Source organism: Ostrea edulis, chromosome 7 (genome assembly GCF_947568905.1).
Source record: "Ostrea edulis chromosome 7, xbOstEdul1.1, whole genome shotgun sequence".
In the NCBI taxonomy this organism is placed as follows: domain Eukaryota; kingdom Metazoa; phylum Mollusca; class Bivalvia; order Ostreida; family Ostreidae; genus Ostrea; species Ostrea edulis.
In genome coordinates, this window is record NC_079170.1 from 1,400,228 (window position 1) to 1,544,406 (window position 144,179).

At 35.8% G+C, this 144,179-nt stretch overlaps 8 protein-coding genes across 22 annotated transcripts; 3 read left to right on the forward strand and 5 right to left on the reverse strand.

Moving 5' to 3' along the window:
* Nucleotides 1–23,521: 23,521 nt before the first annotated feature.
* LOC130047614 (uncharacterized) lies at nucleotides 23,522–42,848 on the reverse strand. Of its 7 annotated transcripts, none has more exons than XM_056142965.1 (10): nucleotides 42,752–42,848; nucleotides 41,502–41,683; nucleotides 40,350–40,482; nucleotides 39,303–39,492; nucleotides 39,062–39,140; nucleotides 38,002–38,241; nucleotides 36,584–36,748; nucleotides 36,205–36,418; nucleotides 35,431–35,966; nucleotides 23,522–23,752 (listed from the first exon to the last, which is right to left on the reverse strand). In XM_056142965.1, the coding sequence occupies exons 2-10, from the start codon at nucleotides 41,553–41,555 to the stop codon at nucleotides 23,582–23,584; spliced, it is 1,782 nt and encodes a 593-aa protein (XP_055998940.1). In that variant the 5' UTR covers nucleotides 41,556–41,683; nucleotides 42,752–42,848; the 3' UTR covers nucleotides 23,522–23,581. The 7 variants fall into 7 exon arrangements, with proteins under 7 accessions (XP_055998940.1, XP_055998944.1, XP_055998943.1 ...); XM_056142969.1 differs by having other exon boundaries at nucleotides 35,431–35,864; nucleotides 42,752–42,842; XM_056142968.1 differs by having other exon boundaries at nucleotides 35,431–35,867; nucleotides 42,752–42,842.
* LOC130047620 (uncharacterized) lies at nucleotides 24,362–25,936 on the forward strand. The gene is made up of 3 exons (XM_056142996.1): nucleotides 24,362–24,776; nucleotides 25,148–25,288; nucleotides 25,815–25,936. Exons 1-3 carry the CDS (start codon nucleotides 24,574–24,576, stop codon nucleotides 25,912–25,914), a joined length of 444 nt encoding a protein of 147 aa, XP_055998971.1. The 5' UTR covers nucleotides 24,362–24,573; the 3' UTR covers nucleotides 25,915–25,936.
* LOC130047616 (uncharacterized) lies at nucleotides 26,004–33,505 on the forward strand. Its single transcript, XM_056142977.1, has 7 exons — nucleotides 26,004–26,680; nucleotides 28,095–28,377; nucleotides 28,478–28,714; nucleotides 29,140–29,321; nucleotides 30,018–30,235; nucleotides 30,836–31,000; nucleotides 31,195–33,505. The coding sequence occupies exons 1-7, from the start codon at nucleotides 26,384–26,386 to the stop codon at nucleotides 31,451–31,453; spliced, it is 1,641 nt and encodes a 546-aa protein (XP_055998952.1). The 5' UTR covers nucleotides 26,004–26,383; the 3' UTR covers nucleotides 31,454–33,505.
* On the reverse strand, nucleotides 33,500–35,303 carry LOC125661448 (uncharacterized). Its single transcript, XM_056142992.1, has 4 exons — nucleotides 34,653–35,303; nucleotides 34,201–34,434; nucleotides 33,869–34,102; nucleotides 33,500–33,766 (listed from the first exon to the last, which is right to left on the reverse strand). Exons 1-4 carry the CDS (start codon nucleotides 34,662–34,664, stop codon nucleotides 33,503–33,505), a joined length of 744 nt encoding a protein of 247 aa, XP_055998967.1. The 5' UTR covers nucleotides 34,665–35,303; the 3' UTR covers nucleotides 33,500–33,502.
* A 2,552-nt stretch (nucleotides 42,849–45,400) lies between the features above and the next one.
* Nucleotides 45,401–72,047, forward strand: LOC125655148 (translation initiation factor IF-2-like). Of its 7 annotated transcripts, XM_056142989.1 has the most exons (6): nucleotides 45,432–45,558; nucleotides 65,906–66,004; nucleotides 67,036–67,146; nucleotides 68,802–69,017; nucleotides 69,510–69,604; nucleotides 69,653–72,047. In XM_056142989.1, the coding sequence occupies exons 2-6, from the start codon at nucleotides 65,932–65,934 to the stop codon at nucleotides 69,695–69,697; spliced, it is 540 nt and encodes a 179-aa protein (XP_055998964.1). In that variant the 5' UTR covers nucleotides 45,432–45,558; nucleotides 65,906–65,931; the 3' UTR covers nucleotides 69,698–72,047. The 7 variants fall into 7 exon arrangements, with proteins under 7 accessions (XP_055998958.1, XP_055998959.1, XP_055998964.1 ...); XM_056142985.1 differs by having other exon boundaries at nucleotides 69,510–72,047; XM_056142988.1 differs by lacking the exon at nucleotides 45,432–45,558 and adding an exon at nucleotides 47,092–47,816 and having other exon boundaries at nucleotides 69,510–72,047.
* On the reverse strand, nucleotides 69,846–72,005 carry LOC130047615 (uncharacterized). Its single transcript, XM_056142972.1, has one exon. It carries the CDS (start codon nucleotides 72,003–72,005, stop codon nucleotides 70,242–70,244), a length of 1,764 nt encoding a protein of 587 aa, XP_055998947.1. The 3' UTR covers nucleotides 69,846–70,241.
* Nucleotides 72,048–74,054: 2,007 nt separating the features above from the next.
* On the reverse strand, nucleotides 74,055–111,912 carry LOC130047617 (inositol-pentakisphosphate 2-kinase-like). 3 transcript variants are annotated; one of them, XM_056142978.1, is made up of 14 exons: nucleotides 111,766–111,912; nucleotides 110,525–110,602; nucleotides 110,241–110,339; nucleotides 105,985–106,051; nucleotides 104,934–105,094; nucleotides 104,203–104,298; nucleotides 89,753–89,811; nucleotides 84,094–84,166; nucleotides 83,436–83,545; nucleotides 83,036–83,247; nucleotides 82,613–82,748; nucleotides 81,191–81,302; nucleotides 80,353–80,435; nucleotides 74,055–79,953 (listed from the first exon to the last, which is right to left on the reverse strand). In XM_056142978.1, the coding sequence occupies exons 1-14, from the start codon at nucleotides 111,892–111,894 to the stop codon at nucleotides 79,764–79,766; spliced, it is 1,605 nt and encodes a 534-aa protein (XP_055998953.1). In that variant the 5' UTR covers nucleotides 111,895–111,912; the 3' UTR covers nucleotides 74,055–79,763. The 3 variants fall into 3 exon arrangements, with proteins under 3 accessions (XP_055998953.1, XP_055998954.1, XP_055998955.1); XM_056142979.1 differs by lacking the exon at nucleotides 111,766–111,912 and adding an exon at nucleotides 111,496–111,679; XM_056142980.1 differs by lacking the exon at nucleotides 105,985–106,051.
* A 4,239-nt stretch (nucleotides 111,913–116,151) lies between these two features.
* LOC130047619 (protein BTG1-like) lies at nucleotides 116,152–120,948 on the reverse strand. The gene has a single exon (XM_056142995.1). The coding sequence runs from the start codon at nucleotides 117,285–117,287 to the stop codon at nucleotides 116,775–116,777; it is 513 nt and encodes a 170-aa protein (XP_055998970.1). The 5' UTR covers nucleotides 117,288–120,948; the 3' UTR covers nucleotides 116,152–116,774.
* Nucleotides 120,949–144,179: the final 23,231 nt, after the last annotated feature.

Here is a 144,179-nt window from a genome sequence, read left to right on the forward strand (position 1 = left end):
CTATACATACATTCTGTTAATCACACTCACTATAGACATACTCTGTACATCACTCTCAATATACGCACTCTGTACATCAAACTCACTATTAACACACCCTGTACGCCATTATCACAATACACACATTCCATACATCAAACTCACTATACACACACCCTGTACATTCCTCCCACTATACACACCCTGCACATAACACCAACTATACACACACTCAGTACATCACTAACACAATACAAACACTCTCTACATCAAACTCACTGTAAACACACTCTGTTAATCACACTTAATACAATATACATATTCTGTACTTCCCTCTCACTATACAAATCACACTTATTATAAACACACTCTGCACATTACATTCACATGGTCTGTACAATACTTTCATTATACACACACTCTGTACATCACTCTCACTATACACACACTGTACATCTCACTCACCATACACACACTCTCTACATCACTAACACTATACACAAATTGTGTACAGCACTCTCATTATACACACACTCAGTACATAACTCTAACTATACACACATTCAGTACATCAAACTCACTATACACACACCCTGTACATCCCTCCCACTCTGTTCATTACACTTACAATATACATATTCTGTACATCCCTCTCAACATTGTATAGTGAGTTTGATGTGCAGAGGGCATGTATAGTGAGTGTGATGTACAGAGTGTGTGTATTGTGAGTGTGATGTACAGAGTATGTGTATAGTGAGAGTGATGTACAGTGTGTGTGTATAGTGAGAGTGATGTACAGAGTGTGTGTATAGTGAGAGTGATGTACAGTGTGTGTGTATAGTGAGAGTGATGTACAGTGTGTGTATATTGAGAGTGATGTAAAGAGTGTGTGTATATTGAGAGTGATGTACTGAGTGTGTGTATAGTAAGAGTGATGGAGTGAGTGTGTTTTAAGTCAAAATGATGGACTGAGGGTGTGTTAAGTGAGTTTGATGAGTGTGTGTATTGTAAGACTGAGGTACAGAGAGTGTGTATAGTAAGTGTGATGTACAGAGTATATGTATAGTGAGTTTGATGTACAGAGTGTATGTATTGTAAATGTGAGGTACAGAGAGTGTGTATAGCAATAGTAAAAGTGATGTACAGAGCATGTGTATAACGAGAATGATGTACTGAGAGTGTGTATATAATGAGAGGGATGTACAATGTGTGTGTATAGCGAGAGAGATGTACACACTCTGTACATCACCATCACTAAACACACAACGTACATCTCTCTCACTATAGACACACTCTGTACATCAAACTCACTATACACACCCTACACATCACACACATTATACACACACTCTGTTCATTACACTTACAAATTGCATATTCTGTACATACCTCTCACTATACATATCACACTTATTATACACACACTCTGTACATTACATTCACATGGTCTGTACATTCCTCTCAATATACTAACACTCTGTACATCACCCTCAGTATACACACACAGTACATTTCTTCCACTATACATACACTCTGTACATCACACCCACTATACACACACTCTGTACATCAAACTCACTATACACACACTCCGTACATCAAACTCACTATACACACACCCTGTACATCCTTCGCATTATACATACATTCTGTTAATCACACTAAAATACACACACTCGGTACATCACTCTCATTATACATACAGTCACTCTCACTATAAAAACACTCAGTACATCGCTCTAACAATACACAAATTCTGTACCTCACTCTTAGAATACACACACTCTGTACATCCAACTCACTATTAACACACTCTGTACATGACTATCACAATACACACACTAAACATCAAACTCACTATACACACACTCTGTACATCACTCTCACTATACATACACTCTGTACATCAAACTCATTATACACACACTCTGTACCTCACTCTTAGAATACGCACACTCTATACATCAAACTCACTATACACAAACCCTATACATCATTTGCACTATACATACATTCTATTAATCACACTCATTATACACATACTCTGTACATTACTCTCACTATACACACACTCTGTACATCACTCCCACTATACACACACTCTGTACATTATTCTCACTATACACACACTAAACATCAATATCCATTTATACACTCAGTACATCACACTCGCTATACACAAATTCTATACATCACACTTACAGTATACATGCTCTGCACATCACTCTCTCTATACGCTCTCTATACTTCAAACTTACTATTAACACATCATGTACATCACTATCACAATACACACACTCTGTACATGAAACTCACTACAAACAGTCATCCTGTACATTTGTCCCACTATACACACCTTACACATCACACTCATTCTACACACACTCTGTTCATTACACATACAATATACATAGTGTACATCCCTTTCACTATACAAATCACAATTATTATACACGCACTCCGCACATCACATTCACATGCTCTAAACATTCCTCTCATTATACACACACTCTATACATCCCACTCACTATACATACACTCTGTACATCACCCTCACTATACACACACTGTACATCACTCTCACTATACACACACTCTGTACATCACCCTCACTATACACACACTGTACATCACCCTCACAATACACACACTGTACATCACTCTCACTATACACACACTCTGTACATCACTCTCACTATACACACACTGTACATCACTCTCACTATACACACACTCTGTACATCACTCTCATTATACACACACTCTGTACATCACTCTCACTATACACACACTCTGTACATCACTCTCACTATACACACACACTATACATCACTCTCACAATACACACACTGTACATCACTCTCACTATACACACACACTGTACATCACTCTCACTATACACACACACTGTACATCACTCTCACTATACACACACACTGTACATCATTCTCACAATACACACACTGTACATCACTCTCACTATACACACACACTGTACATCACTCTCACTATACACACACTCTGTACATCACTCTCACTATACACACACACTGTACATCACTCTCACTATACACACACACTGTACATCACTCTCACAATACACACACTGTACATCACTCTCACTATACACACACACTGTACATCACTCTCACTATACACACACTCTGTACATCACTCTCACTATACACACACACTGTACATCAATATCACTATACACACACTCTGTACATCAATATCACAATACACACACTGTACATCACTCTCACTATACACACACTGTACATCAATATCACAATACACACACTCTGTACATCACTCTTGCTATACACACACTCTGTACATCAATATCACAATACACACACTGTACATCAATATCACAATACACACAGCCAGTACATCACTTGCACTATGCATACATTCTGTTCATCGCACTCACAATACACACACTCTGTACATCACTCTCACTATACACACACTCTGTACTTCACTCTCACTATACACACACATGGAAATCACTCTCACTATAGATCAAACTCACTATACACACAACCTGTACATCATTCTCACTATACATACACTGTGTTAATTACATTCACTGTATATACACTCTGTACATCACTTTCACTATACACACACTCTGTACATCACACACACTATACAAACACTCTTTACATCACTCTCACTATACACACACTCTTTACATCATTCTACCTATACACACACTCTTTACATCACTCTCACTATACACACACCCTGTACATCACTATCCTTATATACAATATGAAGATCGTACTCACTATACAAATTGTTCATCACTGTTTGTATAATTTTTTTGTACACTTGTTTGTGTATTTTTAGTTGTTTATCACTGTTTGTGTATTGCTGTCATTGTACTGTTGTCTGTGTGTTGTTAATTGTTTATTACAGTTTGTGTACTGCTGTCATTCTACACTTGTCTGTGTATTGTTAATTGTTGATCAAGGTTTGTGTATTGCTGTCATTGTACTGTTGTCTGTGTGTTGTTAATTATTCATTACTGTTTGTGTATTGCTGTCATTGTACAGTTGTTTGTGTATTTTTAGTTGTTTATCACTGTTTGTGTATTGCTGTCATTCTACACTTGTCTGTGTGTTGTTAATTATTCATTACTGTTTGTGTACTGCTGTCATTCTACACTTGTCTGTGCATTGTTAATTGTTGATCAAGGTTTGTATATTGCTGTCATTCTACACTTGTCTGTGCATTGTTAATTGTTGATCAAGGTTTGTATATTGCTGTCATTGTACAGTTGTCTGTGCATTGTTAATTGTTGATCAAGGTTTGTATATTGCTGTCATTCTACACTTGTCTGTGCATTGTTAATTGTTGATCAAGGTTTGTGTATTGCTGTCATTCTACACTTGTCTGTGCATTGTTAATTGTTGATCAAGGTTTGTGTATTGCTGTCATTGTACTGTTGTCTGTGTACTATTAATTGTTCCTCACTATGTGTGTACTGCTGTCTTTGTTTAGTTGTTTGTGTATTGTTAATTGTTTATTATTGTTTGTGTACTGCTGTCATTGTACAGTTATCTGTGTATTATCAATTGTGTGTTGCTTTTTGTGTGTTGCTGTCATTGTACAATTGTTTGTATATTGTTAATTGTTCATTACTATTTGTGTACTGCTGTTATTGTACAGTTGTTTGTGTATTGCTAATTGTTTATTACTGTTTTGATACACAGCTGTCATTGTACAATTGTTTGTATATTGTTAATTGTTGATCACTGTTTGTGTACTGCTGTTATTGTACAGTTGTTTGTGTATTGCTAATTGTTTATTACTGTTTTGATACACAGCTGTCATTGTACAATTGTTTGTGTAATGTTTTAAATAGTTTATTACTGTTTTTCTACTGCTATCATTGTACAGTTGTCAGTGTACCAATGTTTATTTTTTGTCTGTACCGCTATCATTGTACTGTTGTCCATAACTTGTTAATTGTTCATTACTGTTTGTGTACTGCTGTCATTGTACAGTTTTCTGTGTATTGTTAATTGTTTATTACTGTTTGTGTACTGCTGTCATTGTACAGTTTTCTGTGTATTGTTAATTGTTTATCACTGTTTGTGTAGTGCTGTCATTGTACAGTTGTCTGTGTATTGTTAATTGTTTATTACTGTTTGTGTAGTGCTGTCATTGTACAGTTGTCTGTGTATTGTTAATTGTTTATTACTGTTTGTGTACTGCTATTTTTATACGGTTGTCTTTGTATTGTTAATTGTTTATTACAGTTTGTGTACTGCTGTCATTGTACAGTTTTCTGTGTATTGTTAATTGTTTATTACTGTTTGTGTACTGCTGTCATTGTACAGTTTTCTGTGTATTGTTAATTGTTTATTACTGTTTGTGTAGTGCTGTCATTGTACAGTTGTCTGTGTATTGTTAATTGTTTATTACTGTTTGTGTACTGCTATTTTTATACGGTTGTCTTTGTATTGTTAATTGTTTATTACAGTTTGTGTACTGCTGTCATTGTACAGTTTTCTGTGTATTGTTAATTGTTTATTACTGTTTGTGTACTGCTGTCATTGTACAGTTTTCTGTGTATTGTTAATTGTTTATTACTGTTTGTGTACTGCTGTCATTGTACAGTTTTCTGTGTATTGTTAATTGTTTATTACAGTTTGTGTACTGCTGTCATTGTACAGTTGTCTGTGTATTGTTAATTGTTTATTACTGTTTGTGTAGTGCTGTCATTGTACAGTTGTCTTTGTATTGTTAATTGTTTATTACTGTTTGTGTACTGCTATTTTTATACGGTTGTCTTTGTATTGTTAATTGTTTATTACAGTTTGTGTACTGCTGTCATTGTACAGTTTTCTGTGTATTGTTAATTGTTTATTACTGTTTGTGTACTGCTGTCATTGTACAGTTTTCTGTGTATTGTTAATTGTTTATTACTGTTTGTGTACTGCTGTCATTGTACAGTTGTCTCTGTATTGTTAATTGTTTATTACTGTTTGTGTACTGCTATTTTTATACGGTTGTCTTTGTATTGTTAATTGTTTATTACAGTTTGTGTACTGCTGTCATTGTACAGTTTTCTGTGTATTGTTAATTGTTTATTACTGTTTGTGTACTGCTGTCATTGTACAGTTGTCTGTGTATAATTGTGAAATGTTTATCACTGATTCTATACTGATTCGTACGGTGTTCTGTCTATTGTTAATTGTTTTTTACCGTTTGTGTACTGCTCTCATCGTACTGTTGTCTGTGTATTGTTAATTGTTAATTGTTTTCACCGTTTGGGTACTGCTGTCATCGTACTGTTGTCTGTGTATTGTTAATTGTTTATTACTGTTTGTGTATTACTGTCATTGTACAGTTGTCTGTGAATTGTTAATTGTTTATTACTGTTTGTCTACTGCTGTCATTGTACAGTTGTCTGTGTTTTGTTAATTGTTTATAACCATTCGTATTCTGCTGTCATTGTACAGTTGTCTGTGTATTGTTAATTGTTTTTTACCGTTTGTGTACTGCTGTCATTGTGCTGTTGTTTGTGTATTGTTAATTGTTTTTTACTGTTTGTGTACTGCTGTCATTGAACAGTTGTCTGTGTATTGTTAATTGTTTTTACTGTTTGTGTACTACTGTCATTGTACAGTTGTTTGTTTATTGTTAATTGTTTATCACTGTTTGTGTACTACTGTCATTGTACAGTTGTCTGTGTATTGTTAATTGTTTTTTACCGTTTGTGTACTGCTGTCATTGTACAGTTGTCTGTGTATAATTGTGAAATGTTTATTTTTTGTCTGTACCGCTGTCATTGTACAGTTTTCTGTGTATTGTTAATTGTTTATTACTGTTTGTGTACTGCTGTCATTGTACAGACGTGTAGACAAAAAAGTATATATATATACAAATAGTTTAGATATTCAAAATTTTTGTATGTCATTTAGAAACATTTTCATAATTTTTTTTATGAACATTGTATAATTCGTTATCATGATATCTAAGATATCACAAATATATGATAATAACATTTATTTTTTGTTTTCGAGATATTGTTTCCATGTTTTAATGATATTTTTAAAATATTATGTTGCTACTTGGAATTGTGTATAATTGTAATATGCGAAAAATGGAATGAATGGTGTCTTTAATTTCCGTGAGGTGCTTTTATGATAATTTTGTGAAATTCCTATGAACAAGTAAACCATAGCGATTGGATTTTTTTCTATAGCGAAATATTTAATTTTTTTTCTATAGAAATACGCGTTATTAAGAATTGGTTTTATTTAAGGTAGGTCCCTAGTCCTGGACCTGCTTGTGATTTCTCAAAAATTTGAGTTTAAATACTTAGATTGTTCATTTGAGGGTATGATAAAAAAAAAAAAAAAATGGGGGTTGTCAGTATAATGAGTAAATTATGGTATATTTATTACATGTACCCCCATTTGTCAAACGGCAATATCAGAATTCATTGAAGAAGTCCTAGAATATGTCCATAAAATTTTGTTTGAGGTATGATGCTGCAATTTTTTCCCTCAAATATGAAATAAATATATCCAAGTAAATAATTAAAAGTGAAATTTTAACATAGTTTCATGTTTCTTAATAATGTTGGTACAAAATTGAACTCAATACAGGCCCTCGGTAGTCAAAAATACGGCACTGGAACACCACTAATATGAATATTTTAAAAATTTGACTAGTGATTTTTCATTCAAACTCACATATTATGTTCATATATATATGAATGCTTGTTAAAATACATTTTAAAAAACTGCCCTTTCTCATGATAATATTTTCACAGCATCTCAATTTATATTTACATTTTTTGGCCAAAATAGCCAATTTGAAGATGATTTTCACATAATAGAAGATAACAAATATATAACAAGATAACAAATATATAACAAGTGCAGAATTGTTTTATTTAATTCCACAAGTGCATGATTGCATATCATGAATTTTTTTTTAATTTACAGATAATTTTAACATGTAATACCCCTGTATATCAATTAAACAAATATGTACCTCTGGTTTTATGTGTGAATTAGATGACAAAAAAATGGAAAAAAGATTGGAACCATAGTCTACTTAAATATATATATATATATAGGTGATGGAGTTATTGTATTCATTTTACTTTAAATTAAAAAACATCCAGGTAAATGTAAAAACAGTATAAATCCACCCAATAATAATAACACGTGAACCAATACCGGAGTTAGATCCGGACATGATGTCACGCTACTAGACCCCTTTAAATGCTATAAACATTTGTATATATTAATTAGTGTGTTTGCAGATTAGCAGATTAGCAAAAGGAAAATTAAATATAATCTAATAATGATTTTGAGCACGTTTCTTTATTTTCTTCTTTCACTTTAATCAAAAGAACTGTTATTCAACGCAGACCTAAGGTAAATTGAGGATTTATTGCAGTTCTTATTTACTTCCATAGTATTGAATACAACAGCATGCTCCAACATTCATGTAAATATACGCCAATCAGTATCCGCGCCTAACACACTTTTGCCAAGGGACGCAATCTCTCCTTGTTTATAGTTATTTTTAGAAGAAAATTGAATCATAATAACTTATTGTATGCCCTAAAATGCATTTAGATAAATCGTGATATTTTTCTAGAGGATAGCTTCCAACGGGAAATATTTCAAAGATCAATAGCTCGTTCTTTTCGTGGACGCAACCATTTTTAAAAAATAAAAATAAAAACCGGTTCAGGTGAGCTATAAACTACCAAAACTGGGTATCTTAACTGCAAGATTTGTCAAGATCATCCTCATCCGTTTGCAAATCAATGTACGAAATTTACCAACTCCAGGTGAAAAAGTGCAATTACTTATGGCCTGGAAACTGTTCTTTAATTTCAACAGTCCACTTTGCTTGACCTATTGACCCCAAAGTAAATAGGAATAATCCTCATGCCATGACAAGTTTTTGTATTAAACATATTGACTTCAGGTGTTAAGGTAAATTACTCGAAGCCAAGATAATGGTTTTTTTATTGTATTATTCATTTCCAAAAGCAGCACTGCTTATAGGTTGCAAATAAACATATTACAATAATAACATAAGCGAAAGAGACATCGATAAATTATAATAACAATTTTAAAGCACAAAATAGAGCATGTGTCTCAAATATAAAGGACATGATTATTGATATGTTTTGAGGATAAACCTCTCTATATTGTGGACTCTGATTTCAGTTTACAAGCAATCTATAAAAATTTCCCAAAATACACATAACACTTTTATTTGTATTTGAGTACAGTTGTAATAATTTATACATTGACAGGTTTTCATAATAATATTTATCAAAATATAATTTTCTTAGTTTTTCATACAAAGGACAAATAAATATAAAATGATATTTGTCTTCAATATCTCTATTTGTACATAATTTACACGTTCTGTTACAACGTTTTGTTAAATAATATTGCAAATCTGACCAATGCTAAAAATACCTACACATATGACACTTCGATGAATTTGAAACAAGAGGCCCATCGCTCACCTGAGTCACTTTGGCCCATATCTAAAGATTTCCAATTATATATATTCTCATGTAAAAATTTGGTCCCTATTGTGGCACCAACCCAAGGGGGGGGGGGGGGGGGAATGATTTTTACAAACTTGAATCTGCGCTGTGTCCGGCAGCTTTCATTTAACTTTGTAAACGTCTTTGGCCAAATGGTTCTTGAGAAGATTTTCAAAGTTTTTATCTATATATTTGCATGTAAAATTTGATTCCCAATTGTGGCCCCACCCAACCCCCATGGATCATGATTTAAATAAACTTGAATCTGCACTATGTCAAGAACCTTTCATGTAAATTTCAGCTTTTCTGGCCTAGTAGTTCTTGAGAAGAAGAGTTTTAAATGACCCCACCCTATTTTACATTTTTGTGATTATCTCCCCTTTGAAGGGGGCATGGCTCTTCATTTGAACAAACTTGAAAGCCCTTTACCCAAGGATGCTTTTGGCCAAGATTGGTTGAAATTGGCCCATTGGTAGTGGACAAGTCAAAAATGAAGTCAAAAATGTGAAAAGTTCAGACAGACAGACAGATGACGGACAACAGGCGATCAGAAATCAGTTTCAGTTTCCTGAATTCTTTGTTTATGGATCTGTATTCCATGGTCACAGACACTTCATTGGATTCCTCCATTTTCTTCAGAGTAATTAGTGATTGCTCAATAAAGGACTGTATCTGTTTAATTTCATCCAAATGTTTCTTCAGAATTTCCAGGTGTTTGATTTTCATCTCTTCTATTTCAGTTTTCATTTTGTTGATGACATTGTCAATTTCTTTGTGCCATTCCTTTCCATGTTTTGTGACTACTGTTGTGAATTTCACATATTCTCCATCCAAGTTAGCTATTTCAGTTTCTAAATCAGTGACCATTTCTTCATATGTTGGAGAAATAACGTTTTCTATCTCCTCTGAATCTCTTGTAATGTCTGCTTTTTTGTTGTTGTAGATTTCAGAAAGAATTGAAAATGTATGACCCTTGTGTTTATCTGTAGATATAGTAGTACACAAGGAACAGACAGACATGTCACATTCCTTACAATGGAACTCACAGACTTCATTTTGATGTGTACTACACTTTGGATAAATCAAGGTAGAATTTCGATTTTGGAATGGGACCACTTTGTGTTTGTCATAGTCATCAGCAATATGATTTCCTATACAGGCAAAACACAGGTTGACGTGGCAGAAATCACAGTACATCTGTACTATAGCTGTCTCACAAAGGTCACATCGGACGACATCTTGGGCACTGTGGATGGGGTCCATGGCTACTCTATATATTCTACAATTTAAAGAATATAAAAGGTTTTAATTGTATCAGAACAATTTTGATTAAATAAGTATACTAGTTAGAGAGTTATATTTACACCTGCTATGATATAAAACAAAACCATACACATAAATCATACAATGTACCTAGGAAGAGACCAACGACCTTCCGAATGTAAACGGGGAAACTTTCTCACTTACCGGCGCGAGCGGGATTCGAACCCGCTCCGACAGAGGTGAGAGGCCGTGTGATTTTGAGCGCAATGCTCAAACAAAACCATACACATAAATCATATACATGTATAACACCAAATCTTAATTCAAAACTGTCACATAGTCAGTACAAACGTTTCAAACTATTTGATATTTGCTTCTCTTCAGTGGCGGATCCAGGATTTCCGGAAACGTGAAATCTGGATTTTTCATTAAATGCCAGAAATGCTTTGTAAATGTGTGGCGGAAAAAAAAAAGGGGGGGGGGGCTCAAAATCCACCTCTGTTAAATCAACTGATCCAATGTTTTTAATTCTAATGTTAACACGTTAATGGTTGGCAGTTTGACTTAGTTATGATTTAAAACTAATCAGAATAATATTTACGTGCACAGTGATTTTTTTTGTTTTTCAAACTACCACCCCTCCTTTTGAATTGGGAAAATTTGGTGACATTTTCCTCAAATTGGGAAAAATCAAAAATACAATTTTTGGGTTTGAGGTTTATTTCAGATCTGATTTAAAATCATAAAATAAATCATTAAGTATGTATTGGAAGTCACACCTTGTATATATAGATATTATTTTAATTAACTTGAGTATCTCATATTTGCATTTATGTGCAAGTCTCAATTTGTGCACATGTTTATGATCTTTCAAAATACGCACACAATACATATTAACTTACAGAAGAAACAAGAGGCCCAAGGGCCACATCGCTTACCTGAGTCACCTTGGTTCATATTTAAAGATTTTCCCTATATATTTGTCTCGAAAAGTTTGATCCCCCTTGTAACCCCATCCTACCCCCAGTGGGCCATGATTTTGATAAACTGAAATCTGAAATATGTCAGAAAGCTTTCATGTAAATGTCAGCTTCTCTGGCTCTGTGGTTCTTGAGAAGAAGATTTTTAAAGATTTTCCTTATATATTTGTATGTAAATCTTTGATCCCCTATTGTTGCCCCATCCAACCAAGATTTTAAAACTTTGATCCCCTAATGTGGCCCCATCCGACCCCCGGGGGTCAGGATTTTAACAAACTTGAATCTGCATTATGTAAGGAAGCTTTCACATAAATCTCAGCTTTTCTGGTTCAGTGGTTCTTGAGATTTTTAAATATTTTTCCTATATATTAGTTTGTAAAATTTTGATCCCCTTTTGTGGCCCCATCCAACCTCGGGGGCCATGATTTGAAAAAACCTTGAATCTGCACTATGTCAGGAAGCTTTCATGTAAATTTCAGCTTTTCTGGCCCAGTGGTTCTTGACAAGAAATTTTTTAAATGACCCCACCCTATTTTTTGTATTTTTGTGATTACATCCCCTTTGAAAGGGACATGACCCTTCAATTGAATAAAGTTGAAAGCCCTTTACCCAAGAATGCTTTGTGGCAAATTTGGTTGAAATTGGCCCCGCAGTTCTTAAAGTCGAAAATGTGAAAATGAAAAGTATACGACGCCGACGAGATGATGCCGACAGACAACGGACAAATTTTGATCAGAAAACCTCACTTGAGCCTTTGGCTCAGGTGAAGTAAAAATGGAAATCTGAAAATTTAAATCATTTTGACACCCCCCCCCCCCCCCGAAAAAACACCCTGCCTCATCAATTTCACAATTGAAGAAGAGGACATTACGGTCATCATAACCATGCATATGATATTTCTCAAATATATATGGCAGTAGAGAATATTTTCTAAGATTTAATACCTGTTCACTACATAGTGCTAATGGCCCCGACAGAGGGCCTGAAACCCTTACCCTTACCCAACGGCCATGAATTTCACAAATTTAGTAGAGGGTTTCATGGACATCATAACCATACATTTAGTTTTTCTCCCACATGTGTGGGAATAGAGAAGAGTTTTGAAGATTTACCTTGTAGATTTTAAGAAAGTAAAAATGTAAAATTGTTAACAGACGACGCACAACGTACAGCTATGGACGAAGACCAATGGCAATAGTTCACCCGAGTTTAAGCAGGTGACCTAATAAAATGAGGTGAACTCGAAATGGTTTGTGACTCTTTCTGTAGAAAGTGATATACATGTACATGTATCTTGAAAAATTTAATTAACATAAAAAAAATTATCTGGCTGAAAATCATTCTATTATGTGGTTTTCGTCTCTGTGAAAACTCAAGATAAAATATTCAAACATATTTCAAAATAAACTGAACAAAGAAAATTTTAAAAAGTTGCATTACAGTTTATTGAATTTTAATCCATATGATGCGCCTGTAACATGGAAAATTTAATGTGAAGTGTATTTCAATGTAGAACGAGAAATTATGACCGATATCGGCATATATAGATATGAATAAGATAATGTAAGATATATATTCCATTTCCCAACATAGATATATTAATCATTCGTGGGTAATATAGGTGAATTTTATAGTGAAATCTACCCCGTAAATCATGTGTGTAATTTGAGATTGAAGACAATTGGGGAATATTGTTATTTAGAATAGCAGATTTAGATGGTGAGAGGAATAAACACTTTTTTATTACAGACTTGAAAGGTAAATGAAATGTTTTATTTTCATTCTCACGTGTTATACATTGCTATTTTGCTTCTTTTTTTTTCTTTCTTTTTTGTCTACATCGTCATAACCTATGATGTCATACAGACGTGTATGGAGCACCGGCTGCCCATACTTTTGAATGTCGAAATTACAAAATTATTTTTAGTATTTTCTTCGAGGGCAAAGAAATGTCAAAAGGTGGGAGGAATGTAGTAGTTAGGGCTATATGGACCATGGCTATCGACTTGTGTCGCTCAGCAGTTTGAGTACCTGACTGGTAATACAGGGGTCCCGGGTTCGGTAACGGGACGTTTCGCACCAAAAGACGGTTCGTACTCAGACGATTCGCACTAGGACGGTTCGCCCCTATTTGCGGTGCGAAACGTCCCATGCATTTTTTAATTACTTTGGTTATTATCTATATAACTACATATCTAAGAAGTTTCGTCTGATTACATTTGATGTTAACATATATAGACAGGCATGATGCTAGTCCATGTACGCCGAATTTCCTCAATCAAATTAGATCTTGATTTTAATTAGTACTTGAGTGTGATTGAAGTTTCCTTTTGATATAAAGCATTCATATTTAATGATATAAAAGTCTGTTTGGACAGGGCAGCTTAAACATTTTATATATGATTTATGGTCACATGTTTAAGTAATACAGAACATTCAATTTTTCATATTTCTTAATCGAAATTATTCATGTATATCCGATAGCGGATTTAGGAGGGTATATCTAAGGAAATCATGGTCTCTTATTTAGAAAAGCAATCGTTCTCCTTTTTTTCACTCTCAGAGAAATAGATTTACAACTTGGAACAAATTCAAATGTTAATCTGGTACGGCGAAATATATTTTTCAAACAGAACACCATGCAATTCTTTTAACACAACACCAATTTTTAAAATCATCTAAATTAATGTATGTGGTATTGTATATGAAATTTTCATATTTTTGCCAATGCAAAAATTTGATCCATAAACCCCACTTTTTTCTAAAAAAAAAAAAAAAAAAAAAAAAAAAAAAACCTGAAATGACCATATTAAACGTACCAACTAAAGGCTAAAAGAAAATATTTTTTGCTATAGGTTTACAATAGGTCAAGCCTATTTCAACTTTACTTTAAATTAATAGGCATAAAATGCTAATTCTACATAAAGTAGAAGCACTAAAATCTTGATTTATATTCCATGAGCTTGATATTTATTTGCGAAAATTATGATATCTATATGACAATTTTTAAATTTATATTCGATAATCTTGATATTTATATGCGATAGATTTTTATTATATTCAGTAAATCGTATTACTTATTTTTTGATAATATGGCTATTTATATTTGATTATCTTATTACTTATATTCGATTATTTTGTTATTTAGACACATAAACGATACAACTTGATTTTTATTCATACATCAAGAGACACGTATTACATTCACAAATATCACATACTATACACTTCGTAAAAACCATAATTATTAATATTCTACATTGTTAACAAGAATGATACACTGTATTGAGAAAAATGCTTTACATTTGATAATCGTGTTATTGAAATATTCGATAAATCTTGATTTATATTCGATAATATTGATATTTATTATATACCCATCAATGTATCGTTCGTTGATACTGTGGATTTCACAGAGTGTGATCCGGTTTTCCGGATCACCACACTGTGGTTTTCTGATTCCGTATCAGTATCCTCTGAAACTGATGCCGTCACAATGCATCAACGCAACGTTATTTGTGGAAAATATTGACCGCGTCACAAAACAAAACTACGTACACAAAACAATATTTCATGGTATGTCTGTTTTTGATAATTTGGATTACATTTATCATCTTATAAATTTAAAATGCAGAAAGGGGTATATAATGAATTTATCATTACTACAGTAACTTGATCCGACGACTTGGATCACGTCTCGTTGACAGGCGCGGATCATCAGATCAAACTCGACGCTTCGCGTCTCGTGTGATCTGATGATCCGCGCCTGTCAACTCGACGTGATCCGACTCTTCGGATCAAGTTACTGTAGTAATAATATATATTTATATTCGATAATCTTGATATTTATATTCGATAAACTTTGATAATCTTGTTATTCATATTCAACAAATCTTGATTTAAATTTCTTAATCTTGATCTCTATGTGCGAAATTTTTTATTTGTATTCGATAGTCTTGTAATTTATATTCGATAGTCTTGTAATTTACATGTATATTCAATGAATTTTGATTTATATTCGACAATCTTTATCAATAAAATGAATATAATTAACAAGATTATGAAATATAAATAAAAAATTAATGTCGCATACAAATATCAAGATTATCGAACATACATCAAAATTTTCACATATAAACATTTAGATACAGTAATTGAAAATAAATCAAGATTTGTAAGTAAGTAAGTAAGTAATTTTATTTATTATAGTGGCATGTGTACATATATTCATACATCCAATTTTATCACAATACACAAATCAATAAACACCCGGCCCGTCGGGCCTATATGCCACTTTAAACATTGATATAATAATATATAATGCAAATAATTGCGCATAATAACATTTTCTATAATTATATATACATACATGTGTATACATGTATAATAAGTATATAATGTATAAATAGCTCAGTTGTTGATTTTTCCAAATATAATAGATTGTCTAAGAGAAAAGGAGGAGTACAAGTATTTTGCTAATTGTCTTGGGTAGTTTGTTATTAACATTCGAAGAACCTCTACATCTGACATTGACATTTGATCAAATCCCGTATTTTCAAACAAAGTTGTTCTGTGTTTAGAATACAATGGACAATAGAGTAAAAAATGAATTTCGTCTTCCACACAATTTAATGAACACAATGAGCATATTCTTTCAACAGCAGGTTCCCCATAATATCTTCCCGTCTCTATTCTTAAAGGTAAAATACCACATCTAAACTGCGACATAATTGACCTAAAGTATTTTGGCATATCCAATGTTACATAATTTTCTCGACCAAAGGTTGATTTTATAGACACATAAGTTCGCAATTTAGATACTTTAAATACTTCATTTTTCCAGATATTTGAGTAATAGTAATGCATATTTGTTTGAAGAACATTCATGTCTATTAACAATTTTGAGTCAAAATAACTTTCCAGTTCCAAATTTTGCAAAATTTCTTTCAGAGCACTACACCAGTTGTTTCTACATATATCATAATCCATTTCAAACACTTTTCTAGTAATGCGTTCACTGTCAAATAACAATACTCTATTCCAAAATCTTATCATGTTAATCCATCGACGATATTGACTGGGTATCCACCCCGTATCTCCATAGATTGCCAATAAAGGCGCAAAACGATGTACTCCCAAAAAATATCTAATGGCTCGATTTTGAACATTATCTATTGACTGGAATTTTCTGAACCCCCAAACACTGGACGAATAGTCTAATATAGGTAAAACGCAAGAGTAAAATAATTTTTCGTAAGCAGTGAATCCAAATTCTTTATTATTGTGTATTGTAGAAATAATTTTTCCAAGTGCCCGTCCTCCAGCTTTAGCAAGATTTTCTGCATTTTTTGTAAAATTTCCAGTGTAAGTAAATATGATTCCAAGATATTTATAGCTATCTACTATTTCTAATGTATTTGTTCCAATAGTGAATTCAAACTCTGTTCCTTTTGTTCTAGTTTTACGAAAGTGCATACATTTGGATTTTTCAGTATTTATAAGGACTCTCCAACGCCTGCACCAATTGTGCAGTTTTTGTAGCATACATTGTAATTCTTCCGGTGTCTTAGCTATTAAGGCTATATCGTCTGCATATAATAAAACGGACAGCTTTTCATCTGCGATATTTACACCCACATCCAAAGAGTTTATTTCATGAACAAGGTCATTTGCAAAAATCGAAAATAGAGTTGGAGATAAGTTATCCCCCTGTTTAACACCAGTTTTACAGCTAAACCAGTTTGTAAGTTTTCCATTTACTCGAACGCATGACTCTGAACTTTGGTAAATATTCTTGATCGAGTTATACATTTTACCATTTATATCATTCAACAGAAGTTTATACAGCATCATGTCTCTATCTACATAATCAAAACACTTTTTTAGATCAATAAATGCAACATACAGATTTTTATTATTCTGAATTAGACTGTTCAAAGTAAATACGTGATCTTCACAGGATCTCCCTCTTCTAAAACCATTTTGTTCATCTGCCAAAATATCATTATTCTCCAAGTAAGTAACAAGCCTTTTATTAATAAATGCACTATAAAGCTTACTGATACAGGATAGGAGACTGATACCTCGGTAATTCATTGGCAGGCGTTTGTCCGAGGAGGAATCCTTAAGAATAGGACATATGATAGCTTTCCTCCAGATGGAAGGGATGATACTTGAATCAAATATAAGTTGAAAGAGATTACGTAATGTTTTAATTATCATTGGGAATTTTAGAACACTATATGGAATTTCATCATACCCACTAGCAGATTTAGATTTAGAGTGCAGTACAATATCAGAAATTTCTTCCAGCGATATATCATAATTTAATTCTTCATTGCAGATGAATGATTGAAGTTTCATATTATTTTCCAACCTTGTTTTTTCTAGCCTTGAACTATCGTAATGATCTTCAAAAAAAATCAGTATTCACGCTACCGTTATACAAATTTTGGAAATCAATTTGCCATCTATTTAAAACTTCTCGTTCATTAGTAATGATATTTCCATCTGTATCTATGGCCTCCATTGGAATATATATTGTATTTCTTGGTCCAAGCTTTTTGATTTTATTCCAAAATTCATTTGGGTTTGATGAACTCATATTCTCAATGTCTCTAGCTACAGTTTTCTTGTAAGAGCGTTCGGTGCGCCTAAGCGCCTTGTCAAAAATATCCCGTGCTTCAATGTATTCTCGTCTTAGAGCCGATTTAACATTTTGTTTACCTTTATATTTCACAAACATATTTTCTTTTTCTCGTGTATTGTTCCATAAATCACGTAATTCATCATTCCAAAAAGGCTTTTTATTTTTCAGACGTTTACTTGAGTTTTTGTGTACAATCTTTGGGATAGTTTCCATTTCTTTTAAAATTATTTTACATAAATTGTCATAAATGCCATCTATATTTTCCTGCGATTTTCTGCTTTTTTCAATTTGATCTATTGCTATTAATAAACCAGTTCTAGTCAATTCATTGGACATAAAATCCCGTGGGATCCTATTCAGATTAAATCGTGGTTTAGTGCTTTCGACCTTTTCAGATTCATGTATTAAGCCATATTCAGTAACACTGAAATCACAAGTAATAGCCGAGTGATCCGGGAGTTTTGATTTCATACCTAAGAAATCATGAAACTTGAAATCATCTACAATAGACTGTACTGTAAACACATTAAAATTTGTAACATATCTAAATATATCTACAGGTATACATATATAGTCAACTACAGATTTACCTTTTCGTGAAATACACGTAAAATTGTCATCTGGAAATCTGCCATTCAGAACACAAAAGTTTGTTTCATTGAGAAACTCAATAAATTCATGACCATGCTGGTTTATAGTGTTGTCTATAGGTTTACGAGTGGTAATTTCATCAACATCTTGTATTACCTCTTGTAGGTTGCCTATTCTACAATTCATGTCACCCAATAAAAAAATACCATTATTTTCATTGTGCAAATAAATCTGGGACAACAGATGTGCAAAAAAAACCTGAGCATCCCGTCCTCTGTTTGAATTTTCTGGTGGGAGGTAACAAGTAAATACAATGAATTCAAAATCAGAGTTGTGTTTAGTAAACTTAATTCCTAAAATGCCATCATAACATTTGTCGATCACAGAAATACTAAAAAGTTCAGTTAACCAGATTTTTACAAGAATTCCAACTCCCCCTGATGCTTTAGGTGCATTTACGTGAATTTGTTGTCTATTGAATCCTATCCACTTGTACCCTTTAATATGTATTTCTTTTTCTTTATATAAGTGTGTTTCACTTATTGAAATGATGTCACAATTCATGGCATTGATAATTTGGCTTCTAAGTTCTGCATTTTCGTCGGTCCATCCACAGACATTAATGTGACCTAGTTTTATAGTGTCTATGGGCCGGGGAGGTTGCTATTGATGATCCTGATTGCGGTTGTTGCTGTCCGCGGAGAAATTGCTGTGTTGACGGTCAGAATCTTTCTTTACTATCCGTCCATTCGAAGTGATACGGAATTGTTCTCCATTCGGTATTTGAGTTAGTAGTGTTTTCGCGTTAAGTTCTATGAGCCTCTCGGTGTGGGATTTAGAGGACCTTAAGAAAACAGATTTGTACGCTTGACTGCCCTTCAAGTCGCGTTTCTTCCGTAGTATTTCTACTTTCTCCTCGACAGTTGCGAAACTGATTTTCACTAACCCTGGTTTCCCCTGAATCCGACTCCTGAGCCTAGCAGCCGCGACTACACTAATCGAATCACTCAGACAGTCAACAAGATCCTGTGCAACTTGTAGAATGTCCTCATCGTCTGACTGAGGTATATTACTAGCTATTATGGTTACCTCCGAATCCTTGACGGTGCTCGAATGGTGAACAGCTGATCCAGGTTGAGTTGCGTAACTGTGTCCTACTTTCTCTACCTCTTTCACTCGATGAATAAGAGACTCAACCGACCGTGACAAACTGTCGATCTGGCTTTGCTGTTTACCAAGTTCAAGGTCAAAATCTGACCGCATTGCTTTGAATTTACTATCAATACTGGCCATGAACTCATTCTTGAATTTATCAAACTTACTATCGAAAGATGAACGTAGTTCTTTCTGACCCTTCTGGAGCTGACTCACAGCGTCCGCTATTACAGTCATCTGGTCAATGATTTTGGTTCCAACGTCATCACTGTCACCACTGTCCCCTTCCGCCATTTTCAACATTTTGGATGATGGTTTGGGAGTTTGCCCGTCTGACGACCGTCTACGTGTCTGTTTGTCTCCGTTCTCTGTCATTCTTAATCACTTACAAATGGTGCAGCTGACGTGAACTTTTATGCACACACCTCTATCGTGAAACCATTTTCTCTTCAGTTCATCATGAGCTGAAAAAACTTCCAACTTGCCATTCCAACGCATGCGCAATATACATTTGTATGATATTGCGACGTTTAACATTTTCACTTACTTGACATCTTTGCTATCTCTGTTATGTACGAATTGAAGAGATTACTTTAATTTTATTTTTATACATGTCGTATATAAACGGAATATCATAATTGAAAGGAGTCTCTTCATTATATTCTCCGTGGAAATGACATCTGGAGCATCTCCAATTATTATCGATCCCGGCAAACGCAAATTAGAGATGCAATTAACTTAATATTTGAAGTGGTAGTTGTCTTTAATCTCGCTTAGATCACTTGCCTAGTTCGTTGAGAGTGTTAAAGGACACATCTCGAGTTTTCAAAGTTCTCAAAATTATACGTAATTTACCTTCCTTATGTACGCAGTAATGAATTCTAATGGTTATGCCTCGTTCACACGGATGCGCATTAAATTTTACTTCGCATCAAATTTGATGCGAAGTAAAATAATGCGCATTAAATTAATTCGAATTAAATAGCGTTCACACGGCGGTAATATTTAATGCGAAGTAAACTAATGTGCATTAAATTCGTATGCATCTCTATTAAAGGGTGCGCGAAATAAATTAAAGAATAGACTATGTTATTGAAAATTATTTTTATAGATATTTTAATGAATATTGTGTAGATCTATACAGAATTCTTTGTTCAAAACGCTATATAGGCCTACATGTAGTATACTACATGTTTACAATTTAGGCCTACATACATAATTCTGATCTACACATAAGGAGTTTTTTTGTCGTGTTTATTTATATGTTCCCAAGAATTACTTGTTATTTCCTCCGACAACCAGCATTCAATCTAGACAATATATTGTTTCTTCATGGGCCCAATTTTAAAACTTCGGAACGTCTTTTTCACCATTCCGCTGATTACTGTTATGACGTAATTTTTAATTACTAATACGTATTATAAGTCTACTATGACGTCATATGGTATAAAAATTAGCAATGAGCGACATATGTTTTAAAAAATGTAAAAAAGAAAATCATATTATCACTATTTTAAAACATTGTTGTATTTAAAAACAATTCCTTCCACATGTATTACTCAGTATGCCTATGCAGAGCACAGATTTACGTCTGACATTATCTAATGACATGCTGTTTGTACATGTTTTTAGTGATTATTATCATTTTGCTTAGTTTTTCGTACAAAACTAACATTAATATATATAGCTGACCATGGTTATGATGTATGTGACCCAAATTGGCCATTACGCATGCGTCTACATTTAATTCGAATTAGCTTCGCTTAGCGTTCACACGGAGCTAATGCGAAGTAAATTTAATTCGCATTAAATCGCGACGTCAATTTTAATTCGAAGTAAACTAATGCGCATTAAAATCTCCGTGTGAACGCGGTTCAGATTTAATTCGCATTAACTTACGTTTAATGCGAATTAAATTCTTCGTGTGAACGAGGCATTAGTTTGTGGACATAAAGTGATAATTAGCCCAATTATGGCTTCAAATCTAAGACCCGATTGTAAAAACATCTCGCTAGGTAGGGAGTCACGTGGTACCGTGACGTCATATGCGACCTTCCTCGATCAGCTTATAGTAAAAATAGTGTGGAAATCTTAAAGAACTCAGCTTTTAATCACCATTATTCACCATGGACGACATCTGTTCCGATTTTGAGGAAATTCCCGAGAATATTCACATCCAACCTTATATGTTTGAACCACCAGTGCGTTCAAATAGGAATGTAAATACCCAAGAAAGTAGCGAGGAAAGCGAGGATGAAATCTGCAATGATGAGAATATGTAGATATGGCAAGGAATAAGGACTCCATTTTAAGGTGATACTTTTGTACCCTAGGTTACATGCTATGTCTATACTAGAAAGGGTACAGTACAACTCATATGGAAAATGAAAGTAAGGAATAAATATAATGGCATATATGCTCTTGTCAGATTTGGAGAACAGCGAATTTAAAGAGAGACTAGGTTACAATGGTTACACGGGGTACACTTGGTTACAGATGGTGACAACTCTATATTAAATGGATACAAGCTGAATTTTCTAAGTATAGAATTAGGGAAGAAAGAGAGAGGCCAGGTTACAAGGGTTACACAGGGTACACTTGGTTACAGATGGTGACAACTCTATACTTAGGTACAAGCTGATATTTTTAAGTATAGAATTAGGGAAGGGAGAGAGAGTGGCCAGGTCACTATTTTGAGCCCTTAAGGGACTTTTAAGACTTTAAAAATGTTAAAAATTGGTACTTTCAAATAAAAGTTATCTCTCTTGCTATTTCAAAAAGATATGCTTTGTCCATGGAAGGCATATTCAGTTTTATTCGTCATTAAAGTACTTCCATTTTCTTCACTGCCGGTGTCAAAAGCACGACGGTGAATTAGACTTGATTTTAGAAAAAGTCCTAAAACCTTTCTATTGGTCAATAGAAATCAATGAAACTTTTCAGTTAAGATTCATTTTGTCTTGATAAACAAAAAAGTTAGTGGTGATCTACTTTCGTTCCCAGTCATTTCCGAGATACAAGGCCCTTAAAATTAAAGGGATGACGTTTACAAAAACTAGAAATAAGAATCCTGATTTATTACAGACAAATATTACTGTTGATAATGATAAATACAATCTGTCTTCCAAGTTTCAATTGATTATCTTCAGTACTTCCGGTTCTATTAATCGTTGAATTTGTACATGGAGGTTTTCATCTTAAATTATCATAGCGTGTGTATTGAGTTATCTCTCTCATATCTCATAATTAGGTTAATTATTAATTAGTCCTTTGCCTGGTCTTTTCTTTGTACCTGAATGGTAATTGATTTTTAACCATTCTTACCAACTAATATGGCGGATTAGCAGAGAAATATGGAATTATACTATATTTATTAATTCATGTCAGCTTTAATACACGTAAACACTAGTTATCCTACACAATGCAAATGTCACAATTCCACACAGAATCCTCCGTTAACTTTAAATAGTCCTTGCAGGATAAGGTGGTGCATTTTCGGTGGTACCATTTCCGACAGCCATCACATGCACCCCAGTGTAAAAACTTCGAGCCAACTTTCCTGCATTTGAAGCATGTGGTGATTGTCTGAAAGGAAATCATAGTGTATAAAATTAATTAGCAACTCAATGATTTCATATTTTGCGCAAGTCCACTAACTTTGCATTCTTTTTTGAGATTAAAGAAAATGTGCTAAACGATAATAAATCATTACTCTCATCACTATATAAAATCTAAGACTGGATGTTTGCATGAAGATGCTGGGGGAAGTGCTCATATATGCAATTTCTCTTCTCGGCCAAAAATGGGCTAATATCAGTCAAAATTGCCAGAAAGAATACACTTGTATATGGGTTTAGGAATTTGTCCACATAAAGTGACCCCACCCCCACCCCCCTCACAGATGAAATATCTTCTCGGGAATAAATGTGCAGGAAAATGGAATGGTTTTTTTTTTTGGTCATTGGGGTGGGGGTGGGGTTCCAGGTCTTTTATTTGATCAGACTTCACAACTAAGGTTGAATTAATGATGGTGGTAACATTATTCCTGTGCTGAATTGAATCAATTTACATTTATATACTTATTAAAGTAAACCTATCTATTATACTTGTATCTATAATTGATTTAGGGTATGTATGTTTATTAATTTGAAGATAGATCTTTATTTCAAAAGACAGCTTAAAGGCCCACTGTGACTCATAAAGGGATAAATAAAATTTTAACAAGGCTCTCGCAATTTTTTTTCCATTATTGAAAATATAAACTTTCGAAAATTTACAAAGTTTAGAAGTAAATAATTCCGGTAATAAATCAAAAAATAGAATTTACGTCTGGTCCAGCACCAAATTACAGTTTGTTCCGCCTCCAGAAAAACACGCATGCGCAGAGGACTTGTAAACAATACAGCATGGCGTCTAGAGCGGGTAAGCGTCCTGTGGGAAGACCGCGAATTCTTACCGACTCGGCCAAAAAGAGAGCGAAAAGTGAAATAAATAAATCATATTTGTATAAGACTAAGATTTATCTCGGAGATCAATACGAAAGATGGCAAGCAAAGAAGGAAGAACTCGGAGAAACGCACGCAGGACTGGCGAAGATTCTACTTGACAGGTTGGTTTTGAAACTTTCTAAATGTAAAGTTATTATTTGAGGATAAACCTGGATCGATCGGTGGTAAACATTCTTTAAAATATTATTTATAAACCCTCTGCGAGTATTGTGTTAAAAATACTTCATATATCTCCTTAGGTGCTCAAATTATGAGTTTGCAAGCTTTTCGGGGGCCCCCAAGGGGAAATTTTTGAGAAAACAAAGATATATAGATTTCAACAGTATTTTATTATGATAATTCACAATAGGATTAGACAGCAGGCACTGCCTATACAAGTCTTCACCGTTGATATTATATTACTTTGATTCTGTTATGATTTGTAAAGTATAATATTCATTTTACTGTATTCGACACTATTCAATTCAAATAGACTTGTAACGGACAGTGAAACAGAGGATGCAGACTCAGCTGACCAGTCACTTACATTGCAGAAAAAAATATCAACGCCTATATTAAAGAAAAAGCTACATCTCCTCCCCCCAGATGTATCAGAAATTTCATCAGCTCTAAGGTAGGTGTATACATTATTACAGGCAACTGAAGAACGGAAAAAAATCTAAATTATGTGACTCCACTGACCACCTTCATAGCTTGTTCTGCATAGTCAATTTGTACTTTCTGCAAGCTTTTGAGACAATCATTTGTGAGATATTATAGGTACCTGTTGTGTGGATAGACTTGTACATATACCCCCCCCCTCCCCTTAGCCAATGAATAAACGAATATAAAACCAAAAACTTATCTTAAAACTGGCTTTACAGAATGACCTAGGGAGGTGATAGGTGGGGAAATCACATATTTGAGGTAAATTTGTGATTCTATATTTACTGTTTCATTAGATGGAGGGGGTATCCACATTTGAGGTGGCTGTGAATACTACATTAGTCCTTAGACAAATTCGCCCAAAAATATTGATCTCACCATAAACCAAGATTTTAAAATTATATTTTCCATAATTTTATGTGTATATTGGTCATCTGTTAATTTTGAACACTTGCATTTGATTGTTAACTTATAAGAGCTTCATTTTTATGTAGCGAGAGTACTGATACAGAGAAGCAACAAGAAGTGGCAAAATCTTCTGCTCCACCAGTAACCAGTCAACAGGAATCTCCTGGGTATGCAAACATTTGTTGACTTATATTGTAGTCTATATTTGATACAATTAGTTCCCTACTAGCTTCACCTTTATGTTTCCTCTCCAGTGGTTGTCCGAGTCTGGGTTTTTGATGCTTTGGTGTGGCTTTATGGCTTGTAGAGTGAATTTTATGGTTTAGGGCGGTGACCAAATGGGTATTAGTCTGTAATACAAATGCATTTAAAGCATGTGTGATTTAACTTTCCATTTCAGAGTTGTTTTATGTTAGTCAGGTGACCATTTAGGTCCATGGCCCTCTTGTTTGACCAAAGAATTGTTTATTTGCAAATTGGAAATTAATACATGTACCTTCTTTGTTTTACATGACATGTTTAACTTGTTTTTTTCTCAGCTTAATTTGAACAGTAAAATTCTGTATCGGTGAAAAAATGTTCATTATGATAAGCTTCAACTTTTAGAATATATTTTGATTTCAATTTATTTTTTATTTTTTTTAGACCAAACAACATGTTTGGTTTGGAGGAAGTAAGTTTAGAGGTGCAGGAGTTTGGAGTGGAGGAAGTAGAAGGAGATGAAGAAGGGGGTCTTCAGGAGACAATTGAGGAGACAGGGTCTGGTGTCACAAAGATTAAGAATGTCGAAGAGATGCCCATATTAACAAGAGACGAGACATGCCTTGTGTATAAGAGGTGCTTGTTAAAGTTGGCCAATACACACATCGACTACAAATGCAAAGTGAAGGGTTGCAATTCTCCTATCTCACTGCGCACAGGGAATATAGGCTCAGCTCTGTATATTTTCTGGGTAAGCATTCCATGGTCTTTGACACTAAAAAATATTAAGATTTTATTTTGTTTTTAGATCACCTGAGCTGAAAGCTGAAGTGAGCTTTTCTGGTTGTCCGTCTGTCTGTAAACGTTTTACATTTTTAGGTCACCTAAGTAAACTCAGGTGACCTATTGCAATTGGTTGTCGTCATGCGTTTACCATTGTTAACTTCTTCTTGATAACTACCATTCCAATTCTTTTCAAATTTGGTCTGAAGCATCTTTGGGACAAGGGGGACATAAAGTGTAAATTTCGGAACTCCAGCACCACTGGGGCCCTAGGGGCAGGGCAAAAACTGTACAAAATTGACTAATCTTCAAAAAAAAAATGTCTCTACAACTGCACATGTGTAAGAAAAACTAAATGCATGGTGATGTAGAGCGGGAAGGTTTCTACCAAAATTGTAACTTTCGTGATCCCCGGGGTAGGGGTTGTGACCCCAGGGTGGGGCCAAACTTGGTATATAGTGTTTATGTGTTAAACAATTAAATAACATCTTCTTTAGTGTTATTGATACTAAATTGAAACTAAGTGGATATTTAGAAAAAACAGGTAGTCCTTTACCAAAAGTGTAAATTTCATGATTCCCGGGGTAGGGGTTCTGACCCCAGTTTGGGGCAAAACTTAGTAAACAGTATCTATCTGTAAGTTTGCTGATACTGTATAAAATCTAAATGCATACTTAGGAATAACAGAAAAGGATGTACAAAAAAAATGGTAATTTTACACATCTTGTTTTATACTGTTGATGAATATCAGAATTTAGCTTAGATATTCAGAACAGGAATTTTTTTTTCTTCTAGATTCCATAACCCTTTGGAGTTTTCTTTGTCTTTTTCACTAGTACTCAGGTGACCGATAAAGCCTGTGGGCCTTTTGATTTTAGATTTCATAGCCCATGGAAGTAGTGATACTTTTTCACTAATATTCAGGTGACCGATAAGGGCTGTGGGCCTCTTGTCAACTTCTCCAGAACCACTGGGTCATTTATAATCAAACTTGGCCAAAAAGCATCCTTGGGTGAAGCGCTTTCAATTTTATTCAAATGAAGGGTCATGCCCCCTTCAAAGGGAAGAAAATTCCAAAAATGCAAAAATAGTGTGGGATCAGTTAAAAATCTTATTCTCAAGAACCACTGGGTCAGAAAAGCTTACATTTACATGAAAGCTTCCTGACATAGTGCAGATTCAAATTTGTAAAAATCATGGCCCCCGGGAGTAGGTTAGGGCCACAAAAGGGATCAAATTTTTACTTGGGAATATATAGGGAACATCTTTAAATAATTGAGCCAAGGTGACACAGGTGAACGATGTGGACAATGGGCCTCTTGTTTCTTTCTTCATTTGCTATTTTTGATGAATATTACCCTTCTTTTAAAATTATTTTACAGGAATGCACCCAGAAACACTTGGCACACAAGTGGTGTTCTCAGCCATTGCTGAATAGAAGACTGCATGGAGGGGACTTGCAGATCGCTTCTGCAATTCTGACCTCTGGAAACAATTATGCAAAAGTTAAACTTTTTGCAGATTTCTTGAAGCTTTACTTCCCTAGTATTTCAAAGTTCTCAGCTATCCAGAGAACATACTTGATACCAACCATCAATACATTCTGGAGAGAAGAACAACTGGGCACAGTAGAGAGTTTGCAGGGACAAGAAATTATTGCTCTTGGTATGTATGGTAGTTGTTTCTTTATTAAAAAAAAACATACCTTATACAAGTATATAATATGAAATAGAATATATATATATATAGCATACTTATTGTGTAGGTGATGGAAGGAATGATAGTCCAGGGCATAGTGCACAGTACTGCACATATTCCATAATGGATAACAGCTCCAAGAAAATAATTTCCATCATCACCATGGATAAAAGAGAGACGGGGAAGAAGAGCACTAATATGGAAAAGGGGTGCTTTTTAAAAGCTATGGAAGACCTAAGAGATAATGGTGTTGTTGTAGCTGAGGTTGTTACCGATGCACATTTGCAAATTGGAGCAGTTATGAGTAAGTGCCACTTTATAAAGATTTCACTTTTGTTACTAAATCACTATGTCCTGTCAGTATTGCAGATACTGAGTTAAGGAGGTGTGCTACACCAGAGAAATTTGATGTAGATGAAAAAAGGAGGATATGTACAATAATATTCTGTAGTTGAAAATTTTCAAATTTACTTTATTTTGTCAAAAAAATACAATTTTAGTTGAAGGTAATCTGAAAAAAATTTAAAACCCCTGCTGGACTCGAACCTGCGACCTACAGTTCAGCAGGTGGTATTCTAACCTACTGAGCTACTCGGCTAGGTATTTAAATGGAAAAGGAAAAAAAGTTAAATATTGCTGATAACTATTTTTTCATCCATGTTTTTAAAGGAAGTCAGCCATTATGACGATGTAGAGTACTACCTTAAGGTTTGGGTTTTTTTTCTTCAGAGAACAGATTCCCAGAAATAAAGCACTCGCATGACATATGGCATGCTGCCAAAAACCTAGGCAAGAAGGTAGTTGCTGCTGGACAGAGTAAGGAATGCCGACCTCTCCTAGAGTGGAGTCGTGACATTATCAACCACTTTTGGCATGCTTGTTCTTTGGCAACTGATGTTGATAGCTTTATGGTATGTTTCTTTTACATTGCAACTAATTGGGGTGGTCCCCCGGATGAGACTCCAAAAACTGAGGCCCCCTCAAAGGCTGTATATGCTGACAGAGGCCTAAATTTTGCAACTCATCGCAGGTGGTGATTTTTTCCTCAAGAACCACACAATAAAAACTAAATGCATAGTGATGTAGAGCAGGAAAGCCTCTACCAAAATTGTAAATTTCATGATCCCCGGGGTAGGAGTTATGATCCCAGGGTGGGGCCAAACTTACTATATACTATTTATGTGTATGTTTGCTGATACTGTATAAAATCTAAAAGCATACTTAGGAATAGCAGAAAAGGATGTACAAAAAATGTGGAATTTCACAACCCAGGGTAATGACTTTGGGATGGGTCCAAATTAGTCATATCTATTGATGTTTTTATGTTAAAACACCTATTAAAGCCTTTCATCAGTGTGTGCACTTTAGAGGGCAGTGAAGTTTTAAGAACACATCTTGTTTTATACTGTTGCTGAGCATTTGAGTTTAGGTTAGATATTCAGAACATGAAATTTTGTCTATATTTCATAGTATGTGGTAGTAGTGATACTTTTTCACTATTATTCAGGTGACCGATAAGTCCTGTGGACCTCTTGTTTTAGATATAGAAAGTTTTGAAACATATATCTAGAACAATAATTGACAAAACAATTTTCCTTGTGTTTCAGGAGATATGGTGTGGTATTGTTCACCACATTGTCGGGGAACATGAATGGAGCATGTCCTATAGCAGTAACTTCTATGGGGAAAACAAATGCCAGCATGGTCCACTGGAGGGAGAGCAGAAGGAGTGGCTGGAGAAAGGCAGCCCTGCACACAAGGCTCTCATTGAGATTGTCTTCAACAAAAGACTTCTGAATAAGATACCCTATTATGTAAATTTCAGGTAAATGTTGTAATAGTCATTTCAGATTATTGTTCAGCATTGTAAGTTACCTAAATACAGTAATTCAGTGGTTGGAACATTGGTTTTATAACTGCAAGGTCATGGGTTGGAGTCCCTCACATACCATGGGTGATTAAACCTAAGACAAATCAAGGGTAGTTATGATAGTTATTGTTCCTTTGCCAAGCACTTGGCATTGAAAAGCAAGAAATTCATGGTTTTTGGATCAGATTTTCATAACCCCAGGTCCTGTGTCATGACAAAGTTTTCGATAATGGACATTCTTCATGGTCCTGAGAGTCGTGTAGATGTTTAGATTAATATGTGGCACTTCATGTATGTCTGAAGCTGTCTCAATATGATTTGAAACAACAAACAAAACCAAAATTATTCAAACAATGCATTTGTTGCACAATATATCTGAATCAATCCCTTTCTAATTTTAAACCAAAGAGCAGGGAAAAAATTGCACTTCCTAGTGTTTTACAAAACTTTCCTACTTGTATTCTGCAAAACACAAATCTGATTAAAATACTAAATTCTCAATATATTTTATTGGATACGCTGTAATTTTTAATTCGATACTACTTCATTTTTCAGAAGTACAGCAGAATTGGAGACGTTCAACAATCTTATTTTAATGTATTGTGGCAAAAGGTTTGCTTTTTCCCCACCTGTTTACAGGGCTAGAAGCCAGTTGGCTGCATTAGATTACAACAACAATGTGGACAGGATGGTGAAAAGAAACTTGGATGGGACAGTGCAGTAAGCATTTTAATTTACTTTATATACGTGTATAAAAGTTCCATTTGATTATTTCCAATTCAAATGATGGGGTGGTTCAAGCTATTTCCTAGTCTTAAGTTGTGTAATGGGCTTCACAAAATTATTTGGTAGCGGGTGTAGTAAATTTTATAATTCATATGTAATATCATACCTCTGATTTTTTTCTATAATAGGCAACACAGAACATTCAACAACAAAAGTGGCCGCTGGAGTGTAACACCAGTAAAAGTTGAAAAGAGCTACAGACACGTGGACATCATAATGGAAAGAGTGGTGGCTGCCCGTCTGAATGACCAGGAAGGCATGAGTCAGCCTGTAGTGTTTGACATTGATGACCCACGCCGCTTGAGCAGGACCATTGCCCCAATTGATCCAAAGCCAACGACGGAGTTGCTCGAGGAGAAAGTGTCACGGTTTCAAGCAACAGACTAATCGTGAACATTTGCAAATGTAGCTTTGTTAATATTTGTATAATTTAGTATAGTGTGTAAACACGGTCACCTATGCATACTTGATTTTGTTAAACAACCCAGAAGACTGATGTACTGGACTACTGGTGCTTAAAATTGAAATTTCTGATATGATATCCATGACAATGTGCTTATAGGAAAACTGATTTGAAATAATGCTAACAAAAGTTTTAGGAAAATTGTTTGTGTAGTTGAATTTTGATATTTCTAACATCGATATCTTAAATACTATGGATATATCCAAGGGAGTTAGAAGGACAAATTACTTCTTTATGTATAACATCAATGTCTTGCATCCTCGGAAATCTTTTTCTCTTGGCCCCATCAAGTTAGAAATTTGACAACATTTATCAAATGTCTTTGTTTTTACAAAGACATCATGCCATACGTCATATCATAGTCTCAATCAGTCCATTAGAATTCAGGTGTTATCTTGGTTATCAAATAGTCTACAATTTTTAGCATTATCGTGTACATATCATTTTAGTGTATGTTTTTCCCCCCAGATATTGTCATGTTTATTAGCTAGTCTATGATTTTCATGTATTCTCTTAGTGTGTAATTTCTGGAATTACCATGTTTGTCAGACAGTCAGTCCATTACTGGATGAATTCAAATATCCTTATGATCTCAAATTCAATACTATTTTCATATGATACGCATATAACTACGGCTGTGGTACTAAGAGGTTGGACTTCAATCATGCACTTTTCAGCAAAATGAACCACAAGTATCAGTATATTGCAGCTTGTCACAATTGATCACCATGAAGAGAGGAAGTTGCCTATTTGTCAAGATCTTAGTCTCAGTTAATAGGAAAACAGGCAGAATACGGACCGAACTATTGGGGCTAAGACCATTAAACTTGGTACACATACTCTTCATGCCAAGTGAAGGTCAAAGGTCATACCATTAAATAGCAAGAAAACTTTGTAGGCAGGATGCAGACAGATCTATTGGGTGTAGGACAGTCAAACTTGTTACACGTACACCTTACATAGGATGCCTATTGTTTCTCTAGGTCTCCGTCATAGTATAAACCATGTTGTTATTGCCCTGAAATTTAGTCATATGCTTCCTCTTGGGGGGGGATAAGTTCAGTTGGATTGGTGCACCATAACCTACATTAGGGATAAAAGTGGGTCAAACAGTTTTCCAGACTTTTTATCCATTCAGAGTAAATTATGTAATTGCAGTTCCAACGGCCATGTAGAATTGTGCACAGGTATTAGCAAGATTGTGTATTTACATTTTATAGGATTTTGTATTAAATCATGACTTTGGAACACACACAAACTTTTCGTTATATGAAATGAAAAACTAATGTTGGTATACAACTATATTTTTAGTCAACATAAAACATTGTAGGTCAGCAATGTATATGAAAATGCCTTGGCTGAAGGCAATTCAATCCTTTAATGAATTGAGGCATCCTGATGCTCTTGAAATTTTAGGAGCAATTCTGGTTTGTTAAATGTTGGCTACATTATGTATAACATGGTAGACGCAAATCATTTTTGCCAACTTTACTTAATATTGACCTCAAGTTTTAGAGACTTTAATTGACATCTTGAAAAAGTCTGAAAGATTGTCCATCAAAATGTGTTCAGCAAGCATTGCAGAAGATTTCTGAGTCTGGTTAAAAATTCATGTCTTGAACTTGACATGTTCCAAGTTGTCGTGCAAGATTTCAAATTACGGTATAACGTGACAGTCTGTTCAAATGGAGAATGTAAATATATTTTCTCCATATGTTGCTCAAAAACAAAGATATATACAAGACTAAATTTTGGTTAATTTGGATTACACAGGTTCTGGATAACAATGACATACATTTATTACAATTGTACTGTAATTCGAGATCTTGGCATTTTACAATGTATTGGTCAAGATATGTTTCCCCTCTATTTGATGAAGTTTACAAACAACTTGATGCATATCATTTTGTGTTGATACTCAATATCCAGAAAGTTTAATCAGGTTTTGGTACAAGTAATAAATAATTTATATTTTATTGCAATCTGTTATCTTTGAAACCAATGTAATGTCCATGAGGGTCAGGAAATTTGTCTCTGATACGCCACACACAACAGCTAGGAATTACACGTCTATCTCCAGCTCCCAATTTCCCATGATGCCAAAGTACAAATTGGCGATATCCCGTGTGGCGATTGGCTCTGTTTCTATCTGCATCTTCTGGCATTGCCAAAATATCTTGGCGGTAGAGTCTTGCCAATGCAAGAACTGCCTCGTCTAAAATGAGCACCCCGAAATCCTAAAATATACACATGCAACGGAATTGTTACAAAAATATAATTACTAAAATATATGGTACACAATAGTAAAATTAATGTCAACCAGAGTGCCTAAAACGTACCGGCAATCTAGAAATACAGTTATCAGGATTTCTTTGGCAGCAGACTTTCTCCCTAGGAGTTGGCATGTCTCTACAATGAGAGCAGATGCACCATGATGGTTGTACTGTTCCACCCCCAGAAGGTTGAAATCTTTGTTCAGGCTCCAAAATACTGAACAAGTACTCTGGGTTTTCCCTCACAACTCTTTTAAGGGTGTCCCTCATCTCATCAGGTGATAGTGCATCTACTTTACTCTACAGAGATGTATAGAAACAAAATTTCAAACACGCTTCAAAACGATTGTAGAAAATTTCAACTTATACAACATTTGCATTAAAAATTATTCTTGTACCTCAATATCTCTCCTCTCTGCTAAGGCTGTTGCTGCCATCTCTACTGGTGGCTGGACCCTCCTTCGTCCCCGCTTGGTTGGTGCTCGGGGATGAGCCCCGAGTGCAACGTCTGGCTCTCTTTGCATTCTGGGCCGTCCTCTACCTCCACGAAGTTTCCGTGGCCTACCACGTCCCCTTGGCGCAACTGGTTGCGGCGGTGAACTACTACCGGTATCCGATTCGCTTTCTGAGACCTGTGAGAATTAGTAAAAATACATTATTTAAATATTTAAGTGTTGTTGGTAAATATACGCAATTTTTTCAGAAACATTTCCCGCGAAAATGTCGAACCCGTCGTGGACCCCAATAGTTCGAAACATCCTAAATCGGAGAAAACATTTGGTGTATTATCAATTTTCATGAAGTAAACATTGATATTATTAACCTGTTCAAAGAATTTCAATAACCTTACCTCGGATTCCATTTTTCTTGACTGCAGTAATTAGCGTTTCTTCTTTATCTGACAATGTTTCCTAGCACAAGTACCTGCCACTCTCTATCACGTGATACAAACAGATATGGTAAAAAGCGAAGCGATTCGTAAAACAATTTTATTTCCGGATGATCTTTAAACGGCCTTTACACTGTGGTAGGGGTCGCATTGAATGTCTAAAATATTCAGTAGAGTTTAGTTTTCCATAGCTCTATCTTTTTCCATTGTAAAACAAATAAAAATAAAACATGATTTTGAGTCATAGTGGGCCTTTAATACAATTTCATGTATGTAACACCACATGCCCTATTCATGGTGATACAGATTGATAGAAATAACTACTCCTGAACAATGACAGGGTCAAGGTTAAATGGGTGAGCAATGTGGCCTTCTTTTACTGTCTCAAACTTAGTTGTAGATCTGAACATAATTATTAATGTCATGGGCTCACCAGCTTGCACACCTAAAGTGCAACTGAAAATAGTAAACTCAATGTGAAAGAGTTGGCACAACTTGACTGAAATAATTAACATTAAATGGCATAAGAAAGTACACCACGACTGAATCTTAGAAATGGGGAAAATGTGAACGAGTATACGTAGAACAGCATCAGCATGTTCCCACAGCAGGATTCCTACCAAATCTGGGCAGACAAAGCAAATCTAGATTATATTCCTTCAATTATGTTCGTGTACAGTCAGACATTGAAGTCTCACTGTTGTCAAGGAATTGTCTTTGTTCCAACAAAACAGCCTACCTTTTTCTGTAACTTCTGAATAGGAAAAGGCAACTGCGGGACAGTTCTATGTGTTGCCTGGGGAGGTAAAGCTGCCTGGTCAGTTCTAGTTGAAGGAGGTACAGCTGCCCGGTCAGTTCTAGTTGGAGGAGGTACAGCTGCCCAGTCTGTTCTAGTTGGAGGAGGTACAGCTGCCCGGTCAGTTCTAGTTGGAGGAGGTACAGCTGCCCGGTCAGTTCTAGTTGGAGGAGGTACAGCTGCCCGATCAGTTGTAGTTGGAGGAGGTACAGCTGCCCGGTCAGTTCTAGTTGGAGGAGGTACAGCTGTTCGGTCAGTTGTAGTTGGAGGAGGTACAGCTGCCCGGTCAGTTCTAGTTGAAGGAGGTACAGCTGCCCGATCAGTTGTAGTTGGAGGAGGTACAGCTGCCTGGTCAGTTCTAGTTGGAGGAGGTACAGCTGCCCGGTCAGTTGTAGTTGGAGGAGGTACAGCTGCCTGGTCAGTTCTAGTTGGAGGTGGTACAGCTGCCCGGTCAGTTCTAGTTGGACGAGGTACAGCTGCTGAAACATTTCAATGATCAATGATTTGAACTGGTACCAATGCCTAGTGACATCTCAGGCAGATCTTTTTGAGTGACTGACAGATGACTGAATTGAAGATAGTATGTTTGCCTTTTTTTGACAATTTTCATTGATTTTAAATCAAAGGGATCGGAAATAAATTTTGACAGGTCTTCAATGGCTCAATAATTGAATTGATCATCAGCATTAGGCAAATATCTGACTTAGAATAACTGACCTTTTAACATAGCCGATGCCACTGACTTCCATTGCTCTTCGGTCATGGAAGTCTTTGGAATAGTAATACATTTTTTCGGTTTTCCATTTAGTCGCACCGAATGATTCATCTTTCCTCCCAGAGCCTGAATTTCCTTACGAAGGCTGGGGTCTTTAATTAGGTCACTCTTGACAGCAAATGTGGAATTGACGATGGTGGTAACACCATTCCCCTGCTGTGGTATAAAATGAACGTATATTACAACTTGACCCTCTCCAGTTCTTCATTATATACAAACCACATTCTAATGTCATTTGGTACACTAGATGGTAGTGATCGAATTACAGGGTTATAGTGCTTGTACAAGTCTTTTGAAAGCATTAATGTTGTAGGTATATACCTGCGATGTGCAGATGTTCAAAAGAGTCTTCATCTTAGATGTTGGTATATCTGCAACATCCCTGATGCTGGGGTTTATAATTTCCTTATAATATGGAATAAGGACATCTTTAATGTAGTTGAGGACTGTCTCCATTAAATCAGAACGCCCTGCAGCATTTAGAAACTACAATAAAAAATAATCTAGTATAATAATAATCTAATATAGAACTAGAACTGTCCTTTTGGGACTATTACCCCCGCGGGCACGCTATATAATGGATAAAACAGACATCCTTATATAAATACAGAATTTGTGTAATCTCATATTTCATAATAATCCATGCAATAAATTCTTAGAACATGCCTTGGCAAATCATGCCCATAGTTTCACTGTATTTTGTAACAGCTGTATTTGAACAACACACTCCAAATTTATGAGTTTAGTATACATGTATGTTATGTAAGCAATAATTGAGGTATGTTATAATTCCTAACTGTTGACCATGTATGAATTGCAATCAAAGTTTATTATATATCACATTCAAGGATACTTAAGTATAATTAATAATTGTGACTGTGCAAAATTAGAATGCTGTTTTTTTCAAACATAAATAATACAATGTGTATTGTTTACATAACACAGAATTAAGGCTCAAATATTAAATTGCTGTTATCCTTTCATTAAAACAAATCCCATATTTGGTGATCAACTTTAAATGATTTATATATAAGCTTATCTGAGCTGGCTCATGTGAGCTTTTCTGATCAAAATTTGCTATCTGCCATTGGCGTCGTTGTCCTACATTTTTATACCCCCCGAACTCCGGGGGTATATAGGAATCACTCTGTCTGTCTGTCTGTCTGTGCAGATTTGTGTCTGGGCCATAACTTCTTTGTTCTTTGACTTGTCAAATTTATTAACATACCATATTTGGCACACAGGTGGATCACCATGAGACGATGTTGTGAGTACCCTCATACCTCTATATGACCTTAACCCTTGACCTCAAGGTCAAAATAAAAGGTTTTTTTTTTTTTTTTTTTTACAATGGATTCGTGTCCAGGCCATAATTTCTTTGTTCTTTGACATAGGCATACCATATTTGACACATGAGTGTATCACCATACGATGATGTGTCATGTACTTTTATGACCTCCATATGACCTTGACCTCAAGGTCAAAATTAAAGGTTTTTAAAATGGATTCTGTTATGCCGTGATCCTTTGGGGCTAGTTTAATTGGGCCACAGTGTGGGAATAAAGATGTCGAAAACCAGAACTGCTAGGGCTTTGGTACAGTGTAGCCCATGGGCCTCTTGTAAGTGTTAAAACATCAAAAATAATTTGTTTGGTTAAAAATGTGAACCAGTCCTTTTAAAGTAACTTTGTACAAATAATACTAAACATCAGACCATACATGTATCTGAAGATAATCACCTGTCGCGCCAGGATTGTTGGCAGGGCTATTCCCTCCAAAATACGGATATCCATCTCCACTGTCTGGATTTTCTCCACCTCCTTGTGGATATCATCATGGCTCAGCCCTGACATGATGTTGAGTATTAATGGAAGTGCTGAGGATGATGCCTTAGCAGCCTCTTCCAATATTCTGGCATCACCAGTCTTTTTTTGTCCTTGAGTGGATAAATTTTCAGGACAAAGAGTCGACTGAAGTATCTGTATAATAATGCATTTGATTAAATCTAAATGAAAATAACCTTGGCATATAATACAAATATATCTTTCTGAGGAATTTTATGAACTAGACAAAATAAAATCTTTGGTAAACTATTGATAGTGAAAAGATTTACATGACAGATAATCAATTACTTAATTTACTTTTATAATTGTTGTCAAGGACAATAGGTCCTATGCTGGTATTTCCACTAGTGTAGACCTAAGTCTAATTATACAATGATTTCCCTAATATGCACGATATACTCAGGTGCTATTACTCAAATATATATTATAGAGCAAACATATAAAATTTTAAACATCCCGTACAACACAAACACCTGCGTTATTCCCACCACTCGTCGGTACATTGTTTCACAGCACGTGCAGCACAAGTTCACCAAATAAGAGAATGATCATGAACGAACGACTATCACAAGGTATAAATTTCCTGTAATGGCAATTTCATGTATACAACTGTAGCAGTGTACCATATAAAACAGGGGGGGGGGGGGGGGGGGTACGACAATTTGTAAAACTGCACATATAGTGCAACCCAAGATTTTATAACGTATAGTTTTAAATGGAATTAGGAATAGGAAATGTATGTCTGCTATATACATGTGCACATGTAGTCATAAAATATTCCATTGTCGCAAGCCACGGCTGAAACGTACGCTCCTCTTCCCTTTCAAAGATGTACGTTTCAGCCGTGGCTTGCGACGATGGAAATATCACGAAGTAAACAGTTAGAATAACCAGTGACTCGCAATCTTATCCGTCGTCTGAATGAAAGCTACTAGTTTTTGGTCAGCTATAATACCCAAATACTGGAATTAAATTCATCTCCACTAGCCATAGATTTTGGGCCCACTGTGCTCTCCGTAGGTGAATGGTTTTGGCTAGCAAAGATAGAAAAATTTTTTTAAATGCCTAGATGGTCCGCTTGCAGAAACATGACATGCATTACAGTCTTCCCACGTTGGGTAGTATTAAACTCGGGTCGTATAACATATGTGTATGTGTCTATATTATTAATTAGCGATATGAAAATACTATAATACCTGCACATCCTAAGAACTTGAGGAAATCTTCTTTTTTTGTTGGAATGTTGTGTCTTTCTAGCAGGTTGAAATGTTCTTTGCAAAACACAGACCCGTGTTTCGGTTCCAATGTGCACACATTGGGGAAGGTTAGCAATGGATAGCCCCCAACTTCCATGGGAACAGCAAACATGCAGTGGCACATGCATACCTGGACAACAAATATATCAATGTATTGGCAATGGCTTCTAGAAAATTTCTATCCTTTTGCAATCAAGTTACTCTCTGCAATTTTAAAATTCAAATAGATACAGTCACACGTTTTCCAATGCACATGTAAGCACCATCAGTGAAATCAAATATGTTCAGACCATTACCCTGTGGTTTTTACGTAGGTCGCGGGTTTACAAACACTTTTTCTCACTAGAAAAACCCATCTGAAAATTTGACCGATGTATCTTGACAATGTATATACTAGTCTACTCTGTGAAAATTGTTTTTCATTCAACAGCACGGTTTTTTTTAGTAATTACTGCTTTAACATACCATTGTGTTAGTAGCGACACTGTTTTCCGTTGAATTATATAGACGTCGCGCACGCTATTGGTCAGAACATCGATATGATTTACGTTAAAATAAGTTTTTATTAGCTGCAATAATGTAGCCCTCCCTGATAATGCCACCATTGAGGGTATTTTTATTTATTGATCTACCTTTATTTTTAAGCATAAAATAACTATAATAAATTCTTTTTCTGCATTTCAAATTGTTGATTGATTGATTGTATCTTGTTGAACGTCCCACTCGAGAATTCGTAAATCATTTGGAGACGTCACCATTGCCTGTAAAGGACTGCAAATTAATTCAGGCCTTATTATGATCAATGCTAACAGCTAGCCTTTGAGCAGGAAGGGATCTTTATTGTGTCACACCTGCTGCCTTATACAAAGGAGTGCCCCAGTAAGCAAGCAAGGGGTAATGATCAATAATGTAACCCAGATCCCCACAGAATAAGGTAACCTGCTTCTTAACTAATAAAGTTGCACTGGGAATGATATTCATACATACCCTTGTATTCTGACCCAACTCCTGCTGACATCATTTGGTCCTTCCACGCATAGAATTGTGCTGTGTCCGTCTGTCTGAGTATACACAATTGTATATTTCTGCAAAAGCTTGGTGTGATACAAAGGCATGATTGCTGTGAATGAAAAAATAGGAACTTTTTATCAACTCTGCATCCACTTATCAAATGATACTCTGTTGACTTCAAAGGATTTTGTTCCAAAACAAATTGATATGTTTGGCGCAATCAATTATCCATGAGATATATATATATATATACACATATATACACGGTATATATAATTTCAACAAATATTGATTTACTAGGCAGTTGGGAACAGAAAGAAAATCAACACATGACTATTACTGGGCATATGATTATGCCACTCAAAACTCATTTGCAAGACATACCTACAGCTTGAATTCCATAATGTTTGCATCATTTATAACGAAATGACTGATTTTAAAATTTTCCAATTGTCCCTAATACTAAGGAACAGAGTAAAAACAAGTTTGGGAAACATAAATATGGTATGTAAGTAATGGACTCATGCATGATGCTATATACCTGGACTCGCACATAAATTCATGCAGATCTTTATCGAAGAAGACTTTATTACTGGCACATTTCCAGTCACATGTAATGGGCTCAGCATAAAACATTTTCCCTCGATTAGGAACTACATAACCAGTTAAATGGTAATAAATTCTACATATTTTGCATTTTGAAATGCCTCGCTGGCCAGGAATAGGTCCACCAAGACTGTAAAATGTCACACAAATTTGGGAATATGGATATAAAGTTTCACCACATTCAACACACTGTTGAACAGGTGGGTTTACAAATTTTAGATAAGGTTCCTTCCAGTCTTGAGAAGCCTGCCATAAAATTCCGGAAATGTCTTGTGGGTTCTCCCTCCAAAACTGGATGTAGTTCTCGCAATTCTTCAGAACTGGTATTACATGATTTAAGGTCGCAGGAGAAGGGAGATGCCATGCATATATTTAAAATCAACATTGTGCTGTTTAAGAAGTTAGCATGCACATGGTTTATGGCACTTGAAAGGATGGCCAATTGGGGTGGGGTGAAGTATAGGGAAAGCACTCTTATTGTGTCTTCATTGGAATTCAGTGGTAGTAGGTGAATCTGCTCACAAATTTTTTGTCTGAGTTCTGAATTTCAGCGGTAATGGCTTCTTTTTTCCACATTGTGCTAGCCAGTGACTCTATCTTCTTGGATGGTGTCCCTTCACATGCTTTGGACAGTGACCTTTTTGCTTTTGGTGTCCGGTCTCTTTTCTTCACATCCCTCAGTGTCCGTCTCTTCTGTGGAGTTTCTGAAAAAACATTGAAAATAAGTGATGAATAGGAATATGAATATACATGCGCAGTACCTATAATGAGTATATTCATACTATTAGCTAGTCTACACAGTAAATCGGGTTAAAATGAGGAATTCATACAGTCATTGTAATATTGTACTCGCAGATAATTGTACTAGCATAGGGCTGAAATGTTAATGTTAATGATGCCCTGCATTGAACACTCATATCGATGTTAGGCTTTTTATAGATACAATCCTGAAAAGAATATTCTGTGAAAGAATATTTGGTGTCATTTATAAAAAGAAGGCATACATGTATGATCAGTGTAAAAGACTGTTAACAAAAGTCGGTAAAAGAAACCACACAGGGTAACCACTAACATTGTCACTCAAAAGTCTATTTGAAAATCACATTTTCATACAGATTTATTGAAATTTGTAAGACGTAAGTTCAAATGTGACATTTCACCAGGCACCGTTGTCTTTTGATTGCTACATCGTTTTCTACAAATCAATTTTAGTATATTGTAAACATTTAGTTAGTTTGTTTCATTGTTGTTGTTTTGTTTTTGTTTTTTTTTGTGGGGGGGGAGGGGTCTTTTTGTATTATCCTTAATAACCTTTCCTTTGATCTTTTTACATAGATACACACACCTGGCTTCAGTTAGGACTCTGTATATTGTACCTAGGGTACAAAAGTATCACCTTAAAACAGAGTCCTTATTCCTTGCCATATATTAAACAAACGGTCACTTCCGTTTTTTGTTTTTTTTTCATCGAAGTAAATTGTAGGTTTAGTACTGAGCAATGCAATCCAAAAACTGTAAATATCTAAAATCAAATCAAAGTTGAAATATAATAGCAATGAGACCTTATTATATTATCTTCACATATCTATTTAGTAATATTCAGCCCTTTTCTGACGAATGAAATAAACAACACAAACACGAAGTTGACAGATGTACAAAATGTCGAAGTTTCTGTGGCTTATTATTTATTCATACACAAACAGACAGGTCGACGTGCTTCCGGTAACGCTACTATAACTTTTTAAGTTATGATGTATACCTGTATTACTTACATAGTTGGGAAAAAAACTGGATCAATACCGTCAAACTTTCTTCTGAGAAACTTCAAAACAAATCAACTTCCGTCTTATTTTTGATCAAACGAATTCCGATCCCGATTGTAAAATTCGTAGACGCGATCCCAACGTATTTATAGGTTATGTACAACAAGCTACAAAATGGGTGTACTCAAAATATCAAGAAATGAGCTTTAAATTGAATCTGAGAAAAACAACTGTCTAACAATGACCACTGAAAACTTATTGTGCAAACCTCCAACAATAAACCGATCTGAATAATGAACTATAAACCTGAAGTCAGTTATTAGGTCTGTCAATGTCACTAATGTTAATTAAATTGATTGAAACCTGAAATAAAATGCAGGGGAAAGATAATACTGTGCTCTGATGACTTACATTCTCACAACCTTTCACAAATTTTATCAAGGAATTTAAAAACAAAATAACCGAATTTGTTTAGTTAATTTTTAAGAATTAAGTGGGGGGGGGGGGGGGGGGTTGTAAATAGTTCTATAAGATTACTTACTTACCAACAAAAAAATCAAAGCTGATTGCAGTACACAATATAAGTCTACAAAATTATTTCACAGGTAAGAAAATAAAAAAAAATCTGTTACATAATTTGAAATAAAAAATTACAGCATTTACAAAACAGTATCCAAAGCTATATATTTAAAATCGCGACAGGCCTGTAATAATCACTATCTGACAATGTCCAAGTGTTCATGTATTGAGTATACCATGCAGTCACTCACCAATCCTGAGCTCATCTGATCTCGTGCATGTGAAGTACTCACTCGTGAAATCCAGTGTTCCTTTTTTTTCTATGAGCACAAAGTCACAATACACATAGTGTCATTAATGAATTTTCACTGTGGCGGTCTTCATAATTGTCCATTGTCCTTGCATCATCTGGACGACATCCAGTCCCAACGTGGGCGCCAATGAAACAGGGTTGGTTAGTACTGTCACAAGCAAAACACCAAACTCCTGGCTTAGGTTCATCTATTTATTTAAAATGTATCTTTTTGGCCCTATAACAAATAAAACATACATAAATATCATTTCATAATAATATATATCACGCATGAATTATCAGTCACAATGAAATGATTTGACATTAAGAGTTTTATCCCTTAATCTAGATAATCTAAATATGTACATTATGCTTACATCTCACAATATTTCATTATGAGTACTATGAAACTAATAAATGTCATAATATATATAACAGGCAATATATTCCATTACCTCTCCATGGGACAGAGCCCAGTGCATATAATAGCCTATATACTGGATGTTCCAGAAATAAATCTGTCAATAAAAATACATAATCTTAGGACCATTATTTATATTTAATCAGTATAAAACCACTTATTCCAAATCCTTTGACTTTAGTATGAATTACAAGGTTTTACTTTTATTTGATAATTTAAACTTGCACCCTTCTTTCAAAGTGAAATTAATTATGCAGACATGTTAATAAAGAAGTTAATACTTACTGTCCTGTCCGTATAAAGTCTAAAATATCATAAATGTCTTAAATATATCTTGTCAGCAAACTAGAACTTTCTGTCAACTTGCTATGAATGCTATCTCAAAGTCTCTAGTAGAAGTACCTGAATAAAACTCAGTCACAAGAACCAATGAAAGTTCAATAAAAGCCCTTTCAACTTGACCACATGACCACCCACTTTTATGGGGTGGATCTATAAGTTAAAACGTGAACATTCTGCATGATAGTTTGATTTTTATTTTTTTTATAATTAAGATTAAAAAAACACACTACTACAATAATGTAACCCCAAAAGTGTGCTTTTACAATATTTTGTCATTTTGATTAAGAAAGAAAAGGGAAATATGATAGTACAGTCGTTAATCGTCTTGATGATGGAATGATAATATTAAAATTTGTCGTTCTTCTTCGATAAATTACATATAAATTACATGTACATATGATTACTTTAAATCACACTTCGTATGCATTAGTAGCCTACACTGCATCAAAATAGTAATTGAATTATAAAATTATTCAATTAATTCAATAACGAATATGCTTCAACAACTGAAGTTTAAAAAGAAGCACACTATTTATATTGTATATATATCAAAGTGGATTGAAATATTGCAAAAATGTGCGTGGACTACACATGTATAATTACAAATAATATGTAGGGTGACACAAGAAAATGCGCATATAAATGCACCATATGTGCAAGTGTGATTTATTTAAGTTACCTTAGATATCTAGAACTCAGTCTCATTCAATATTGTCTATAATGCTAAAACGCGGACTATCGGTAGATCAAAAGATCGGCGACCGTGTTCGGGTTTCGGCATTTATAAAACGTACTAGATCTACCGCTTTTTGGTATCTGAAAACTCTGGTTCAGTATCTTCTTTACAGAATTCCCCCAAAAAGTTATATGATTCTTGTTTAATAGGTCACAAACAGTTATCACAATAGTTTGATGTCATTCTATCGACTATTAAGAGAGAAATCATGCAAAAATCGTTATCCGGGACTTTCGGCTTTCGGCCGTACTACGTTTACCGAAATCACCCATTTACCGCTAACCTAAGACAAGAGAGATAACTCTAAATTTCAGAATGACACCTGAGATAGTCTCCCAATCTCTACCCAGAGTTATCGTTCCCGCTACGCTCCACTAGCGTAATGCGCCCTCTGGTGAGAGATTGATAGTCTCCAAGCCTTCAGATCAGGTGACACCAAACACGACATGCCGTTCAACACACAGAGAAGTGCAATGAGACCTTACTAAAGAAGTGTACTGCTACAGGTAACGTTATGATTAATTACTGGAAGAATAACTCGTCATCTAAATGTACTTTTTATCCATGAATCTGATTATTTAGAAATAATATGCAAATTATGTTAAAACGAAAGTGGGAATCTGCTGACCAGCTTTATCTTCAGGGGGTGTGTAGACCTACAATGGCGTGTATCGTCGACTGCCCTATTTCGGTGACTGACCAGAATCGGTGACCTTTTGTTAACAATCAACACGAGGACCCCAAAAATAAGCCCATTTACTTATTACTTTTTCAAGCAAACCTTCAAATTGATATAAAGTATACCAAAAGTTTGTAACTGTTAAGACTGATTCTATGTAACTATCAAAATTCAGTGGCCACGGTATGTCACAGATTTTTATGAAACTTTGTGTGTAACAATATTATGATAGATATAAAACAAAAAGGACATGCAAAGGTTTGACTTAGCAACGGTTGCCATGGAAACCGATCCTCTCACAACAGCTGGACAAGATATGCACATGTATGTTATATTTTGAATAATCAAAAATTAAACGCTATTGTTTATAAAAACAACAATTGTAAAAATTATTTTGAGCTAGGTTCTAGCTTTTAGAAATTTTTTTGTATTTATTTAATCCTTGGAAACAATAGAAATAATTATTTTTATGATGTATAAGGGTTTGATATATGTAATTTTTAGAGAGGGATAAAATATATTTGCCCAGTCATTTGGTGTAAACTCACATGCTAGTAAAATGTATTGAATCTTACTTTAAGAGTCTTTGTTATGGACATCCTTTGATGGCAGTTGAGTATGCTGTATGTATTTTCCAAATTATCTAAATTCATCAATGAAATCCAACAAAAAATCACTTTTTGGCAAAGTGCCAAATTATAATACATTGGTACAGCGGTCAGTAACACACTCTTTACTATAGGTGGATATAGATATCATAAATAAGGAGGGAATTTTATGGGGAATCGAGATTTATGGAGAAAATTAGTTGTCTTTTTCAATTTTTTACATACCACAAGGACAAAACATGGGCAAAACGGGCTGAATTTTGCAGTTCAATTAGCCCTCATAGACTGCTGTCGGTTTCCATGGCAACGGATGGTAGAAATTCGGTGGTGGGGTTGAAATTATGTAAGATGGTGCAAGTAAAGTTAATACTGTGAAAATCAAAGAAATCTGTGACATTGAGTGGCCAGACCCTATCTGATTTCTTTGATTTTTACATAGAATTGATCTTAAAACGTATATACAGGAGGAATGTGCAACTAAACGACAATGAATAAAATAACATGGTGTAGAATTCTAGACTTTTGGTATACTTTATATCAATTCAAGTTTGTTCAAATCATGGGCTCCGGGGCTTGGATGGGGCCACAATAGGGGATCAAAGTTTTACATACAAATATATAGGAAAAATCTTCTCAAGAACCACTGAGCCAGAAAAGCTGATTTTCACATGAAAACTTTCTGACATAGTGCAGATTCAAGTTTGTTCAAATCATGGCCCCGGGGGGGGGGGGGGGGGGGGGTAGGATGGGACCACAAGGGGGATCAAAGTTTTACATACAAATATATAGTTAAAATCTTTTTCTCAATAACCACTGAGTCAGAAAAGCTGATATTTACAAGAAAACTTTCTGACATAGTGCAGATTCAAGTTTGTTCAAATCATGGACCCCGGGGTGTAGGATGGGGCCACAAGTAGGGGGGGGGGGGGTGTCAAAGTTATACATACAAATATATAGGAAAAATCTTCTTCTCAAGAACCATAATCTCAGCGAGATTCGTCGAGGCTGGATATTTGGACTGACGCCTCTTCCGAATCTCAGACCAGTGTCACATAAAGTGATTCGGGAAATCTTGCCTGAACTTCGGCCGCTTGTTGCGATTAAAATGGGTTAAATTGAATTTCTTGTCCGCTTCAACTTTTCGCCTTAGACATCTTATTAACTCCCTATCACAATGAAACATGCATTTCTTACCTTTACAAGGTGTAAATCCCACAGTAATTCAAGTTGGCTATTTTCGAAGTCATTTCAAACGGCCACCATTTCATATTTTACCTTCTCAACACTGGAGAGTTCCGATATACTACTTCATGACAATTTGTACTATGATTGAAAATGCAGAACTTACTGGTTGACAATTACTTTGTACAAAGTATTTAAGCATAAAAATTAAAAGCAATAAAAAGAAAACTGTGTAACATTTAATCAATCTATTTGAAGGCGTCCTAAACTATCGGAACTCTTCAGTGTTGAGAAGGTAAAATATGAAATGGTGGCCGTTTGCAATGGCTTCGAAAATAGCCAACATAATTTTCAGGCGGTATGGTAAAAGAACAAAGTGAGCGATTATATTTTTTTCTTTCTTAAACTTTTGTATTCTAAAAAAAAAAAAAAAAAGCTTTTGTATTCTAAAACCATGAAAAATATATTCAAAATCACCTGAACATGTAAAATAAACAATATTCTATTATTTTTAAAAGGGACATTTATAGCTTTGAAAGTGATGGTATTTTTTTTTTAACTCAAAATTTCTCATTGGCATAGGAATATATAAAAATGACTACCCGGTAATAAAAACATTTGTTTTGCACAAAAACAAGAGAAACCCTAACAAGACTTTGTTAGATAACCGCTTTTGGTGTAACGAAATGTATATGGAAGAATAATTGGCTTACAAGACATTTTTTATTCAATTATCAAAAATTATGTACATAATTCATGTGCCTGCTTTGGGGATAAAAAGTGTTTGAAATAATCAAATCGTGCTGTTATTGCTGAAATATATATTGAGCAATTTTTATGGAATTAAAGTTTTTGTGACAAAATGACAGCCAATGCCCCTTTGAATACACATATTGATAATTCAGTACATGCAAATTTACAGGCGGTGTTTCTGTAAGACATTTTGTTTATACCCCAAATGTGATAATATATTGCTTAGTTTACGTGTTCAAAGCACTGTGTATAGAAGTTCATTATTTGATGAAGAAATGAATAACAAAATTCAGTGAATGCATTTAAAATTGTATTTGTACATGTACATACATGTGTAATTGCTATTTCAAGACTAAATATGCTGTCATTTGCCTAGTTCCGGATCACATTTTCATTAACGATTGCTGGCGGTTCAACGAAGATCATTTAGGTTTCAATCTTCTTGTGAGAAGATCAGAAGATTCTCAAATGAAAAATCATTTGAATTATCTGAACATTGCTGTATATGTCACAGGTCTTTACATTTTCCAATCCCAAGTTCATATGTTCATTCTGCATCACACCGCCAGTTCCGAATCACGGAGATGTTTGAAACGACTGCATGCCGATTCGAACATTGACTGATCCGATCCTACATTCAATCGGTCTCATACTTTAAATCAGTATGTCTGTATATTTATTCCATTTAAGATATACCTAGTTTTTGTAGAAATAAAAACAAAAGCAGATACTAGTTTAATATGAACAATATTCAAAGCTTCACATTTAGACATAGCCAAAATGCGGCATTCAAAACTCTCTTCATTAGCATTCATAATTATCTTTCTCTGAGGCTGTTCATGATATGATATTATATCTACACGGAATAAAAATTTCTCGCCATTTTCTTGCGGATTTGGCAGGGTGGGAAAATTGGAATGGAAAAAAAAAGTTCTAAAATTAAATATGCTAAAGTTGAATAAACTACGGTATACATTTTAAATATTACTTTCAAGAAGTAAATCTAGACACAATGCGTACTATATTAACAATCTCAATTTTCTAATTAAAAAAAAAAGTTTGTTGAGATTATAAAAAATGTGTGCTTTTTATATCTAACGTAGAGTGTCACCAATATGAACTGAAATATTGCTCAAAGTTTAAAACTAAGTTCAATATTACGCATGTGACACGACTGATCCGAAATTGGTTCAGCAGATTGTGTTTCTTTGGTAAGACATCTTGACTACAATAATACACTTAATAAAGAAATTAATTGATGCTATTGCTGAAAAATGTCTCAATTAAATGCATTAATGTTTTTGCAAGAAACGTGGTTATACTTTAGCTACAGTCTTTTCCCCACAACACGATTTTTCCTACGCGTGAAAATTACTAAGATGTCAAAGTCATTTTTAGCTCACCTGAAGCGAAGGTTCAAGTGAGCTATTCTGATCACATTTTGTCCGGCGTCCGTCTGTCTGTCCGTCTGTCTGTAAACTTTTCACATTTTCAACTTCTTCTCCAGAACCACTGGGCCAATTTCAACCTAACTAGGCCAAAAGCATCCTTGGGTGAAGGGCTTTCAAGTTTGTTCAAATGAAGGGCCATGTCCCTTTCAAAGGAGAGATAATCACAAAAATGCAAAAATAGGGTGGGGTCATTTAAAAATCTTCTTCTCAAGAACCACTGGGCCAGAAGAGCTGAAATTTACCTGAAAGCTTCCTGACATATTGCAGATTCAAGTTTGTTCAAATCATGGCCCCCGGTAGTAGGATGGGGCCACAAGGGGGAATCAAAGTTTTACATACAAATATATAGGAAAAAACTTTAAAAATCTTCTTCTCAAGAACCACTAAGCCAGAAAAGCTGAGATTTACATGAAAGCTTCGACCTGACATAATGCAGATTCAAGTTTGTTCAAATCATGGGCCCCTGGGGTTGGATGGGGCCACAATAGGGGATCAAAGTTTTACATACAAATATATAGGAAAAATCTTTAAAAATCTTCTTCTCAAGAACCACTGAGCCAGAAAAGCTGATTTTTACATGAAAACTTTCTGACATAGTACAGATTCAAGTTTGTTCAAATCATGGCCCCCGGGGGTAGGATGGGGCCCCAAGGGGTGGATCAAAGTTTTACACACAAATATATAGGGAAAAACTTTAAAAATCTTCTTCTCAAGAACCACTAAGCCAGAAAAGCTGAGATTTACATGAAAGCTTCCTGACATAATGCAGATTCAAGTTTGTTCAAATCATGGCCCCTGGGGGTTGGATGGGGCTACAAAAGGGGATCAAAGTTTTACATACAAATATATAGGAAAAATCTTTTTCTCAATAACCACTGAGTCAGAAAAGCTGATATTTACAAGAAAACTTTCTGACATAGTGCAGATTCAAGTTTGTTCAAATCATGGCCCCCGGGGGTAGGATGGGTCCACAAGTGGGGGGGGGGGTGTCAAAGTTTTACATACAAATATATAGGAAAAATCTTTAAAAATCTTCTTCTCAAGAACCACTGAGCCAGAAAAGCTGATTTTTACATGAAAACTTTCTGACATAGTGCAGATTCAAGTTTGTTCAAATCATGGCCCCCGGGGATAGGATGGGGCCCCAAGGGGGGATCAAAGTTTTACACACAAATATATAGGGAAAAGCTTTTAAAATCTTCTTCTCAAGAACCACTAAGCCAGAAAAGCTGAGATTTACATGAAAGCTTCCTGACATAATACAGATTCAAGTTTGTTCAAATCATGGCCCCAGGGGGTTGGATGGGGCCACAATAGGGGATCAAAGTTTTACATACAAATATATAGGAAAAATCTTTTTCTCAATAACCACTGAGTCAGAAAAGCTGATATTTACAAGAAAACTTTCTGACATAGTGCAGATTCAAGTTTGTTCAAATCATGGCCCCCGGGGGGTAGGATGGGGCCACAAGTGGGGGGGGGGGGGGGCGGTGTCAAAGTTTTACATACAAATATATAGGAAAAATCTTCTTCTCAAGAACCACTGAGCCAGAAAAGCTGATTTTTACATGAAAACTTTCTGACATATTGCAGATTCAAGTTTGTTCAAATCATGGCCCCCAGGGATAGGATGGGGCCCCAAGGGGGGATCAAAGTTTTGCACACAAATATATAGGGAAAAACTTTAAAAATCTTCTTCTCAAGAACCACTAAGCCAGAAAAGCTGAGATTTACATGAAAGCTTCCTGACATAATGCAGATTCAAATTTATTCAAATCATGGGCTCCGGGGCTTGGATGGGGCCACAATAGGGGATCAAAGTTTTACATACAAATATATAGGAAAAATCTTCTTCTCAAGAACCACTGAGCCAGAAAAGCTGATTTTTTCATGAAAACTTTTTGACATAGTGCAGATTCAAGTTTGTTCAAATCATGGCCCCTGGGGGTAGGATGAGGCCACAAGGGGGATCAAAGTTTTACATACAAATATATAGTTAAAATCTTTTTCTCAATAACCACTGAGTCAGAAAAGCTGATATTTACAAGAAAACTTTCTGACATAGTGAAGATTCAAGATTGTTCAAATCATGGCCCCCGGGGGTTAGAATGGGGCCACAATTGGGGGGGGGGTCAAAGTTTTAATATTAAATATAGGAAAAAGCTTTAAAAATCTTCTTCTCAAGAACCATTGGGCCAAAGAAGTTGACATTTACATGAAAGCTTTCTGACATAGTGTAGATTCAAGTTTGCAAAGGGTAGTTTGGGCCATAATAGGGACTAAGGTTTTACATGCAAATATATATGGAAAGTCTTCAGATATGGGCCAAAGTGACTCAGGTGAGCGATGTGGCCCATGGGCCTCTTGTTTTTTCTGGTTCAACACATTTATTCAATTCTTTTAGTCAGGATTTTTACAACTGCCCCTACATCCCAACCTGACAAGCGGGTATGGGGACTCAATGCTATTTACACAAACACTAAGATGTCGAAGGCATACTAGAAAACCTGGCCTGGCCCCATTGGCAGGCCTGGCCTCAAAATTGACCTGGCCCCAATTTTGGCCTCTAATTATGCTCCATAACAAATTTTGGCCTGGTCTCAAATTTGGCCTCTAAAAAATTTTGGCCTCAACCAAAAAAAAAAAAAAATTTAAATTCAAAATTTCTGTTGAATTCATTGAATAATAAAATTAGTTTTAGTTTTTCAAAGTCATAGCAGATAAATGATATGTTTCTGTTGCTTTGTATATGTGCATTTTAAAATAATCAGACCTGTCAATTAAAATTTCACATCAATTATACACTACTTCCTCATATTTTAATAATGTTCTTCGTGTAGATGTTACACGACTTATTTTTCCTCAGCAGCACCAACTGTTGACAAGATCTGCCATTTTAATGAAAGCACTAAATACCCGATAGATTTAAAATCTCAAATACCTTAAAATTGATCAAAACATCAATAAATCAATCAGATTGGTAGTAATTCATGTTTATTCTAATGTACATATATCATTTTATTTCTACAACTTTTAAAAACTAAAACCAATAATAAATCAATGAAATCAATCACAATTCTGGGGGGAAAATCAATATGCCAATTGTTTCATTAGTTGTGCAATCTGTTTTGGTGTGTACTAGTACATACAGATATGAAGGGAAAGAAAATGATTTAATCAATAAACTGATCAATAGATATTCAATAAAATCAATCAGATTGGTGGTAGTTCATGATTATTTTAAAGTGCACATTTACAAAACAACAGAAACATATCATTTATCTGCTATGACTTTGAAAAACTAAAACCAATAATAAATCAATGAATTCAATCAAAATTTTGAATTAAGTTTTTTTTTTTGGTTGAAGCCAAAAAAAATTTTAGAGTCCAAATTTGAGGCAAGACCAACTTTTGAGGCCAGGCCAAAATTTAGGATGGAGCATATTTGAAGGCCAAAATTGGGGCCAGGCCAATTTTGAGGCCAGACCAGGCCAATGGGGCCAGGCCAGGTTTTATAGTATTTTTAAAAAAAAAAAATTAAAATAGAATTAATTTTTTTTTGGTTGAGGCCAAAAAAAAATTTTAGAGGCCAAATTTGAAGCCAGGCCAAAATTTGGGATGAAGCATAATTAGAGACCAAAATTGGGGCCAGGCCAATTTTGAGGCCAGGCTAGTCCAGGTTTTATAGTATGCTTTAACTTTTCTGTTAAAAATTTTTTTAAAGATACATGTATATCACTCTCTACAGAAAGAGTCACAAACCATTTGGAATTCACTTCATTTTATTAGGTCATCTGATTAAACTCAGGTGACCTATTGCCATCAGTCGGCGTGCATTGTACCTCATACGTTAACAATTTTACATTTTTAACTTCTTGAAAACTACAAGGTGAATCATTGATTACCATTTTTGGTTTGAAGCATTTATAGGATAGGAGGAATATAAATTGTGAAATCTATGATAAAACCTCCCTTTGGGCCTCATGAGCGGGGCAAAATATGCAAAAAAATCAAATTTTCAAAACTCTTCTCTATTCCCACACATGTGGGAGAAAAACTAAATGTATGGTTATGATGTCCATGAAACCCTCTATTAAATTTGTGAAATTCATGGCCCTTGGGTGAGGTGTTCAGGTCCTAGTACGGGCCAATATGACCCTATAGAGAAAATGCATAAAATCTTTGAAAACCTTCTCTACTAGCTGCCACATGTATTTGAGAAAAACTAAATGTATTTATAACTATGAGGTCCATGCAGTTCTCTACCTGAATTGTAAAATTCATGGCTTCTGGGTCAGAGATTCAAGCTCTAGGGCAGGCCCAATATGGGCCTATAGTGAAAATATATGAAAATTTATATTTTTTCTTTTCTACTTTCCCAGTGACATGCAAGATAAATATATGGCTATGATAACCACAATGCCCTCTTCTTAAATAGTGCAATTCAAGGGTCAGGTAGTGGTTTTTTTTTTGGGGGGGGGGGGGGGTAGTGTCAAAATGATTTATTTGTTTCAGACTTCCATTTTTCCTTCTGTAAATTAATAGGTATTGTGTGCATATTTTGAAAGATCATAAACATGTAACCAGATGATGATGTACGGGGATGTTTGTTTTGTTTTTCTCAATTAAAGGTCATTATACCTTTGCTTGGTTTATTGTTGTTTTGACAATTCTATATGTGAAGAGATGCGGAAAATTGAAACTCTTACTTTGTAATTGCTCTGTAAGCAACTGTTGTAATTATAACCTCACATGCAGTGATACCGTAGATTGAAATTACTACTTCATTAAGAAATTGTCCGCGAAGGTCGTATTTTACAACCTCTGTACCTGTATTTTTAGCACAAGGATGGACAGTTCTATTGTCTGTTTAAGCAAGAACATTGGAATTTTTTTTTTTTACTTCTAAGTGTCATAGGTGGACAGAGTCAATTGGAATTGTTTGTCCTTGGAAAATAATATGAATACTCATGTATTTTGTGCTTTGAGAGAGAAGAAAAACAGAAGCAGAAAGAGTTAGAGAGTTGTTGGTAAAATCTGTACTTGTAATAAAAGTTGGAAAATTAACTTGGATTTGTCTTCTAAAGACAAAAAGGGTTACACATGTGCGCAAATTGAGACACGTAAATATAAATATGAGCCCCCCTGTATATGATACTCGGGTGATCGTTAAGGCTCATGGGCCTCTTGTTTGTTTTATTTTCACCTGATGTATCTTCAAGGCAATTATAAATTGTTTTTATCTCATTTCAGTAAATTTATTTCTCCATTTGCTTTAGACCAAACACGATAGACAGTGAACAGCTTTACAAGTCACTGGGATCTTTGATACCATTATCATTTATGACAGATGAAGATGGCTGCACACTGATGAAAGTTCTTATGGATGAACCAGAGCTTGTCACTACAATAAATACTGGGTATAAAAAACTCCGCAATGTTACCTGTCTGAGTGAAGAAGAATTCTGGACAAGTGCAGAAGTCAGTGATATGAAATGCTTTAATGTTCAAGGTACAGTTACCAATACAATCAAAACAAAATCAGGGGAATGGCCAGCTGATATAGCAGTGACAAGTGATGGGGATCTAGTGTACTCTAGTGGGACTGTGAATAAAGTGAAGAGTGGACAGACAGAGGAGGTGATCAGACTACAGGACTGGATACCTACCAATCTCTGTGTCACCTCCTCTGGTGATATCCTGGTTACCATATACAGTGATGATACAACACAATCCAAAGTTGTCCGTTACTCAGGTTCCACAGAGAAACAAACAATCCAGTATGATGATGAGGGAAAGCCTCTATATTCAGGAAATAGTAAAATTAAATACATCAGTGAGAACAGAAACCTGGATATCTGTGTGGCTGACTGTGGAGCTGGTGCAGTAGTGGTGGTCAATCACGCAGGAAAACTCCGATTTAGATACACTGGTCACTCTTCTACTACCAAAAACAATGCATTCAGTGTCCATGGAATCACAACAGACATTCAGAGTCAGATCCTGACAGCAGACTTTAATAACAACTGTATCCACATCCTGGACCAGAATGGACAGTTCCTCCGCTATATAGATAACTGTGATCTGAGGAATCCATTCGGTTTATGTGTGGACAAAAGTGACAACTTGTTTGTTGCTGAGTATTCTAGTGGAAATGTGAAAAAAATCAAATATTTACAATGAATACTATTGTTTATAGCCAAGTTAGAGACTTCAAAGTATCGAGGTAAATGGTTAAAACTTATTTCATCTGTCAGGATGGGTGAAGAATGATACAGAGATTGCGAAATTTCAAATGTCGACACTCCACCCCAGACTTCACTTCCTGTCCCATCTCTATAAAAGTTATCTGGATGTCAAATTAATTCTGTAATGGATGTCAAACTTCTAAAGCACAACAAATAACAAACCCTATTGATAACAGATCTAAGTTATTGATATGTATTATAAAATCTCACAATGAAGTTGTATGATGGCATCGTCTTATCAAACCTATATGGTGGACATTTTTTTAATCCTTTAATTTTGTTTTTAGAAAATGTTGTGTTTTTTCATGTAAACCTGTTCACTTTTTAGCTCCCCTGAGCTCAAATGAGCTTTTCTGGTCGCTTGTTGTCCGTCATCTGTCCATCTGTAAACTTTTTGCATTTTTGACTTCTTCTCCAGAACCACTTGGCCAATTATAATCAAACTTGGCCAAAAGCATCCTTAGGTAAAGGGCTTTCAATTTTGTTCAATTGAAGAGCCATGCCCGCTTCAAAGGGGAGATATTCACAAAAGTGCAAAAAATAGGGTGGGTTCATGAAGAAATCTTCTCAAGAACCACTGGGCCAGAAATGCTTAAATTTTCATGAAAGCTTTCTGACATAGTGCAAATTCAAGTTTGTTAAAATCATGGCCCCCGGGGGTAAGATGAGGCGACAATAGGGGGTCAAAGTTTTACATACAAATATATAGGGAAAATCATTAAAGAATCACTGGGCCAGGAATGTGGAAATTTACATGACAACTTCCTGACATAGTGCAGATTCAAGTTTGTTAAACTCATGACCCCTAGTGTTCGGATCGGGCCACAATAGGGGATCAAAGTTTTACATAACTAATAAATAGAAAAATTATTTTAAAAACTTTTCCTTAAGAACCATTGGGCTAAAGAAGTTTGCATTTGCACAAAAGCTTCCTGACATAGTGCAGATTGAAGTTTGTAAAAATCATGGTCCCCGGGGGTAGGTGGGGCCACAATAGGGACAAAAGTTTTACATGAGAATATATATGGAAATCTTTAGATATGGGCCAGAGTGACTCGGGTGAGCAATGTTGCCTATGGGCCTCTTGTTTCAAATTCTTAGCATTGGTCAGATTTGGAACCTCATATAACAAAACATTGTTGTAACAGAACATGTAAATTATCTACAAATAGAGATATTGAAGACGAATATCACTTTATATTTATTTGTCCTTTGTATGAAAAACTAAGAAAATTATATTTTGATAAATATTATTATGAAAACCTGTCAGTGTATAAATTATTACAACTGTACTCAAATACAAATAAAAGTGTTATGTGTAATTTGGGGACATTTTTATATAAAGCTTGTAAACTGAAATCAGCGACCACAACATAGAGAGGTTTATCCTCAAAACATATCAATAATCATGTCCTTTATATTTGAGACACATGCTCTATTTTGTGCTTACAATTTTTTATTATACCTTATTGATGTCTCTTTCATGTATGTTATTATTGTAATATGTTATTTGCCACCTATAAGCAGTGCTGCTTTTGGAAATGAATAATACAATACAATAAAAAAAACAACAACATTATCTTGGCTTCGAGTAATTTACCTTAACACCTGAAGTCAATATGTTTATTACAAAAACTTGTCATGGCATGAGGATTATTCCTATTTAATTTGGGGTCAATAGGTCAAGCAAAGTGGACTGTTGAAATTAAAGAACAGTTTCCAGGTCATAAGTAACTGCCCTTTTTCACCTGGAGTTGGTAAATTTCATACATTGAAAAATTTGCAAACAGATGAGGATAATCTTGACAATCTTGCAGTTAAGATACCCAGTTTTGGTAGGTTTTTTTTGTCACTCCTTCCATATCATTATGCCCCTTTTCGAAGAATATTGCTTTGCACCATTATGTCGGTTGGTCAGTAGACCACATGTTGTCCGCTCAATATCTTGAGAACCATTCACTTCATCGTAATAATATTTCATATTTGGGTTGGTTACGAGTAAGTAGAAGAGGACCCCTATTGAATTGATTTTCAGGTCAAGGGTCAATCTATTCTGGACATGGGAAGATGCTGTCCGATCAATATCTTGAGAAACCTTTCCTTTACAGACTTGGTACACTGATACAGTGTGAGGAGTAGATGACCCCTATTGATTTTGAGGTCAAGGGTCAAACTGGACATAGGAATATACTAACCACTCAATGTTTAGAGAACCCTTTGCTTGACCGAGATCAAACTTGGTACACTGGTACATCTTAAAAAGAAGATGACCCCTATTGATTTTGAGGTCAAGAGTCAAACTGGACATATTAATATACTAACTATCCAATGTTAAGAGAACCCTTTACTTGACCGACATCAAGCTTGGTACATCTTAAAAAGATGACCCCTATTGATTTTGAGGTCAAAGGCCAGACTGGACATAGTGATATACTGTCCACTCATTATTTTGAGAACCCTTTGCTTGACAGAATCAAACTTAGTACACTGGTACATCTTCAGGAGTAGATGACCCCCTATTGATTTTGAGGTCACATGGTCAATCCACTCTGGACATAGGAAGATAGGTGACCGCTATTGATTTGGGGGTTAAAGGTTAAGGGTCAAACTGGACATAGGAAGATACTGTCTGTTTAATATTGGTTTTTAGGTGAAAAGTCAGTCCACTCTGGACATAGGAATATAATGTCCATTCAATATCTTGAGAACCCTTTGCTTGACAGACATCAAACTTGGGATACTGGTACATCTTAAGGAGTAGATGACCCCTATTGATTTTGAGGTCACATGGTTAAAGATCAAGGGTGACACTGGAAATAGGGATATACTGTCCATTCAATATATTGAGAACTTGACCAATTTACATCTACCAAAATTATGAAATTCGTGGCCCCTGGGTCAGGGGTTCAGGCCCTAGGGAGGGGTTAATATGACCATGCATATAGTGATAATGTATTAAAAAATTTCTTCTCTACTCCCATATACGATGTTTGAGAAAAACTAATGCATGATTATGATGTTCATGACTCTCTCTACCAAAATTGTGAAATTCATGGGTCAAGGGTTCAGTCCCTTGGGCAGGGCCTGTTACGGCACCTTCGGTCGCCTCGGCACATCGCCCGGCGATAATCAAGATGCATGCGGTACGTTTAGTTGCCGACGACCAAACGTGCCTCGTGTATCGTTGCCTGGTGACTGAATGTGCCGTGAGGGTGGACACGATGGTCGTCAATTTAATCCCAGTTTATGATTTAATCAGCATCATAATGCTCATTCAATCCAATTTAATTTTAATGTACATCATATAAGTACTACTCAGCAAGGTATTTAAATGGAAAAGGAAAAGCCAAATATTGCTGATATCAATTTTTTCATCCATGTTTTTAAAGGAAGTCAGCCACTATGACGATATAGAGTACGACCTTAATGTACATCATATAAGTACAAGTACAAATGTACTTAGACAGATTAGGATACTCTTTGTTATCAGTAACATTTACCATACACGTACATGTATGTACATGTATGTACTTAGTATATATCATACAGTCGAAAACAATATGGGGAAATCGTAAAACGAATGTAAAGTCAGTCCAAGTACACACGGTGAGTTGGCACAATAGAACATTTTAGAAAATAATTCTTTTGGGTTTGGAAATTGACAAGAAACCCTGTTTCTATGCACAAAAATAGGTGATGATTTCATTGGTAAAACTCAGGAGCTTCCGGGGGTTCACCGCTAGACCCCTACCAGGGTTTTGCCCTTCACCCATTGGGGGCTGCATGGCGGCCCTAAGACCCATTGCTATATTTTGCGTACACTTCATTTTATTTTTTGGCTACGCGCCTGGTTTCTAAAAATCTGTCAGTGCCTATAAATGTTTATATATTAATACTTCTTTATATAATTAAATAATGCATTACAAAAATACATTGTATATAATTATATGGTATGTAGAACCCTTAATTAAAAATCTTTGGTTTAAACTATATTTATTAAATGAAGCATTGCATGAAAAATACAAACAGATGCAAAATGAACAGAATTCGGAAACAAGTGCTAGCACTTATAGAAATCCGTCTCCTATTTTACATTAATAAATCAGAATCGTGTTATGGTTATGGCATAAACATATATAATATGCGATTTGACATTTACATGTGCATACAAAATAATGATAAAACAATGATGATAAATCTTTGTGAATGGGTTTGATGTCGAGATACTTTTAGAGGTATTCACTTTAAAAGAAATAAAGTTCATTTTTGAGAATGCCTAACGGTATGAACACGGTGGCATATTCCGTCATAAATTCACACCCGTTCAAATGAAGTCACTATATTTATCAAGATTCATACGCACATTGTTCACTCCTGAATCGCACTCACGAGGAATTAGCCACCATTACAACTTGTACATGTAAGGATATCAAAGGCGAAATCATTGGGCATGTAAGTTCTATTATACTACTGTGTGCCTCCATAACAAACTCGGCTTTTCCTGCCAAATTTTGGTTTACGTTTCGTTCATACCTCATCTATCACCACGCACTTCCGAAATACATGTAAGAATGGATGCCCTTACCAAACTGCAAAGTTTGTTGCAAATGTTCCGCAAGTTTGCGACAAACAAATCAGTATGCCAGAGCTGTTTGCCAGAAGTGTGCAGCTAATGCCGCTAGCAGTACGCACTATGTGACTAGTGGCACAGTGTGCCAGAAGTGTACCGCAACTTTTTTCTTAAAATTTTAGAATTTAGATAGCCATGCCCTAACTGTGACACCCCTAAACACCCACCCCACCCCCCAACACCCAAACTACCTGTTTCCGAATTCATCAATTATGAATTACGCCCTTTTCTAAAGAATGGTAGAAATTGAATGAGGGGAGTTTAAATTGCACATGCGATTTAAAATGATAATGATTATGACAAAGTCAAAAAATGTAGCAAGCAATCAACTGAGATAGCACATCTACACTGCTAAGTTAATTAGTTGTTATTTTTGGATTTCTGTGTATTATGTGGATTATAAATCACGGTTCGTTTGACACAATCACTGCGATCATTAAAAAGCCATTATTATTTGCAATCTTCAATTAATGAAAGGCTTACAGTAGTATGATTTGTTTTGTACATATGGGGAGGGGGGGGGGGGGTCTAAATGAGCTAACAAATCCTTACAACTCTCGTGTCTTAATTACGAATAGAAATTTGTACATTTTAAGTTATCAAAATCGTGATTTTAGTCCATACTGTTTGTGATGCATACAATCTAATTAAAATTAGATGTTTGATCCGCTCGCGTACTCGCATACATTGGTCACAAAAGGTTCTTCCGTCTTCGCAATGATTGGTCGATATTTTTACATAAATTTGACCTCTGACGTGACCCTCCATGGGATGTTGTTAGATGTTATGTATGCGAGTACGCGAGCGGATCAAACATCTAATTTTAATTAGATTGTGATGCATAGTAAGAATTATTGACGTCTTGTCCACTACAGTTTAGTTTTTATACATTCTCAATTTAGTTTTTATACATTCTCAATTTAGTTTAAATATTCTCATGCATATTCAGAGCTCGTTAAATGAAATTCTTTTAGCATTTAAAGAAAGAAAATGATCGTATAATTACGTTTATAATATATGTTTTAACTGCATGTCTATATATGACAAAGTGCTTCTCATATCAACGCAATTAAAAATGATGTGAACGTTTTTGGACCAGGTTGATTAAAAATTTCCCGTAATAGACGAGGGACCTACGAAAGCCTATTAGGGTCAAACTATGGGGAAAAATAAATAGAAAGGCGTTATAACGCGAAAAAAGGCGTAATAACGCAAAGCGAAAAGGTGTTATAGATAACGCGGAAAAGACGTAATAACGCAACGTGAAAAGTCGTTATAACGCGAAAAAGGCGTAATAACGCAACGTGAAAAGGTGTTATAACGCGAAAAAAGGCGTAATAACGAAAAGTGAAAAGGCGTTATAATGCGAAAAAGGCGTAATAACGCAAAGTGAAAAGGCATTATAACGCGAAAAAGGCGTAATAACGCAACGTGAAAAGGTGTTATAACGCGAAAAAGGCGTAATAACGCAAAGTGAAAAGGCGTTACAACGCGAAAAAAGGCGTAATAACGAAAAGTGAAAAGGTGTTATAACGCGAAAAAGGCGTAATAACGCAAAGTGAAAAGGCATTATAACGCGAAAAAGGCGTAATAACGCAAAGTGAAAAGGGTTATAACGCGGAAAAGGCGTAATAACGCAATGTGAAAAGGCGTTATAACGCGAAAAAAGGTGTAATAACCCAAAGTGAAAAGGGTTATAACACGAAAAAAGGGTGTAATAAAGCAAAGTGAAAAGGCGTTATAACGCGAAAAATCGTAATAACGCAATGTGAAAAGGCGTTATAACGCGAAAAAAGGCGTAATAACGCAATGTGAATAGGCGTTATAACGCGAAAAAAGGCGTAATAAACCAAAGTAAAAAGGCCTTATAACGCGAACAAAAGGCGTAATAAAGGACAGTGAAAAGGCCTTATAACGCGAAAAAGGCGTAATAACACAAATGAAAAGGCGTTATAACGCGAAAAAAGGCGTAATAACGCAAAGTGAAAATGCGTTATGACACGTAAAAAGCACTATTACGCGATTTGAAAGTCAAGCTTATCTGTAAATAGACGAATCATTCTATAGACCTTTTCTATCTTTAGTTGAATATGGAGGAAGACAGTTTCAAATCTTTACTAAGGAAGATAGATGATTCAGCTGCCCAGAAGATGGATGAAGAAAAGATTTACTACGTAGCTGAAATCAGTGCATGCCTGTAACATGGTATACTCACATAAAAACAATTTCAAAGAGGAATGTAGAAAAATTTGGCGTCTGCGTAATTATCTATGTTATCTATGTTAATTATAAACTTGACAAATCTATGACAATCCAGTTCTTAAAATTGAGTTTGATAGTAATAATTTCAGTCTAAATGTACTGTACAAATATTTTACAGATAAAGAATTAGAGATCCAATCCTCAAGAGCCTAAACTGATTAAAAAATACTGATTAAAAAATTTCGGCAGATATACATTATGATAACGATTAAATTATAAACTGGTATTACATAATGCTGTTACTTTTTAGGCACAAATTATATTTTAACGGATATATAAATATAAAACTGCGTACTTGTGTATTGGCAGCTACGAGCCTGACTATAAACCCCAAACGGGTGAAAAAAATAATGATGGAAGATTACACTTAGCTGCAATAATGTAGCCCTATCCAAAAAAAAAAATCAGAGAGGGCTACATTATTGCAGCTAATGTCCCCCCAACAAAAAAAACAACATCATGTAATGAAGTTGGAAAATATGCATTTATAAGGCAAAGTTGAACTGTAGTTTTCAGTTTGAATTCTTTAAAATTGTTTTCGTCTTTATGCATCACCCTAAATAAATTTAATTGATTTGTGTCTGATCTGTAATAGTTAAACCAATGAGTCAATCAAATTTAATAACTATGCTAAATTGACTCTTCTGAAAATTTGGGTTCAGGTGAGATATTTCTTCTCTTGAACATCGGAAGGAAGTTTTTTCAGTGAACTTCAGAACTAGATCTGGCCCCAAAATAATGAATGGTACCAATCTGCCCAAAAATGTGTATATATTCTCATTCATAGGAAGAGTGTACATGTATGTTCATAAAAACCTAATTAAGTTCTAATTGTATATACATGTGTACAATAAGTTTTCTTCTGTAAAATTAAAAGGAGAAGGGAGGTGGACATCGACTCCCATATATATACACTTTGAACTAAACCCATGTCCAGAATGAAACAAGCACACATAAACAAAAAATAAATAAGTAAAATAATAATAACCCCCCCCCCCCCGCAAAAAACAAACAAACTCAAAGTGACTTAAATATTATACCAAGGTGTATATATAATATAGGAGTAATGTCGGCTTTTAGAAAGGCGTAATGACGTAATTTGTTGGCGTAATTACGCCTTTTTAGCTTTATAGCGTCTTTCAATCTGCGTTCTTCACGCCCCCTTTTGCGTTATAACGAGAGAGAGAGAGAGAGAGAGAGACAGAGACAGAGAGACAGAGAGACAGAGAGAGAGCTTGAGAGCTTGAGCTTGTATCAAAAAACTTTTATCGACTATGCCTAGCTAACGAACCAAACGAGAAACTGCTATTTATTTTATGAACTGGTGTCCATTTTCCTCGCGGAATGCACGAACTGTCAAATTATCCCCTGATTTATCCTTAACTTTATAATGACAGTATTCATAACGTGTAATTAGAAATGAGTTTATATAAATAAGACAGATAATTAGTGCTGTTGATAAAGGTATCATTAAGAGAGAGCTGGATTGGAATTCACAGGGAGCTTGGTAAGTCACAGTAGATGTTTTAAAATTGGAGTTAAAAAAAAATATGGTGGGGTGGGTGGGGATGGAGAATGGGTCACACTTACTGTAGAAATTACCGCATTAAAAGTCCACTGCTTACTGAAAGTTGATTGCATACTAAACGTGTCTTCGTACATTTGTAAACTGTAACGTTCAATTATTCTCGTGTGTAATTTTTTAATACTGACAATGTGTCAGGGTATGGGTGTACAGATTGTTCAAAGGGGAAGTGGACGAGCACACGAACATTTCTTTATTCTGTTTATTTCTCATTAAAAATGAAGCCTACAATGTAATAACTTCTAGCGAATTTATGTGTATTGAAGACATGCGTGACATCTCTGACTTTTTGTCTAAAATTATTTTTTCATCTCCTCGATATGAAAACTTCTTGTATGATTTCCAAAATAAGTTTAAATTTCATAGTGTAGTAATATTACTATTATATGTATATTGACCTGAGTAGTTCATGGGTTAGATCACCTTACTATTGTCTTTCTGACGTATTTTTATATTACAATAAATATGAACAACTTTTAAGTTTTTAACTTTTATGACAACTTAATTAAGTAGACAGAAAGACACTACTAATGCGAGGGACCCGGACCCGGACGGACCCGATTGTTCCGAAGATCATGTTCTCTTTCTTTGCTACGGTAGCGTTCATTAAATAATACATAGGAGCTGATTTTACCGTTTTACTTGGAACAACAAGGAACTATGAAAATATGCTAACTCTGATACACACGTGGTAATTTTCTTTGTAGGAAAGAGATACCATGCAAGTGAATTGCACGTGAAATGTCACGAAAAATTATATATTATTAAGAACGTCACTCATGTCCTTAACGTAACCCAACATATCATTATTATTTTTTCGGAGGGAGGGGGGGGGGTTGTGGTCATTAAAATTTGACATATTTGCAAGTAGGTATAAAATGGCTCCAAAACTAAATGTTTGTGCTGTCAAAAAACATATCATTGATAGATTTTATATAGAAAAATCTATGTTGCTAAAAAGCTGTAAATATACTGAATATGAGAAATACTGGCAGAATATATGTGATTTGCTTTAATTATGTACAGTTAACAAATAACAATTGCTTCATCTGAAATGATTGAGAGTGATCAGTAGACCAGGCAAAATTCTTCCCCTTACTCCCCTTATCTCTCTCTCTCTCTCTCTCTCTCTCTCTCTCTCTCTCTCTCTCTCTCTCTGTCTCTCCTTCTCTCTCCCCATCTTTTCGAAATTAAATACCTTTCACATTATACATGTACATATGCACTCCTAAATATACACATATATGTTTGTACTTGCTTGAAATATGTATATACTATATTATCATATATTGTTAATATGTAAATGTTTATTTATTGTGAAAGCAAAAAAATAAATGAATTACAAAAAAAAAAAAAAAAAAAAAAAAAAAAATTGACACTCTGTCAGTGAACACTCTGTATTGACAGCATAGTTTGACCTAAATATCAATTTTAAAGAAACGTCTTTGTTTTCAGAACAGAGCTCGGTACAAGAAACAAACATGTGGAGGTTAATGCTGGTGTGTCTGTTCGTGTGTCACATTGTCAACAGTCAAAAGTCCTCCCCGACTGCAGGTAAGTACGATTTCTCTCTCTCTCTCTCTCTCTCTCTCTCTCTCTCTCTCTCTCTCTCTCTCTCTCTCTCCATATATATATATATATATATATATATATATATATATATATATATATATATATATATATATATATATATATATATATATATTCAATAAATTCTTTTTTCTTGGTATCGGGGTAGAATAAAGTCAAAAAATAAAATTTTAAAAAAGTATTGGATTTTATTTTTTGACTTTATATATATATATGTGTGTGTGTGTGTGTGTGTGTGTGTGTGTGTGTGTGTGTGTGTGCTGAATGCTGCTATCTGTTGCACCTCTATACATGTAGAACAAACCAGTTTTATACCGTGGCAGAATTCGTTATAATCGAATTACATAAACGTATAGCTTCCCAGTTTACTTGCGGAAGGTAGGTGGTCTCTTCCCAGGTATCCGGGTTCTCTCTTTCACCAATAAAAACTGGGCGCCACCAGATAACTGGAAAATTGTTGAGTGTGACGAAAACAGTAAAATTCAATCATAAACGTAATTGCGAATTACGCTTATAGCGAATTTTCATAAATCGTACGCAGAAAGTTTTACTATATATATATTAACATAGTTTTTTGTCGCATTTGTACACATGTTACTGTATAATATAAAAGTTTATTATACTATTTGTACACATGTTACTGTATAATATAAAAGTTTATTATACTATTTGTACACATGTTACTGTATAATATAAAAGTTTATTATACTATTTGTACACATGTTACTGTATAATATAAAAGTTTATTATACTATTTGTACACATGTCACTGTATAATATAAAAGTTTATTATACTATTTGTACACATGTTACTGTATAATATAAAAGTTTATTATACTATTTGTACATTGTTACTGTATAATATAAAAGTTTATTATACTATTGAAACAACAAACAACTACCCCGTCTCTGTATAGGAAGTGATCACGAGTAACAGGAAATGGGAAAATGATTGTTTTTTTATGAAATCGTCCTTAATCACATGTATTTTTCAGGGGCTGGTGAAGCTGCAGAACCCCCCGAGGCACCTGAACCCCCCGAGGTAACAGCCCCACCGAAGCCGGCCAAGGGAAGTAATCCAGGAACGAATTCAGCAGCAGGCTCTGGTATGTTAGGTTGATTTGATTTGAACATACAAATATACAAAAAGGGATTGGTTACAAGTTCTAGCAACTCAGAAAACCTCTCCCAATATGTAAGGCTATTCCTCACATTTGACTTAGATGCTCTCAATTTACCTCCCCTTGCTGACAATTTACCCCCCCCCCCCTTGCTGACAAGGTTAATACATGTACATACGTACTCACTGGGGTTTACATTAATTAGCGTGCATTCTGATATTTGGTAAAAAAAAAAAAAAGTACTGGCGTTACTGGATTATTGATATTTATCGAGAGAGACTGAAATAGGGACGACAGTCGTTTAACTATAGCCATTAAGGAGGAATATCACTCCATAGAAAGGTATGGTGGAAAGTGGGGGATGTGTACAATATCTTAAAATTGAAAACTTTTAAATTTACCTTATTTAGTTAAAAATGCAGTTTTAGTAAAAAAAAAATAAATAAATAAAAAAAAAAAGTAATGTAAACAATAAAAATTAAAACCCCTTGTAGACTCTACTCCACAATCTACAGATTATCAGTGGACAGCTTACTTACCGATCTACCCAGCTAGGCGATTAGAATTAAATGGAGCATGTACACGTATTGCTGATATCATTATTTTCATTCAAGTTTAAAAAGGAAGTCAGCCATTATGACGATGTAGTTTCCCTCCTTTATAACAAGTTCAATCAACCGTGCCGGAAGTACACGATTTGATCTAGTCCAATGATATTCAATACCATTGTTCTGTTGTTTTACGCCCCATTCGAGAATTTTTCACCCATGTAGAGCCTTCACCAGCTGTAGGTGAAGTGCCACGAACTTTGACCTACATACATGCTACAGTAACGGTTCTTAATCGTGTCAATGCCTACCATGATACCTCTGTTTTTAAGGTATCCGATCCATAAAAGTCAATATCTGTACATGTAGCACTAATACTTTCGTGAAAACAAAAAGCCTAATTTTGAGAGAGAGAGAGAGAGAGAGAGAGAGAGAGAGAGAGAGAGAGAGAGTAGTATTAGTACATGTAGTTGATGCACAGATCTATTTATAGTGAAATGTAGTGAGACGTTTATAGTGAATTAGATTTTTTGGTCAGAGTTATCTCCCCTTGTAGAACACATCAAATATTTTCATAATTTGTATGGCGACCTTTATTTTTCTTTGTATATTTTGAAAGACCATGGTAATAGGAATCTTTTCACCATGAGCTTTCTTTGGAAATTATATTCTAATTGACTTTATGTCAGAAATATGTTTTTCTCAGGGATTAACTGCATTTTCTGTAACAGATTTTTTTTTTTATATTATGTCAATTTTGAAAATTATTTCGGTGAATCACTGTGTATGTTCATTTTTATATAAAATTTTGCATTTCAAATCAAATAATTCTTGAAACAAATTGGGGGGGGGGGGGGGGTATGGATCGAATACCTTAAGGTTTTCATCGAAAGACCCTCATGAGTTTTACTTCCAAAGTCGGGCACTTGTTGAAAGAATAGTCACAACCTATAAACAAACGTCTCAGGATTAATTGCTCAAGATTAACACCACACAGACAGACAGGTAACGACGGACACATCGCAACCAATTAGCACTCATTTGAGCCTTGGTCATTTTGTTAAAAAAGTATGTTTTTGGAAATTTTCGTAGTCAAAGCATCTCCCACTGGCGAACCCGCCGAGCCACCGGAACCGACGGACCCACCCGAGATCACAGTCAAACCTGTCGTTCCCGCAGCTAACTCTGCTGGAAGTACGAAGACGACAAAAACAACCAACGCTGGTCCCTCTGCTGGAGGCGTGGTCACGACTACTTCCAAACCCGGCCCAACTCAAGGGGCGGTCAACCAAGCACCCAATAATGGCAGTATGTATGATGCTTATTAGTATTTTCATATTCTTTTGCAGTGTACAGTTAGTCAACCAAAGTTGTCTCGTGTTGAAGACTAGTATTTTATGTACTGATAAAACTACTGGGATTCTGATCAACAAAGGTACTCCTAATGGACGTCCATTCACTTTGAGTAATACGTGTGGTTGTCGCGGTGTTGTTTTCTACGCTTTAGCTATATAATCCCAGTGTATAATAGCCAGCGAAGGTCCTTTGCTTCGGTACACAACATCGGTGGGAGAAATAATGACTTAGGCTATTTTGCAGTCATTTGCAAGTACATGTATACAAGTTTTTTTTTATATTTACATATCAAATATTTACGGTAGGCCTATAACATTTCATGCACTAGTACTAGAAGAGTTTTGAAGATCTGTAGACCTTTTTTTTGTTACTAATTAACGAGTTTGGAGGACAATATTAATGATTCTGTATGTGTAACAGTGCATTTGACCTATTTCTTCTCAGAAACATCGCCAACAACGGAACCACCCGAGCCTACTGAAGCCCCGGAGCCTGGAGCCGGCGCGGAGGCAGGAACCGGGGGCGCTGAAGCAGCAGAGGCCGGGGGTGCGGAAGCAGCAGAGGCCGGGGGTGCGGAAGCAGCAGAGGCCGGGGGTGCGGAAGCAGGTGGTGGAGGGGCAGGGACCGCGTAAACAATGGAATTAAAACAAGAAGCTCTGATAGAGTAGAACAGAACTCGGAATGCCGAGAATGGAATGCAGTCGATATCTATTTGCATAATTCCTTAACTGATTGAAGATCATATTAACTTTGAGAAAATAGTAAAATAATACTAAACCGTAGTTTTGGAAGACTTATATTTACTGACATTTCTAATATTTACATACATGAACAAGTCAGGGATGTGACTAAATTCCTCAGAAATGAGAGGAAAACTTGTCAAAAAGGGAGGAAAACACCTCACCCTACCTGGAAAAATATCATTTTGTGCCACTTTAGATCAAATCCAGAGTGTTTCATTTTTTCGAAAATTGAGTAAATCAGAGGATTTCCTCTGAAAAGAGGAAAAATCACACCCCTGACAAGTACCATTGATAAATCTAGCCACAGCAATGACACTCATACCAAGTGATTTTGAAGTATGTCATCGCAAATCTCCCAAGTGGGAGACGAATAAAGCATAGTCATTTGTGTTTCTGCCATTGTTATGTTACAGAAATATCCGACACACTTCTCTCATTCATTCAAATATTGAATGACTTTAATTTTCCCTGTATCAACCTCCCCAATCCAGAGCTTATCAGAGGAGTCCACATCAATTCCGTAAATTCCCGAGACATCGCAATTGTCGACGTAACACAGAAAGTGTCGGTCACTGCTGATCACGTGGACACAGTCATTGTCGCCGTCGGCGATTAGGATGTGACCTTGACTGTCCGTGGCGATGCTGCACGGAAAAAAAGTTTCAAATTTCCGTTGCGAAAGGACATTGTTGTAGATGAACTTGAATTTTCCCTCTTGACTCACGACAACAACGGAGTTGATCCCGTGGTCAGACACACATACATCGTTATTGATGACGTTTTCGGCAATGAAGGTTGCGTATCTGAACAAGCTTTCTCCCCTCTCATCATATTGAATGACCATTCTCAGTTTTGGTTCTACTGTTTGTAGAGTCGCAAGTTCTTGATTTTCTTCTATCTGCCTTTGAATAGCATACTTCATGACTTTGCTATGTCCTTCTAATTCGTTGTACAAGCTAACTAAAATCCCACCTTCTGACGTTACACAAATACCTTGAGGTCTCCACATTTCGTACCGTAGAAGCGCCCTCTGGTTTTTGTTCTGAACCATCTTTACAGTGCGCTCTATGTTGTCGCAGTAGAGGAGTTCCTTGTCTTGGCTAACGGCTAGATCGTGAGGGACGTATCCCGAACCTGTGTGTACGATTTCAAGCACATTCCCTTCTCCGTCAATACGTACAATGTCCGATTTGTTTCCACTTACCCAAACACCATTCTTGTCGTGACAAGCAATGCGTTGGACTTGTTCGAAACTGGTGTCGATGATGGCAGATAAACTGGGCATCAGTAAGAAATCTTTTCCCTCTTTCACTGCCTTATCCGCCTTCTTCTCCTTGTCAGCCTCCACGTTTACAGATTTCTCTTTAAAGCTACCTTTCAGTGAAGTCTCTAACGTCCCGAATAGATTGCACATCTCTTCCGTTGTGATTTTAACTCGCCTAAAATCAGGGACAGGGACAGGCATTTCGGACTTCACGGTTTTGAATTTTCCCATGTCAACATTATAAGAGATTGCTTCTGTAACATCGTTTGATTGCAGAAGTCGCCTGTTTTCCTTGATCAAGTCTTGAATGTCGGTCAGCAGACTGGAGAGTTCCGACACGCGATTTTTCAATGTTGACACTGATTCTTTCTCCATTTTCTCAGCCTCGTCTTCAAACCGTTTGGTTACGACATCCACCATTCGATGTATGTCCTGTCCATGTTTCTTAATGGCTGATTTTAGCAGTTGATATTCAGGTTCTAGAGTGGACAGGCGAGATTCCGTGTTAGAAATCATATTTTGGTACTGAGGAACACATATTTTTTCTAAATTGTATACATCTTGATGAATTGTATCCAATTTGGACTTGAAAATTTCCATCAAATCTGCAATATCGTGGAACTTGTGCACAGTCGTAATGCATTTCGAACACACTACCGAGTCACATGTTAGACATTTCAGCTCGCATTTTGCGTTCAGATGAAACTGACACGTAGGAAGTATTGGATCCGACTTCCGTCCGATAAAAGTGACAATTTCGTGAGTCGTTTGGATTTTTGACACGTGTTTTGAGACACACTGTCCACATAATCTGACGTCACATCTGTTGCATTGCAGTTCGACGGAGTTAGAACAGAGATCACATTTGATAACATCCTGCGCAGCTTTAAGGTCAAGACTTGCTATGTCTCGTGTCGCAGAAGCTATAGCCATGGCTCGATCTCAAACGGCATGAATTAGGCTTACATCTGAAATGTTTGAACGAAATGTGAAAACACGGTATGACGCTAAAATTTGCCTCAATCTGAGTTTTGAAAATAAAATAGAATAAAATTAAAAAAAAAAAAAAAATATTAAACGTTCTTCAATGCATCTAAGGATCATTTTCATCAATCTACCATATGTCATATGCTTGTATTAATTTAAACAATTGGTATGGGTTTTTTTCTCTTCATTAAAATTTGATGCGTATTACATAACATCGAATCACTTCTCTGAACACGCAAGATGCAAGAAAAAAAAAACTACTTTTTGCAGAGCAAATAAAGTGCCTGTATAGCCCCAGGGTCATGGAGAATTTACATATTACGTTGATTCAAATGCGTCTGTTTGACTGAGGTAGAATATACAATGTAAGAAAATTATTCTGCGCCTTCATACTGCGTAACGAAAAGTTCTCAGCGATCTCTTTCGATCAAAATATTGCATTTGAAATGTATTAAATTAAAAAACATAAATACTTACTATTCTAAAGAGGTAATTGCGCACGACGAGCTGACCTCTCTAACAATCTCTGTCCGTTATACCACAAAGGCTTTGTGTAGACAGGACGTGACTTCCTGATTGATGGAGGGCTTGTTATTCATTGTTTCGTCACTTCCTATAGAACGATACTTTCATATCTTGTTAAGGTGTTGTAGCTCCCCTCCTTAAAAACGTGCCCGGGTTAGAATCCTTCCCCGTGAGGAAAAAGCATCCCAGTACTGAAGTTATTTCCTCAATGATCAAAATCAGTATTGAGTTTCCCCCTCGGCGGGGGAAAAAACCCGCCCTGTGATTATATTCCCCCGCTTGTGCCCGGATTGTTTCTACCAAAATATGTCCTTATTAACACAAAGTTTCACGCAATTCTGTTGAGCGGTCTCAGAGGAGTTGCGTTGACAAGAAAGGGACTGACGGGTCAAAAATATTTTACACTCCGCAACTTCGTTACGTGAGGCATAATAAAAAGGGTCTTTAGAAAAATGAATGAAAGTGCTTTAGGGTGCAAAGATCCTAATGCAAGAGGTCCATGGGTCCAAACGCCCACATGGCCCGGTCACTGTTTACCAAAGAAAAGACCGTGGCTCAGTTCAGGGCATTAATGACAACTCTGCAAAAAATCCGGGCGTGCTACTGGGCATGCACTTAGTACACACCTCCGGGTACACGTGTATCAATGTAACACACTGCAATCAGAATGGACGTATCATGTGCAAGGTCATTTTAATCCTGGTCTCGATGCCAATAGCACAGCCATGGTTAAATCTATCTACTTCCCCAACTGTAGTATCACTCCTGTAGCTCTCTGGGTAAAAATAAAACATTGGGGTATTGTGGTCTATCCCATTTTTAAAATAGGCAGTGTGGCAGCTTTATTTCATAACACACCGTTTCTGCAATATTGGTCGCAGTTGATTGTTTTGCTGCCACACGCAACAATTTTTCAGTTATCTGATGGCGCCCAGTTTTTATCGGTGGAAGAGAGAACCCAAATACAATACCTGGAAAGAGACCACCGACCTTCCGAAAGTAAACTTTCTCACTTACCGGCGCGAGCGGGATTCGAACCCGCGCCGACCAGAGGTGAGAGGCCATGTGATTTTGAGCTCGACGCTCTAACCACTCGGCCACGACCCTTGTAGGTCTCGAATTAAGATGTTATTTTACGTTGCTCCTCCTGCGAGAGTTGATGATCATTGGGGCGTATTTTAAAAATATCATTATCAAAGGACCTTCCCGGAATTGGCCATGATATATTGTTGGGACAAAGTTTGTAAAAGAGGAGGGGGTAGATTAATTAAAGACGAATGATGGAAATGGGAGGAAGAGGGACTTTATAGGAGAAAGAAAGAGAAAATTACCACCCCATAATATTGGTTCACATTACACCACAGCAGAAGTATGTATCCCCAGCTCCTCCACTAATAGATCAATCAATCAATCAATCAACCAACCAAGTGCTCAGCTTAGAAGTCTAGGTAGTGTAGAAAAAGACAAATATTTTAACTGATTTTTTTATTGATATGCAACAATGCTTTTAAAAACAAAATATATTCATTTAGCATACATTGGACAACATAACACAAACTTTGTTAAACCATAGTTCTCTCTCTCTCTCTGTAAAGGAAACCTGTAATAATCCTGTATAAGAATAAAATAAATAAGTAAACATGGTGAAGACAGTCCTGACAAGAATCGAGTCTTTCTCCCCTGTGACTCCTAAATGTTCCCAGTATGGATTCCTAATTACATGCGCATACAGTAAAACACTGCTAATGTCCTCAGCATGGCCAAGTTTTTTGTTGTTGAAAGATTGACACCCCCCCTTTTTTTTTAATCAGTGATCCAGACAAACCTATTAAAAAAAAAAGAAAGAATGCAACAAAAAAGTTCATGAATTTTCTGTCTTGTACAGTTTAAAATTTACTCTCAAGGACCTTGAAGGTAAAATACTGACTTCTGACTCTGACATTTCAACAATGTACCAAAATAAATTTGACCTCGACTTTTCACTTGGCTAAATATGCAGTATGAATATTGAGTACTTAAACGTTATCATGGTAGAATACTGAGCCTCGGCCTATAAGTCAGCTTTGAACTTTTCTTTTGATAAAAAGTATGAAGTCTATCAAATAAAGCCTAGAATTTTGAGGTCTAGTTTTAAGTTGAGGACACAAAAACAAGGACCCTAAAATCTAATGATATCTTCCAAGACTTGTATGCTCAAAACACTTCAGGATATAAGCAACATTTCTCAATAATGCATGTATATAATTTTTCGTATCTTTTTCTGTACAAAATAAAACGTTTGGGGTATATTACTAGGTCTGTTTTAGAGATCACATTTTGATAGTTCCTGGTTGTGGCAAGTAAAAATGCATGTCTTTTGTATTACAAAAAGTATATTTGGACATGACTAAGTTATTGTAGCAGAGAAAAGGAGAAAAAAATCTTTTGATCAATCGGGGATCGAACCCGGTACCCTTGCAGTATTAAAAAGGTAGTCCAACAGCTGAGCTAACCAGGCCGACATACAAAGCATGGTATAATCATTACACTATAAAACTTATTCCTATTTATAAAATCATACCAAAACTTATATAGAGGAAATGAAAACATACTGTTTAGAAAAAAAAATTTCAATAACATCTTGTGTGAACTTTAGAGATATATACATTAAAATCAAAAACAGATCTAGCTCAGAATAAACTTCAATGAAAGGTTTTACAGAGAGAAAAAAAAACCTGAGAAATAATACTCCATAGGCTTTCATACTTCACATTGAAGTTCATCTACTCCCCAATATTCATTTTATCTGAAATCATATCTACAATATTCATTTTATCTGAAATCATATCTACAATATTCAACAGCACTGGGAAACATACATATAAAATCACTCAGCTTCAAGTAAAATATCACTCGTCATCAAAATACACACGGTGTCTATTTTACTCCACACATATACTGGGAACCAAAGGACGAAAATAAAATAAGTTTCAAAATAAAATACACGAAACAGAAATCTGTAACCGTACTTCTAATAAAGCACTCCATTATCCACAAGCATCTTCAAAATTTGAAGATAAAAATATATTTTCACCCAAACATTCGACCACGTTTTCATCTTTTCAAAATCTAGATTATGTTACACCACGGCACATATCTATATTGTAGTGAAATCATTAGATCTCGTGGGGACTCAATTATCATGGATTTTGCAGGTACCCCATCTCACAAATGTCAAACTTAAACTAATTACCCAATTTATTTACGTTTAAATGTACAAAAACCACACCATAAAATTACATTCCGATGAAACTGAAAAATCTTCACAATCCATGAAAATTGGCCCCTCACGAATCTAAAATGATTCACGATACTTGAACTTAAGCAAATGTTAGGTAATTACCCTTTCTATTTTACCTCAACGGAGAAAACAATAAAAATTGGGATGTGTCCACGAGTTACTGTATAGCGACACCCTACACTACTCAGTTACGTGTCAAAGTGACAGCACCATTCATAAAAAGTCCTCATGCAAAGGGAAATAATGAAGTGGAATCATGGTTAGCAATTGTAACACGTAAATATACATTTAGGGCATACTCGGGTAAGAGAATGCGTTTAAACTTCATTGGTTAATATTCAAATACCCCACGCCTCGATGTTTCGGAACACCACGTCAATTACATTAGCTGCAATAATGAAGTCGTCTCCGACTTTTTTTTGAAACATCAGAATAAAAAAAAAAAATCGGAGAGGGCTACATTATTGCAGCCATGATTAAATGTACAAGTTTATAGTTTGGCAAAAACTTTCAATCATATATTTCAAATTTCTTATCATACAATTCTCAGAGGTCTATATAAAGCTAAATTTTGGACAACCACTGAGACTATTGTAAAATTGTGAAACCGAGTCTTCCTTACTAAGAATACGAGAGAGGGAAATTCTATCGAGGGGACAAGATTCTCCGTCAGGGATGACGTTCTGCAGAGTCATCTTACCCCAGAGGTGGAATTTCTCTATCCCAAATCTGTAATATGGAAAAAACTTATTTTTTCTTCCATTATTAGCACAATTCAAAGGAGATATGATTCAATTAATCTGAGATGGGGCAGAGGGGAAGGTTTGATGAACATTCCGGTTTGGCTATACTTTTCTACATAAAGAGTTTTGATTTACTGAGATTGTTTAATGCTGACTCGTAATTGCATTGAAAAAATATACGACATTGTTGAATATTCCCACAAAGAAAAAATAGTTTATAATATTCTTGTATAATACATGTACATATAAAATTTACTTTTCACAACTTCAACAATGTACACAAACAGAAAGAAAAAAAAAACCCAGGAGCTGAACATCCCTTCGATTTCAAAGGGACTGGCTGCTGAACAAACATATACATGTAGATCTGTCGCGGTCTGAGGTATAAAGAAAATAAACGACTAATCACTGTACTATCACATAGGATGTACTTGATCAAAGGCAAGAATTGTCAGGAAATGAATTCTTAGTTACATAGTAATTTTGATCCAGTGTTCAGATATCTGTTAATGGCAAACTTAAAACATAAAAATTATATGATATTCAATATATCCTCTTGTTAATTCTTTAAAAATTGATAACGTATTCCTGTGATTTTTTTCTCGAGGATTTACAATAATAGCAAAAATGCTGATCACGGAAGAATTTCTGTACAAAGAGTCGGGACAATTTTCAATCATTAGCATTTTCTTCTGACATGATCAGCACGTTTCGGAGTATTGACTGTGCTATACACAAACTGTATACTGTCTTATTTTCCAGGCAGATTAATCTTTTCAAATTTCACTATGGGCCAAAACATCGACATTAAAATAGCAGTCAACATATAAATTTATAATACAAATATAATGTAGTAGAATTTAGCCTACACATGCATTTATAATGAACACAAAAATGAATTTTTAAACTATGAGAAAACAGATTAAGCCAACAGTTTTTGACAATAATCAGGAGCAAATTTAAAGCTGAATATACAAGTCTGATTTTCTATCAGAGGAAGAGAATGGAACATGATTTTATACACAATGATTTAAATAGATATAGCAGCATTGTAAGTAATGAAACATGTCATCGCATAAGTTTGAAAAATTCTACAGACAAAACATCAAAATATTACATGTAGATTACAATGAATGCAGTCAGGCTTTGAGAGTCGTACAAGGATTATATCAAACAAAATCATGAATCACGACTGTACCCAGCACAGGTATAGGTAAAAGTAGAGAAAATACGGCGTGGCACAGGTATAGGTAAAAGTAGAGAAAATACGGTGTGGCTGAATTTAGAGAAGTATTCGGTGAAACTCATCAGGTGGGTGGAGAATTGGCAAATTTTGTGATGCGACATGTTCTATAAAAAGTGAGTGAATCCCACAGCGAGCCTTGAATAGCCAAGGCGAGAGTTATACAAAGAGTATTTTTAGACGTTTTTCTGACTAAAATCATGAGCTGGAATTGCTATATAACATTGCCCTCTTATTGCGAAAAGGTCTAGCACCATAATCATTATCAAAATGCACCATTGCCTACTTCAGCTAGTAACTACACAAAATCGAAATTAGAACCATAAATACAAAACTTTCAAGATCTTTTTCCGAAGAGCACCTTGTAAGAAAGGAAAAAAATGCAAAATTAGACAATGAAAGTGTTCCACCAAAATCACATGGCAACAGTCTAGTTCAAAACTATTACAAAAATCAGAAGTATGTGTGCTTAGAGCCACACACTGTTTCATAAAGCATTACATGTACAAACTATATTCAACAGCTACTTAACTTACAGACATACAGACACCACTTATATAACAACTGTGAAACATACTCTAACATACCCTCTAAATAATACCAAAAAAAAAATCAAACATCAGTTAACACCAACTTTATATTCACTGGGCTTTTTAATCATTATCAAGTAATTTTTGAGATTACAAACTCAAAATGTCTGTTTTCTGGTGTTCAAAATCAAGCTGTACAACATCAGACAATCGCAATTTTTCGTGCGTATAAACACCATTCCCATGGAAACAGCCACCTACATATCGTAATGCAAACTGTAAGTTTATCTTTCAAAGATTTCAAACAAATTAACTCAAAATGATACACACAGTTAATCCACAATTATTATCGCGACACAAACATTGTCGATATATATACGCGAGAAGACAATTTTTGTGAGTAATTGATGTCAAATTAAAAAACAAATATCACGAAAAATATCACGAGTACTTAACAATCATGAGATTATGCGAAGAGTAATCCTAATTAATAAAGCTGGATCGAAAAATAATCAACAAGTACAGAAATTTTTATAATTTCACCATTCAGGCGAAGATAACCGACTTGAGTGATTACGGAATTGCAACAATAAATATCAAACCTGCAAAACATAAATACTAACATTTTATAACCACCGGTACGTCTCACATTGAATGCCATACTGGACCCTTAAAATCAAAAATGGTGCTTCTTACAACTCAAAATCTAATACAACTGTTCCTGGTAATTACGATGATGTCACCATTTAAGTTCATAATATACCAAACCAGAAGAATAGAGAATATGTTCATGTTCTATAACAAGGATCACAGGTACTTAGTTCATCAAATATATAAATATTTACTTGGTATTATTTTGAACTGAATTGAAAATTTCTGATATGCAGTCACTGAGTATTTATAAATGATAAAAAAAAAGTGCACATCAACTTTTATAGTTTTTCATGCTTATCCCTGGAAAGGGAGTTAATTTCTGAAATCTAAAAGAATATTCCCTGATACTAGAAAGATGATGTGTCACCAACCCCTATAGTTAAGGTCCAAGTGAAGATCTCCCACGTCTATATACAACCTCACAAAGATGACAACAACACCTTTTTTTTTCTTGGAGATAAAACAAACTCAACTCAACAATGGGATGACTAGAAATTTGCTGGTCTGCCACGACAAATCTTTAGAAGGGTTGCCATGGTAACCAAACAAAACAAACGCAAAATGAAAAAATAGCAATAAAACACATATATAATACTTCATACACCACTATCATAAAATTCAGTTAACAATGCCTGATCTTAGTTTGAGTAGATACTTTGTTTTACAACAATGCCACTTCCAAATAACGACCTTGAAATCCTCTTATGCCCTTGACCCTGTAACTTTTGTCTAATTGTTGATGACCCACTGATCTGCAGTGATATCGATCTGGTCCTCCGTGAAGGCTAGGACGATGTCCGACTGCTGGCGGTGGTACTTTTTTATCTTGTCCACAGGCTTAGGGTCAAGGTCAATGATCACCACAGAAAACTGATACTTCCTTCCACAACTGTCAGTCAAAACCATATCTTCATTTTCACTGAAAATACACAGAACTTTGCGTATCATTGTTTTTCTGTACATGTAGGAAATACTTCTGGCATCTATCATGATAGATAATGGAAATTGTTTTCTAAACTACAGTGAATCCTGTCTGCACTGAATCCTGTCTACACTGAAACCTGTCTACACTGAAACCTGTCTTATCAGACGTGCACTGGGAGACAAATTTTGTGTCAGAATAGACAACACATAGGATAACATTATAAAGACAACATGGGGGAAAAATATTTGGGAATGACATTTTGAGTCGCAATTCGCAGTGAAAGATAAGACAGGCCTCAGATTAGGCAGTGTTCACTGTATATCACTGAAAACGAATTCTAAAAAGAATCTTAGTCTGCTAGAGCAGGTGTGTTCTTCAAATACCGCGACTTACATGGTCATATTTGGGGAGATTTGTTGCATAGCCACCATGATAGAACAATCCTGAGCTGTCTTAGATACATTGTGTCGTTTCACCTGTCAAAGGAAAATAATCTGGTGTTACGCGTGAATACAAAAGAATACATTAACACAATCACAAATAATCTGGTGTTACGCGTGAATACAAAAGAATACATTAAAACAATCACAAAAAACAAGCACATGTCTCGGTATTTTCTCAAGTACAATCTGATGCAGTGAAGTGGTGAAAATTTTTGTGAGAATGGAATCTTTGAATGCTGGTGTTTATTGCAAAACATCAGCTCCATCATCCACAAGGTATATATCGTACACACTACACATGGTATCTAACCTTGAAAGACATGCCCGAAGAGCAAGTGACTTTAGTGTTATTGTAAGCTAATTCAAAACCAGAGAGAATTTTTTTGGGGGGGGGGGGGGGGGGGGGGGAACAATCAAGGAAATCTAGGGCACGTAAATTTCTATAACACGCATATATATACTTTTCATGCTCTTCAACTCAGGTCCTATTTATACTCAAGATTCTGTGGTCCTATTCACAAAATATCTTATGACTAAGATCAAAATTTACAACCACTGTAATTTTCTTACTTTTCATTTCTTGTAGATTTCCTTAATCAATATGTGAAGTACATCCATGTTTTATAAAACTTGAATACATGTGTATGACCTTGTGATTGGTATTTGATTATCAGACAGAAATTTTTTTTTCCAGCTTAGTCGTAAGAGATTTTGTGAATAAGTGCCCTGGTTCCCTTTGTTATATACGACGAATTGGAAAATTGATACGGAGAATCGGAGAACCGTACCTGACTGACAGCGTACTCTATACCGTCCTTGTCCATGTGACCTTGTGGATCCTCTAAACATGGTGTCAGCCAGGTGTCTGACGTGAACGGGCCATACAGATTCCAGTGCGAACTAAAAACCCAATAAAAACAACTGTTGTTAGGATAGGCATATACATATACACTGAGACACAATCTGTTCACGGCCGCCTCAACATTGAAAATCTGTTCACGGCCGCCTCAACATTGAAAATCTGTTCACGGCCGCCTCAACATTGAACATCAGCTTGAATCCTTCAGATTGCCACGCTCTACTATGAATGTGGAAATATTTCATTTAATGCAGTTTGGAAAAAAAAAATCATTCATTTTTAAAAAATAAAGTAAAATTAGATATATATGTGTCAGTTGCAAAAGTGAAATGGGGGTCTTACACAGTCAATTTTAATAAAAAAAATTGACCGGTTTTTTTCTAAACAAAATCTGAAAAAAATTAATTCAAAGGTTTAACACGGGTATTCATTTCCTGTAGTCTGTGTGAATTTCAGAGGCCTAATTGGATCATGGTGTCAGATTTCACTGATTTTCAAGGGTGGTTACTCTTGCAAGGGCATAACTCCAACGGATGAGAAAAATATATGGACAAATAATTTTTTCAAGTCACTGACCAGTCAATTCTCTAAATCTGTTAAAGTGGGACTCCACTTTGACACAAAAAGAGACAGGCACTGGACAAAATGAAAAAAAAAATGTCACAAGACAATCTTTCAGTCAGTTAAGAAATGAATTTCATTTTTGAAAATACATGAGGGGTATGAACTGCGACACTTCATACCAGCTTACTTCATGAAACACATTAGTGCTTCATGAAAAGCATGCCTGCATTCATGTGTTGCAGTTCATACCATCAAGTATTTTGAAAAATGAAGTAATTTTCTTATATTTATATTCTCAGCCGTTAAAATACAAGAACTATATTTATCAAGATTCATGTGTGCATTCATACAACTGTGACAGGTTCATGAGGAAATGGCTATCATTACAACTGGTAGGGATAACCAAGGCAGTAATATAGGAAATGTATACAATTCCAAATGTTATTTATTGCAATTGTTTTGATTGGACAAAAATAAAGCTAAACGAAAATTTCCACATCAATAAACCCCGAAACGCTATGTATTCATAGTAATAACATAGTGCGGGGAAACTATTCAAATTTTAGAAATTGATAATACAGGGAACGAATTAGAATTATAAGAATCAAACATTCTTTTTGAAGAATTTATCTGTGCGTAAACTCTAGATATTTTACTCACAAATTTAACATTTGCACTTTTATTCAGTTTGTGTGTAAAATGTCCAGAGTTTACACATCGATAAATTCTTCAAAAAGAATGTTTAATCCTATAACATTGTACACTGTAGAAGGCTGATTGTGATTACCTTTCCTCTATGTGAGTGGACACGTACTCCTTTATCCGGACATACAACGGATGGATCTCCTCAATGTCCATCTGATCTAACATCTGAACGTGGAGTATTCGGTCCAGGACACAGTTGCGGGGCAGACTGCTTGGCTCTGAAACAGCAGGACGTTGATTTATTGCTGGCTTACATTATCACAGAGATCAGCTGGTTGACATTAAATATTCAGCAAAAACTGGATATATCATATCATCATATTTTTTCTCAGGATATTTGAAATATGAAAAAGTTTTGTAAATATATTTTATGAAATTCTACACAGTTCTTGAAAATTTACCTCCATTTTCAATGAAAATAGAAAGCATATAAATTGACAAAATAAATTCACGCAACCTGTTTTCTTCTGTATTGACATAATATATCTTTGAACATCATGCCTACCTAACCCTGTATTTAGGTTTGCCTTAAATGAACTGTTCAGGCAATGCTGGCTGAGTACTGGAGAGGTGGGCTTTTTGCGGGGCAGACACGGCGAGTCCTTCGCCTGTCGATTGCTGGCCTTAAGGACGGATTGGCTTGAGCGGTGAGATTCCGACCTTTTTGGCACGTACAACAACGCATCAATGATCAGATCGACGAATGTCTGGACCTCCCTGCAATGTTATAAGAGAACAATATCAGCCACGATGGCCAGTTTCTTTTCGTATTCCTGTGCTGTAAACACAGGTAACTTAAAGATCCTGATTTATAGACACACTCAACAGGCACAAGCATAGGATTTTATGTGCAAAATTGAGTTATTTCCCTTAGAACACATTTTTGAGCCATCACTGAAACTTACAGTTGCTTCCTCAATCCATTCTTCAGTCCATTTACCGATTCACCGAAAAACTGTTGTAGAATTTTTCCGAGGTCACCCTTAGAAAATTCACTGTAGGACTCTATTCCATTCTGCCAAAAAAAACAAAAAACAAACCAATTAATAATAAAAAAAAAAATCAAATACAAGTATCTCTAGAAAATGTATTCAATAATGAGCTGGATGGATCTCTTAGTACAGACTCTGAATTACGTTCTACAGGGACAAAATGTACTATGCACCTTAATGGTCAGATGACCATCTCCTTTAGAAATTTGGAGAAGGTCAATGCCTTTCACATACAATGTAGTACAAAATCAATATCTAAATCAGTGTAATTAACAAGTACGTAATTTGACTGTTTTTGTTACTTAATAACCTTCTTTTTTTTCAACTATCTGTCAACATTTTGTCAGAGACATGTTGAATAAAATGTCACAACAATCGCACTTCAAACTAAAACTATAAACAACACTTCGTCAGCAAATCGTGTACTCGGCGACAGTTTTTGTCCTGTTCTAATTTTTTTTTTTGGGAGGTGTGATGGTGATTTCATGTTGTAAATAAATACCAGTACGAAGACCGATTGTTTTTAGAAATTTGATCTCGCTGAGTGACGAATTGCTTTTGAATGAATTACCTGACAAATTTTGAGATTGTTCTGAGGGGTGACACAAAGACTGTGGAGGGCATGTCTCATTCTAGCACGGTTCCTGAAATGAAGAAAATACGAATATGATTAACATTTTGTTTTAAGCACTGAAAGGCTACTCCACCTAATGCTCTTAATCAAAGATGAATCAGAGAAAATAATTTGTCAGTGTTATAAGAGTTGTGCCCCTTAGACCACTCATTACAAGCTCCGGTGTTCTGATCAATATTACTAGAGATTACTAAGTCATTTTATTTAGAATGTTCTGGAAATGTTCACTATGCAATACTAAGGTAATGCAGTTGGTCTACAGTCAGTGCTATATTTAGACCTGGATGCTTCTGGAGAATTTTAATTAATGCAATCAAATGCCCGATCTGAAATATTTATATTATTCCAGAGGGAAGAATAAATCGGTTATAGTATAATGCAGCATTAGACTCTGAACAGAATAATTCATATGTCGTTAAAAATACTTATTTAGGTCACACAAGTGTTATCTAAAAACATCCTTGAAATATGGACCTATATTGCATCAAATCTTTCCTCCTTGAACAAATTTCCCATGGCTATAAATAGAACCAACCCAATAGCGGAATTCCATGGTAACACATTTGCTTTGAACGAACAGTCACTTTTAGGAAGATGATAAGATTACAGGAATCGTCCTTGATACAGAACTCTAGTTCACCTGTCCTTATTATCGGACACCTGCATATTCCCTACGAACACACCTGTATCTTTAATGTTGGTAGTTTACCATGTTTCGGAAATTTGCAGCAATATGGATTCAATAAAAAAGACCCCCCCCCCCCGAAAAAAGTTGGTACAAGTATAACATTCAAGATTCTTTTACATGGAATTGTTTTGTTCATTTTGTTGTCTGAAAGTGTAGAAATGGTGATAAGCGATTGTCTATTATCCAATCGGACTGGGCCATGGGATCTCGATGAAAACTCTAAATGGCATCGAGAGACTCTATAATAACAACATCATACAAGAGAGTAGAGGAGATAAAAATATCGCAAGAATAGAATTACATCTGATGTTTCCATACCGACATAAAAAAAAGTATCTGTTGAAATACAGTACCACACAATATCTTAAAAGTAGACCACACATTTGCCGAACTCTATATTTTGTATTGCTTATAGGAGTCATGAGATTGATAACTGTTCGTTATCTTCACCTTTCATTCAGGGGTTGGAATTCTCCGAGCTCAAAGTCTGGTGTGGACTTTTGTAATGATTCCAGATTTTGACTCGACAATTAGAACTACCAGAATTTGTACAGGCTTGCCGACTAAAGTGTAAATGAAAATGTAGGCGTAAATTCTTGACTAACATGAATAAGGCTAGTCAAAATGCCATTTTGTATTCGCTTAAACACAAATGTCAAATAAGATATATTCATAACTGCCTTAATTTAGGGCATGGAATTTTTTGAAAAATGACGTTTAAAACGTTTTCTAACTGGGACTCCCTACGACTTCAAGTTCTTGACTTGAGCATTTAAATAAATGTTTGGAATCCTGGAATATATCTCAAAAACCCCTTCCTCTCTAATTATTAAACAAGGAAATTCACGAGAGTTCACTCCAAGTATGATGATCAGTTCATTCGATATCATTACAAAACATAAATCGCTAATTGTGATACAAAAAATTCCTTAATTAAAATAATGCTCGAAACTTTCAAAACAATGCCAAGGATTGTCTAAAATATGAAGTCCGCAGGGCACACATTAATGTCCGGCATGCCTTTCTCGCACCAAAAAATTGCGTATCATAGTAATTTCCTTGATGAATTAACATCTAATTATGCTGACGTTGAAAGCATGCATTCATTAACTGTTACAGGCCAATTTAATTAGTCTGAATAACTGGAATAGTACAGATAATATATACATATACCAGTTAGAACCAATTATTAATATATATATCAAACACAATGATAATCATCAAATTCTGTCAAAAACTGATCATGAAATATCTGCATATAATTTACTAGCTCACGTACAACTCGAAGGAATTTGTATGTGATTGTAAGTGGGCAACTATGATCATAAATCTAATTATAGTTTTGCCCAAGTACAAATATTAATATGATTAACAGCACAGGAGACCATGAAGAATTTAGAAAATTGTGTCCAAACATAAAGTTAAGCATTCAATGTTCTCGCTCCGACAAAATCTTTGTGTTAAGTGATTTTCCCTTTCTTCTTTAAGTGCCTCAACAACAGCATTTCAAACAGCTATTTTTAGAACACAGTGAAACCTGGAAATTCAACTAACAGCTGTTAGCATGCATGAGAGGGTTTAATAAAAACATGCCCTAGAAAATGGGGCCTCAGGAGGGGGAACTGTGAATAAGAGAACAAAGAAAGAACTGTGAACTCCATGGTTAAATATTGACCTTGTCAGACACCCAGGCAATAACTACAGACTCATAGGATGGCTTTGTAAAGTTACAAAAACATCTGTGAGGTGTTTAATTAAAAGCAAGAAAGGTGGTTATCAGGAATGACTAGCATGGGGAAAATACTGAATGCTTGATCAGCATCTATTGAGAGGACTCCCACGTTCAAACAAGACCTCAATCTCTCTCTCTCTATATATATACATAATAATATATAACAAGTGACACTGCATATTCTGTCCATGCAAGTCTACAAATAATTATGATCACATGACACAGCGCTTATTGGCTTCTCCTATTTCTACTGTTTATTTATTAATCCTCTTACAAGAGATTATGATATTTGAAAATGTGATTTTCATCCACTTATCAATTCATGACCTTATTACAAAGTGTAATAGATTAGGGTACAAAGCTGAGTAATCTTAGATCTTATAATCCTTTTATTGCACAACTAATACCAAATCTAAATAAGTTTGTGTATATATAACACAGTCTTTCATAGGGGTGTCAAAATTCTTTCTTTCTTTCACTCTTTCTGTCTTTCACTCCCCCCTCCCTCTCTCTCTCTCTCTCTCTCTGAGCTTCTATGTATCAAAAAATCCATTCCCCATGACATAAATCTTCTACTTCATCAGCACCATTTCCTCAAGGTCCAATACAGTTACATGGTGAAATGTTTCAACAACCATCCCCATATCTAGTAATGGTCAAATCCAATTTCCTGCCCCTGAGAGCGGGATCCACAGATCAATAGAAGTGACCGATGTAGATCATTCTCCCAGTTTCTCATAGCAATGAGATCTATGAACGCTGTTGTAACAAACTAGTCTCACGTAAATTTCTGACGTCAGATTCAACATCGAAACATGCAAATCGATCATCCCAACTTCTGCCAAATTCGTTCACCTCTTTCGTTAAACCCATATATCCATACCGGTCAATACACTCACTGCTGACATCAACAATTTAGAACAGCTCATGTAGGTATAATGTAAACAGGTATTGATGATTACATGGCCAAATGAAAGTTTGGTCTGAATATTAAATCTACAGGTTTGATGAATTGGGAGTTCACTGTTGATAACATTGATCGGCGGATCAATCAATCAAACTAGAACACGGCCTCTGTGTTACGATATCACTGCGTGCACAAACTGCACTTGACTACCTGTCACTGCGAGATACAGGTGGCCAATACACAAAATGCACTCAGTGCCCCCCTGGTCTCTTGTCCAGCTGATGACCAGAGGTTACACAGTATTAGACACGCATCATTAACCCTTACATGGTCAGTACGAGTTTATTAGCTGACCTAGAGGTGGACAAGATTTGATGGCCTTACTTGGGAGTATGGACTGGTTATTGTCAGTCCTATCTGTCTTGGTCTGTATTAATTAGTCCTGGTTATATATTCTGTAGGACCTAGTGATGTATTAGTAGTTACTACTGCATGCAAAAACAAATCTTGGGGGTAAATTATAAAAAAAAACATGCAGACATGTTGGCACCGATGATAAATCTGAACTAGAACTTGTTCAAATTTTTTTTTCTCTCTTCATACTCCTATTTAGAAATCTTTCCCATCTTACATTCTGAAACAGTTCATGTCTATTTCATGTAAATTTACTCAATAATAACAAACTTTAGTTTTGAACCTGGGACAATTATCGTGTCTACCATGTTTTCGCAAAATGTGCTAACGAGTCCGGTACTCACTACATTATACAGCTATTTACTGGCTCCATGATTCAGCCTAGAAATATTTTCTTTTAAATCAATAGATATATGATAAATAATGAACTGCAGGTGCTTGATTACCTATCCCTGTGAAATATACCGGTATTTAATTGCAGAAATCTACAGAGAGAAACAAAGCAATCGCTTAATTAACAGTAAAATATGAATTTGAATGATGCAGACAAATGTCTTGTGAACCCTATTTTGGTTTTATAATTTCAAATGTACTGCTGCTGTGAAAGTTAATTACGACCAGGCCAAAAATATTTACAATTAAGATATATCTCCGCTGGCCCCAGGAGAAAAAAAAATTAAAAACAGGCACAGGTCACGTACTTAAGATAATGTTGAGTTCACTTTGTGGATAAAACATGTCTTTTGTAATCACGCATACAATCTAGCAGTGAAGCGAGAACAGTTAGTCTTTTGGATATGCACACAGCACACAAGTAGACCAATTACAAGCTTACACATATCACAATGTGTTAAAAATGTAATATTGCTCATTATGCAAACTAGCATTACCTTTATTTTTTAATCAACCTTTCAACATTTGATATGGTATCTTTACTCATGAAATCAAATAAGAATGCTTTGCAAGTGCCTCTCCTCTCCAATTCTTTGTGCAACCCCCCCCCCCCCCCCCCTCCATTTCAAATTCTTTGTCTACATCTCCATCTCAAATTCTTTGTCTGTGCCACCTCTCAAATTGTCTGTGTACGTCCCCCTTTCAAATTGTCTGTGTCCCCCTCTCAAATTCTTTGTCTGTGCCCCCTCTCAAGTTGTCTGTGCCCCCTCTCAAATTCTTTGTCTGTGCCCCCTCTCAAACTCTGTGTCCCCCTTTCAAATTCTTTGTGTGTCCCCCTCTCAAAATCTTTGTCTCTGTCCCCCTTGAAATTCTTTGTCTACGTCTTGTCTCCCTCCCCACTCCAAATCTTTGTGTGCATTCTCCTCTCCCTCTTACAGGTTTTTTGTGGTCTGCACCCCTCTCTCATATTTTTTACCTGTTTCCCCCCTCTCCCTCTGTCATATTCTTTGTGCCCCCTCTCCCTCTCTTAAGCACACCATCTGTCACCATGCAGTCCGTAATTATACACCTGAGTCTAAAAGCCTGTCTAAACAAACCTAACATCAGGGTAACCCCAGCTCTTGCAAAATACCATTAATTCATTCAAAAGTTTTATAGGAGTAAACCGCATCCCAAGAAATTACATCAAGTCCCCTGTGTTGTGTGGCACGTGCAATTAAACCAGTCCCATAATGCTGGGAAACTCCTCCAACAAAGGGTGGCTAAGAATAGATTTGTCATTTGGGTGTCAATTTCTATCTGGACAGGAATTCCAGTCAGCGCTGAGTTTGCAACATTATTGTCATAGGCCGACCAGCTGTCGACTTACTGGGAGCTTTGTGGGAGCTGTGTGCTTGCATGCTGAATCCGGGTGACAAGCAAGTCTTTGTCACAAAGAGAGAAATAAAGCCCGCTCACTTACCCTGAGAACAGATCAAGTGGACAATAATGGCTGGTTTTGGTCCAGCGCCCCTCTTTGGCCTGTAAAATATAATTATGCAGAGTTGAAATGTCGGTGAAATTTTGTCAACAAAGACTTGTTTTTGTGATGTGACCTTCACATCTACTCAAAAAACAAGCCAAAACAAAATATCAAAATACAGAGCTGTTCAAATGTACAATGACGGTTAATACTAAATGGTAATTAATACATGACTTCATGTTTATAAGGACACACAATTCCTAAGGAGCTGTCATATCAGGATTCATTAAGACAACCTATAAAAATCTCTTATCTGCATAAAGTGACATTTCCTTCCAGCCATAAGGAAAATGTGGCAAACCAGTAACAGGTAGCTTAGATCACAAAAAAAAAAAGAAAGAAAAAAAAAAAGAAAGTAAAGAAGATGGAGACAGTAATATGTTTTAATATCCTTCCTGTCTGTCCTTCCCCAAACCTAGCTTCAAATTTCAGTCAGAGAGCCAAAACTTTCCTATATGTCGAATGAAAATATGAAATTTGGCCCTTCATACTAGTAAGCTATAACAATTTAATCAGAACTCAGTAAGCTATGACAATTTAATCAGAACTCAGTAAGCTATGACAATTTAATCATAACCCAGTAAGCTATGACAATTTAATCATAACTCAGTAAGCTATGACAATTAAATCATAACTCAGTAAGCTATGACAATTTAATCAGAACTCAGTAAGCTATGACAATTTAATCAGAACTCAGTAAGCTATGACAATTAAATCATAACTCAGTAAGCTATGACAATTTAATCAGAACTCAGTAAGCTATGACAATTTAATCATAACTCAGTAAGCTATGACAATTTAATCATAACTCAGTCTATCGTGGATGAGCAAATTCAAACAGGAAAGGAAGGATTTGTGGTTGTGTGGTTCAAAATGGAAAGAGATCTACAGATCAATACGCAGCTACTCTCCTGGCACCTGATCCCACCTCTGATGTGTCCAGGGGTCCATGTTTTTCTGATCCCACCTCTGGTGTGTCCAGGGGTCCGTGTTTGTCTGATCCCACCTCTGGTGTGTCCAGGGGTCCGTGTTTGTCTGATCCCACCTCTGGTGTGTCCAGGGGTCAGTGTTTGTCTGATCCCGCCTCTGATGTGTCCAGGGGTCAGTGTTTGTCTGATCCCACCTCTGGTGTGTTCAGGGGTCAGTGTTTGTCTGATCCCGCCTCTGATGTGTCCAGGGGTCAGTGTTTGTCTGATCCCACCTCTGGTGTGTCCAGGGGTCAGTGTTTGTCTGATCCCACCTCTGGTGTGTCCAGGGGTCAGTGTTTGTCTGATCCCACCTCTGGTGTGTCCAGGGGTCAGTGTTTGTCTGATCCCACCTCTGGTGTGTCCAGGGGTCCGTGTTTTGCCCAACTCTCTATTTTGTATTCTTTACAGGAGTTATGAGATTGATCACTGTTCGTTATCCTCATCTTTCATAATAATGTGGTTGCTGGTTTGAATGGGAAAGAGAAGATTACGTAAACAGTAATCAGTGATCGAACCAACAATTACAGTCATCTTTTTCCCATTCGAACTATCAATCACATAATCATTTCATTTCCATTCGAACTATCAATCACAAAAGTGAATGTGATCGCTGGTTCTAATGGGAAGTGAATACATGTATATATGACTGCTGGTTTGAATGGGGAAAAAATAACCGTTATTGCTGTTCGATTGGGAAAGTGGTATATATGTAATTTTTGTGTTTTTTGTGATTGGGAAAAAGGTGAGATTGCTTGCTTGAATGGGAAAGAGATGACTATGTAATTGCCATTTTAAATGGAAAAGACTTTGGATCAAAGATGTTTACTGTCAGTGCTAATGGTAAAAAGAAGAACAAGAAGACACACTAAGGACTACCCCATCTTAATGGTCTAAAACAATTTTTTTAGTAAAATTCTGAATTCACTTTTGAATATCTCTCTTGCAACCCACACAAAATATTCATTACCACAATTGAGTCATACTTCATGCTCATTCCTTTACGAAAACTTTGTTGTATCCAAAATTATAATGTTGCGTTTTGTTTTAGCACTAATTTCTACATAGCAGCTCTTATTGTTCCACAAAATTAATCTCAAAAACATGACTAAAATTCCAGTCAATTACTTGGCTCACAAGGTGTTGTATAAAAAACAAAATATGGAAATTTTCTCGACAGAAAGATGGAAAACAATATATCCATTACTGCTGGAGGTAAATGACCCGACTTGATGATCTGACATACAAAACTTTGATCAGTTCCATGTAGTGTCAATCCTACAGATAGTAAAAATCACCACAACGACCTTAACCCTCAGGGCTGTACAATGAACTTCCCATCACCCCAACAAATTTCAGAAGGACTGAATCGGAATCCTTCAACAGCTTAGTACCCACTATAGGTCTAGAAAATCAGTAAGAACCCACCACAATTTTACCAGCTAATTGTTACAAATATCACATAAAATCTATAACACTTGATCTGCAGTTCTTTCCCCCCCGTCAGAAAAAGTCCCAATTATAGATAGCAAAATTACCTAAAAACTGTGTAATTTGAAAATGTGAAAAATTTCTGTTTAAATCATCAACTTCTTTTCATCCATAGCTTTCCAAACGGTAATGAGAACTATAGGCATTATAATTAAGTATGTTTACGATTTCGACATCCGAGAAATAAACAACATTTAGTAGGTGATTGTCCTTGGTAGAGTTGACAGCAATAGTTGGGTTTAACGATTTCTCGATCTATATGTCACCTACAGTTGATTTTGAGATTTGTTTACAGACTATAGGGCTCACCACATCCTTTTCCTGCCGCATGTGGTAATTCACCAGGATCCCTATATACATATATGATTGCAATTCATAAGTCAAAGTGTTTAAACTCTACATTATTTAAAGGAATGATTGACACTAGTAGATGTATCAAATCAATTAATCTCCATTAAAATCACTAACTTATCTCCAATTCTGCAATTTAAAATATCCAGGGTTGTTTTTACTAATGGTAAAAGGTACCTTTCCCCTTTGGCAACAAATGGATATTTCATCCCTTCCACAGATAAAAAATCACCTTCATTTGTAGAAACTTCACAAAATTGTTTGAGAATTTTGAACAAAAATCATCTTTTATATATTCCAAGTCATTTTCTATAATTGTCAAACTTACAATATAGATAAAATGAGTAATCAATCAATTTATATGGCTGTAATAATCTGTGGATATCATATTCTATGGATGTCCCCCATCCCTATTTCCTGGAAGCTCATGACTGCATTCTCAAAAATTCCCCTTAAATATAAAATGGGTAGTAACATCTAAATGCTGGACAAAACCCTGATATCATAAATCATACTACATGTAGTAATATATAATCATTAATGAAATTCAAATGTGTTTCAAAATTTAAGCAACACATATGTCAAAGCGTACACTGCAAAACAGAGGCTTGTTTTAATATTATATGAATATATAATAATAAATCAGAAAACATCACTCTTTTCCCAATCACATTTTATACTGTACGTCTCTGACGATTTTAAATGTTAACAGAAAGTGTCTGCCCACCAAAAATTAAAAATAACAGCGAGGAAAGTCATGCACACCACAGAATAAGGAAAAGAGACCTCATCATCAATTCCTACTTAGGCCACATTCACATTCCTAATTTACATCTTTGACAAATCTATTTTTAAACCAATTTAACATAAACATTTACACTATGCCTTTTGTTGTTAAATTTTATTTTTCCTTCACAATTCTAAATGTTAGCGGACAACTGTTTGTTGAAAAAAAATAATCCAGTATTTTTAAAAAAACAATCACATTCAGTCACAAGATCGGGAAGCAAGACGCCCTAATCAATTAATCTAATCAGTCACATTTATTAGCACGATTATTTAAATCTTTGACAAATCTATTCTTAAAATTCAAACTATGAAAAAAGGCCTTTATGCCTATACTGTCTACAATTTTTTTTTATCACACCCAAATTTACATACATGTGTATCATGATATACATAGTTTCTGTATATGTTTCTCGTCTTCATATCAAGCATTTTTCAATCTATCATGATCGGAAAGCTTACATGGATCATATATAATAATGCCTTTGAATGAAAACTTCCCAAGTCTCATGATGTAAACTTACACCTAGCACATGGAACCCTACACCCTCTACATGAACCCCCCCAGTAATGACTCTTTCTTAAGTAACAGGTATTAATTAACTATGTCGTGTAATTAGTTATGTCACTTTCCCTAATCATCTCTGTGCTACGGTGTAGTATTACTCTCGCTCCGGTACAGGCAGATGAGCTGTTAAGGACAAGCTATTTTCAACATGAGGGCACGACATCTACGGTACAATGTCTCGCTGGTTTGATTTATGAACTGGAAAATGACATGTACAAAATAATACACCTGTTGTTCTGTTAATATTTACTTTAGGTCAAGTTGGAGTAAAAAATATTTACTTGAAAAGTTAGTAACTGGCAGTGGATCATATTATACCTTTGATCAAATACACTCTGGATTTCGCTCTGCATTTAACCATGTACAAATGAACAAAAACAAAAAAATAAAATAGATCAATAAAAATATAGGTTAATATTCTGTTCTTTTCAATTTTGAATAAAAGGCAATTGACACTTGAAGGCGTACCAAAGGGGCATATGAATTTATCAGATTAAAACTTTAATCAGCTCAGTGACCCATTTCTGAAAAGCGCTTTCACTTCAACTTTAGCCATTGATTTAACGGTGTAATCAGAACGCACATCTTGCCTTCCAGTGGTGCAATACCAGTGCTCTGCCAAATTTAAAAGTCAAGCCACTGATCTTCTTTTTATCATTACTAATAATAGATATGATGAAACACAAAAATGCACTGCATCAGTGGAAAAAAAGAACTGCCAAAATTCTCATAAGAATTTGTTTATGAAAACATGGACGGTGAGTAGAATTGAAAACTATGTGCGTAAATTCTTGTCTTTCAACGTGTCTTTTGGTGTGCCTTGTTCTTTTGGTGTGCCTTGTTCGTGAGTTACAGCACAATAACAGCAGCCGGGGAAGTACACCCTTCAAACTAAACATGTACGTCTTGAGACCTAGCATTCTGATTGGTGGACGTTAGTCACAAGTTCAATGGAGACAGACTCCTTGTCATAACTGTGTGTGACCGCATCCTTACAATACTACAATAGTGTACTATAGAATTATTTATGTAAACATCATACTTCTAAGTGTGCGACATATATGTTGGCGAAGGTTAACAGGGCCATTGTTTATATCCCCAGTTTCTGTGGTAATAAGTCATAGACTCCCTCATCATGTTATCAATCATTTGAATCACCCCCCCCCCCCCCCCCCCTCTCCTCTTCCCTGACCACATAAATTGCCTTCACTTGGACGCAATGTGAAACACCAAATGACCACAAATCGACAGAATGAATCAAACGAAAGACTTTCAGTCATGCATCTAATCCACAGGTCACCAGAGCCACACCAGTCTAATCCACTGGTCACCAGAGCCACACCAGTCTAATCCACAGGTCACCAGAGCCACACCAGTCTAATCCACTGGTCACCAGAGCCACACCAGTCTAATCCACTGGTTACCAGAGCCACACCAGTCTAATCCACAGGTCACCAGAGCCACACCAGTCTAATCCACTGGTCACCAGAGCCACACCAGTCTAATCCACAGGTCACCAGAGCCACACCAGTCTAATCCACTGGTCACCAGAGCCACACCAGTCTAATCCACTGGTTACCAGAGCCACACCAGTCTAATCCACTGGTCACCAGAGCCACACCAGTCTAATCCACTGGTTACCAGAGCCACACCAGTCTAATCCACTGGTCACCAGAGCCACACCAGTCTAATCCGCTGGTCACCAGAGCCACACGATGTACAAATGTTCTGCGCTATATTGATTAACAACATAGAAATTGATCTCTTCTCATCAATTTAAATTTACAGTGTGAAAAAAACCCACACACTTGGATCATTATCCATCGATCGTACCCTACCAGCAATACAACATCAGATCCATTTCGTTCCCTCGTCGTTTTTTATGTTTAAACAGAATATCCAATGGGTCCTTACTGTGTGGTTTTGCACAAATGTTGGAGTGTGTGTGTGTGTGGTGGTGGTGGGTGATCGACAATGTGGGAGGAAACTCGAGAGCTTGGAGAAAAAAAAAACCAAGTGTTCGAATACCCTCTCACATTACATCCACTGCTGAAAAGGAGGATTGAATTAAAATGGCAGACGTGAGATCCGAGTACATGATCAATGTCTTCAAAAAGTACTCATCCCCCCCCCCCCCAATCCCCTTGCTTATGGTATTATACTGTGTATCTAGTATCCTACCAGTTATAATTACATCAATCGGTATTTGAATTACAATATGACTTTCTCTACTTGGTCAACTGTTACAAACATTACAAAGGAACCAAGTACTGAAATGCAGGCAACTCTCGTTGGCTTGGTCTCTCATGTCTTGTAGTTCTTCATCTCTCAAAGTCGAAGCATGGACCCAATTTTTTTTCTAAGCAATTTACCTGTCATCTTGGGAACTTTCGATCTCTATCTCTCCTACAGAAATTCGGGTCCCGAATAACATTTTCATCGTTTTTACTCTAGATATCTCTGGTTGTAGCATATAGACGCCATCAATCAAGCGTTAAAATTGTTTCCGCTTAAACGTTACCTGGATAAAGGTGAATGCCAGGGGCTAGCCTGGCTGTGTTAATTAGCTAGTTAAATAGCTATGGGGTAGATAATTAACCTTACACATGTGCTTCATTATGGGGGTAGATTACTGTTTATTAATTGTACAATTTCAACTTACAACGACACAATAGCTGTACGACACTGTGTAATTTTTTAAAGTATGTTTTGACTAGACAATGAGACGGTGATTTTGAGAAAATAATCTATAGACATGCCAATGAATATTCTCATTCCGGAAAGTTGTAAATATGCACTTCCTGTTAGTATAAAATCTGAACCATAATGGTCGGACCTTTAATTTCCAGACAATAAACTCAACCTTCCCTCTCTCGAACTCTTGATCTCTTGAAGCATTATCAAGGTCCTTTGAACTTTCAAGTAATCTTGAGTCACCTGTACTAATTTTCTTGTAATCGAGAGTCACCTGTACTAATTTTCTTGGGATCTACCTTACTGACATGATGACCAGTCAGGTTATTTGTTTCTCAAATCACGAAATCTATAGTATCTGGCAACCTGTTACTCTCCACATAAGAAGTAGCAGGTGGTCGAGGTCAATGGGACTTTCATATCTATATCCACATCTAATGTTTGAATCTGATTTCTGGCACCACGATAGGGAGACCTCTGTTGGAGGCTTCCATCTTTAGCCTACGCTGATTTTGTTTGTAATATACAAGTATTGAAATCTTCTGGTAAAATCAGGAAGGTGGGCAGTCTTCCTTCCAAACAACATCCTACATGTATCTATAATAGTGTTCTATTTCATAAGAATTAGATTGGACAATTTCTATATAAGGGATTGCCAAAGATACCATTCATATGTTGAATATAGGTTATAGTTTGTGTAGGCCAGATTAGCATTTCTGGCGTAAACACACTAGGACCTGTCTTCAACTTATGAACTGTCATAAACAAAAAGTATCGGATGTTATGTAGAAATTGTCCGATTCCTTTACAATTAACACATCTCTCCACATGGATTTGGTAATTCATCAACTACATGTAACAGATAACGACACAAGCCTATATATCTACAGTTCAATAAATTCATTATATCTGCGTAAAAATTTCCAACATGTCAGAATTTACGACCGACAAGAACCTGCACAAGATGGACACTTGTCCGAAATATCTTATAATATGGAAACCACAACAGACACCACAAAGGCTATACTTCCTGCACAGTGTAGGATGTCTGGAAATGATTTATTACCAAAAAACTTGCATATGATAATATAAACCTATTCATGACCTAATTAGCCCGATGTCTCCAACAAGCCTCTTATAAATATCCTAGTCAGAAGTTTATCATCAAGTGCTGAGTCATGAATGTAAATCAATCTCTTCCTCAGAAAATAAGGGGCTCCTACCCAACAAGAGCGATGTGTTCATAAACCTTCTTCTAAAACACTGCATATTTATTAAAATCTAACATTTAGTGTCATGTTGAAAGACATTCATTTTCTTTGCCAATACAAACACAATATTAAAATTGATTAACACATATTTCCAGAAAATCCATTACTCATGTGCTTAAGACCATACATTCACATGCGGGAGCACGCGGTCCCTTGGTATTATTACACGTTTTGATACATATGATAATAATGAGTTTTGGTGGTGCTGTTTTTCATCAATCATCTGAAATGACGATATCCAATATCTGACTGATCCTAGGACTCTCAGATTATTATGTCACAAAAATTAAAGGTCATCCAAAGCAAAATTGACAATCACAAATTATTGTCCCGGGAGTCCTGGGGCCCATTTTACCAAACAACTTAAGACAAAGTCGCAAGTCTTAAATTGTATTACACAGATATTCATTTAAATGAATGAATTAAAACTTTTCTGAGGTTAAATTTTCAATATTTTCTTTAAAAAATATTTTGCAATCGGAGTGAATGATTTACAATAAAGCTGAAAATTCTAGTTTGTAAAGTTTGTCGTAAGTCGCAAGTTCTTCTGTAAAACACGCTCCTGCACTGCAATAGTGACTGTAAAATTCTCCACTTTCTATAAATACCGCAGTTAAGATTTGACTGTTAACATGAAATAAAATATCTATAATTTGTATTTACTTCATATTTAGGGGCGAGGTCAAAAGATCGATGTTGGATAAATTTTTTAATTCAAATAGGGGGAAGTAGGGGGAAGAGGGGGGGGGGGGATAAAATCTTCTGTAAGTTTCTGTCATCCAACATCGATTACACTTTAGTAGAAAAAGAAAACAGATAAGCAACTGTTAAAAACACATGATATTATATTTTAATGAATAATTAATAGTTCTAATGTACACTTTCCTTTGGGAATAAACAGTAGAAAAGGTATACAGAATATTACTTATAATCGTATGTTTTTACTTCTAAATCGATTAGTTTCAACATTCATCATATTAATTTTAAAGAGGTTTCAACATTCTTCATATTAATTTTAAAGAGGGGTGAGGGGGTCTTGGTGAAAATTATGTGAATTTAGTTTTTTGTCAGACATTGAACTTTTGATCTTGCCCCTTAAGAAATACATTTTATTTCTGAAAATACACGAGGATTTGAACATGCTGGCATGAAGCGTCGCATACCCCCATGTATTTTCGAAAATGAAATTTATTTCTTATATATACATTCTACTTTAATTTTTGTCATAAATACTGGCTGTTAATTAATACAGACATACTATTATTGATCAAGATTCATTAGTGCATTTATAATTTACAACAGTGCTTTCATGAAGAAACTGCCATATCACAATTAGTTAAGATATCGAAGGGGAAAACATGGGAAATTTGATATTTCGGAGATGGTAGACCAAGTTTTCAAGTTTTTCTTTTACAACTGAACATTGCTTAGCATGGAGCATGGATCATGTAAACTATAAGAGAAAAACGACAATCCTCCATAAATGGTCAACCTTGCTATAGATCTCTTCATGAAGATGAAAGAAGCGTGTCATTAACTGACCAAACACCGGAGGAACAACTTCATCAACACTCGTCTAACTCAGCCTTTAAAGTGCTAAAAGGGACAGACTCTGAGGGTTTTAAAACTTGCTGTTTACAAACTTTACTGTCACTAATCACAACATATTCTGAGCATCGTTCTGTACTAATAGTCACAGACCGTACATCAGTTACTGGCTAATGGCCATACAAAATCATGTCAAGCTGTTCCTCATTTCCGTTACACATCAGATTCAGGATAATAAAACCACGAAAACAACCTTTTTTGGGAAAACACTTCTTAAATATATCCCGACCTTTGTTGTTCGACTTTTATTACATTGAACACATTCACAGCAACAAAAATAGAAACATGGACTTTCCTTATGTGTGTTCCATGAATTTCTTTCTCATTTTTGTGGGAGACATGAAATGTACCTGATTGTTGAAGAAAATATTCATTAATATTATCCTAACGTCTGCTCAACACCCACCTCCTCTCCGTAAATTCCAATTCATAATTATACATGTAACAAGTACATAAAGAAGAACACATTTTCAATTTTCACATAAAACATTTTTTTGTTTTTATAATTGTCTCCTCTGACGTTTAATTGATAACTTATCGGTCTTTTTCACATAACCTTCTTCTGAAAGAGTAAGTTTTAACGAACAAACTTTACGTCCCCAAAATGAAACTTGACTAAGAGACACTGAAAACTCAACCTTCATCAATCAAAGTTATACTTAGTGGCAGGAAATATATCTACTGTTCACTAGACCCGAGGCCAACAAATTGGCAGTAAGGTTCTGTACAAGGTCGAAGTTATTATTGAAATGATTATGTCAATGGTATCAGTCAAAGAACACCCATTAAAACTTCTACATCCTAATATACTTATGTACATATATAATTTAAAAGAATAAAATGCAAAATAATCACATAATAATCTACTGCCTGAAGATTGAGCTGCGAGGCGAAAGTACTGGCAAGACCTGATCATCAATTATCATGTGATCATTCTGGTTTTTATTCTTTTAAATTATTCAACAACTGTGCCGAGTTCTTCATTCATTATTTGAAATATTATATACACACATACACACCATTTAAACTGCTATTACACATCATAGCTTGCCAAATTGCACAATGCGTGTGATAAAACTCAGGGAGGAGATTACTTGGCTGAGAAAACATATCTTGAAATTTTTCTTGGTACAAGCTTAGTCAGGGTTTGTAAACAATAACAGACTAATCTTATGGTGTCATATTTCACAGCCCATATCACCTGTGTCAATCACACCACTTTTTCTGTCCAGAAAATCAGGAACGATGGGAGGTGCAATTAGTTATTTAGGGGAAATGCTGCAATCCCTCTGGGGTACCTTGTATAACATGATGCATACAGGGCTATACCTATACCCCTGACTGGAACCACCGATATCTTCAGGTAAATTTAGACAAATGACCATTTCATTAACACACTAGCCCATGGCAATATTTCCATTTCCATATCTCATTTCCCAATATCACAAGTCTGTGATGGACTAGCCTCAAGGTGCTGGGCTTTATCTCAACAAAATATTTGTTCTTCATGATAGCCTTAATCTCCTAAAACGTACCGCGCGAGATAACGAAGTCCAGATTTCCCCTCCAGATTTCCACACCGTCTTTATGTCCGCGTTTCCTAATACGGTGACAGGTGACGAATGAACAAAGAAAATTATCTGGGGTGAAGATGGCAGGTAGTCAAATGGCATCATTAGTGTGTAGTGCACTAAAGTTATTCTGAACCAATAATCATAATTATACACACCATGTTCCTGTTTAATTAAATTAATTACCTTATGACCAAAACAAGTTAACCCTGCCTTTTTTTAAAAAGCATTTTGAACTACAAACCTCAAAAATCTTTTGTACTAAATGAAAGCCTTGTACTAATTATCAACAACTTTTGTTTGACGTATGATACATGTAATTATGTACCAGCTAGTTCCTATAAAAACTGACAGCAGTCTTAATACTACCTTATACATACATATACACCTGAATATGTTTCCACTCGTGAACTTTTGAATTGGAGTTGACATTTCCATTTTAGGTTTAATTTTCCATATATAAAGCTATCTTGTAATATTACTTTACAAAATACTATCTGGGCGTATCTTATACAAACAACAAAAAAAAAAACAAAAAAAAAATTCCGCTTCAGTGTTCACGTAGAACAGGTTTCAAGTAGTGTTTCTTTCCACTGTGAAACTCTAAACCATGTCACTGTCAAAACACAAACCAATGACAAAGGACCTTAACAAACTGCTAATCTGATTCTACTAAATATACGCTGACGTATTTTACAGATGAGACAGAACGTAAACCCCACAGGTAGGTAAAGAGAACTTTAATGCGCGCGCTTCCAGAGGATGACAAATTGTACAGCCCAGACAAAGGAAGCTATTTAAAACTCCTTATACTCCGAGTACACAGACCTCATCGGAGGAAATAATATAATCGCTATGACCCAAATCTAGATCCTTTAACTGAACGAGAAGTAAATCCTACACACAAGAAATGATGTCAACAAGGTATTGTGATACACAATTTAAAGGCGGGCCAGGTATGCGGGGCAGTCAACCAGTGTATTTGTAAACATCTGAACCTAGGTAAGCGGTCACATCCCCTACAAAGAACTCAACATATTAGACTGAATGAACAAAAACATCCCTAATCTCAAATAAATATTCTTAAGACGATTTTTCAAACACACAATGAACCATTGTTCTTTTTCTTCTTCAGAGTTTGAAAACATTTCACTGATGCAGACCTCGTCAACAAACGACAAACGAATACAACTCGCAATTCTGCAACACCGAGAGATACTTCACATCATTTTAGAACAATAATAATGAAGCGTACATGAAAGAAAACACTCCAGTTCTGAACACGGAGGAATCTGAATCATCCGAGAACAAACTGACCGATTAATTACGCAGATACTGTAGGGTCCTACTTTACATCAGTACCTAATATGGCAAAATGACTCGTATACGTCAAATAGCGTAAACATGAATTTGTGCATTATCTGTTTATCAAGAGTTCTTACATGTATTGTTAGCAACAGAAAATTAAAAGTGAGTAATTTTATTTTGCGAGTGGTGCCTGTCGCGAAATTACATGATAATGAGTTCCTCGCGTATATTTAAAAACTACAGTAACGACTGGCATTCATTGATATCCGATCAATTCTACGTAATAAGACTGGTTTCTTCTGTCAAACTAGATATGGTGATGTGAAGCATCAGAAAAGGGTCCCACTTGTGACATCATTTGCTATGTTCAAGGTCCAAAACTCTTTAAAAAATAGGTAAACAAAGCCTAAACTCAAACTTGATCCGTAACCCATGGATGTAAAGTTCACTTGTAAATCTTCAATTCAAAAGCTACAAGGAGAGTAGCAGGGATGCTCGGCTTGTTGGCTCTAGGGTACCTGCCTATAACCAGGCCCGGGTTGTTCTCTCTAGGGTACCTACCTATAACCTGGCCTGATAAAGTAAATGTAAGGGGGCCTAAAAAAGTCAATGTCTTGAGATTGTGTGTAAAATGAAGACCTACTTCTAAACAAGATAATAGCGTGTGCATTGTGCCAATAAAAAAGTAAATGTCACATGAATCTACATCTCTATGTATCAAGCACTGCAGTGTTATTGACAACGTCTCTGACGCACAGAACAGTCCCATACAACGGCCCTCCCATCAACTGGTCAATTCCATCTGACTGATTGCCCATTCACTAACCACCAAGAAATTTAATTGAATGACCATCCTCATCTTCGACTTAACCAAATTAAACACCACACATGACACGATGGAAACTATCATACCATTTCCTCTCACTAACAGAATCTGTCCTGTTGTACTGACTTAGATGCAGAGGGTTCATTAAGAAGTAAGCGCAATATTTTATCGTCCTTACACAACAATTTCTAATACATCAGAGTTGTTTCTATAGCCATCATGCTTTACATAGTGTGACCGTGAACGTCAGCAATATATATGCCATAACCACACAAATCTATCTAAAATATCCATCATTTTATATTGAAAATGGAGATTTCATTTCCTCCTACGCAATAATTGTCTAACTTTATGCTTTACAGCTATACCATATAAAACAGGAAAAGTGTTAAACTTTGGCTGTTCAGTTATAACACCATCTTTGGAGGATTTTCAATCACTTTCAAATCATTAGAATTTTACATCACATCAATACATTTTTCGTTTCAGGTAATGATCTACTTTGGCACTCTTTGTCTGTTGTTAGTTGCTATGACAACAAGACATAAAATATAGCAGTCTTATCTTAGATAGATGAATCCCAATGAAGTTTTCCCTCATAAAAACAAACAAATGAAAAACAGACTCTCTTATGCTCGAACATTCTTGCCATGTTTCTATACGATTCGTAGTTCATATCTCCCCCTCCCCAAAGTATTACAATGCTTTTTTTTCAAAACTTACAAAAGGGATAAAATATACAAGGGTGGTGTTGGGGCAAACAACAAATCAATGTGTAGCAAAATACAGCAATTAAACATGCATTTGACAGAGCATTTAACTCAGGAATTCTGGGGAAAACAGGAACTCTGGGAAATCAGGAACCATCATTATGGAGATTTTCTCCTATAGGAGAACTGTTTCTACACATGCAGGGGTGCAGGATGGAAATCTCACACAAGTTCCACTTACCTTTAACCTCTGGTGCATGCAGAATTTGCAGACTCCAGCCTTCACTGTGGAAGAATCACTGTTCAAGGCAGACAGGGGGATGAAACCTTTCTTTGGCTGTAATGATTTATATATAAGAAAATATTGAAAACAGACTGTTCAGATTAATCTGTATTACATAATCAGGTGTGTATCTGACTCAGAGAAATTTGAATGAATTGCAACATAGTATTCTCATAACACACAGATAATGTTGATGAATGATTAAGACATTTTTGGTACAAATCCTTGTAATATTTACACACTCTGAATTTAGTAGAGACTGTTTTTTTTTATACTAAGTCAATAAGGCACACATAGTCCTGCTTTCTGCTATCCAACAGAAACAAATAGGGTAGGTAGGACGTCTACTTTGAATACACAAGATAATCACATGACAAATACTAGTTAAATCAGTAAGAAACAGGGGTTACCAACAGTTAATGTCCTTTGATATGTTATGAGACAAAACAATACACAATAAACATCACCAACTTTAATTCAACCTAAAATTGCTGTCATTATGGAACAAACATGTTGGGTTTATGGACTCAAATTTGGAATTTAAGCAAGTAAAATGACTGTAATAAAGTCTTCTCCGATCTGGGAAAAGGTAACAGAAATTCAGAAACAGAACAATACTGTCTTTTGACATTGTGAATGAACTGCAGCTGCAGTGTTCCTATAAGCACATGATGAATATATTGCCTGACCTTGATTTCTACACTTATGGTGGGAAATGCGTCAGATGTTGTACAAGATATGCAAGTGTTTGTTGACAAGTCGGTGACATAGCAAAAGTCTGGCAGCACCAGTGCTGAACATGTCGCAGGGTCCACGGTTCGAAAATCATCCTCCTGTACCCGCTTGTGTGCTGCAAGCCAAATCAGAAACATATCTGTTTATCCAAGACCTACACTCATTAAATACATGATAAAAGTTTCATCGCTTTCTCGTTTACTTGCTGAACTTAATTCTAAATAATGCCACGTAAGCTTAAATCAATTTCAAAACTGTGACAAGAATCTCATTTTAAATATGGTATAAATATATATATATAGATTTTTTCCGACATAATACAAGTACATGTTTTAAGCCCCTGGCTGTATATGAATACATTTTCATGTTGCTTTCAAGCAGCGCCACCTTCTGTAATCTGTCATGCAAATACAAATCTGAGACACATAACCAACCTCTTTTATGCTTCAACATGCTCAAGAACGCTATGGCTAAAAATAGACATGAGAAACGTCCAAGTCGTGTCCAAATTTTGAAAAATTAATGTCAGACTCCGTATATATAAAGGTATTCATTTTCTCAACTGTCAGGGATTTTATAATTAATAGCATAGTATATTGCCACCATTAAAATTATATTTTTCTGACTCCATAAACTTGATATAAATTTTTTTAGTAGGTATTCAGGACAGGAAATTTATTGATGAATCAGCAGTTTAAATTCATTGGTTATTCCAAAAAGGATTTAAATAGCGATCGGGCGACTTGTATCATACTTGAATCAAAGGAAACTATGACATATATTCTAGATAAAAGCCAAAACAAAAGAGAGAAAAAAAGGAAGAATAAAAAGTTATTGCAATTAACAACCAAAAAAAAAAAAACTTAACAAGGTAGGTTTAACTGAAGTTGGTCTGACAAGGGTAAACAGTTCATCTCTTTCTATTTTGATAAATCTTTGTGGCAGGGCACCCCCCCCCCCCCCTCCCTTCCCATATTCTCTGAAAGAAAGAATAATCATGGCTACCTGTTCTAATGTGCTTGATTTCTTCCTCAATCCTCTCGGTGAAACCTTTAGGTATCTCCCTAATTTTCTGTAATTATACAAAAAAAAATTTCTAAGACCTGTATAAAGCATTATTTCACCGACTCATATTCGCAGGATCAAATGATGTTAAATGACACCTATAATCATAAGTTACCATGGTAACGGAGATCAATCTACATTTTTTGGTGTCAACTCAATATCATAATCTAACAGATTTATTGCCATTCCTACAAAAGTATCACGCACAAAACATGAAATTACTAACAACTAATACAAGAATCAATTTCAATATATGAAATGTAGAGATGTGTGATTTAATCTTGAGCTTTACAGGTAAAAAAAAAACAAACCCAACAAATTCACATATACTGAAAATGAGATGCTGTTATTAAGAAAATAAATGCCCACACCCTGGCATCTGCTTCTAAGCATGATAGAAATTTGATTCTATAGCTATAAATAAAACACATGACATACGTCTGATGTGCATCGTCCTTGTCAATTTCAATCATCCAAGTCTAAACTACAAATCTTGAAAGATACTGAAAAATTATTGAGAGGGTATCCATCCCATTAGTCTGTTTGAATTTCAGAGACTATGAGAAAATGTTTATCACTTTTCACTGTTTCTCAGGGTTGGTAACTCTTCCAAGACCGTATTTCCCCACAATGACAAGAACTTTCCCACGATTTGGACATACATGTATTTACATTGAGGGTTTCCAATACTAAGATTTTACAAAGTATGAAGAAAATTCATTGACAAATAAAATGACACTACCGTGCCTATCCATCAATATTTTGACTATCATACATCTCTACATGTGTATTGTAGTCTCTGTGAAGCATGCTGTACAACCCCACAGCTATAATTCTCAACCCCACAGCTATAATTCTCTGTGAAGCATGCTGTACAACCCCACAGCTATAATTGTCTGTGAAGCATGTTGTACAACCCCACAGCTATAATTCTCTGTGAAGCATGCTGTACAACCCCACAGCTATAATTCTCTGTGAAGCATGCGGTACAACCCCACAGCTATAATTCTCTGTGAAGCATGCTGCACAACCCTACAGCTATAATTCTTGTAAGCCTTAACAATACAGGGACTTCCACTGACACAGGAATTCCACTCTTTCCGAGACCCTTACTTAGATTCACCGGACATAAATCAAATTCCAAAACCTCACAGCACATCTCTACAATGACATACTCCATAATATGCAAAAATTTTTTTACTTGGCTCCCACTTATAATGTGAGGTACGATCCATTGTCACGAAAAATGTACAGACAATACAACGTTCTCCCCACCACCTTCACGAAATACCAATGTCTATATTTAGTGTAGTCACTGGCGCAGGATTTACAACACCATAATATATGTGAATTTTTGACAACATTAAACAAAAATTCATGCAGAGAGAGAGAGAGGAAGAGAGAGAGAGAGAGAGAGAGGGAGAGAGAGAGAGAGAGAGAGAGAGAGAGAGAGAGAGGGGAAGAGAAAGAGAGAGAGTGAATATTCAAAATGATAAAAACACAGACATTTAATAATTAAGCTTTAGCACTTTCATTCCCACTCTCCATAAGCTTTTCAGTTTTTGTGTTTCTTTTCTTTTTCTTTATATATACATAAGATTACAAATAAGTCACAAGGTACTAGTATATGAGTGTTTTTTAAAAAGTTGTTATTAATCTACTTCACACTAAACATAAGATGTAATCTGTAAGCTGCAAAAGTCAAGTATTTGGTGTCACAGATACGATGTCAGCTGATAGCCATCACATAAAAAAAAATTGATTATCAAATCATCAGTAACAACACATTCAAAGTCTACAAAATTCAAACATTTCAGATTCGTTCTATAAACTTGTTTCCATGCCGATATTATATACACAGAGTCAGGGTTCGCTGTTGTTGGTGTAATTAATCATTAGTAAGGTTATATCACATGATGAAATGTTTAATATCACGAATATTGCATTAGTGGACATGGAAATGTCAAAACAATGATATTACATGGTAAAAATACACGGCTTCGTGCTGATTGGTTTGATATTGTTTTATTTTGATAATTGTCCCCCGGGATATGATTGATGTAAACATTTGTAATTTATCATTTTATTTTGTACCAACACAACAGACTTTATAATGCCGTTAATTTCCGAGGGTCTTGCATATTCTACACATTCAGGCTATGAGGCATGCACTAATGTTGTCATGGCAATACTAATGAATTTTAAATCAATTTCAAGTTTTAGTAAGTAAGCATATCAACAAGATGTGTAACAATACAGCAATATATCAATTGTGTTGATCGCAGTCTGTATGATACGCGTATTGTCAGTATGACATTGTGATACAGCTTTAAGTTAACTGGCATGATTCTGAGTTTGACATTTGAGTTAAAAAAGTGTTTTAACCATTATTCTTCCAGTAATTTTCATTTCCGTGAAATTACACAATATAAATTTTTAACTCAATACTAATTTTGTTGGTCAAATGCCATTCATTGTGAATAGAATTTTTCTTTTCAATAAGAGTCTTCTGATTTTCTCGGGTGAAATTAGCTGGAGTTAAAATTTCCAGGGCAATTATTCCCCACTGATCAAAGCTCTGTTGCTGTTCGGAAGAACAATGCAATTAAATCAGAATGTTTTATCATCCCTGCACAGGCAAAAAGGTACTGGAAGACAATTTTCAGTTAATTTTGCAAATTATGATAAATTTAGTAGTGGTTTGAACTGCGAGTGAACTTCTGAAGAAGAAAAAAAACCATCCAGAAGGAAATCTGTAAAGGTTGTTACAGAAATAAAGCCTTCCCTGTGGTTCAGCTAAAAGCCACGAAAGTAACAAATATAACCCGGCCTTCTCCATTCTATTCTCACCCCTTTGGCAGTCAATGTCGCTAAACTAACCGCCCTGAGCCTGTTCATTTCAGCACGTATCTGATAACATTGACAATCAATAACGTGACTTGTGAAGTAGAGAGAAAGCTAAAGAAATCTATAATATATATCAATTCCGATTCATAAAATTCCCTGGAGTATTTATATAGATCCAAGATTGATATACTGAAGAGTCTGTGTAATTTTCAGATCGCAAACGCATGCCTGCAGCGAGCTCTAAACTCTAAATGTACATAATCTATTATGTTATAATTTAATTTCAATTATAACATGCAATTTGAGTGGCTGAGAAAACTGAAATTTTTTAGTTTGTATTGTATAACCTAACTTGGTATGGGGACAACCCAGACTTTACTACTTTTTTATTCATTTATTTTTTTAGTTCACAAAAGAGCACTGCTGAGCTGAAGGACTGTTATGAAATAGAAAATGAATAAAATTAAACATGCTGATTTTTTCTCCATATCAAGCAAGACGTACATCTATTTGTACACAAAACATTGCCATAAAAATTCAATACAATTTCTGTATGATACTCGATTGCAATGAAATACAATTTCCAATTTGCTGATGGGCTACTACAGTGTATTTTATTTTCACCTGGAGAGAATATGCAGTAACTCGTGCACTATATAATATCATTCACTGATCATCATCATTGGATTATCGTATCACACAACCACATTCAGGAGGACTAAAATTCCATGACGGAAATTCACATATCAATATATAATATCAATCATTATATCATCAAGAGGTAACACCAGTATTTCAAAAATATCTTATCAATTATTATATCAAAAGGATTACATGAGAGTGGTACATTTGGTCAGTTACTGGAAACCGGCTCAATTAATAGCCATCATTGTCTGTACAGCGTTATCTGATTGAATCACATGAGAATAGTACATTTGGTCAGTTACTGGAAACTGGCACAGTAGCCATCATTGTATGGCGTGATCTGATTGGATTGGTACATTGAGAATGGTACATTTGGTAAACTATGTCTCTTGAGTAAGCTTGACCAGTATAATAAACACAACAGGCCCTGAATACTTTATAAGATATTGATGAACTGCTATACAACACTGTTACAGAAAATCGGCAAGACATAACAAATCCTGATTTGTATGGTCCTCATAATCAGTTTGGTTTCTCTTTATTCAATTTACTTACCAAAACCCATACCTATCAGTTACAACCTAAAAGGTTTTTGTCATATATAAGCATACATGAATATAAAATGAGCCTATAATCATTTAGGAGTATTTCAAATTCCGTAAAATGAAAAAAAAAATCCAAGCTGTCAAACACACACGACTTACTGGGATCACCACGAAGGCGTCCGACAGCATGGGGAGCATGATGTTCTTGATGTACTCTACATTGTCTTCCAGCGACTGATGAATCCATTTTGATCTTTCCTTGGAAAAAAGAAGACAAAAGATCCTAGAGAGATGGAGTCAATCACTTCACGGTCAAATTTAACCCCAAAAAAGTTTGAAAGAGAAAAATGTATATCATCATGCATATATTGTTTACTATTACATGTATATAAAATGAGGGCAAATTTTATCCTCTTTTTTGTAAATGCCTATAACTTCTATACCTGAGTGTGACGACCTCTGTTACAACCCTGTTTGCCCGAGTATTTTCCAGCTTTCATAAGACGATACACCTGCTTTTCCTGTAAAGCGACAAAAGACAAATTTGTAAAATTAAACATTACAACATGCCAACATTTTTTTAATGAAAATATTGTCTAAGCAATAACGATTGTAACACTATGACAATTATTAATGTACTTATGCAGTGCATATCGTATTACCTAATGTAATCATCAAACTGAAAATTTGAATCCACAAGAGAATTATGGGAAAATAGTTCATTGCAGCATCAATTCTCATGGCAAGCTATCTGTAGGTTTGTTAATCAGTGTACCGTATGTGTTTTCAATATCAGAACTGTTTCCATTCTTATATAAATTTGCAAAAATGAACACATTTTTCAATAGATGGATTAAAAAGATAAAATCATAAAATTGCTGACATTTACACATATTACATCAGAATGTGTGTTCTTGGTAGAAGGGGGCTGACATTTACAAGTAGATCTTTCCCTATAACATCAGAATTTGTGTTCTTGGCAGTAGGGGGTCATACTAAAAGCTTTAATAAATAGCTTGTCTTTATTAAACTTCATCCCTCAAAATGCAGATATTTAATATTTCAGGTGGAATATCTAACATATATCTAACTAACTAATGTATAGCATAAATAATAAATACCCATAAGGTGGGATAATTGTTTCACTTCTAAGATAAAATTTCATAAAGACTACTCAGTCTGAATTTCCTCTGCATTTTAACCGGGTAGTTTGTGGATATTGGAAGTTTTGACAACAGATGTCATCATGTATGCAACATTACAACTTTGTCCAGGGAAAAAAAACCATGCCCACATATATCAAAGAATAAAACAAAAAAACATAATGCGTATATTTATACAAAACATGATGACTAATAGCAATAAATCTTATTCCATGAACAAGTTCTGTAAAATTGTAATGTTCAATCTGTACTAGAAGCCAAAGTAAAACTGGATCCTTAATCCCCATCTAATGGCGAACATATCAATATCGTTGGCAAAGAACCACATCACATGTGTTAAATATCATGTCTTCTTTGTTGGATTCCCCGAGTAGATCTATATATATCATACGATGCAACGTGCATACAAATTGTTTTAATGTTAATTATATTCAGTTTTACTTCCTTAATTTGAATATAAACTCTACAAAAGGTGTAGAAGATAAGTCGCGAATTAGTCATATGTTTAAAATGATAATTACCTTCTCTGTGGCTAAAACTAGGTTACAAATCCCTTCTCCTCTGTAATACACATTTTCTCCATCCGCCATTATGCATTGATTATGTAGGCTAAATGCGCCTTCTGGAAGAGAAGAGTTCTGGTGATTCATTCATTCATTTAAGCCTATTGTTAGTTTATATATTTATTTAATTATTTTTTATTTGTTTAATTTTTCTTCAACATAAGTCAGGTGTCAGCACTATTTTAGTAAAGACATACAATTTCAACAGGATGTGGTAAATGAAATTGGTCAACAAAATTATGAACGGTGATCAATATTAAACATCTCTCTCTCCCTTTCTCTCTATCTCATTTAATGTACCAGTTTTATATTGTGTGACAGCATATTATGATATTGATCAACCATCGATTGCATTATCTATTTCATTAATTTCTATTCATTTGATCATAAACAATTGTGTCTTCATAGTCTCTCTCTCTCTCTCTCTCTCTCTCTCTCTCTCTCTCTCTCTCTCTCTCTCTCAAATGACATACTGGTGACAAAGTTGAACATTGTGTGATAATATTACGACACCGATTAAATATTTTCTTCCCCGCGGAGGTAATGTAGCGTCATCTGGACGGTTTAATTAATATTTCTCACTTAAGATTACTACCTAAATATCCCCTAGAACAAACTCACACTGATCTGATGAAAATGTAGGCATGAACACTTCTTAATGACTTTTTAATTATACCATGTTTTGATTATCAAAATTGCATCGATAAGTTAGTTTCTCTGAAATAAAAGACAAGAGATAGAGATCATTCGATACAATTTCAAAATATGAAGATGAAATATTTACTTGATATATAATTTAAAAAAAAAATAAATTCAAACAATTTACTACATAAAAAAGCATTGCTTGTATGTAGCATGTGTCAAGACACCGGTAGACGACGTGAGTTCAGGTAATATTCATTAAGAACACGCGTACTCCTCATCAGTGATATTTCACTCTGTATTCGGACACCAATAGAGAATTTTAAAGTATATTTGGATTGTTATATAATGTCTTTTATCTAGCAGTTTCTTTCACAATTTTCCCCATTTTACAATGCAGAAAAACATTCTCCTAGAGAACTATTTGAAGATGACATCATCAAAATATAATAGTTTTCATGATAGAATAATCAATAATAGGATCTGCTGAATGAAATGGGCCAAATAGATATGGGAAATAAATATGCGGTTTGGTGTTTTTTTTCCTGCTGAATGAAATGAGCCAAATAAATATGCGTTGTTTTTTTTTTGTTTTTGTTTTGCTTGTTTTTATTACCCAGTCTAAAAATCGGAGTGATATGTGTGACAGTGTCGATCTAGAACCAAAAATACACAAACTCGAAATTTATTCATATCGATATTCTTTTTCCAAGAAAATCAATATATACGTGTACACTGGAAAAAAACCCAACCATATGTATAGATTGTGTGATTTCTTTTAAAACGCCCTTGGTAAATTCAGGTAAATCTCAGCAAAGGTATACTATAACTGCTGGTTTCTGAATAAACAATCTGCCGTCTTGACATGAAATTTTTTATTGAAATATGCCATAATAATTTTTTTAAACAGATTGATTATTTTGATTTTGTTTAGTGTAATCTTCGTTTACTCTTCTCTCTCTCTCTCTCTCTCTCTCTCTCTCTCTCTCTCTCTCTCTCCCCCCCCACTGTTTTTCAATACCAAATTGATCCAAACCAGAAAACGGGATCCTAGATTTTATTTGATCAGTTCTCCGAACGAAATAAAAATGAAAGCCAATCAACTATTTAAAGTGTACCTTGTACTAAGAACAAATAATATTTGGAATGGCTTTTTTTTTTTTTTTTTTAAAAGTCAAATATTCATTCCTTTTATTTCTTCTCTTAAATTTAAATATTGAAAACGATGTGGGCGGCGATTCTGTGTCGAGATAGTTCCCTTTATATGTAGCGTATTTGAAGAGGATTTGATTTTAAAGTATAAGAATAAATAAATAAGCAGACAGCCGAAGGTTTAAATAGTATATGTCCTGATACGTATTAGCGATATATGATTGAATCATCCCCAAAGACACAGGCCTCAGGGGAGCGTACTTCTTCGCCAGACAGTAACAATGCTTATGGATTTAATAAGAAATGGGAGCTTTCCTCCCCGGAACCCCTAAAGAAAGCTTTAACTTGTGCTCGATTTAATCCCCCCCCCCCCTATCACTTCGCCCTGGACCCATCGAAAACCCAAGCGTAAATAAATGTCTATACTGCTGGATCCATGTTTGTTTCATATATTCTAGGAAAAATATTTTTTAAGCAATAAATTTTATATCTAATATGTGTGTATGTGGTTATAAATCATGCGGTAAGGAACACATAGACACAGAGCCGTATGTTGTAGTAAAACGACTCATGAATAATTCATACTAGCGTGACCCGTCAACCTACATCGTATTTCCTTGTACTGGGAGATATAGCGAAACCTGTTTTAGGAACAGCACGTTTAAAAACGCGCATGCAATGATCTAAAGGGTGAATTAAATAAGCGTTCTTTCTTTTTCTGTGCCACAATTTGAAAGTATAATTTTGTATTTTTTAATGCGTCGTGATGAGAAATTATTCTCACCAAAAAATACGCATAATAAAAAGAACTAGCGGCATAGAATACATAGGAGATTCCTCACACCTATGGTACACGGTGTAATCCGATCATGAATTATTGAGAGCACCTTGATGTGCCCGGACAATCCTACTTCTCGCTTTGCTAGCTGTTTCTAACCCCGAAATCGAAGGCTTGGGGAAGCTGTGATTTTTTTTTTTTTTTTTTTTTTTTTACAAAACTCAAAATGATCTTCTGAGCTTTGATAATTAAAAAAAGAAAAAAGAAGGGTTGTCCAACATCTTCTATCATGTACCTTACACAACAGGTAAAATGTTCAGCGAAAACCAGCCCAATCTCTATATGTGTGTGTGACCCCCCCCCCCCCCCCCCACCCCTAACCCTGGATCCACACTTGATTCTGAATTAGCCTTTCCGACGGTGCCCCCCCCCTTTCATTTAATGACTGAAAACGCGATCTAGAAAAAACGGAGTGAAATTTAATGGAGAGAGTTTCCAACACGATATGTGAATATAGAGACAGATTTCTGAAATTTAGCGATCCATTCCAAACTATGTATTATTGTATATATAAAACTAGATGATAAACTTCAATGCTCCGGGATTCGAGAAATATTGAAGCCACTCAACATATCTCAAGCACAGTTTCTCGTTGATGTAATAATACAATACACATGACATACATCACGGTATCAATCCGACTAAAGTGCAGACCTATATAATATATATAAAATATAGGTCTGTACTTCAGTCAGATTGTCAATGTATCAATACCATATGAATTGATCTCTCGTTAAAAATTCTTAGCTTAATTAAAAATGAACAATGGCAGTGTGTCTCTTGAACAACAACCACTAACGGTTATAACATTTATGAGAGAACCATTCCATTCTTTCCCACGAGAAATTACATGTCACAGAAATGTTACCTACAATTTTCTGAGACGTGTTAGAACGTTTCAGGCCAGGTCTAACGACTTATTGGCGATTCGTTCCACTAATTTACTACACACCAGTATTGAACCCCATGATAAGCTTTAAATGAACACGTCAGAACTCCTTTGTGCAAGGTTACACCACCCTGTGGGAATTTAATTAGGCAGAAAACATTGTACCATCCATAGCTGGGAGATAATGACAAAATGCCATACTGTCCAATCTTAATGTAATTAGATGTTAAATCCGCTCACATCCATACCGTTATCTATGTGAGTAGATCTAATACCTATGATAAAATTGCATACTATATGTCTTTACAAGTTCAAGGAAAATTATATTACTGGTTATTTATCTTTCATATTAGAAAGTCTAAATTAGTTTTCGTCATCAACTGACAAGTATTAATCAAATTTATCACACTTCCTTGCTGCAGACATTAATATATCCTTAATCAATATTTCTTCATAAACATATGGTGACATTTACACCACCCACATAATTCTTCCTCAGACTTCCATCCAATTCTTTTATTTTTATTATATATATTTTTATGGAATTAAACTGAATGGCATCAATCAGCCATTAAAATTCCATCACTTCAGCAATTATTCCTTTTCCCTGAACACTTCTCGACACTATGTGTCATAAGCCACTTGACAGAGGTACCTGTCACATGCAAGTTTATTTCCTTATGTTTCCCCAAAAATAATTCACCAATGTGATAATATCCAACCTTTGTGATGTAATTTTTTTTCTCTCCTTTTACATTTCCCTCTTCAGTCATAAACCAACAATAAAATCATTCATCCTGAGAAATAATGACATAAGGTTCACTGTTTTTGCAACATATAAATTAATTTATTCTGACATTTTGACATTTTTTTTTCAGTATTTTCCCCTTATTTCTTAGAAATTATGCACCTGTTAAAAAGGAGCAAATATATTTCTATACAATGCCCCTGAAAACAACTGTTCACTCATACAAATTGGGTATACAAAATACATACACTATAGAGATCAAAAATGGGACGCATATCGGTCATGAAAGACTTAAAAATGCTTCAACCACTTTTTAGTGGAATTGCAAGTTAAAAAACAACCCTACGAGTCCCATTTAATGGCTGCAGGATTCTACCTGATTTTCAGTATAAAAAATCAGGTGATGTAGAAATAATATTTCCATTCATGCACATTTTCAATATCAAAATTCATCCTTCGTAAAATATTGCCCTTCATGTATATATATCACACACAATGGAATTTTGCTAGCACTACATCAAATCTACAACACATTTTTTCAAACACTTAACATGTAAAAAGAAAAAAAAAATATTTTCTTAAAAATAGAGTTGTTCCCATATTCGCAGTCCATTTTAACAATAAAATCGGTCGTTATCCGTGGAAAATATGTACAGATGATTGGCAGCATGACGAATGTGAAGAAAATGACATCACAATCAACTGTACACATATGCAGCAAACTGGTTGAGACTCATATCCCGAGGATATTCGTTCATGAACTGTCCTTTGCAAGAACTGGCTGAGAAAGGCATCATTTCCGATGATTCGATCGTATTGGATGATGATGATGATGATGAGTTTCCATTGCTTGTGTTGTTCGATTCAAATAGTACCCCTATGCTGCCATTTTCTCCTATGCGGTAGGACACATCAAAAGGATCCACCCAGATGGTGAGTTCTTTGGGAATACTTGAAAAAATGACTGTATCACTAAGGCCACATGAACGTCCTGCTTGCAGAATCAGAGGGTCCATCGAGTGATTGATTCGGATGCAGCGAAAACCGCTTCCTTTGTTTGGCTTGGATGGAAACCAGTGATTCTCATATTTGGAACTGAGGAGATGTTGCATGTTTTCATTGAAAATTTGTACTTGTTGTTCATTTACATACTTTGAAGTCCGTAGGATATTAGCTAGAAAGTCCACAGCACTTTTTACTTCTTTTTTCATTGTTCACAGATAACTGTTTCTCTAAGTGGCGAAATATTTCTTCCAATTTCTCGGTAACCGTTACGTATTTTGGAATAAGATGTAAACTCTTCAAGTTTCTTCAGGTGAATTCTTTACGATTTTTTTGTTTAATGACTGATTCTTACTACTGCCGCCCGTAAAATCTACCAGGATTCTTTCTCCGTCTCCCTCTTTGTTCGTTCGTTTCTTCCAGTATGGCGACCAGCCTTCTGTGTACATTAGTTTATTAGATTCGTGACGTCAATATTTCTGACATCACAATCGGCCAGCTTTAGACCAATGAAATTTGCGGATTTAATGAGTCGTGTTCCATATATGGAAGCCTCTAATTATAGATGGAAACGTCACAATATACTTGTTTATTATTCGGCTGTGACCGCTATTCGCTTTGTAGTTCTACTTTGACCTATATAGACACGCACGGTAACACATTCGAATATACCAGAATATTATTAGGCAATCCAAACGAAATGCACATCATGAATCGAGGAACATCACGGGAAGCTTACTACAGTACAGTTTTACATCAAACATTTAAATGTGATTGCCCGGTAATGCTTTTTTGAAATGCCCTGACATGACATCAGGTGATTTTACGCACGATACTACTCGGCTAATACATAAACAGTAAATACGGTAAACATCGCGTCAGACATGAGGCCCTTTAAGGGAAAGCGACAGAGACGTGACACCTATCACAAAAACGGGGGTATCCTGCGACGACCCCAGTGTAGGGAGCTTTTAGTGCGTTTTATCAGTTTTTAATTAGCTCTATATTCATATGTACCACAGATATGACTGATTAATTAAAATTATGTTTATTCACCAATCAATTAAGGGCCCTCGGGATTTTAACACTAACTTGGTGAGATTCCTTTACACACTAGTATACGTTATGAGTAAGTTGGATTCTGAAAACAATATCAAGAAGATGCACAATTTCAGGAATTTATATCCTACATGAGAAATACATAATATAGAATTAAAAATTGACTACGTCAATTATTATCATGCACGTAGCCCATCGTGGATCAGAGCATCGTCTTCATTGAACCGAACAAACATTTGGAAGAGCGATCCAAAAACAATTTTGAAAAAAAAATATATATATAATTTATAGTGTAAATTTTATACGTTTGCAGCTTTAGTCTAGGCTTAATGCTACCTTTTAAGTACTATCTTTAATAAAATAAACCTTTTCATCCCGAAATTTTAGAGTCTTCGGTCTTTTTTTTCCTTCTTTTTTTTTTCTTTTGTGTGTTTTTGGTCATATATGTATTTCTATGCAAATTTATAATGATTTAAAAGAAAGTTTTCTTAACAGTACGCGCTGCGGGGAGCATGTTACGGGTCATTAATTTTGTCGTGAAGCGATTAATTGGTACAGTTTCTTTGGCGGCTGATATAATGTACCTATAGAGTTTGTGACACCCCTGGACAGCGAAACACAATTACCCCGCGAGTAACCATGTAATATGTATCTAAAGAAATACCCGTTAAATAGGCGTAATCCACTTGAAAGGTTTCTGTATAAAGACAGCTCAAGGCGCTGAGTCGGTCAAAAGTGTGCCGCTTCGTACAATGGGTGAGAATTTCAGGGATGGAAATAAAGGACCGGGGAGGGGGGTGTCCGGCGATTTAATAGGCTTCATCTCTGCCGTCAAATTCAACATAACTCAAAATTGGACGTAGGTGTTGTCTTAGTACGGAAGTTGGAAAAAAATTGGATCTAGAAGTTTTCTCACGAATTTACAATTGACAACGCTTTGAATTTTATCGGTATTGTAGTTTTGAGTAGTCAATACATAATCCTGTGAGGAAAACAATGGATATAGCCAGAAAACATATTAATTGCTTATGCTTGCTTTTGGAAAACCTTTCAATAATTATTTTGGAGGTTGGATGGGTAGGGTCCTGGATCGCTCGCTACAGTTAGTGAGGGGGTGAATTAATGCTGGCTACACCACATATATAATCGTGTATTTTATGCATATCCAGAAATATTTTAATAAATTGTTCAATTTATATCCCTGTGTAATCTTCGACATTTTTTCTGTAGGCCTAGTTCTTTAAATAAAAATCCAAAATAAGTTACAATGTATTTTCAAAACATTTTTGATAAATTACAAGTTTAATAAAATAATTCATTAATCGTTAATTACTTTGTTAAGATTATCTCAGAGAGAGAGAGAGAGAGAGAGAGAGAGAGAGAGAGAGAGAGAGAGAGAGAGAGAATTTTGCAAATTGATTTGAAATGCTCTTAATTGTGTGTTGCATTGAAACGCGTGTTTCAAATAATTGGTGTGATACTATTTTGGTAAATATGATTTCTTTAAATTCTTTTTAAGTATAACTTACAGCATTTGTTCTCTCATACAATATCAAGCCATCACCTGTCTAAGTCTGCAATATTTCTTGGATGGTTTAGTTGACACATTCAATGAATATTTGTCAAAGATTTATATTGTTTGTAAACATTTTGTAATTTAACCTTCAGGAGAAATGTCCTAAGTCATTATACCATCAATACTATATTGATAATTCTATAGTGCACTATATTTTACCATGTGTAAATATTATTCATGCCGCTGTTAAAATAATTATATATGTAGATTTCAAATTATTTTACAAGTGTTATATAATTTTGTACATGTACTTAACGTACTTATTCGATTATTAGGCGGAGGGTTCATATAGTCTAAACCTACTTCCAAATCCCATCAATTTACTGAATAAATATTGTTTCATTTAACTATACCATGATTTCTTACACTGATTTAAAAGAATTGTGTATATCTTATTTTCTAACTAAGATAATTTACTTAATTTTCATGCCACACAAATGTTGATCCACATTTATTAAAAATTTTCGGACCAAGTTTAGACCGTGAATTCTTGCATTTTACAGTACACACAATAGTTTTGCAGAAAATTTAGAACTCTTCGAATTAAGTCCCCACCCCCACCAAAAAACCATCCTGATTAATACCTGCCAAGTTCCCCAAAATTCATGAAATTTGGTGCAGGTGTTTTCCAGTTCAATAGACGCTATTAAAATTTAGGGTGGAGTTTGATTTCATAACCCCGTAAAGCATCCCCACAATAAGTATTTGTCAAGCGTCTAATTTAGGGTCTGTTACTGAATTATGCTTTTTACATTTACCAACAACAGCGTGCATACTTTTGCCGAACAATTAATTGATATTCATACTTTAAAACTGTGCTCTATGATCTATATCATAGAAAAACGTACACATGTGTGCTATGCTTGTGAATTATTTGTTGGAAACAAAAAAACATTTTGTACTTTACTGTCCTGTGTATGACAAACATTGATTTCAATATTATGATATTTTTAGTGATAAATTATACTTTGGTACTGATCCCATTAAAGAAATTGTTAACCCATGCGATCAGTGATTATAATATTACAAAACGCTTGTGTAACTATTTAGATAGATGCTTTATGAGAAAACAAATTCATGGACTTTAAAGAACCGTATGAATATGTCTTATATATGCTATAGACATTGTGCCATATTTGTTTTTTTTTAATTTTCTTTTTGTTACATGTATATGTCATTTGTTTTGTTATTTTGACTGTATGCCAACATGGTGATGTCAATAACTAAATTGAAAATTGAATATCAAGATGTGAACCTTCACATGTTAAAGAGCTTCATGTATATTTATGTATATTTATTTTACAAATCCAATTCTGGGCCCTGTCGGACATGCAAGCTTAAGAAAAGAAGAAAACAGTAACAATCAAAAGACCAAATACAGAAAAAAAAGTTATTACTTCTCACATATTACATATTTGGCTTTCTTACTATCAAACTTGGACATACAATGTATCAGAAACCCTTCAGCAAAAATGTGTAATAACTAGTTAACAAAAATTAGGAATGTAATTACCAAGTACTGTTAAAGTACTGACATATCAAAAGAGAGATAACTCTTACACGGATTAAACCATTAAAACAAAATGGAGTGACATACCGCTTTATGACTGAATGTCGGTGGGTTTGCGACCCAAGTTTGTATCATTACCGCCAAAATAGTGGGAGGGGTGAAATCCCTAAAATGACAAACATTGACTACGTAGCTAAAAAAAAGAAGAAGAAAAGATTAACAAAAAAAAAAAAAAAAAAAAAAAAAAAAAAGAGGGGGGGAGGGGGAGAGAGGGTTTACCTCCCTCTAGATCCACCACTGCATAAAATATATGGTCTTTGCCTTTGAAAATGTTTTCGATCATCCACTAAACGTAAATACACTGTTTAAAGCTTAAGTCGAGTGTGGATACTGAATAAATCTGAATTTTTGCAAGAGTATAAACTAAAGACAGATAACTTCGGGGGGGGGGGGGGGGGGGGGGTATCCCTCTATTTCAGCCGTCAATGTAACGCATTATCTCATACACTGTACAACCTGCACAGTAGGGTACCATGTTTATTTCTTCATGTTATCATATTATTTCAAATCGCCTTTAATGGAATCTGCGAAATGCTTCCTTCCACATCTTCCCAAGTCGAGGGTTTTTTGAGCGGATCAGAAAGTATTGCGGCGGACAAAGAACGATAACTCTGATAATTTTAACGTTTATACTTATATTCTTTTATTGATAGCCGTGAAATAGAGTCCTGTATGTATCTGTATTCATACGCACATTGTTTACAACTGCAGTGCGTTCATAAAGGAATGGTTATCATTACAATTTGTGAAGAAAAGAAAAAACCAAACATTGGAAATGTAAAATAGTACATGATATGTTCAGGGGCGGATCCAGGAATTGCGGTTACGGGGTGCGCCACTTTATGAGGCAGGGGGTCTGGGGCCTCCTTTAGGCTCCCAGTGGGTCCAGGCCGAAGCCCTGGTGGGGGCGGCCCAGGGGGCGAAGCACCCGGAAGCTCGTGGATTTTATAGGGCTTGAAATATGTCTCCTATTTAGTCATTTGTACTATTTTCTATCATTTTTTATAAGGTGAAATTAATAAAATGACGGAAATATTAGGGGGTTTTGGAAAAAATTAAGTTATCCCATCAAAGTAATTCAAAAAATCAAAAGATTTTGTCATTTATTTCTCCGGGAGTGGAAGAAATTATTGCTTCTTATATCGTTTAATATATTTTACCTTAAATTTGAAAATTTTAGTGTGGGGGGGGGGGGGGCGCCAGCTGTGCCCCCCTTAAATCCACCACTGACGTTATGCATTACTCATTGGAACATGTAGATCTGTTGACATGTTTATAGGTCCCCGTAATCTGTATCATAAGCAAAGTTTACGATAATGATTTGATTGATTGACTAGATGGATTAGAACGACCCAGCACTTTGACCAGATCTTTGAAAATCGGTTATCATCCCCACTGACAATTAGAAATTCAGTTCACCCGTTCGTATTTTAAAGATTTCTTACGGATTAGACAGACTAAGCCAGAGTCTGGGACTTGAACTCGAAGTCTGATATGATTGTTACATCTCTATATACAAAACTATCATAATTATCGTTTTATCTTCAGAGCACAATACAATACGTTTACGTCTACATTAAGGCCCCAAAAGGAAGCAAGATAAATTATAAACATATTAGAAAAAGAAACGCCAAAAGCATAAAAACAAAAACAGCATGGCGTGTTTTAGTATACGAAAGAAGCAACAATAAAACGCAAGGACAATTTTTTTCCATTGCAATATGAAAATTAGAAAATACCCTTTTGCTAAGCAACATCACCACTGTATGATACTCTTTATATTTATAATAAATAAATTTTAATTATTACTACTACATTTATAGATAAAACTACAGCCTCGCGCAAATACACTGTCACTTAAAACTTTTATATCGTTAAACTGACCGCTTTCTTGCGGCCGGTAATAATTGATTGCTCATGGAATGCGTGTAAATTACATTTCATATAAGCTATTGTCATTATTTATATATTTTCCTTGCCATTGATATACAAGACTTTAATAATCCACAAAATATACTTCCGTGTGAACACAGCGGATGCATCTTTTTAATGCACGCATGAAAGTAAGTAAATTATGACCCTTAATTAAAAGTATATGAAGAAATCTGCCTAGACTATTACAATTTTCAAAATCTTCACAACCCAGAGAAGTTTTTGTTTATCAAATAACCTCTTCACATCATGATGATATATATCTTAAAAAAATCTTCTGTTTCTTTGTTGAATACTAGTGTGTCACATTCAATGAGAAAGTTTTAATCCTCCAGATTTTTATGTGTTTATAGATTCTTTTCATTTCTTGGAATGTCAAAATCCGTTTCACCCTGTAGGCTGTATAATTTAGACACACCCTGTAGATTGTATCATTTAGACACACCCTGTAGACTGTATCATTTAGACACACCCTGTAGACTGTATCATTTAGACACACCCTGTAGGCTGTATCATTAGACAGTTGGATATCAACAGGTCTACTCAGTTTGTTAACGGCAGAATCAATGTTTTTCAGAAGCATACAAAAAGTTGTATGGTATGAAAAAAAAAAATCTTTTATGCTTGTTTTTTTTTTTTTTTTACTCATATTTAAGAACAAACAAGTCTGGGTACTTGCATGTGGATACACAGTTAATTTCAGATACTAGAGTTCTTGTGGCGAAACGTATTTTTTTAATTGTTGGGTTAAATATGAAGTTTTTTGTTCGGTGCGATTGTTGGGTTAAATATGAAACTGTTTGTTCAGTGCGATTGTAGGGTTAAATATGAAGCTTTTCGTTCGGTGCGATTGTTGGGTTAAATATGAAACTTTTCGTTCGGTGCGATTGTTGGGTTAAATGTGATGCTGTTTGTTTAAACAATGTGATTGTTAAGGCCTTATGATATCGCACCCTCTCTCACATTTTGCACCTGTATTTAAAAATAGAATGTGATGCTGAATTTGTATATGAAATAGTACCCGGAAGCTTTAACAAAAATTACAAAGTTATTTACACGTTCACACCCCACCCCCAAAATTGACTTCTGTTTTAGAAAGGAGTAGAGCGGGACTTACTTGATGCTTGGTTGCGACTGAAACACTTTCCACCGTGAGATAACATGTCGACACGCTAAAGTCCAACAACAACGAATTTTTCAACACTTGGATATTTTGAAACAACTTGAGAGGTTGCATGTGCTACAAAAGCAATACAAATGAAGAATCCCGTAAAAGTCTTATATATGTTCGAAATTTATGCAACGACCTTTCAGTTCTTGCACAAAAGAATGCAAGGAAAATTATTCAAGGCCGAGTAGATATTAATGCGCATCCCTGAAAAGGTCACGGCTAATACCATGTACTAAGCACTGCAGTGTAAGGTGTACACATAGTATGTACATATCTGTTTAAGGTTTGTTGTCATATGTGTTTTTCATGGTCAGACAGGAAAGCCGGAAAACATTTTACATATTAAATACAAGTCGCTTTTTTGCGTGGCCCTTTTTGTGTTCATTGACTTAATTGCTCATCAATTGAACAGAAATGATAAATGGATTATTTATTCGAGCATTAGAAAAAAATAAGATCAGATGCATTTGATACATGTATATATGCACATCGTTGAAAAATTTGATCCTTTGTATATATATATATATATATATTATATATATATATATATATATATATATATATATATATATATGCACATCGTTCAAAAGTTTGATCCTTTATATATATATATATATATAATTCCAATGTTATTTATTACAATTCTTTTGATTGGACAAACATAAATCTAAACGATAATTTACATATCAATAATGTATACATACGCACCTGAAAAAAAAAAAAAATGACATTGTGCGGGGAAACTATTAAAATTTTGAAATTGATAATATAGGGAACGAATGGAATTATTAGAAGCAACCATTCTTTTTGAAGAATTTATTCGTGTGTAATCTCTAAAACATTTTACTCACAAATATAACATAAAATATGACATAAAAGTGCTTCGCACGTATATACTAGTATAATAATATGGTATATTATATATATATATATATATATATCCAAATTGTGTTTTAAAAAAAAATCACAGTGTCCGGTATAAAATATTAAAAGAAATAGAATAAACAGTACACAAAGTTAAAAATTTAACTTTGTGTACTGTTTATTCTATTTCTTTTAATATATATATATATAACAACACGTTGTAAAACGTAAGCGCTATCATTTTTAAAATCTTCATACGTTTTACATTATGAAAACAAATTATGTTATACATATATCCAACCCCCCCCCCCCCCCCCCCCCCCCCCCCACACACCCATCTGCCCACCACCCACACACATGTACAACACAATGAATTAATCATAATGAACAGTGATAATATTTAATTGACTGAGGTGAAAGTGATCAAAAACATAAGACTGGAGAACACGTGCAGGTACTTGTAATCAGGAAACGCATGGGCGGCGAAACTGACGTGTTTTCACATTCATTCATTCATTCTTTCTTTATTTCCTCCCATGGGAGATTGCATGAACAATTACAGAAATTACATCATTAGAGTATTACACATATTCATATATACAAAGGAAAAGGATATGAGATTTGTACATAAAAAGAAAGTTGAGTACAAAATAAGTACAGGCGATATATAGCTAATTAGAATTGAACACCGGAAATGGTGAAAAACCTGCAGTTATGTAAGACGTAACTGTCTGTTGTAACATGCTGCTGCATCCCTCAGGAAGCGGAAGTTCAGAAGATGCAAGCCGGGTTCGTCATAATGGGAAAGATTAACTGTGAACATTCTGGCACCTAATAGAAAAAGATATAGATCTTGATGACAGAGACCGCAAAGTTCAGCACTGAGCACAATATCAAGGTCAATTACTGTATTCCACCAAGCATCTTGGATAGCGACTGTTCCTACGCAAGTGGTCGAAACGTGTTCAAAAACGTTTGTAAAATATTTGCCACAGATGAGACAAGATGTCGGAGGAGAGTGTGGAAAGGACCATAGCTTAGTGATAAATTTGCAAATCTCTATTTCATGAATGTCAGATGGAATTTTCCAGATAGACTGTGGAGGTCGCCCTGCCGTTATTTTGTTGAATTGTTGAAAAGAAGGATCCGAGAGCATCCGTTTGTGCCTTGAATCTAGATGGAAATCAATTATTGCTGTTTTGACGCTTGTTTTCCACAAACTCTTTGGAGGAAAGTAACCATCTTGCAGATAGAGTAGAAAATGCCGATGGAGGTTATACTTATAGAGTAGATTAAAAACATCATGGATAAAACCAAAATGTTTGAGTTCCGGAGACTGTAGGTAAGTAAAAAGTCGTTGAAGAAATATCTTCTTGGTAAGGGTTTTAGTGTCTAATTCACATAACCGACCAAGAAATAATAGTTTTCTTTTGTCTATTTCAGAAGAAATCGGAAGAAGTCCAAGTAAGGATTCACAAATGTCAGATCGAGTAACTTTTGGTAAACCCATTGCATGCTTGCAAATGAAGTGCTGTAAGGTATTAAGGGCCTGCAGATCTCGTTGGCATAAATCGCTCCAGAGTTCACATCCGTATAGGGTGGAAGGGAGAACAATTCTGTTGTACAAACGCGATACGGTATCAGGGTTAAGGTGTTCTTGTATTTTGAGTGCATAGTAGGCTTGTCGACCTTTCCTACACGCGTTGGCAATTTTCTCAGTATGAACAAGCTTGGATTGAAGAAGAATTCCAAGATGGTTATAGGTTTTGGATAGGTAGACAGGTTCAGTGCCGAGATACCATATGGGGGAAGCATTGTTTTTTGCTGTTGAGGGGGAGAATCGAACAACACTAGATTTGTCGGCATTAAATTGGAATCTCCAGTTTTTGGAGTAGACGAACGCTGTATTGAGAATCTTCTGGATGGCAGAAGGCGATAACGCAATGCAGGAGATGTCATCTGCGAGAGCAGGAGTAGAACTAGCAATGTTGTAAATACCCATGTTCGGACATTGATTTTGAATTTCATGAAGCAGGTCGTTGATGAACACCAGATAGAGGAAAGTAGAAAGTATCCCTCCTTGGCGTACTCCTTGAGAGACAGGAAACCAGCTGGAATTTATGTGATTCACTACAACAGAACAGGAGGTATTTATATGACAATCATCAATCAGAGTCCACAGACGACCGGAAATTCCCAGACGGCTAAGTTTACACATGAGACCGTGTCTCCACACAGTGTCAAAAGCCTTTTGTGTATCTAGAAAGGCGACATATACGGGACTACCCTGTTCAATATTATGATGTATAGTTTCTTGTAGGTTGAAATATGCTGTAAGACAACCGAGTTTCTGTTGAAATCCTTGCTGCTGAATATTGGGAAATTCTACAGTTGAAAGAATGTGCGACTTTATTCTGTATAGTAGCAATTTCTCAAAAATCTTCAACATGCAGGGAAGCAGGGCTATTGGTCGATAACTGTTGGGTGATTTCTTTGGTTTATTGTGTCCTTTGTGTATGGGGACGATAATGTCTTTTTTCCAAGAAGTTGGGATTTCGCCAATTTTTATAATTGAATTAAATAGGTGTTGTATGCACAGTTTGAGTCCTGTACCGCCATAAATGATATGTTCACTCTGTATTCGATCTATACCAGGAGCTTTTCTGCGTTTTAAATCACTAATAATATTAGAAATTTCATCAATAGTGATGTCTCCACCCGGAAGAGATTTTTCGTTCAGAAGTTTGGTCACTGTTTTTAATTCACTATAAGAATTTTCAATAGAACGGAAGAAATCGTCGTTGAAGGTTCCAATGTCTTGTGGATTGTAAATATTTTCGAAGTGTTTCGCGAAACAGTTAGCAATATCTACAGGGTTTGAGTAGGAAACGTTTTCGGTTTCTATTTCTGAATAGATTCGAGAACTAAGAGGTCGCTGGCGTTTAATCAGCCTCCAAAAGAGTCGAACATCACACTCTGAAGCCTCGTCGATGTCCTTGAATACTTTAGTCATGAATTCATCATGTGCTGATTGCAATTCATTACGAAAATTACGTTTTGCGCGTTTATAATTTCTGTAAGATTCATGACACATGCCTCGAGGTCGACCCTCACTTAACCAAATGTTGCGTTTTTGTCGTTCTGCATTATGTAGTTGTTTCACTTTTGGCGTCCATTCCGGTTTTAAATATGGCTTGTACTTCGATACAGGGATGTATTGGGATGCAGCATCATGCAACAGACAGTTAAGATCTGAACAAAAATCATCAGTATCATTTACACACTCAAGATTTCTTTCTAATAATGCAACAGAATCTTTAGAAACAAAACTTTCATACTCTCTGATTTTACACGAATCAGCCTTATGCCAAGCCGGTAAATATTGAAAATGATTATCTGCAATTCGGTTTTTAACATCGAAGTCTAGAACCATGAAAACAGGAAGGTGATCTGATGTACAACTATGTGAACCTTCCTCAAAAACATGATACAGTTCAACATATTTACAAAGAGAATTGCTACAAAAAATAAAATCAAGTGTTGACTTTGTTTGGATAAAAGTATACTGTGAACCAGTTGATTCAAAATCGACTCGGGGACTTCCTATGTAATTACGCATGATAAAGTCTTTAAGCAAACTCGACTTGTACATATTAACTCGACCAGAGTCTATATTGTAACAACTAGCGTTAAAGTCACCTCCTACAATAACATCCCCTATGGAAGAAAAATGTGCTACAAGATCTTCAAGTAAACCCATTTCAGCTGCATATGACTGGATTACATTATCTGCAGGAAGGTATGCACCAAAAATGTACAAAGGGCGGTCACTGGACCGTTTGATTTTTAGGCCAATAATACGTGATGAATCAATGTCTGTTAATTCACATATAGACAGTTTGAGTTCCTTTTTATACAGAATGCCAACACCACCCTTACCTAAGTAGCGCGAGAATTGTGTGCAAAATCTGTTCTTTTCAGAACTACATGTATGTTCTGTGCGTACAAAACTGAGATAGTTAGGGTGGATTGAATCCATAAAGGAAATATTATTTGGTTTGAGTTTGTGCTCGGATACAATTGCTATATCACACTTAACATGACTAAGCATATCGGAAAGACAAATTGATGATGACATAATGCCTCTGACATTCCATGATAAAATATTAAGATTATTTGGCATTTATATAATTAATGTTAAAAGACATAGATATTGTATGTTGCAGATACACACAGATATTGCATAACATATCGTTTAGTCATGGTCATGATCTTGAGACTCCCAGTCTTCATCATCATAATTAGCATCCTCAGAGCGAGCAATTTTGTCCTGCCATTGTCTGTTGCTTAGCCAAGGTCTGCACGAAATGCCCTTTGGCCAAAAACCAATCGACTCTATCACATGTGCGTCGCTCAGGGCCACATTAATTTTAGCGTTACGCCGAGAACCTACCCTTTTAGGTTTGAAAAATACACACAAGGAAACAGATATTCCCTTATTTTTGAGAAAGTTTGTCATGCCGAGTTGTGTAGACCGCGGGCCTATTCCGGAAATGTAATAGCGTGCGTTCCGTCGGTAGGTAACACCTTCGAATATATCATCATCCACGCAAACGTCTACGGAGTCGTTTTTTTTATCGGGGTATGTTGACTCGTCTGGCATAGTAGAGTAAGGTATTTTCGAGGTATGAGCGACATTAGAGTGTTTGGATGACTGTTGTTGCTGCGTATTCGATTGGACATAGATCCGCTCCTTCGAGGTGTTGGTCATTTGAGACGTTTCGAAAACGCTTGGTGTGTTCATGGAGGACACTGCATCCGCATATGCATATGCAGTTGAAGCTTTGGAGTGGTGATTATTATGGAATACTTCCACTGACGGATTTGGTACTACTACTGGTGCACAAATACTCGCTTCGGTTGTTTTCTGGGCTTCACATTCAGACAGGTGCAGGTCATTCAGCTGAGACGGACCGTTACAGGTAGACTGTGTTTTTGATATTGCTCGAGAGGCACACGGAGGGGTAGTAGGTTTGCTGTTCTTCATATCACTGATCTGTTTCTGAAAACCGCTGCAGAGTTTTGTAACTTTAGATATGTCGTGTTCGAATTGATGACATTTGGCTTCATACTCAATAAAATCAAGACCCTGAACAGCCTTTAGTCGTGTATTTGTGAGTTTGCGATAAGTCTCAAATCCAGTTGCCAGAGACTCTAAATCGCTTTTTAATTTTTCGTTTTGCATTTTTTGTGTTGAATGTTCAGATTTCAGACTGGTAACCAATTTTTGAAGGGTTTCAATTGTTTTGGCCTGAGTAGATTGTATCTTTTCTAGTTCAGTAACTCGTTGTAGAAGAGCTTGAATTGATGACCTCATTTCGATCACAGAACTTTTTGGAAGATCAGTAGTTTTTACTTTGGATTTGTCAAAAACCTCACCAAGATACGTATCATCACCGTTACAAAACATATTCAAAGCAAAACAGTCTTTAGCATATCTAGTTACACTTGGGTTGTTTTTGGTGGTTTTACGCAGTGTCAATTTTCCTGTGGGACACCCCTCAATAGATTTTGCTTTGGAGCACAGATATGTTCTGTAATCAATTACAAAATGTTCATTGGTATTTGTGAGTTCTAAAAGTTTCTCCACATAGAGTTCTTTGGGTAGATTTTGCAAATTTGAGTCCAATGAAGTAAAATTAACATTGGGATCAAAAGTACAGGGGACGTTATAGCCGTCGATATCAGTGAGTTCATCATGATGAACTTGAGAGCCTGGCGTTTGAGATTGGGAAGAGAAGGTTTGATTATATTTTGATCCAGCTTGATAATTTTCTGAGCTGTCAGATGACGACAGAGAAACACTCACCGGGCACAGCTCCGTATACGTCGGAGTATCCTCCTGATTCCCAAATAGTTGCTCCGAGAGAGAAACAGAACTGTTCTCCTCCATTACCGGAAGTGGGAAAACAACAGGAACAACAAAACAACAAGAACAGCAAGAAAACAGCAACAACAACAACAAAAAAAAAAAGAAGAAAAAAAACCCCAACAAAACAACAGCACCAACAATCGTATTCAGACCGCAAATCACTACTAAAATGGGCTTTATTCCATTCCCTGACCTTCACCAAGACGGACTTAATTCCATTCCCTGACCACCAACAAGACGGGCTTAATTCCATTCCCTGACCACCACCAAGACGGGCTTAATTCCATTCCCTGACTATCACCAAGACGGGCTTAATTCCATTCCCTGACCATCATCAATGAGGATGGCACAGGGACTGCTGAACATGATTACGTATAATGGTTGTCGAGTTCTACTGGTACCCCGATCCATTCAGAACGATGGATAAGTTGCCCTTGAATGTTTTGATTTTATTGTGAGTGTTGATGAAGGTAGATATCAAAATGAGTCTGATCATAGTGCATTCTGTGTTATCTATGGTATGTCCTATGTTGTCTATGTCCTATGTTGTCTATGGTACGTCCTATGTTGTCTATGATACGTCCTGTGTTGTCTATGGTATGTCCTATGTTGTTTATGGTATGTCCTATGTTGTTTATGGTACAGCCTATGTTGTCTATGTCCTATGTTGTCTATGATACAGTCTATGTTGTCTATGGTATGTCCTGTGTTGTCTATGGTATGTCCTATGTTGTCTATGTTACAGTCTGTGTTGTCTATGTTACAGCCTATGTTGTCTATGGTACAGCCTATGTTGTCTATGGTACGTCTTATGTTGTCTATGGTATGTCCTATGTTGTCTATGTTACAGTCTGTGTTGTCTATGTTACAGCCTATGTTGTCTATGGTACAGCCTATGTTGTCTGTGGTACCTCCTATGTTGTCTATGGTATGTCCTATGTTGTCTATGGTATGTCCTATGTTGTCTATGGTATGTCCTATGTTGTCTATGGTACAGTCTATGTTGTCTATGGTACGTCCTATGTTGTCTATGGTACAGCCTATGTTGTTTATGGTATGTCCTATGTTGTCTATGGTACAGTCTGTGTTGTCTATGGTATGTCCTATGTTGTCTATGGTATGTCCTATGTTGTCGATAGTACAGTCTGTGTTGTCTATGGTATGTCCTATGTTGTCTATGGTATGTCCTATGTTGTCTATGGTGCATCCTATGTTGTCTATGGTATGTCCTATGTTGTCTATGGTATGTCCTATGTTGTCTATGGTGCATCCTATGTTGTCTATGGTACGTCCTATGTTGTCTATGGTATGTCCTATGTTGTCTATGGTACAGTCTGTGTTGTCTATGGTATGTCCTATGTTGTCTATGGTACGTCCTATGTTGTCTCTAGTACAGTCTGTGTTGTCTATGGTATGTCCTATGTTGTCTATGGTGCAGCCTATGTTGTCTATGGTACGTCCTATGTTGTCTATGGTATGTCATATGTTGTCTATGTTACAGTCTATGTTGTCCATGGTACAGCCTATGTTGTCTATGGTACGTCCTGTGTTGTCTATGGTATGTCCTATGTTGTCTATGGTACAGCCTATGTTGTCTATGGTACAGCCTATGTTGTCTATGGTACAGCCTATGTTGTCTATGGTATGTCCTATGTTGTCTATGGTATGTCCTATGTTGTCTATGGTGTGTCCTATGTTGTCTATGGTATGTCCTATGTTGTCTATGGTACAGTCTGTGTTGTCTATGGTACATTCTATGTTGTCTATGGTATGTCCTATGTTGTTTATGGTATGTCCTATGTTGTCTATGTTACAGTCTGTGTTGTCTATGTTACAGCCTATGTTGTCTATGGTACGTCCTATGTTGTCTATGGCACGTCCTATGTTGTCTATGGTACAGCCTATGTTGTCTATGTCCTGTGTTGTCTATGGTACGTCCTATGTTGTCTATGGTATGTCCTATGTTGTCTATGTTACAGTCTATGTTGTCCATGGTACAGCCTATGTTGTCTATGGTACAGCCTATGTTGTCTATGGTACAGCCTATGTTGTCTATGGTACAGCCTATGTTGTCTATGGTACAGCCTATGTTGTCTATGATATGTCCTATGTTGTCTATCGTATGTCCTATGTTGTCTATGGTATGTCCTATGTTGTCTATGGTACGTCCTATGTTGTCTCTAGTACAGTCTGTGTTGTCTATGGTATGTCCTATGTTGTCTATGGTGCAGCCTATGTTGTCTATGGTACGTCCTATGTTGTCTATGGTATGTCATATGTTGTCTATGTTACAGTCTATGTTGTCCATGGTACAGCCTATGTTGTCTATGGTACGTCCTGTGTTGTCTATGGTATGTCCTATGTTGTCTATGGTACGTCCTATGTTGTCCATGGTACAGCCTATGTTGTCTATGGTACGTCCTATGTTGTCCATGGTACAGCCTATGTTGTCTATGGTACGTCCTATGTTGTCTATGGTATGTCCTATGTTGTCTATGGTATGTCATATGTTGTCTATGTTACAGTCTATGTTGTCCATGGTACAGCCTATGTTGTCTATGGTACGTCCTGTGTTGTCTATGGTATGTCCTATGTTGTCTATGGTACAGCCTATGTTGTCGTTGGTACAGTCTGTGTTGTCTATGGTACAGCCTATGTTGTTTATGGTATGTCCTATGTTGTCTATGGTACAGTCTATGTTGTCTATGGTATGTCCTATGTTGTCTATGGTATGTCCTATGTTGTCTATGGTACGTCCTATGTTGTCTATGGTACAGCCTATGTTGTTTATGGTATGTCCTATGTTGTCTATGGTACAGTCTATGTTGTCTATGGTACGTCCTATGTTGTCTATGGTATGTCCTATGTTGTGTATGGTACGTCCTATGTTGTTTATGGTATGTCCTATGTTGTCTATGGTACGTCCTATGTTGTCTATGGTACAGCCTATGTTGTTTATGGTATGTCCTATGTTGTCTATGGTACAGCCTATGTTGTCTATGGTACGTCCTATGTTGTCTATGGTACAGCCTATGTTGTCTATGGTATGTCCTATGTTGTTTATGGTATGTCCTATGTTGTCTATGGTACAGCCTATGTTGTCTATGGTACGTCCTATGTTGTCTATGGTACAGCCTATGTTGTTTATGGTATGTCCTATGTTGTCTATGGTACAGTCTGTGTTGTCTATGGTATGTCCTATGTTGTCTATGGTATGTCCTATGTTGTGTATGGTACGTCCTATGTTGTTTATGGTATGTCCTATGTTGTCTATGGTACAGTCTATGTTGTCTATGGTACGTCCTATGTTGTCTATGGTACAGTCTATGTTACAGTCTGTGTTGTCTATGGTATGTCCTATGTTGTCTATGGTACGTCCTATGTTGTCTATGGTACGTCCTATGTTGTCTATGTTACAGCCTATGTTGTCTATGGTACAGCCTATGTTGTCTATGATACAGCCTATGTTGTCTATGGTACGTCCTATGTTGTCGTTGGTTCAGCTGACGTTGGCTATGCTTATTGAGACATCAATGTTTTCTCCGCTATTAGCGTCTGATGGTTGCTCCTTTAGTGTCCAAATAACAAAATCGCACACGCGCGATAAATCATTCCAGTTAGATTATCTTCTATATCTTCTGGTTATAAATATTTCTCTTTAAACATATTTGGCTCTTACTGACTCTCTCTAGTTTTCATAAGAGCAGCCACAGATTGTCTGTGTTATGATTTAATTTAATTTAATTTAATTTAATTTAATTTGAACATAATGTAATTTTACGTTGACTTGATATTCCAGCCATATTTTGGGGACAAATTGATAAAACTACTTGGGCGTTACTGACTTTATAGAGTCCATGTTGTGGCCCACCAACTATTTTTCAAATACCTCCAATATGCTTATAGTCAGACGAGTTACTACACTTTATGACGGAGCAATATCAAATTATTTTCCACACAGAAGCATCGTGTAGACTACCCGGGGATCTTCTGGATGCGTGTCGTCTCTTGTCAAGTCTTGTTGAGATTCTAGCTGATATGAATTATCTCAATCTTTATTTGCTAATGTTGAGAACACCCTTCTGTAGGTAAGTGAAGCTGAAATCTCCTTTGCTCATCAAGTGAAAAACCCTCTTAGACACTTGAAATTTCATCCTGCTTCGCATCATCCCAGTCCACGTTGAGCAAAATAAATACAGGTATGTAAATTTGAATCTTCATCAGCGCATGGAATAAAATGCTTTCGGATGCTTGGAAATGAAAATGCCGAACCTTTCCAGTTACTTTATCGAAATATTAAACTGGGCTAGTTGTAAGATCCTTCGAGTTTTCCCGATTCTAAAATATTTTGTTTTCTGAATAAAATGTAATGCCATTTATATTGCTTTTATTTGCTCACTTGCTATTGTATATTGTATTTAGCCCTACTGTCATTTCCCTCCATATCTTCGAAACAGCATAGAGGTCACGAAGACGCATACCTTCATACACCGATGGATGATTTTTTATAAGGTGAATTGACATCGGAAGCAGTTACATATTGTAGAGCTATTCACTGTTCAAATTACATTATACCCCTTCCAAGAAAAATACAGAACATATCTTCATGCTCAGTCGATGATTAATTGATTACTGTTTTACGCCGTTTTGGAATACTTCACCATTTTACAGCACAGCTGGATGAAGAATTTGAGTAAGTGTATAGTTTTCTTATGAATTCACCAAAAGGTACCTATGCTGTGCAGACTGAGTTGGTGTACAGCCAATATGTAGAGTGTTTTTCTGGGAAAATTGATTTAATAAAGCGACACTCAATAGATAGAAGGTCATAAATCTAATTTTTCTAATATAACACTATCAGGAATTGGGACATTTAAATTTTTTGTCATTGTTCAGGACTGCGTGAAAAATAAACCATTGCTTTATTTTTTATTACGAAATTGACTGGCTTTATAGCCACCCCGAACCAGATATTTCCCCTAAAACTGGTTTTCGTGAATGCAATACAACTTGTACCTAAAAGTATCAGAATCCGTGACACGCCAGTACAACGTGAGCCCGATTAGATAAGTCGTACGTTGAATCAAATTGACCACTTTAATCACGTTTCTGAATCGGGAACAATACTAGGATGATATGATTAGAAAACTCAAGACAGAGACGAAGTTAGATGAGGATTCAATGAATCTCGCATTCCTAGTTTCCTGTACATTTGTTTCGTATTAGGTTTGCATTTATGTTGCACCGGTCGCGGTAGCTCAGTGGTATAACGTTCACCTCGTAACCGGGAGGTCCTGAATTAGAACCCCGCTCTTGCCAAACCTTAGATCAATTCAACTTAATTTTAAATCGTTTTACACTGGTTTGATATTCTCGCTAGAGTTTGTCAACAAATTGAGAAAACGCCAGGGGAGTACTGGAATTTAGAAAGATCTGTTGCGGTCGGGAATGCGCATACCTTTTTTTAATACCACAGAGACCTTTTTTTATGAGTTTAGATAATCAAAGAAGGTAACCCAGTTTCTTTCAGATTGCTTACTTCTAAGTCATTTTCTGAAATGAACCAATGTTGAATATCAGGAGCTCTTCAGAATTCATTTTTCACTTGCCAAGTCTTGTTGAGACTTCAGCTAACATGCCTTTCTCTGGATACTCCACCGAGTCTTAATGTATTTGGTCGGGTGATTTAGCAACAACACCTTCTTTTTCATCTTCTGTTCTCCCTACAATTGCTCACAGAAGTCCATTCAGGTTTGATACTTCTGTTTCTGTGATTCATACTAGCAGATTATTACTGTTTTATCATGAGTACTGAAGCGGTTCCTTCAGCTTACTACGAGTAGTATCTACAGTAATTTTAAAGTTCTGCAGTTTCCCCACCATTGACTTGCCCACTTTAACACTCAACATAACCACCAGTTAGTTTAGGTTTCTGTCATGATTATAGTAGCGACATATTCCTCTTGTAAGAAAAACTCAAACTTGATGGGTTTTTTTGTTGTTGGAAATATTGATTGTGGAAATTTTTTAAAGAACAATTTTTAACAGGGATTTTCAACTTAACACATTTAGGGTTCTGACATTAACTGAGAATCAGCATAGAAAGGTCACCACAAAACGGGCCCTTATAAAGCAATGGATGGTGGTTTTATTTTTAGAAAGTGAATTGACATTTGGATGAATGCTTTTTGGAAAGCCGTATACTGTTCAAATTTCATGATACAAACCCCCTACAGAACATACCTTTATACACAGCTGGATGAAGACTTCCAATTTTCAATAAGTGTATGCTTTCCTGCTCAGCTGGTCAGAAAATACTTGTGCTCAAATCTGAAAGATATATATATATATATATATATATATATATATATATATATATATATATGTACTAGAAGTGAACTATTGATAGGTTTCAATGTTTCTACGAACTGAGTTGGTGTACAGCCAATATGTAGAATGTTTTTCTGAGAAAAACTGATTTATTGAAACAGTACATAACAATAGAAAAAAGGATCATATTTCTGGAATATCCTTCGAAAATGGGACATTTAAATTCTTCGTTAGTAGTTCAGTATGCTTCATTTGACCTTGGGAACTTGATATGCTGTATATTTTAGTGTGTAAAAAGGTGTGCTTGACAATGGTCTGTAATGCATTCCTTCATCATTTGTCATTGTAATGGGGAATATGACAGGGTGGGGTGTATTCTATAACTGATCATCTCGACATTTCCTCGAAGTTTTAGGAGTGTTTTTTTTCCTATACAGATTCTAATCTTTATGTCAGAATGTTTTCAACGCTAGACCCATCCATGAATTGTAATTAGTGCATGAAGAAATAAACGCCTTATCCCAGACGAAGGTGAATCTAATAGACTTGGGCTCATTCTTCAATTTGTCTCATTGGTGCTTGGTCACATTCCTCGTTAGTTATTAGAACACGTTTTATTTCTATGCGAACCGTAATACCCTATATTCTGACCAATCCAGTCACAAGATCATTTGAATTCATTTGAATTCAGAGTACATTTCAAGAGGTAGGAAATTGAAAAATTCTTTTTACAGATGATTAGGAATATCTTGTAAATGTGCAATAAGGTTTTTGACACAATTAAAATTCGGCTGACTCGGAGGAAACTTTACTGACTGTTAGTCAGTGGATCTGCTGTAGAGTTTTAACTGTAACAGAATGCATGTTTTAGCCTGTAGATGTACGGCAAGTTGATAGATGCTACAGTTGACCTCAAGGTATTATGAAAAGGAAGACTCGATCTAAAGAAACCAAAAGAATAACCAAACATGCAATCATTATACCGGATACTCCGTGTCCGATTTGCTTCAGATTCTGTAACCGACCTTTGTTTTCCAGAAAAGTGACCATTCATATGCTGTTATGCATGCTTTCCAGGGATGGATCCAAATGTTTCAAAGGGGGTGGTGGGGGTGCGATTCAAGTTTGTTACCCCACCCCCCCAATAATAAGGGGCTGAGGTTGAAGACTCCAAAATTGCAAAATTTGCCATTTTTTGAAAAAAATAATGGACCAAAAGTGTGTGTGTTACAACTCCCGTGACGTCATCTTCATCCACCGTTACATTCTACAATGGTGAAATTGACAAGGATGATATATTTAAATATATGTGCATTATCAGAACAGCTTTATAGGTTATAAAACATTACGAATGTCTGATTTAATGTTGTTCCACACTGTCATCATCAGTGATCATATAAACACAGCCTAATGGCAGGGCCGTAAATTAACCTTCAATTTGGAGGAGGCAGGAAATTAGGCGGGGGTCTGGGGGCCGCCCAGGCCCCCAGATGCTGAGCACATTTTGTGCACACTGAACACGTTTCGTGCAAAATCCTTGATTCTAGGGCCTTCTAAGATGTTACTTGACTAACTCATTCTAAAAGAAAGATTTGGAATGCTTTTTAAGGGAGGTATCATGTTCTTAGTTATTGGAAACAACATAATTTCTAATGAACTTTAAATTTTAATTTTTTTTGGCTCAAAAGTTGGAGGAGGCAGCTGCCTCCTCCGCCTCCATGTAATTTACGGCCCTGAATGGATACGATATTTGCCATTATGGATTGTCCCACATAGGAATAACCTCTGAATACAATTGAAATCCGGATTGCGGCAAAGATGATACTAGTATTCGTATGACTAAGGTATCTGAAGTACGAAACTTTTAAATTTGCGAAGTTCCCGGACGAAGTCATTAATTAAACTGGGTTTACGGAACCTGTATACGTGTATACTGAACAGATATGCGTTCTTGATTTCGTTTTTGCCTCTGACCCGTACCGACTGTCCGAATCTTGAATCGTTTCCACCAAGGATACAGCATCGTAATAAACCTGTCTACACTAATATCCCCACATCATGCTTAAACATTTATGACTGTGTCAATTTGAAATTTATTTACTCATGAAGTTGAATACAGATGTAATAATTATTGTACTTACATATATGTCCCCGAAATAGATGGTAATTTTGTTTTAGCTCTCTCTGTATGCACGTCTTTTCTGAACTTATCGGTATTTAGTTAACTTTCTCAAATTTTCTTTAAAAGGATTGAAACATTGTGAATTTTATACGATAGGTAGGCCTATATGATACGAACGTCCGTTCATTTGCATGAATAAGAGTTCCGAGTCGTCCTCACGTGCACTTGCATACGCGTATTTTTTCTTTCAATTTTATGATACTATAACTTTCTGATGAAGTGGAAATTAAATGAAAATTTTGCTGTAGGTTTATGATATGCCAAATAAATGGTGTAAACAAAAATTCTTTAATCGAATTCGCGTGCTCGTGAATGCGTGTGCATTGCAAAATTTAACATTTAAAATCAAGTATTGATCTATAACAAATGTAGTTTTCAATGAAATGGTTTTAAATTCATGTTATAGATATATTTTCAGACCCTGAACTGTTCTGTATGCTCCATTACTGACCAGCAAGCGCAAGCACGTGCGCTTAGCTTGGATTAGCTAATATTTAAACACCTCTCTCTTACAAATGAACAATATAAAATATACAATATAATATTATTAAAAGTGCTAAAGGACACGCTTATATTAACTGAAATGTTTTGAAATTTTACTTGCAGGTATGTATCTGGTCGACATGGTCAAAATTACTCACTACCGATTGCATGCACGTGTCCTGAATTTTGATTGGATAATGCGTAAACGTCTATGACGTTAATGCCTTTCTGGTTTGAAAATCGTACCGAATAATCTATGGCAAGATACTTGACGTATGGGCTAGATCCTAATTATTGTAAGGCATATATCTTCCTGTTCCATTGAATTTAATTGGAAATGCTTTTTAAAACTTGTATAATTATCTCACAAATCAAAGAAAAAAGAGTGAAATTCATACTGTGTGTAATATACATGTAACTCCGTTTACCTAATCAGGATATAGGGCTCACGGCGGGTGTGACCTGTCGACAGAGGATGCTTACTCCTCCTAGGCACCTGATCCCACCTCTGATGTGTCCAGGGGACCGTGTTTGCCCAACTCTCTATTTTGTATTGCTTATAGGAGTTATGATATTGATCACTGTTCGTTGTCCTCACCTTTCATATACGTGTCGATTGAACGATTCAATATTGGACTTACTCAATAAAAAACTAGCACTTTGGAGATGGGGACGTTTGGGGAAGATGTGTAACACTAGAAATACAGGATAGCGACATTAAAATCATGTATGGAGACAGCCATGATTAAAGATTGATTACACTCATAGTGATTCAATGAACGATTACCTAGACTTAGAAACAAACATTGTGTTTCTTTCTTGGAAATTGACTACGTATGTCGTCATTCTGAACAAGGTGCTTCTTTGAAAACTGATTTCTGTGAATGCAATACAAAACATAAAAAAAGATTCTGAATGTGGCTCTCCAGGTACAACACCATTCAAAGAATCGCGCAATCTGATTTTCATGTGCATTGTTCCGTATTCGCTTTGCCTCAATACTGGGAAACATTTAGTAACACTACCCTGTGAGAAAGGATTAGGAACCTTTAAATACCGCACATGCGCGTATCCTTTAAAATATGTGCTTATCTCCGTCCTTTAACGACTTTCGATATAAATAGAGTTCTAGAAACAACAACAAACAAACCCCTCCCAGCCAAAAAATAAATGAAAGCAATTATTGATAACCCCCCTAAAAACTGGCCGCTCTTATGTCCTCATTAAGACATTCATGAACGGATCAATTTATTTAAAAAAATTCACACAGACTCCGGGTATAAAAGCAAGGACCTATTCATATATTCTCTGGTCAAAGTAAAGAACGCTATGGGTATTCAATCGTGACCAATAGCGGATTCATTGTTGTCACTTTTGTAAAAATTAGAATTTGTATTTCATTCTTTGTCAGCTTTCAGCAGCCCCAAACTACCGACCTGTGTCTGCCCCTCACCCATTCTGAAATTTCTGAATCCGCCACCGGTTATGTAATAAAAGGTAAAGGTGTCAATATTAGGCGACTTTTACACGAGAGTATCACCACCTGAAAAATATTCTTATGTCAACAGAGAAATTACAGTACTTCACTGTTGAGAAATAATACACCTGTATATACTGTATGTATGTCCCATAAATTAAATGCCAAAATGGCGAAAATGCTTCGAGTTGTCTATATCTATTTGACTATCAGATTCTAAAAGGTTAGTATATCTGTCTGTTAGTCTACAACTTTAGCCATGACATTATCGCTATGCAAGCAGTAAACTTCACGTATATGAACAAACAGGCGACCTTTAGCTCAATGTGCAGCATATCAGCGTTAATTAAGTATATCGGAAAGTCACGGGTAATTTTTTTTTTTTCAAAATCAAAGAGAAGTGTATATATTGAGGTTAAAGGTCAATATGAGCGTTTCGAGTTACTGCCGGAGCACTGCAGTCACATGATTTCGAAGTTTTGATAACCCTCGATATTTACGGGACAGACGATGTAATGTAAAGGTGTGTATAAAATTCGGGTAAAAACGATGTACCGGGAGTAACTCGAAACTCTTCTCTTTGTCTCATTGAAGCTTGGCCACGGTCTATGCGGTGTTTACAAATTATGCTGTGTTTCTATGTAAACCTTCAACTCCTCAGATTGTAGCCAGAGAGAATACTAATGATTTTTTTATTGGTTGTAGTTTTCGTCCCATTTTATAAATTTTCACTCATATTCATACATCATCATATGCAAAATTTACGTATGAATGACTCTCAGAGCCGAAAGATTCGGGACTTTTTTCTATGCAGAGCTCTTGATGAAGAAATAGTAAGAAATGAGAACAAAAACGTTCTAAGGTTATGGCACAATAATTAGCAGTTGTCATTTTATTATGAAAGGCGAAAATAACGAACAGTGATCAATCTCATAACTCCTACAAGTAATACAAAGTAGATAGTTGGGCAAACACGGACCCCTGGACACACCAGAGGTGGGATCAGGTGCCTAGGAGGAGTAAATCCCCTGTTGACCGGTATGTAAGATTTAAGATGTTTTAAGTACTAAAATTTAATTTAATTCTATTACTCGACATTTGCATGGAGAGGGATTATACAGGACTTGTTTGTTACCTGTGACCAAATACTGTTATATATCCAAAAACAGATATATTCACTATGGATATCCTCTTCCGCCCTAACCTAAGGTTGAACTCGAAACCTGCAAATCCACACCTCCTAGCAGCCTAGCAGGACATTACCAGCACGCTAGATCCACACCCCCTAGCAGGACATTACCAGCACGCTAGATCCACACCCTAGCAGCCTAGCAGGACATTACCAGCACGCAAGATCCACATCCAAGCAGCCTAGCAGGACATTGCCAGCAAGCTAGATCGCTTATATATATATAAGAAGTAATATGCCGTCTGTCTGATCTTCACAGTCATCAGTCAATCAGTCATATGTCACTCATATATGATTGATTGATTGTATCTTGCTTAACGTCTCGCTCGAGAATTTTTCACTCATATGGAGACGTCACCAAGACCGATGAAGGGCTTCAAATTTATACCTGTGTCACATTACACTGCGATTAGGTATCCGACAAGGTAGCGGGTTCTGAGCGGCCTGAGAATGCCAAAATCTGAAAAGTGTCCGGCCGGGGACCATGCGGTGAGAACACGCCATTCAGGGCCCGTATACCCCACCGGCAGCTTTTAGCGCGGAGTTAAATCCTGGCGATGTCAACCCCATCGTAAGATAACGCTCACGTGCTTCAGCGAGTTGTAGACGTAGGAACGGCAGTCTCAGATGCCTCGGAGGATTGGCCATGTCGATGTTGATGGCAACAGCGTCGATGATGATGTTGGAAATGATGACGATGACGATAGGTATATATACACCAGTTTGCAATTGCCTTAATTGCACTTAACACGCATGAAAAGGCAAAGGTCACCGAACGATACCCGGATGTTCTCAGAACGGACATCGTCCGGGCTTCATCCGATACCCCTCAGGTGTCCGAGCGGTGACCGCACGGGGGTACCTAGTCCGTACGATGTCCGTATGGGTACCGGACGTACCCCTCCTGGTTACCTTCCGGTTACCTACCGATAACCTTACGGATATCGGGCGGCCACCAACACCATCATTCCATACGCTCCCCGCCCGGTAAACATACGGTTGCCTTCCTTGTCCCGCCCGAGGTGTGGTCGGTATATGAGGAGAGCTAATCACCCGGCAGACTTGGAAATGTGTCCCTACGGTGTTAGATCTTGACAGGTCCCCCCCCCCCCGATACCTATACCTCGCCCGGTACCCGCTAGTAATGTGACACAGGTCTATGCTCGGCGCTTACGGCCATTGAGCAGTGAGGGTTCTTTAGCGTGCCACACCTACTGTGACACGGGACATTCGTTTTTAAGGTCATCTCCGAGGACCCGTGACATTCACACCTGATGCCGAGCGTTTGGCGATGGAACTGTCACTACCTGTTTTAACGACTTTTGGATTGTGGATT

Coding starts and splice junctions, on each gene's coding strand:
- LOC130047620 (XM_056142996.1), top strand. CDS start 24,574: ATGGCGTCTAGAGCGGGTAAGCGTCCTGTGGGAAGACCGCGAATTCTT. Junction 24,777..25,147: donor GCGAAGATTCTACTTGACAG/GTTGGTTTTGAA, acceptor CAATTCAAATAG/ACTTGTAACGGACAGTGAAA. Junction 25,289..25,814: donor GAAATTTCATCAGCTCTAAG/GTAGGTGTATAC, acceptor ATTTTTATGTAG/CGAGAGTACTGATACAGAGA.
- LOC130047616 (XM_056142977.1), top strand. CDS start 26,384: ATGTTTGGTTTGGAGGAAGTAAGTTTAGAGGTGCAGGAGTTTGGAGTG. Junction 26,681..28,094: donor CAGCTCTGTATATTTTCTGG/GTAAGCATTCCA, acceptor ATTATTTTACAG/GAATGCACCCAGAAACACTT. Junction 31,001..31,194: donor AACTTGGATGGGACAGTGCA/GTAAGCATTTTA, acceptor TTTCTATAATAG/GCAACACAGAACATTCAACA.
- LOC125661448 (XM_056142992.1), bottom strand. Junction 34,103..34,200: donor CAGAGAGGAGAGATATTGAG/GTACAAGAATAA, acceptor ACATCTCTGTAG/AGTAAAGTAGATGCACTATC. Junction 33,767..33,868: donor ACTGTATTTCTAGATTGCCG/GTACGTTTTAGG, acceptor TGTATATTTTAG/GATTTCGGGGTGCTCATTTT.
- LOC130047614 (XM_056142965.1), bottom strand. CDS start 41,555: ATGTGGAAAAAAGAAGCCATTACCGCTGAAATTCAGAACTCAGACAAA. Junction 40,483..41,501: donor AGAACTCAGACAAAAAATTT/GTGAGCAGATTC, acceptor TTTCATTCACAG/CAATCATGCCTTTGTATCAC. Junction 23,753..35,430: donor TTCAGAAGTTACAGAAAAAG/GTAGGCTGTTTT, acceptor ATTTCCTTTCAG/ACAATCACCACATGCTTCAA.
- LOC125655148 (XM_056142983.1), top strand. CDS start 55,069: ATGACAGATGAAGATGGCTGCACACTGATGAAAGTTCTTATGGATGAA.
- LOC130047615 (XM_056142972.1), bottom strand. CDS start 72,005: ATGGCTATAGCTTCTGCGACACGAGACATAGCAAGTCTTGACCTTAAA.
- LOC130047617 (XM_056142978.1), bottom strand. CDS start 111,894: ATGAATCACCAGAACTCTTCTCTTCCAGAAGGCGCATTTAGCCTACAT. Junction 110,603..111,765: donor TAGTTTTAGCCACAGAGAAG/GTAATTATCATT, acceptor GTCGCTTTACAG/GAAAAGCAGGTGTATCGTCT. Junction 81,303..82,612: donor TCCACTCACATAGAGGAAAG/GTAATCACAATC, acceptor TTGGGTTTTTAG/TTCGCACTGGAATCTGTATG.
- LOC130047619 (XM_056142995.1), bottom strand. CDS start 117,287: ATGAAAAAAGAAGTAAAAAGTGCTGTGGACTTTCTAGCTAATATCCTA.